Source organism: Bos indicus x Bos taurus, chromosome 7 (genome assembly GCF_003369695.1).
Source record: "Bos indicus x Bos taurus breed Angus x Brahman F1 hybrid chromosome 7, Bos_hybrid_MaternalHap_v2.0, whole genome shotgun sequence".
In the NCBI taxonomy this organism is placed as follows: domain Eukaryota; kingdom Metazoa; phylum Chordata; class Mammalia; order Artiodactyla; family Bovidae; genus Bos; species Bos indicus x Bos taurus.
In genome coordinates, this window is record NC_040082.1 from 80,188,084 (window position 1) to 80,332,262 (window position 144,179).

General features: G+C 38.3%; 1 protein-coding gene and 1 pseudogene across 5 annotated transcripts; one reads left to right on the top strand and one right to left on the bottom strand.

Annotated features, from left to right (window-relative positions):
• Window positions 1-5,313: 5,313 nt before the first annotated feature.
• On the bottom strand, window positions 5,314-88,783 carry CEP120 (centrosomal protein 120). Of its 5 annotated transcripts, none has more exons than XM_027546982.1 (21): window positions 88,691-88,778; window positions 88,368-88,446; window positions 80,980-81,136; window positions 79,315-79,429; window positions 74,269-74,410; window positions 53,245-53,393; window positions 46,841-47,038; window positions 44,835-45,062; window positions 43,635-43,851; window positions 42,032-42,209; window positions 38,589-38,738; window positions 37,661-37,843; window positions 35,863-35,959; window positions 35,606-35,758; window positions 34,757-34,846; window positions 30,544-30,636; window positions 29,260-29,421; window positions 25,580-25,702; window positions 19,060-19,158; window positions 9,933-10,078; window positions 5,314-7,071 (listed from the first exon to the last, which is right to left on the bottom strand). In XM_027546982.1, the coding sequence occupies exons 2-21, from the start codon at window positions 88,414-88,416 to the stop codon at window positions 6,837-6,839; spliced, it is 2,964 nt and encodes a 987-aa protein (XP_027402783.1). In that variant the 5' UTR covers window positions 88,417-88,446; window positions 88,691-88,778; the 3' UTR covers window positions 5,314-6,836. The 5 variants fall into 5 exon arrangements, with proteins under 5 accessions (XP_027402783.1, XP_027402781.1, XP_027402782.1 ...); XM_027546980.1 differs by having other exon boundaries at window positions 29,260-29,436; XM_027546981.1 differs by having other exon boundaries at window positions 29,260-29,436; window positions 88,368-88,449; window positions 88,691-88,770.
• LOC113895596 lies at window positions 21,520-22,090 on the top strand (annotated as a pseudogene).
• Window positions 88,784-144,179: the final 55,396 nt, after the last annotated feature.

Below are 144,179 nucleotides of genomic sequence, written 5' to 3' on the forward strand. Positions count from 1 at the left end.
GTCAGAAATTCAAAGTTCTTTCCTTGAGGCAACAACCAGGCCACTAAATCAGTCTGCTTTCCTGCGTAGTTCAGTTGGTAAAGCATCTGCTTGCAATGCGGGAGACCTGGGTTTAATTCCTGGGTCAGGAAGTTCCCCTGGAGAAGGAAATGGCAACCCACTCCAGTATTCTTGCCTGGAGAATCCCATGGACAGAGGAGCCTGGCAGGCTACAGTTCATGGGATCACAAGAGTTGGACACGACTTAGCGCTATCTTTTTCTTTTTTCCTATCTCATCCAATCTAAATAGAATGACTCAAGATACATGCTGAATATTAATGCCTCGAGTTCCTGATCTGACATCCCATCTTCAGGGCATCTTTGCACACAATCTGAACTGAACTCAAGTAACTCAATAATAGCCTTGCTTGAAATTCAGTATTTCTCTCCAGAATACAGATGGAAATTTTAGTGACCAAATCTTTCTCAGTTTTTCAGACTACAGAAAGAAGTCATAGACATGAAGCCAGTTCTTTAAGGCTTTTAGTCTTGCTCCATCTATTCATTAATATGAGAATCTGCTAAAAAACTGGGCAAACCTACTAGGCACAGACCCTCTCACTATCGGGCTGGCATTCACAAAAATTTACAATAATGTCAAAGTAGGATTCTTGTGGTAATATTTTATTTGTTCTGGCCAAGTTTTAATCTGCAATATTGAGGAAAATTCAGCACTCATCCAATGTGTCTGCAGGCTTTTGACTAGTTAACATGTTAATCGAGAAAAGGGTTATGCTGTCCAAGTATTAGATAAGCTATTTGGAAAAGAAAAAATATTTGTCTATGAATTTGTGGATGAAATGTTTCCAAGAAGAAATTATAAATGGGCCCTATTTTAGTTCTCTCCTATTATGAATGACAGGTTTAACATTCCTAGAAACCCTAAGAATATAATGACTACATCTTTAAAAGCCTCTCGGGATTATTGTACATTAACGTATCAGAGTCAGTAAATTATTTATCTATAAATTAATCTTTCTAAACAGATTTCCACCCCCCTTCAATTTGAAAGCTAAACTTCTGAGTCTCTATTTCAGCAACTTTATATCTGAAGAGCCTACATCTGTAAAAACATTCCTAATGAAAACATGAAGACAACCCCCAGAGAAGCAAATAAAATGAGATTTAAGTATATAGCAGCCTTTCTACAGTTACATTCCTAACAATAGTGGATTCTAATTTGATGCCAAATAGAGGTTATATAACAAAATCAGTGACCACTCTAATTCTTTTGGTTTCAGTGAAAAATGCAGGTGCTTAAACAATTCTGTCGGTATTTCCACATTTACACCAGAATGGAGGAGTTGCATCCTTGTCTGCCAAGTCCCAGAAGCAGAGAGCCCAGTGGATAGGAAGCAGCAGAATGACGATGCTCTAGGGCAGGGGGCAAAAGCACTGCAGGCTGAAAAGCCTGGGTCCCCAGGCCTCTGTCCCAGTTGCCAAAACCCAAATATCAAAGATGGATTTTCAAGTTTCCATTTCAAATTGAATTAACATTTCAATTTATGTTAAAAATTACCCACCCAGACTTTATTCGGCACTTACTCCCATGCAAACCATTTTGTCAGTTAATAAGACAACCAACCAACAATCAGACTACCTCAAACAAAAAGATATTAAGCCCAATTTAAGAAACTAGTAATTCATTGTGAAAAACTACCACTCAAATTTATGTCCATGGTCTGGACTATCTGCTAAATTACATAACCAGTATTGTTTTGATTTTGTCATTTTTCTTTCTTAAAAGGATAAAACTTTAATTTTATAATACGTGAAGGCATTATAATTCCAAGTTTCAAGGATGCTCCAATTTTACTTTTAGAAGTTGGGATGAAAAAGCAGCCATTAATTTTCACAAATTTCAGATTTTGCTAAGAGAGGTACTATAAATATATAATGAAGTATCTGATGCATTCCTAGGAATGAGAAGATAAGTGTCTTTAACAATGGCTTGTGGGAGACTCTTGTGCAAAAACCTTTTAGCATTTAAACACTGGGTAGGCAGATTTGGGGGAGAAGGCGATGGCACTCCACTCCAGTACTCTTGCCTGGAAAATCCCACGGATGGAGGAGCCTGGTAGGCTGCAGTCCATGGGGTCGCTAAGAGTTGGACACAACTGAGCGACTTCACTTTCACTTTTCACTTTCATGCATTGGAGGAGGAAATGGCAACCCACTCCAGTGTTCTTGCCTAGAGAATCCCAGGGATGGTGGGGCCTGGTGGGCTGCTGTCTATGGGGTCGCACAGAGTTGGACACGACTGAAGCAACTTAGCAGCAGCAGCAGCAGGCAGATTTGGAAGCAAACATTTTTCAATTGTAAATATATTAATACATGAAACAAAAATTTAACAGTTTTAAGTGTGGAATTCACTGGTATTACATAGCAATATGTTTACAATGCCATGCAGTGATTTCTACAGTCATTATCCTAAGCAGAAACTCTGTACCTACTCAACATGTAGCTCCCCCATCCCTGCACCCCAGCCCTCAGGTAACCTCTGTTCTACATTTTGTCTGTGTGGTTGAAGCATCCTTTTCAAAAGCCCAACAATCCAACAAACAAACCCCTCAGTTTCAGCAGGGGCTGGGCAATGAGGCCAGGAAAGCCTATTCTCCGTGTGCCTCAGTCATCGTTCATTTTTATGTCTATTTTGACTGGCAGACCATAAACAATTTGTTTCTTCATGTATTTATTCATGAATGCAGCAACTCCTGAGTGCCTGCATGGGGCAGGCAAATGGCAGACAGACCTAACCTCTGTCTTCATGGACCCTGTATTCTAGTTATGCATACTTCTCCTTATTCACACTCTAGAAATCACGTAGGAAAGTGTGCAATTTTTCTTTTGAATTTTTTTTATTTTTTATTGGGATATACCCAATTAACAATATTGTGATAGTTTCAGATGAACAGCAAAGGGACTCAGCCATACATACTCATGTATCCATTCTCCCCCAAACACCCCTCCCATCCAGGCTGACATGTAACACCGAGCAGAGTCCATGTACTATACAGGAGGTCCATTTTAAATACAGCAGTGTACACATGACCATCCCAAACTCCCTAACTGCCCCTTTCCCCCAGCAACCGTAAGTTCACTTTCTGAGTTTCTGTTTTGTCTTCATTTGTGTCATTTCTTTTTAGATTCCATGTATGTGGGGTGTCATATGGTATTTCTCCTTCTCTGTCTGACTGACTTCACTCAATAGATACTTTCTAGGTCCATCCATGTTTCTCCAAATGGCATTTCATTCTTTTAATGGCGGAGAAATACTCTATTATATATGTATACCCGTGTACTACATCTTCTTCATCCATTCCACTGTCGATGGCCCTAACATTGCTTCCATGTCTTGGCTATTGTAAACAGTGCTGCAATGAACATATGGGTGCATGTATCCTTTTGGATCATGTTTTTTTCTGGATATATGCCCAGGAGTGGGATTGAAGGGTCATATGGTAGCTCTACCTTCAGTTTTTAAGGAACCTCCATGCTGCTCTCCATAGTGACTGTGCTAATTTGGAAAGTGTGCAATTTGGATAGGATATCAGTGGCATCTCACATGCCTTGTATCATAATGCATTTCCAGCACCACGGAACTGCTCAGAGGTGTCACAGCAGAACATTATCTCCCTTTCACTATTTCTGGTGACTGCTTTACTAAGGAATGGATAACAGCACAGCTCAGCTATATTAACTGATTGATAAATGTTATACCCTTATTTGGGCCTTCTGCATCTCTATTAAACATATATACACACACACACACACACATATATATATATATATAAAATACATTGAGCAGAGCAACTCTATATATACACAGAGTCCCTTCGCTGCTATATATATATATATATATATATAGCATTTTATCAGATCTTAAATGATAAGGAGATGCAGAAGGCCCAAATAACGTTATTATATATATATGTATGTATGTATATATAACATCACTGACTCAATGGACATGAGTTTGAGCAAACTCTGGGAGATAGTAAAGGACAGGGAAGCCTGGCATGCTGTAATTCATGGGGTCGCAAAGAGTTGGACATGCCTTAGTAACTGAACAACAACAAAAATGATCTACCATAGAAACTGGGCACACGAAAAATATTTCAGGCTTCCAATTTTAGTATCAAATTTAGAATTTCATTTAAATGAAATAGCCAGAATAGGCAAATCCGGAGAGACAGAAGTAGATTGGTGGCTGCCAAGCGCTGGGGGGAGATATAAAGGGGTGATGATTACTAATGCGTATGCTGCTGCTTTGGGGGAAGATGTTAGCTAGTAGTGATGACTGTGTGACCAGGTGAATGTACTAAAAACCACTGACGTGCATCAAAATTGTGAATCCTATGGTATGTGAATTCTATCAATAAAAACGTCAGGTTAGCTGTTCAGTCAAGCCAGACACAAGGGTAGTGAGAGGCCAAATTTTAAAAGTCTATACATAGATACCAGAGGAGAGTACTCTCTTTTATAGGCTGTAAGAACCAGGTCAGGAGGTCCATTCTGAGGTGGCTGAGGACAAGCAGTATGTACTGAGGTGATCTGAGGATTTAGGCTGGGAAGTAACTGGACAGGTATGTGGATGAGGAAGTCATCTGGTCAGACTCACTTGCTGTACTCTTAAGCTGTTCATGCAGTGCCTTTATACATCCTTAAATCCCGCCCAAACTCCCACCACTGCTGAAAGCAACAGGATCCCAGGTCTATCTAGAAATCACTGGGTTGGTTATACCTGTAAAGGAACTCTTCCAACTTACACAGACATGGCACCACCACACGTACCCGGAAGATGCGATTCACCTCCCCTGCAGTATGTGCTGGCCTTAGGCACGGAAACTAGGCTTTCTTCATGAAAAGGAATCACAAACATTTTAAAGGTAAATTTTGTTTCATATGAAAGTATCTGATGAAAGGTCTGCTATTACATATAGTACTGAGGAAACTTCTTATTCACTCACCTACTCCTTTTCCCATTCATTTATCTGTCTACTGTGGTCATACTCAAATCCCAGGCACTGATGACAATCTAGCAGAGCAATCAGTATAAACACATTAAATGTCACGGACAAATGAAATGTCTGTTGCTGAAGGACCACAAAAAGGTGTTAAAATTTCACTCTCCCAATCAATTTTAGAACATATAAAGGTATCTGCAATGTAAACATTTAAAAACCAAAAGTACAAAGTTAGTTACTTGACACAGGAAGTAGACAAGCACTAGCCCAATGTATTTAACAAAAAAGACTGCTCGGAAACTCAAAGATGTATACAATTATGATTTTTATTTGATAAAATACATAGCCAAAAGATTACAGAAGGCAAACCACACACCCATTTAGAACTGTCCCTTTTGTTTCTTTAAATCTAAGGCCCCCTCTAGTGTTTGAAAACATCACATGCAAGCACACAGGCAGCTGAAGGCACAGTCGCAATGTTTTACCCGAGACCTTCCCAAACAAAAAGAATACTTCTTTTCATGTGGCACAAAAATCAATGAGAGAAAATGTTTAGCCATAATTAATATTTCACATTCTTTCTATAATTCTCATATTCATTATTCTCTCATTCAGTAATTTCTGTATTTACTGCTGGGTTGTTTCTGGATTAACACTTGGTAATAAGGGAAAAAAAGAAAATATAAAGCATGGAGGGACTTTAATTTCCCAAACAAGAAATACACCTCCTTGAAAACAACAGAAAATAGCCTATTCTGCTTTTGTGGACGTTATCAGTAAATAGTATATACTTCCTAAAGTATATACTTAAATTTATTATATTTGGGAATAAGAAATTTTAAACTACATCTATTGTAAAGCTGACCTAATCTGTGAATTTGCTAATTAAACCTTTTCAGTACCTGGTAAAAGGAAGTGGAAAGTGTTGCTCTGAGGGCAAATGTTTGCTCTGAACAATTTTACATAAAGGAGTCCTTAAAAATTTATATTGACATGGCACTACATCGATACAATGACTTAGTCTCATGTACTTTTGTAAAAGATTGATTAAAACTAGGGAAAATCAAAAATAGGTTTCCACTCTACTTTCTTAGCTGAAGCGTTTGTGTGTCTGCTTTCTTGTTTTATTACAGAGGGTTTATGTTAACAACTAGTATTACTATTACTGGACAATGAAATCTCTTTTCAACAAAAGAAAACAATGCAATCTTGAGCAGGAGACTGACAGAGCAGACTTATTAAGCTATTACTTCATATTCTTAAAAGTTTGAAACTTTAATAGCTGTTGAAACAAGTTTAATCTGTACTAACTTTATTTTAAATAAATGACTAATCTGTCACTCAAGAGATGACATATGACTTCTCTGCAAATGTTTCAAGTTAAAAAAAAAGGTAATCTAAAATGAATTAAATAAAACTAGTTGGATTTTAAGCGGTATCAACTTTTAAGATATCTCTTCAAATGAACAGCATTTTTAAAGTGCAACATACACTCTTTTGGCTCAACATAAAAAATTATGTAACTGGAAATTAGTATAGTCATTTCTCTGAGAACAAATTTAGAGAAAAGCTGTTTTGAAAGTTAGCCATGAAATGATAAACACTGACGTCTTTAAAAAAATGAGTATATAAAATACAATTACACATAAACCAGGGTGGGAGAGGTAGCACACAGCAAATAAAACCAAATAAATACTATACAATAACGTACAAAATTCTGCTTATAAAAAATTGAAAATTGCATTTTAAAACAGCCATTTCCCTTCTTTTGAAGGCTTTACAATTAAAATTTAGACCCGGCGTCTCAGGCAAAGTTTTTCAAACTGTTACTAGTTACTGGCATTGTTTTTTGCCAAAACCTCTCTGATCTGTCGGTCGAGTTCACTTATTATTCGGTCCTCGTGATTATACACACCCGTCCTCATCAAAGTATCCCTTTCTTCTATTAGGCGAGTCAAATAATCATCCAAACCTTCTTCCAATGCACTGCCATGGGGCCCATCCATTTTTCCACTCGCAATCTCTCTGGAATCTGGGTACTGTTTTTGTTCTTGCTGCCTTAACCTGAGAAGTCAAGAACACAGGCCACTCGAGCAGGCAACACACGCCGTTCTGGTTTTCAGTTAATACCGCCACTTAACAACAGCGTGACTCAATGGTAAATACATTTTCAGTAATATTTTCAGGAAGCAAACAAAAACCTACTTGGCTAGCCAGAGTTAGCACACTTATAAAAGACAGTTTAAAAAACCAATACTTGCATAAAAGACATGAAAATTGTAGAAATTTTGGGAATATGCAGGAAAAAAATCATCTTAATCAGAGATAAGCAATCTAAGTAATTTTCTATATCTCTTCTCAATTAAAAAATGCATGCATTTTAAACAGTTTTCTAAAAAGCAATTGAATATATGTAATTCTGTACAATTATCAATATATTTTCACTATTATTAATACAAAGAATATTTTCCTGTATTATTGATATTTAGGTTGTTATTAAGCCCTTGTTATTGTTTCTTGAACATAATTTTCTTCTAACTTTATCCCACAAGCATTTACTCATACCAAAAGGTGCTAGGTTTGGGGGATACTGTGTCAAATCAAGAAGAAAAGTTTCTGTTATTATGGAGCTTATATGAATATTATTTGTAGAAAGTGATATTCTATAGATGTGAATGCTTGAATCTAGGGTGTGCACCTTTTAAGAGTTTGTATGGATAGCTTCAAGTTATGTTTATGATGATCTTATCTAAAAGATGAAGAAAGGGGAGCAGGTGCCAGCCTGGGATCTGGGTATTTCCAATGGAATATTATCAATCACATTACCTTGAAAATGGGGAGTATACCTGGCATTACTTAGTATGCTAAGTTAGTTTGGACATGGAGTAGGTTTTAATTTGATTTGGAATCTACAACTAAGATACAACTTTATACTTCTCTAAGTAACTAGCTACAAAGATATTTTTAATTTGCAACTACTCCTGACTTTTGTCTTTATAAAAAAGATAAAAAACAGTTGGATCTAAGTCCCTGCTTCTAGATAGCCTTCACAGTAAGCAAGCCAGTGAGAACCAGCTCTGAAATTACGATGGTGTGGGGGAGAGGAAGAGCCAGGGAGAGTGCTGCCGGACCCCAGAAAGGGTGCAGGGTCAGGGGCAGCGCAGTTTTGTTTGTTCATATGACTCTGAAACCTGAACTGACTCCTAAGATCCCTCACAAAAGAATGAGAAACTGAGGTGTACAGTCCAAACAGGACACCACATACCTCCATCTGTTCTAAGAAAGAAAATAAAAAATAGGGCCCTGTGCTTTGGGACTCAGGAGGAAATCAAGTGATTAATGGGACACTGGTAAAATGGAGCAATACATGGGGATGATTAATAATAAGACTTAATTTCGTATGACCTACACATATGACAGGCACATGGCTATCTTCATCTGAACCACCAAAACAGTGCTGGGCAAAGAGTAGCGGCTTAATATGCATTTGCTAAACTACTATATACAATAGCAAAACTTTGGAAGCAAGCGGCATTTTAAAATTAATTCGTAACATCTTCCAGATCTGTGACACAGTTGACACCAAGTAAGTATTTGCTGAATTAAGAGACTAACAGAGTGAACTGAGCCCTGTAGCATGTACTAAAGACCTTGACCTTTTTCTGACTGATATTTATACATTAATATTCTAAATGCATTTGTGTAATTCAGCTCCAAATCCACCGGATACAGTGACTGAGTTTCCCCAGTTTGTGTAGGGATATATCACGGGGTAGTCTGTCAAATGCATGTCCTATATCCTGAACTGTGTCTTCCCCACATTCACATGTTGAATGAATATGATGCAACCCCCAGTGCGATGGTGTCTGGTGATGGAGCCTTTGAAAGAGAATTAGGCTTAGATGAGCGCGTGAGCCAGGGGCTGTCATGATGCAATTTGTGCACTTCCTACAGGAGACATGGGAGAGCTTGTGAGGACAAGTGGTCAGGCAGCTGTCTAAAAGCCAGGAAGAGAGTCCTCACCAGAAACTGTGTTGGTGCTTTAATCTGGAATTTTTAGCCTCCTAAATTTCTGTTGTTTAAGCCAACCTATGAAATTTTGTTATGCCAGCCAAGCTAAGACAGTATGCTTCGCTGCAACAAAATACCAGTCTCCTGATAAACATTAAAAGTCTTCCCCTACATTCTCCTCCAAAAAGACACTAGTTTGTTTTAATATTGCTTCCTAACGATTACTTCTCTAACACGAAATGCTTAAAATAGTAACTAAGAGCACCATGACACTACAGAGAAGCCCAGTGTTGCAGAGCAGTTACAAACACAGCCTGCGGCATCAGATCTAAACTCCAGCCCCCTGACCTACTAGCTGTGTGACCTTGGAAGGGGTTCTTACACCTCTTTAAAACTCAGTTTCCTCATCTCCAAATGGGATTAATTATTTTCCTCAAAAAGTTGCTTTGCAGAGTTAAAAAAAAAACAAACAAACAGTGGAGATAGGCATATGAGATATTTAAAATAGCTGCTGATACACAGTAAGGGCAATAATTAAGAGCTAATCTATTATTTATATAAATAATATAACAATGTTTGAAATTTGTTATACTTTATATAATTAAATTCATCATCATTAATTATCTTGAAATAGTTGCAATAAATCTGAAATAGTCACACAGGAATAAAATTTAAAGTACTAATGCTATGGAAACAAAAAAGCTAAACAGAGCTACATTCGTGGCCAAAAAAAATGTGCGAGTAATGGTCTTTGGCAAAGATTTTCTATTATATAACTTAGCTACATTTTAGAAATGATGTCCCTTATTAGACGTGATGTTGTACTCTCCCTGGACCAATGAATAAATAAAAAGTTGTACTATTTGAACTTGAGTTTTTGTATGGAAAAGAAAGTAATTTTTTAGTCATTATACCTGTTCAGTTCATTTCTTATATCCAACAATTCTTGTCTCTCGGTTTTTACTGTATCTTTTTCCTCAGCGGCCAGGTAACGTAGTCTCATCTGTTCCAATTCTTCCTGCTGTTTTTTAAGACGAGCCATTTGACTTTCTTGCTCTCGCTTGAAAGAAACAAGCCAGATCTCTCATGTTAGGAATACATATACTTTTATGACTTTGATTTGTGATTATAACCCTCCTTGACTGTACTCATGATATAGCCATACACTGCAGATTCTGCAGACACATATTATCTAGAAATGTCCATGTTCTCTTTACAAACTTTTCCATGACAAACCCTTCCTGTTATAAGCCATAACCACTCATGTTCCAATCAGTGATTGAGGTTAGCTAAATATAAGATAACAGAAGTTAAGGGCAAGAGAGAGTCTGCTATCAATACAGTAAGTTGACACAAGAGCAATGGTAAGAGTAGCATCTAAGAAATGGTTAATTATCAAAATTATACAAGAAATTACAATTATAAAGGAATGATAAAGTATACAAATTATATAAAATACAAATTATACAGAGTTACCAAGAAAAATTCAATAACTGCCCCTGAACTAGTAATTAATTCCACTTCTATCTCAAGAAATAATATGCCTTTCCACTCTTCAGACTCACAAAAAATCTATGCACATAAAATTTCTTTTATATAAATGTGTAACATTCCACAGAATGGATATTCCATGATTTAGTAACAGACATTTTGGAATGCTACAGTAAGACATCCTGCCGTCTAACACAGTGATCTCATGAACCTTTCTAGACTGTTACTATGAACGGGTACTGCCTTTCTGCATTTTTGAAAAGAACATTTGATTTCTTCATTTTTTAAGGTGACAGTCAACGTCCCCTTTGTTTAATAAATTTAGTTGTGCTACTTACAAGCTTTACGTGTATGTTCACGAGATTGACTGACCAATTAATATTATTATAACATCCTTGTCAGATTTTAGAATGAAGATAATGGTGGTCTCATTGTTTTTAAGTGAGAATTATTCTCTCTTCCTAGTTTCTGAAACAGTTTGTGCAATGTAATAGGAACAGCACTGAATCTGTAGCTTGCTTTGGGTAGTATAGTCATTTTCACAGTATGTTTCTTCCAATCCAAGAACATGGTACTTCTTTCCATCTGTTTGTGTCATCTTTGATTTCTTTCATTCTTTTACACTGATGAAAAGTACTCATAATTTTCAGAGTATAGGTCTTTTGCCTCCTTGCTGCTGCTGCTGCTAAGTCACTTCAGTCGTGTCCGACTCTGTGCGACCCCAGAGACGACAGCCCACCAGGCTCCCCCCGTCCCTGGGATTCTCCAGGCAAGAACACTGGAGTGGGTTGCCATTTCCTTCTCCAATGCGTGAAAGTGAAGTCACTCAGAAGTAGGGTTATTTCTAGGCATTTTATTCTTTCTAATGCAGTGCTACACGGGACTGTTTCCTTGATTTCTTTTTCTTATCTTTCATTGTTAGTGTATAGGAATGCAACAGATTTATGTGTATTAATTTTGTAGCCTGCAACTTTACCAAATTCACTGATGAGTTCTAGTTGTTTGACTTTGACTATTTTAATTTAAAAAAGAACCTCAGTGGAAAGATGGCTATTTATAAACGAGGAAGTGGATCCTTTCCAGACAGAGAAACCGACTGTGTGTACACTTTGATCTCAGACTTCAGCCTCCAGAAATGTGAGAAACAAACTTCTGTCGTTTATAAGCCATCCAGTCTGTGCTGTTTTGTTACAGCAGCCCACACAGACTAGCGGTTACACAAAAGGTAACCAGTTCCATATACTGATCCTGTGTGTCACATGTTCTATGCTGCATTTTCTATCCTTTTTTCTCTTCCAGTTTGGATATTTTTATTGGTTTATCTTCAGCTCACATATCCTTGGTTCTGCTATTAATTCATCTACTGAACTTACAATTCCGTTGTAAAACTTTTCAGTTCCAGGATGTCTACATGATTGAAAAGGTTCCACTTCTCTAATACATTTCTCTATCATATCGCTTATTTTCTAGTAGTTATTTCTAACTTTCTGTCTGGTGATTCCAAAATCTGTAGATTTCTACTGAGCAAAAAACAAAAGACATTCTACATGCAAGTGGAGTAAACAAAAGATGCTCAAAGTCAATAATCAGGGAAATAAATAAGTAAACCACAGAGTGAGACCACTTCATGCCCACCAAACTGGAAAAAATGTATACATCTGATAACAGCCAAGTGTTCGACATGGTGTGAAGAATAACAATTACACACCCCTCTTGGGAACTGCAGGTTTGCACAACCTCTTCAGAAAGTAATTTGGCAACATTTAGTGAAGCAGAAATGAGCAAACTCTACTACCCAGAAGTTCTACTTTTAGACAGAAACAAATGCTCACATGTAAAAAATTTTTCAGTGTTGTCTTACTATATGTTTAAGTTGTGTGAACCATAAAAATAAAATTAGGCTACCACATCAAAAGAGTTAAATCGCAAAAACGATTTTGAATCACGCTAGGCAGTCACAGAATGATTCAGAGTATTTCCATGTATATAAAGTTTAAAGACATGCAAAAGTAAAGAGTATTATTTACCAATATTTTAGTGTCTTTATAATCTTATTAAAAAAAAATAGCAAAGGAATAATAAATACCAAAGTCAGCAAAGCAGTTACCTGTGAAGGGGATGCAGGTGAGAAAAGGCACACAGCACTGATAATGCTGCTTCTTAAACTAGAAGGTGGGGGTTGAGGAGCGTAAGAATCTTCTTTGATTCCCTTTGTGGAACATATAACATGTTTCATTTCAAAAGTAATTATTAAGAAAATAAAGGAAAAGAAATCCAGACAAAAAACACACTGGATTGTTGTATCTGGCTGAAGAAGTGATAAGGTTACTAGTGACTTTCATCTTGTATGTTATGCTGCAAAAAATTTGGACTTTTTTTCTTTTACAGTGAGCAGATATAATTGCAAAGAGTGGGGGAAAGGTCAATGATTTAATTTTAGGTTACTTTGTAAAACTGTAACATTATGAAGCTTGACACACTTTAATTCTAAACCATAAGGAAAGCCTTTACAGGCCCTGAATTTTTAATCCAGTGTGCAGCATCAGCAATAACCCCACATGCACAAAAGCTAGGGGTCCGAGGACAGCTCCTCTGCCGCCAGGTGCTCTGGGTTAAAGGCTCCTCAATCAAGTGAGTATAAGCTTTATTTTGCCTTGGCTGCCTATAAATCCAGAGAGGAGATGTAAACACACATACACTAGACTAAACAGCGGCTAAAACGCGGCCACTACTTACTCTCCCACTCACACATACCATGTAAGTCTGTGGGAAAAAACTTACAACTAAACTAAGGAACTCAAGTCAAGTTTTCTGAAAATAACCCAGAGCTGACAAGTCAGTAGGAGGGCCTGGATGGTTTCAAGACACAGTTTTTAACCAAGACTTGGACCTCCAACTGTTTTCTTAAACAAAGATTTACATCCCATCCTTGGCTAAATTACTTATAAATTAATCAAATTAATTACTCTGAGTGGATAAGCAGGAGGCTGGACAAGATAGTGCTGATGTCAGCCAATGAAGTCTGTGTTGTTTTAACTAAATATATCAGCTCAGTTTTAAACAGATCTACTGTGCACAAATATGGTAAGGGGCCCACGTCCTACCCAAATCTTAGTTCTGTTTCCTGTCCTGCGAACAAACATACCTAGTTTAAATGTATCAGACATGATGAAAATGTTAAATTGCCCAGAACAACAAATTCATATCTCTTAACGATGATTCATTTCTTTTTAAAAAGTAGTGGCTATTATTCTTCCTCCATAACTATATTCTAATGTGTCAAGAAATGTTTTTAAGTAAATATGGTACTTAGGACACAGTAAAGTAATAATCTTAACTTAGAATTGGGGGAAAAAAAAAAACCTAAATTACCCCTTAAGTGTCTGACAACTAGAACTCTTCAAAATCAGTGTTATACATCATACCACAGATAGCAAATCCAGAATGTGCGGGTATCATTTCCTTGTCTTCTAAGTTAGGACCCATTTCATGTTACACTTATTTATATTTTACAGCTGTTGCCTACCCAGTTACCCAAGAACAAAAAAGTTTACAACATGAAAAAACACAGGCTTTTATACTTATGAATCAGAAGAAAAGATTTTTTTCCTAAATAACTGGAAGATTATGATTTTTTAAATTCACCAATTGACTATACGAGGTCACCTTTGAGTAATGGAAATCTCTGTTTAAACATTCTTTTGGCAATAGGCACTGAGCATTAGGTCTTATTTCCAAGCTTTACCAGCTGGGTTTTGTCATTAACATTTATTAACAATCTAAGATACAGCTTTCGCCGTCTAATCCGCACTACACAAATGTTTTGTACTGCCCTCCAGAGGATTTTGCTGTGACAAATTACTGGCAGAGATTATAGCCCCGTGGCTATTCACCAGAGGCAATGTAAAATTAACATGGTACTAATCCAATTTAAACAAGAAGTTGCACAAACAATCCTCTGAACAAAAGCAGATAGAGGATTCCAATTTTATATTCAAACACAATGTGTTTTTAATAAAAAGTTTTAGGAAAAAAACTAAAGTAATTTTCACACATATAAATTGTGCCTATTTGATGAAGTAATCAATTTTAATCTTCCAAAAATGGTTAGTGGCAGAGCACAATTCACTATGGCAATCCCGAGGTCTATTACATTTGTAAAGTGCTGCATCTCTACAATGTGGCCTGTAGAACATCAGCAGTTCCCAGTGACCCTGAAATTAGTTTACAGTGTTGTTTCTAAAGCACAAAGTCTGTGGGATAAGGAATAGAAGTGGTCTGCAATGAAGCTTCATGAAGCAGACGTCTGGAGTTGAATCAGTAATTTAACACAGTTTTCTCCTTAATTCACTTATAGAAACTTAAAAAACGCATCTGAACTTTTGTGATGTCTTCTGTTATGAGGTACAAATAGCTAAAACTACGATGCTAAGGGTTTTTAAGCAAGAGGGTAGAAAAAGCATAGGAAAAAAGGGTAAACAGAAAACAAGAAATTAAAGGACAAACCCAGAAGATAGCAAAAGTATATGAGAATGTATATGTTAGAAGAAGGGGGTGCTTGGGTGGGAGCATTCTTAATTGAACCTTTTTTTAAGAGTCAGTTTCAGTTCATGTTTATATTCAAAACATTATTTTTTACATTTAAAAAACTACCTCAAACAATGTGAAAACAATATCATCCATCAATATACACATATGAATATAACTTAAAAATCAATTTACTTACTGTTCTTGCACGGGTATTTCTTAGTAAGAAACGTGACAATTATAATTATGCTCTGATAATTAATTCCTAATTTCTCCAGAAGAAACAGCCTAATCAACAGCTAACAGGTTTCCGTCTCTTCATTACTGATTTTGGTAATGCCTTGTAAGTATTTACCACTGCATTAGTCTCTTATCCTTCATAGTTGCATAAACTTCAGGGGTAGGCATTGTCTTCCACTTCTTTCCTACCTGCTCTTTATCTGCTATTTTTTATTCTTACCAATTTCTAACTATTTTTAAAATGATGAGCTCTAGTAGTTTTCTGGTAGCACCCTTAGGATTTTCTGTGTGTCATATCATGTCAACTGCACAGTGACAGTCTCACTTCTTTTCCAATTTGGATTTCTTTTTCTAATACTGATATTAGAAACATTGGTATTGAACCATTTCTCCTTTAGCTTTGAATGACAAAATGAGAACCCCACGGTCCTCTTGTCTAATACTTATTTTCTGTTAGTTTCGCTAACTTCATTTGCATTTCTTACAACCCTGCCATATTCTTGTTAAGTACCAGCCCTCCCAGCTGAACTTTCCTGTGGAAGAGAACTGCTATCCCTTCCAGAACTGAGCATCCTCCACTGTTCAAGGCACACAGTAGGCTCCTGATAAGTACGTGCTCATGAAAGAATGAACACATAAAGCAACTCTAGATGTTTCTCCAGACTTCACGCACTCTCACCTCTTTGCACCTGCTGCCTGACACTACTGCATATCTGCACAATTAGCCCTTATGTAGGTTTTTCTCCCTTCTGTCAGTTTCTACAGAATATCTACCTTACAACTACCATCCAAAGTACTATTCTTACTCAAACTATATTGAACCCCACTTCCCTACAGCTATTATATATAGCAACATCTTATTTTCTAGACTTAAAAATTTTCAAATTTTTGTTGCTGCCATTATCTTTCAGCTAGTCAGTCACAAATCTTTCTAATCTTTGAATATTTGTTCTGTTCATCAATATACGAAGCTACCATCTCACTAGGTCCCCACCCACTGAAACCAAGAACACTACATTACTGTGTAGTGACACAGCAGCATTATGGCTCATGTTCTTTTAACAAGTTACAATTTATTGAGCATATACAAAGTATCAAACGCTAATAATGCTTTACAGACCACTCAGTAATTCTCAGACAACCCTGAGGAAAGATTTTTCGGTGTACAAATGAGGAGACTAATCAGAGAAATCAAATTCCCCAATTTGCAGAGTTATTAACAGCCAAGATTCAATTTGGCTCTCTTGACACCAAGGCCATGTTCTAAACTACTATGTACGCTGCCTCTGATAGAAGTTGTGTTCTGTTGTTTTTAATAGCCTCTCTCATCACATTATTTCCTTACTCCCAGTTCCATGGGGATTCTTCCCTGTGGAACTAAAGGGAACTTCAATGTCTTGGCACCATGCCTTTATATTAGCTTCTTCTCTTTCAAAGTCACTTTAATTTCTTATTTCCAGAGCTGGTCTATCTAACAGTCAACGATGGCATTTTCCTTGCTTATCATAGGCCAAATCATTACTTCTTCTGCTTCAGTACTCAGGCAGAGATCCCTAATGTCTTCCACAGCTCACTCTGAAATACTTTCATTATGTGGATTCTATGGAATTAAGCCATAACACTCACTGGAAAGGGGAAAGAGCGTGAGTGTATGCTCAGTTATATGATTCTACCCTCACTCTTACCACTTAGTATCTGTGTGATCACTTAACTTCTCAGATGCAACTTACCTTCTCTTTCTTTCATCTATAAAATGGAAATAGTACCTGCTATACAGGGGAGGTCTTCTTGTTTAGTCACTAAGTAGTGTCGGACTCTTGTGCCCCAATGGACTGCAGACTGCCAGGCTCCTCTTACTCGAGGGATTTCCCACTGGAGTGGGTTGCCATTTCCTTCTCCCGGTGATCTTCCTGACCCAGGGACTGAACCCACATCTCCTGCATTGGCAGGCAGGATTCTTTACCACTGAGCCACTAAGGAAGGCCATATAGGATCTTGTTTCGGATGAAATGAAAAGATATGAAGGGCTTAGCACAGTACCTGAGACTTACCAGCTTTCCTTCCTCCTCCTTAAACATAAGCATTCTCAGTTCTATCTACCACATCTTCAGTTATCATCTCGGCAAAGGATTCCTTCATCTGTCCTTAATCTCAAACATCCTCCAGGTATCAGTCCATATTTCTGATTACTGAATTTCTTTCCGTAAAAATTAAAATGTTCAAATTTGCATGTCCTATCTTCTTCCCATGCCTCAATCAGCTTCTTGTCTTAATAACCATAATTCCACTATTGAAAAACTTTCTGGACACTAAGGCTTGAACACCTGACATCATCTTTGACTTTCCACTCTGCATCCGATTAGGTATAGTGTCCTGTACAGAATCTACCAAAATCACATCTTTTAAAATAACCTCTTTGTCACGTTCTCACTGCTACCACTTAAGTTCTAGTCCTTATTTCCTGAAATGACCTTTAAAATGGGACCTCCTCTGTTCTCCATGAAGTCTATGCTTTCTGACTTTTTGCCTCTTTACTATAATCATTCTATTCATTGTATTTACAACACTTCTCCCCCCGCCCAACAACTTCTCTAAACCACAAGCAATTCTCCAGAGGTCTATCTCAAATACCTTATCTTCTATGACGCCTTTTCTAAGTTCTATTAAATAAACGCACTTCCCCTCTTGAGCACTCTGTGCGGTTCTTTCCAGAGCTCTTACTATTAGGCAGTAAATGTCATGGTTTTCTTCCCTATTACTAAATGGCAAGCTCCCTGAGAGACAAAGACCTATGTTTAACTTGTATCTATAAATCTAGGGCAGTGCCTTGAACACAGGAGGCCCTGATACTATATATGATTATCCTTAGTCCTGTGAGCATTTATAAAACATATTCACTGTGTGTAATATTATTTTATGCTTACAATCTCAATTCATCTACAAGCTATGTTAAGGCAAACTGTGCTGTTCTCAGGCAGTCTAGTAAATACTCTTCTATGACACTGGTATGCATTTAGAACAATACCATAAAGATCTTTAATAACATTTGATGGTTTGAGAGACACGTTAAAGAAAACAAAAAAACAAATCTAAGAGACCCTATGTACCAAATTTCATTCAGAATTTAAATGGACACATTTAACAGAAGCAAAGCTTAGAATAAACTAACTACTAATATAAAAATGAAAATCTTGTTCATATTTTATTTGATCTCAATAATTTGAAGAAATTAAACCCAAAGTTAAAATTAATTTTTCATAAAACTAACAGCATTTGTCACCCAGTACCAGGAAGGGGAAAAAAAGTAACAAAGAATTCAGGAAAGTACTATCACTTTTAAATTCTTACAAAATTAGGCAGAACTACCCTGTGATTCCTTTTCTTGATGAAGAAATTACTATGTCTTCCTAGGAGGTAACATTTAAAAATATGTTCTTAAAGTTCTCCCTCCAAAAGGCACTCCCAATAGAAAGAAATTAATACTAGGGAAAAAAGGATGGTAGTTCCATAAGTAGAAGAAATTATTCCCAGTTTTCTGTGGGCTAGAGGATAGTGGCAATTAAGGAGAAAAAAAAAAAAAACCTAGAAGTTTCAGTTTTTAATTAAGGAAAGGAAGATCTTATATATAATACATTAAAAAAAAAAAAAAAGGCCCTAATCTCAAATATAGAACTGGAGACTCAAATATGAACCTAACAGATATTGCCACATATGCAAACTTGTAAAGAATCAAGGGAAAGTGACATAAAAAGAATAATTCATCATCAGCTATAAACTACATACCTGTTTAAGTCTGGCAAGTTCTTTCAAAGCTCGTCCCCACTGCTGCTTGTAATGCAGTTTAGACTTGGTTGCAGATTCCAACTTTCTTTCAAGTTCAACCTAACAGTGATTAAAATCATATCAAGTGAAACACTATACCACTGTGTACAATCACTGAAAGATAATATATACAAGAAGTCTGGCCTAAGAAAAGAGTTTATATAGCGTAACATACGACATCATCTAAAACTGTTATATAATTTACTATAAATATTATGGCACGTGAACATTTTCTTGTTTAAAATATAGTCGTATTTTTACTGCCTAACAGCCTATACTAAAAGGAACCGAATCAGTCTTAACCTCCAGACAGTTACTATAAATGTATTTAAAACATATAACAAAGATCATAGAGTAAAAAAACACATTTTTTTTTTTTGGTTGTTTTTTACAAAAAGCAGTTGTTAGCATTCCAATTTAGCTGACACTCTCGACCTTGAAACCAGATTACTCCTTTTGGAGACCTATCATTATGTGGAATTTTGTCTTACAGTGAAGAGAGCTTGTAGAGATACTTTTATAACTCATTTTGGCAAAAATCACAGAATTCTGAGAACAGTGAACTGTTTTATCAGAAAGCAGTTTAGTAAGAGTACAAAGTCAAAAATATTTTAAGAATGTTAAACCCAAGTAAGAAAAACAATGCTCCTAAAAACACTCATCTAACTTTTATTTTCTATTTTTCCTCAAACACATGAAGAGAAACACGAAAGAGATTCAATTTTTAAAATACAGTTATTTATACTTGCAGCAGGCAATCTGTTGTGCATGAACTGAAGCCAACTTGGCTAGGTCTTGGAATGTACTCTCTCAAAGTTTCAAACCAAGTACCAAACAAATTCATGCAGCCAACAGACAGTTTTACTGTTGAAGTGATAAGGTGATAATATGGCTGAATTACAGTAACATACTGTTCATCTAAACTGGTGCAGTTTTTGAATATCAATTCTAGTGTTTCCCATACACACAACTCCTAATATTTTGCAGAAAAATAAAATCGAAGACACTATCCAAATATTCAAACTTCAGAAAACTCAGGGGGAAATAAAATGAAAGGAAAAGTAGATTGCCAAAACCCCTTCACAAAAGACCAGAACGTTCTCTGCAGTAATATATAACTACACGGAGTCAAGGTTTTTGCTGCTTTACAAATCCCTAGAGCTTGGATTTAAATGTGTTGACATTTCACAACTAGACTCATATGTCTTAAGCTGAATAATATTCTGAGATTATCAAATATGATCTCTTCCACTTATGCCCCAAAGATTTATTCCTATTACTTAACTGGACATAAAACAACTGTCCAGTATAATTATGTAACAATTGGTAACTTAACAACTGGACATATGTCAGAGGAAAAGCAAAAATCTGTTTATAACTGTGAGATACAAGAATAGTATTCAATTATAAAAGTGATCATGTCCCTAGGTCTTGGAGAAGGTATAGTGTCCTGGACAAGCCCCAGGATGAGGGTTAGGACAACTACAAAGATCGTTTGAACCCACTAAACTGACTCTATCAGAAAAAGCTGGGTAGGTTACATCCGTTTTGCCATGATTATCAAAATAATTCACATTTGCATTGTTATTCACACTAACTTAAAACACATAATCAAAACATATAGCTAACACTTAGACGTAAACATCATTTTCCTAATTCATCCCAAACTATCTAATCAGTGATTTCTAGCTTTTTTTAATGATACAAATGCCTCTGTGATTCTAATGTAATACACACACCCAATTCCCAGAAAAATGTACACAACCAAAGTTTTGACACAATTTCAGGACATTCAAAGACCTTGAGCCCTTTTTGTGGGTAAACGAAGATCATGGCATCCGGTCCCACCACTTCATGGGAAATAGATGGGGAAACAGTGGAAACAGTGTCAGACTTTATTTTTCTGGGCTCCAAAATCACTGCAGATGGTGACTGCAGCCATGAAATTAAAAGACGCTTACTCCTTGGAAGGAAAGTTATGACCAACCTAGATAGCATATTCAAAAGCAGAGACATTACTTTGCCAACAAAGGTTCGTCTAGTCAAGGCTATGGTTTTTCCTGTGGTCATGTATGGATGTGAGAGCTGGACTGTGAGGAAAGCTGAACACCGAAGAATTGATGCTTTTGAACCGTGGTGTTGGAGAAAACTCTTGAGAGTCCCTTGGACTGCAAGGAGATCCAACCAGTCCATTCTGAAGGAGATCAGCCCTGGGATTTCTTTGGAAGGAATGATGCTAAAGCTGAAACTCCAGTAGTTTGGCCACCTCATGCGAAGAGTTGACTCATTGGAAAAGACTCTGATGCTGGGAGGGATTGGGGGCAGGAGGAGAAGGGGACGATAGAGGATGAGATGGCTGGATGGCATCACTGACTTGATGGACGTGAGTCTCAGTGAATTCCGGGAGTTGGTGATGGACAGGGAGGCCTGGTGTGCTGTGATTCATGAGGTCGCAAAGAGTCGGACACGACTGAGCGACTGATCTGATCTGAAGAGACCTGACGTCATCTTCCTGCGCTGCGTGGACACCTGCCGGTGGAGGAAGGAACGGCTCTGCCGCCCTTCGCTTCTTTTGTTGGGCTGCTCTTTCGGAGTAATGGCGCCGTCGCTATGGAAGGGGTTGGTGGGCATCGGCCTCTTTGCCCTAACCCACGCAGCCTTTTCCGCTGCGCAGCATCGTTCTTATATGCGATTAACAGAAAAGGAAGATGAATCACTGCCAATAGATACAGTTCTTCAGACACTTCTGGCCTTTGCAGTTACCTGTTATGGTATAGTTCATATTGCAGGGGAGTTTAAAGACATGGATGCCACTTCAGAACTAAAAAATAAGACATTTGACACACTAAGGAATCACCCATCATTTTATGTATTTAATCATCGTGGTCGAGTACTGTTCCGGCCTTCGGATACAACAAATTCTTCAAACCAAGATGTATTGTCCTCTAACACATCACTGAAGTTACGAAAACTTGAATCACTGCATCGTTAAGATTTTTACAAATTATAATAACAGGACAGGACACAAAGCTGGAATATTGGGAGTCTGGGATACAAAACACTCCCCCATCAGTATTTATATTGATCGCTCAGACCTAAATAAAAAGGGGTCTATGACCCTTATTTGTACACTGTTAATCAAGTCATTAATGCAATATAAGTTATCTGTGAAATGAGTCTTTGATCTTTCATAGAATTCTTTTTTCATTTAAAACAAATTCACAATTTTGTAAAAGTCACTGTTTTGAGCACACTTCTTTGAAAAATGTTGATGGTTTTGTAATTATTTATTTTCTTAGATTTCTTTTGCACTACAGTTTTTAGGATCCTTTTGGAAATAGTGTGACTAATGCATTTTGCAGCATGAATGGTACCAAATGGTCTTAAGTTCTATAACAACAAATGGATTTCTCTAGAGAGACCAGAATGGTGACTTATCAGTTTTTCTTATGCCCCCTAAAAAGTGGCTCTGCTTCAGCAGATACTTGCCAGTTTTTAATTTATCCATGACTTCTCACCCTACCCCACTCCCATATACCTCCTAACATCAGCTGTCTTATTTCATCACTTCTATGGGGTTCAGTGTGCAGTGAGCAATTTTTGTGTCAGAAATCCCTTGTCATAACAAATAGATTTAACAAACTCAAAACTTATATAAAGCTACCTGTGTTCTCTTCTCTGTAAAAAGATGTCCCTGATTGATTATGTAGTGTAAGAATAGTTGAAGATAGACCAGAAAGACCATCTGTGAGTTAATTATCCTGCCTATGTAGAAGAACAGCAATCACTGAAGAAAACTGATTAGTTGTTACTAGCCAGTTTAACTTATTCAAAGCCTCTGTTATTTTATTGCATACTAAACTAGTGAATTAGTTGGAGAAGGCAATAGCACCCCATTCCAGTACTCTTGCCTGGAAAATCCCATGGACGGAGGAGCCTAGTAGGCTGTAGTCCATGGGGTCGCTAAGAGTCAGACATGACGGAGCGACTTCACTCACTTTTCACTATGAGACTTGAGGAAACCTTTTTTTGCACTTAAATTATAAGCCAAGTTACAGACTGAAAATAAAATTCGGCTCGGAACCTAGCATCAATTCAGGGCCTAGTGAAGACCAAGCAGACTTTCACTGATTTTAATGTCCCTATTTCTATCCTTGATATATCCCCAACTCCTAATTCTCTATTGTTGGCATGGCATTGTCTTTGGTTCTAATCTTCTATTCTCCAGTTCCCATCTGTCATAAGAAACTACAGATTTCTCCCTTGAAATATTTTCCAGTTTTATTCTTTTGTATTCTTACTACCATTTCCTAAGTTCAGGCTCATCTCATCTTCTCTTGTCTCCTCAGCCTTTAATGTATTCTATCTACAAATCCTGCAAGCCACTATTACATCAATTTACTCTCTACTAAAGAATCTACAATAACTACTAAATACTTGTCTACTGGCAAGTATTGAACCTAAACTCCTCTGCCTAGGTGTTAAACACCAAAACACAATTTCCATCCTACTTGTTCAACATTCTTGGTGTTCAAAATGAAATACCAACCACCAGTTTTGTCCCCCTCCATCTCCTAGTCCAAGTTACTTCCTGAACCTATCATTTTTTTTTGCTTCATTGCTTACTTAAAACTTAAGGTCCAGCTCAAATTCTACCTCTACATGGAGATGCCTTAAAACTACTATATTCTGAACATCAAATGATTTCTTTTTTCTGAGTTGCAAAGAGTTTCTATCACAGTCCCTGGTATTTAATTATATACAATCATTTAAGCCTCTCTGGGTTATCTCCCCAATTAGGTTACAAACTCTTTAAAAGTGAGGTCCCTTTCAAAAGGATAACATACTTTTCCTCTTTTCTTTTCTCTCATTTTTCCCTCTGTCTTAAGTCAGGGGTGGGCACACAATAAGAACTCACCAAATGTTCTTAAATACACCAATTTTAGTTTCTGTAGAACTTCTGTCTTCTTTGTGCCCTACTAAATTATAATGCTTTCCCTATCATATTTTTTAAAAGTCCAATTTTTAAGCCATATAAAATCATTTCCTAGCTTAAAGCAAATCAAACTATTTGTGACCTCTTATAAAGGGAATCAAGAAGTGAATTTAGTAAAACTGTTAATGTTAACTTAAAATCTTAATGTTAACTTAGTTGTAGACCATTTCAGTGAAAAATGGGAATATTTGTGTTACACTGAAGAGATGAGTAAACAGAAAAGAAAAAGCTCTCAATCAGACATAACTAGAAGTTGTAGACTAAATCAGGGACTTCTTCACTTAAGTCTTCCTTTTTTGTGCTTTTATGTCTTTACTACTTAAGAAATAAGATTCTGCCCTCTTCTGGCTCCAAAAACACTTACAAAGAATTTTCAAAAGAGCTGAGAAGTCTTATTTACTAGGTATTTAAAAACAGTGGATGAACTCATTAGGTCTGATATAAAGGCACTTCAATTACACTTTTTTTTTCCCTCAACAAGTTCATGGTACTATTTATACTTGTAATATGTTTGGTGATTTTTATTCTATTGGTAGAAATGCAGTTGGAAGAAGGAATTTTAAAAATCACTTTTTACCATTTATTTCTGTGGTGGATATTATCTAATTTATATTCAGAAAAGATGAGTAAGATAATATTTCTGTTCCAATTTTGAGATATTTGGTCCTGAATTTCCCCAAGGTAAAAATGGAAATACTTTTGACACCTACTTAATAGAGCTTGGGAGAATTTATGAGATATTGTCTGAATGCTTCAAAGAACTCTGTTAGGCCACAGAATTCATAATACAAAAACAGAAGTACTTTAAATACTTGGATTAATCAAAAAGGGTGGGAAATGTCCAGCTTGATTCAAATTCAAGGTCACTGGTAAAGAAATGAGGAGAAGGCTGAGAGTGAGGAGATTATCTAGATATGTAAGAAGCAGAACTTTGCAATTAAATACATATGAGGTAAGAAGAGGAACCAAAAATAGCATGGCATTTGACAAGCTCCAGAAACATTTAGTGAATTCAGAAATGCTAGAAGAAATCAGTTAAGACCCTTTTTCAACTCAGTTTTTTAAACCACATTCTTATTCTTCTCTTCAAATTTTCTATATACACCCTTTTTGCCTCTTGAATAGTTCTATCAAGGACTAAATTTTATTTCTATGGTCCAACCATCCTCTCCTTTTTTAAAGCTTCAGTTTCTCCTTGCTGTTATAGCTTTCCTGACAGGTTTGTGAATTCTTTTAGTCCAAGAGTTACTCAGTTCTGCTGTTTTCAACCAATGACTCCAGTATAGGCTATAACTGAAAAAAAAGCGATGAAATTCAAGTGACAGTGTCATGTGCATCAAATTCTTTGATGTGATATATTATTTGATATCAGAATACTACAGTTAAATGTTATTATACTGAATATGCAAATATCATTTACTGATCTTATAATTATTTATAATGATCATTAGGGTTAGTTAAGATTCCATAAACTAACACAGGTACCTTTTCCAAAGTGAGAAGATTTATTTCAGACTGTAGTCGAATTTCTGGTTTGCTGCTTTGCTGATCTTTGAACTGATGGAACTCTTTTTCTAAAGTCTTATACTTATTTTCAGCATCATTGAGCTGTATTTAAAAAAAGATTATAGCTGTTTTAAAACAGAGGTATGCAAAGTATAGTATTACAGAATTCGACAGTGTCATTTTTTCTTTAAGGCATGTTCATATTTAGAAAATTTAGAAAATACATAAAGAGGAAAATTAATTGCTCTAGTAATCTTAATTCAGTAAGTCAACTGATTAACAATATACAAAAACTTTTTAGGAGTATGAAATTTCTTATAAAACCAGTATCTTGAGAACATTGTTGTTAAATTTTAGGTGACAAATAGAAAAGTAATATTATAAAAATACTAGAAATAATTTTTTAAAATGTGTCATGAATGATTGAACATTATAGGTATACCTGATTATTGATGAAACTAAGTTTAATTTTAATGCAGTGTTTATTGTTCTTATAATTTGATATCTATGAATTTCATAATTCCAATATGATTACAACTTAAAGACTTGGCTCAGTCCCTTCATATTTATAGGTAACAAAACTGAGGGTCAGAGAACTGGATTACTGAGGCAGTGCCATAGATCTAGTAAGTGGCAGACATACAAACAGAACTCAGATATTTTCATCTCCTAGAATGATCCTCTAATGAAAGCAGGCAATAATTCCTTAAAAAAAAAAAAAAAAAAGACTGTCTTGACTAAATACTGTAATTTCCCTTAAAACAGTTTCAAAACTATCAAGAAAAAAAGATAAAAGTGTTCTTTCAAAATCTGGGATTTTTTTTTTTTTTTTAAATCAAATGGAAGCAAGCACAGGGATTCCCTGGTGGCTCAGATGGTACAGAATCCATCTGCAATGCAGGAGACCCGGGTTTGATCTCTGGGTCAGGAAGATCCCCTGGAGAAGGAAATGGCAACCCACTCCAATACTCTTGTCTGGGAAATCCGACGGACAGAGGAACCTGGCGGGCTACAGTCGCTGGGGTCACAGAGAGTCGGACACGACTGAGTGACTAAACACTTTCCCTTCACTTTCAAGTACTATAAAGAAGCTTTCCAAAAACATACCAATATGACTAGTCATCATTGGATAAACCAATTATTTATTTCTCTAAAACTAAGACTTAACTAAATGTGAAATACTGAGAAAATTGGTAGCAAAAATGGGACTTAAATTACCAATAATAAATTCTTATTTTATGCAAGTAATTATCAATAATTCTAATCAGGATTTATCTAGCATCTTAAGGTAATAAGTATTCCATACGTGAAAGTTTTCCATATAACTGAAGTTACCTCTTTGAACATGCAAACTTTTAAATTTGAACAGAAACTTCTCTAAAGAATCTGTCACATTTTTGTTTAAAACAAAAGCTAATAAACTTAGTGTTTGGCATTTTTTGACAGGCACATTATCAATCTACTATGAGGCATACAGGGGTCTTTTTCCTTTGCTAAGTGGATCATAATTTACATTGGCTTTTTTCAGTTCTAATAAATGCTTTTACATATTTGAATGTATATACTTCATCACTGTGCACTGATAGTGTATCTGTCCCTTCTACCTGTCTTGTTAGAACTGTGTGTACAGCACATGTAACCTGGTTCAGAGTAAGAGCCTACAAGTTTTCTAATATATAAGAGGGGAAATGTTTACAGTCGTGGACTTAGTATTTGGGCATCCCCAAAACTTCTGCTTTCTACCACAGTTCTTCCCGCAGGTTTTAGCTTATATTTTAGGAGTGCTCTGGAGAATTTTTCCAAAATACTAATTCTTCCCACAAAGATGTAAGCTAATTATACCTCAGGTAGGGTAGGGACAGGGTAGCAATGCCCATGTTTTGTTTTGGTTTTTTTCAAGAGCTCCCCTAGGGATTCTAACACATCTTAGAAGCATTTTTTTTTTCTAGATGGCTCAATCTTCCTGATAAATTGTAAGCAATCCTGGAGAATCCCATCACAATTGCCCACTTTTACAACTTTATCTTTCATAAATCTACATGAGACTGCCATAATAACAATCGAATTTATCTTTATAACCACCTAAATAATATGGTCTTACTTGACCCTGAACTGCTATGGAAACTATTCTTCATGCCAGAATTTACTAAAGACTTCAGAGGCATTCATCATACATATCTAATCTACACTGAAATTTTTCAAGATAGATAAGCTTCATTTTTAACAGCTTGAGCCTTTTTTTTTTTCCCCCAGCAAATATTTTTTAAGCCCATATTATGTGCTGAAGACTGGCCGCGCTCCAGGCATACGGATAGAAACCAAAATAGTTTTATTGAACTAACAATCTGACACTGATCAAATTATCATGCTAATGAAAATAAAAACAAACTGTTATAACATATCATAAAGAAACTGAGTAAGAGAAGAATACACCAGGAAAACATATAACAAAAACTTGACCTAGACTTGGACAGCAGGGGTCAGGGAAGATTTCTCTGGGAAAGTGATGCCTCAGCTGGAAACAGAGATTAGTATAGTTCACTGGGCCAAGAAAAGGCAGCATACACAAGATTCTAAAGGGTGAAGCATGCGTGGTGTGCCTGAGGACCTGAAGAGGACCCTACAGCAAAAGCAAGAGACGAGGTGAGACAGGGAGGCTGGGTGCAAACTATGCAAAGGTTGGTAGGGCAAGGTAGTAATTCTGATCTTTATTCTATGAGCATTAAGACAACCTCAAATGGTTTTAGAAGAGAGTGTCATGATTCCCAAACTTCAAAAATATCACTTAGGCTGCAACAGAAGAACAGGTTACAGAGGTCGCTCACTGAAGTAAAGAACACTTACAGCAAGGTCAAGTATGGATAGGAGGCCCGTGTTGAGTTTTAAGTGCCTAAAACACCCAAGTAGAGCTGTCTAAAAGGCGATGAGATAAGTGGGTCCAGGGTGCAAAGGAAAGGTCTGGGATACAAATGTGCAAGTCCCAGAGATATAGACTGTCTCAAACTACAGGCATGAATAAGGTTGCTTAGCACCATATAAGTCTAGAGCTGGGAGGTAGTCCAACATTTAATGGCTAGATGAAGGAAAATAAGCCTGCAGAGAGCCTGAGGCATGGCCAGAAAGTAGAGAAAAACAAGGAGAGTGGCGCTCAGAGAAGAGAATATACAAAAACAAGGACAACAGTGTTGATGCTGGTGATAAGTGTGATTTAGATGAGAAATGAAAAACGCCCAGGGAACTTAACTGCTGAGCCACTGGTGGTTTCTGACAACTGCCTGGGGCAATGGGGATGGAAAGCTGAGAAGTGGTGAGAGGTGAAAAATGGGAAGGAGCACAGACAATTCTCTCATGAAATTTGGTTCAGTCATATACGAAGAGGATGTTTGCTAAGAGATTTATCTGAAAAAAATTCTAATTTGAGATTTAACATAAATATAACACAGACTCATGCAAATAATTATAAGAAATTATTCCAATATAGTCCTTAGCTTTGACTCAGGAAAAGAAGATTCAATTTACATTTGAATCTCAGTGCAATAAATATGATTAATAGTCCAAATTACTGAGAGTTTTTATAACTCTTTAGTGAACCATTTCTATTATTTCTAGAATGCAAATAAATTCTCAGTTTAAAGAGGTAACACATATTTTAACCCTACTTGCTGCTGAAGTCGGTGTTTATCCTCTTCTAGTTGCTTCATCTTCAACCTTTCCAGTTCTACTTGGTGCACACAATCTTCCTTGGCCCTCCGGATAGAATCCTGGAGTTCTTGCAGGTTCCGTTCACGCTCTGATTTCAGTTCTCTTCTTTCTCGTTGAAGCTTAAAAAGGTACATCTTTTAGAGAGTGATTCACTACTAGTTGCATTATATTGCTCAATATTATCCTTATATATACGGTCAAGTGTTCAGAATACTTTACAAACTGATTTTCATATTTTCAGGTATTAGAGAGTTGATGTTTAGGTATATTAAAATTAAAATTTTCAATCATTTACTACTAAAATACAAGGTATATCCCCAAATCCATATATGATGCATAAATTCAACTGAAAAGGGCTTAACTGTTTAAGATCCTGATCTAAATAACCTATTTTATTATACAAGCAAATATGCCCAAGTTTCTTTTCTTCTTTAGAAACTTATTTTTTTACCTAATCATATAGAAGATAACAGAGCCTTAGTATTAGAAACAAATACATATTATATTATATTTAGGTTTAACTATGTAAATCAATTTAGAAATCCCAGAAAATGTGTAAAGATAAGGTTAGAGTTAATTACTGAGAAAATGTTAAGAAATATTTGGGTAAGGAATGGGCACATAAATTTTATGTGGAAGAAATTCTAATAATTTGAAGTGACCTTTATAGTAATGCAAAAAAGTATATCAGGTAAAATTCAATAAAACCTAACAAAAATACTAACGGCACAGTATTGGGTTGGTTAAAAAGTTCATTCAAATTCTTTACAAGACATTACAGGAAAACCCAAACAAGCTTTTTGGCCAATCAATACTAACATGTTTATCCTTTCTTGGGATATAATCTTTAATGGGCAAGAAAAAGGGATATTCCCTTCTTACTGAAATCAAAAGTATAATTCTAGGCCCCTGATGCTTTTCTGTAGGTAGTGCAACTATCCATTCCTGCCACATCATTGCAAAGATAACCAAAAGTCTCTACTATTGCAGAAGTCAGCCAAAGCTGACTGAATAATAATTAACCATTTTAAACAACAGTTTTCTACCTATTCCTCACCTTCTAATATATAAAAATATGCTTTACCCAGTTGAATAGCAGTTTCCCCCATAATGCCTAAAAGACAATGTCCATGAAATATATTTTATACAAAGGAAAAACAAACGAATAGTATGAATTCATGAATATCTATTTAATAAATGGATTCTGTGAAATAAAGACTCATGATAGATGAATACAGTACCTCCGATTCTGCAATGGCAAGCTGCTGCTCTCGCTTCTCCAAGTCAATAAGGGTTTTTTGAAGTTTTCCTTCAAGAATATTATATTCAGCCACCTAAAATATAATAAAAATTACTTTTATCTTTTCCCCAAATTCAAAACACAAATTCAAAAGTGTACACACTTTTGTGTGTACTGAACACAAAGGATCTGAGAATAGGAAAATCATGAATTATATGCACCAATTCAAAGCAGAAATTCATTCTACTATGCTTTAAGGAAAGAAGCTGACCTAGCTTCTGCTTGGGTATCTGCAGTAATTTTCAGTCTCCGGAGGAAGCCCTTCGCCCATGGGGTGCTAAGGTAGACTGCCAGTAAAATCTTGTGTTTAGTTAAAAAAAAAAAAAAAAACTAGCCCCTTAAAAATCTACATTGTTCAACAGTCCAATTTTCTTTTGAAGCCTTCTTATTCATTTATTTATATAGCTCTCTCCCTGGAACTAATATTGTTGATAGACCAACTAATCAGTTTCAAGTCAGTCCTCCTATTGTTCAGACCTGGTCTTTTATTACAGTTCAAATAACTGAGTTCTTAGTTGTTTCTAAAGTTAGAGTTGCTGCATGGGCCCGTACTTAGTATGCCAAATTCTACCCCAATGCCTAAAGTCCTGCTCCGCTCTGTCTTTAAAGATGTGAGTCCATGATGGGTGCTTGGTCTCCACAGGATCCTCTCTCATGGTTCAGTTCAGACTGATCATGTTTACTAGGACTTTTTGAACTAAATTTTCTGTCCTCCTTACCAGGTCCCAGGCTCCAACCTGGTTTTCTCTTTACTACTGCCAATAAAGCTCTGGTCTGATGCTCCTTAGAAGCCCACCCTTTAATCATGTTTCTCTCCCTTGGGAAGAAGAAAAAAAGTACCTTCACATATTTGACTCTAGCGATAGCCATCATATATCCTCCTAGTCTTTTTTTCTTCTCCAAGATAAACACAAGTTTCAACTATTATCCACATATTATTATTTCCACATCCTCTAGTATGTTGGACTTAATCTGGAGTCTATATTCTAAACTAAGTCCTTTCACAAATATGGCACCCACATGTGATCTCACTCTTTCAGAAACTAAAGAATGTGCACTCAGAGACCAGGTCAACACATGTCTATGAATTTCATCTAAAACTGCACTTGCTATCTGAGGATCCTAATCACACCATTTGTTATGTCAAAGAAAATCCCCAGGGTTTTTATTTATAAACCTGGAATAACTATATCCACTGTCCAAGTTAATGTTTTACTCTGATGACAGAATTTGACATCTGTCCTTGTTAAACTGTATTTTATTTAGCCCAACATACTAATCAACCAAGATCATTTATTTATTAATTCTGTTAACTCTACCACGGACTTTTGGTTTAGCTTTAAATCTTAGGCAAATCACTAACATAAATGTGTCAAATTCTGTGTGCCACTTTGCAAAAGCAAAAAGAGAGACACAGACCTAGAGAACAAATATATGGATACCAAGGGGGAAGGGGGTTAGGAGGAGGTGGGAGATTGGGATTGACACATATATACTATTGATAGTATATATAAAACAGATAACTAATGAGAACATACTGTAGAGCACAGAGAACTCGATAATGCACTGTGGTGATCGGAATGGGAAAGAAGTCCAAAAGGGAGGCAATATATGTAAAGTATGGCTGATTCATTGTGCTGTATAGTAGAAACTAACAATATTGTAAAGCAACGGTACTCCAATAAAAACTAATTTAAAACTATATAAAAAAATTCTGAGTGCCACATGTAAAAATGCCTTATAGGAAGACAGGTAAGAGTGTTCAAACCACGTGTATTTCCTCTGACAACCCAAATATCTGTGTTCCCAGAATTCTGCCTCAGGATGTCTTCTCCTCTCAAACTATGTGACTTCCTGGGGTGACCTTATCTACATACCATCACATATACAAACAAATCCTAAGTTTGTATCGCAAAGTCAAACCTCGCTCCACAGATATAGACCTGTAAATCCAAATACCTGCTGAACGTGCCAACATTCCCCATAAATCTCAAACGCAAAACTATGCAAAACCCGAAATCATTATCCTTTTAATTTAAACAAACGTTCATTGTACACCTCACAGACAACAGGCAAAACAAAGTCATGTGGAACCTATACTATGAGGGAAAACAAACTATAATCAAAGAAGTGAAATCTTTAATGTAATAGTAGGGAAATGCTATGAAGGAAACAAACCAGAATGAGGGGATGGCTAGTGCCTGGTGGCAGGTGAACAGGACACTATTTTGGATATAGTGATCAGATTACTCTGAGCAGAAACCAGAAAGTATCTCTAAAGAAAAGCAGCCTGTAGATCCTGAGGCGAGAGGTGGCTCAGCATGTCTGACGAACTACAAAGAGGTCAACATGGTTAGAACAGACTCTGTGAACTGAAGGCTGGCAGAAGATGAGGTCACAGAGGAAGCGAGGGGATGGGTCACATAAGGCCTTGTAGGTCTGGTAAGAACTCCTGAGTTTTATTCTAAATGTGATGAATTGGATGGATTTTAAGCAGAGGAGTACATAATCTGACTTCCTCTACTCTTGGCTGATATGAGTATTAAAAAACTACAGGGGCCAGGAAAAGAGGACAAGGTACCAAGTTAAGAAGTAAACGCAGTAATCTGGAAAAGAGATGATGGTTGCTTAAACTCGCAAAGTAGAATGAGAACTTTACAACAGTGTATGTCCATATCCGCACTTCCACACTTTGTGTTAGCATCAACTATTTTGCTTCTACATACGTTACAAAGATCAACAATGAAAAACTCATCAATCACATTAGAAAAATGGCTCAAAGATTAAATTGTGTTTAAAACTAAATGTGCTATATCATCTGAAGATAAACTGTGATAAATAAAAATGTATTGGCTTTCCTGGTGGCTCAAAGAATACACCTGCCAAGACAGGACACATGGGTTCGATCCCTGGGCTGGGAACATCTCCTGGAGAAGGAAATGGCAACCCCCTCCAGCATCCTTGCCTGGGTAATCCCATGGACAGAGGAGCCTGGCAGGCTACAGCCCACGGGGTCGCAAAAGCATCGGACATGACGGAGCAACTAAACAACAAGGATACGTACTATAAGCTCTAGAACAATCACTAAAAAAATACAACAAAAGAGATGTTACTAATAAAGCAACTGTAAAAATGGAATCATTAAAAAAAAAATCCAACGAATTGCAAAAGAAAACAGGAGAAGAGCAAAAAAGGAACAAGAAATGTGTGCAACAAATTGAAAACTGAGAGCAAGATAGTAGAATTAAACCCAAGCATATCAATAACTAAATTAAATGTAAATGGCTGAAAGTCAGAGAAGAGACCTGAAACAACTTTAAAGAATTTTCTAATCCACATACTGGGCAGTGTCTTGGTCCTAGTGTAGCAAACTCCCCTGCCACAGTTTGTCTTCTCCCGTTTATAGACATTCACAAACCACTAATATAAGAGTATTTTTAGAGACTTAAATTTGGAATATCTGAGACAGGCCTAATTTTCAAGGTTGTTTTACTCAGTAACTTGAGTATGAATAGATAAATATTAAATTTTGGCTTTCTGGAATAAGATCAGATGGTCTTATGTTATCATTTTTAAAGGTGTGATTTATTTCATGATTCAGTCTTTTAAAACAGCTTAAAAGTTTGGCATACTTTTCATTAACTAATAGATTATAATGTAATATTTATATACACTTAAACGTTTCATTTTCTTTTTAAACACAGAGATAGGCTCTTTCTCTAGAGTGTTCACTTTTTTTGGTTTTGAATATATTAGCTTTATTTTATTAATTTTTATTGATATATAGTTGCTTCACAATTTCTGTGCTGTAGAGCAAAGTGAATCAGCTATACGTATACATATATACCCTCTTCTTTGGATTTCCTTCCCATTTAGGTCACCACAGAGCACTGTATAGAGTTCTCTGTACAGTAGGTTTTTTATATTTATTCACTTTTTGAACAGGCAACATATTTACAGGGTTCAAAATCTAAGAAGTACAAAACACTTTATAGTGAAAACTCTTCTTTCTACCCCTGACCCATTCATTCACTTTATCCAGGCCAATATATAACCACTATACTTCGTTATTCATTCCAGAGATTTGTATGTCTATAAAACATACTATCATTAATACTCTTTCTTTCCTCTTCCAGTTTTTATACAGTCATTACCTTTTTCTTTACTAGTGACTCTCTCTCTCGGTCCCTTTTCTTCCATTCCTCAGCAAGAGCTTGCATATGAGCCAGTTCTTTCTGCTTTAGCTGCCAAAGGAAGAAAAAAGAAAGAAAAAGAAAGTTAAGAAAAACATTTCAAATAAATAAATATTTCAAATAACAGTTGTTCTCAGTTAAATAATACTGACCACTGATATTTCTTTCAGACATTCTGTTCTATTTAAAACACAACAGAGGATGCCTGATGTGAGTTATACACATGTGAGGGTAATTCAGGACAGTATCAAGCTAACAGGAAGTTGTTTTGTACCTCTCTTATTTAACAACAGATGAGTCCAGCTTCCAGGAGGGTATGCTAAATCAGATCCTGCAATTACAGGAAACCTTCAAGTCCTTAAATTCTGACTTGGAGAAAGTTTAGAAGACTCCTTCTGAATGGCTTTTGCAAAGTGGTCACATTTTGAGTATTTTTTGATAGTTCATCTTTTAAAATATTTATACTTACTTATTTGGCTCTGCCAGGTCCTAGTTGCAGCACGTGGGATCTTTTTAGTTGAGGCATGTGAACTCTTAAAATGTGAATGTGGTAATCTAGCTCCCTGACCAGGGATTGAACCTGGGCCCTCTGCATTGGGAGCGGGAAGTCTTAGCCACCTGACCAACAAGGAAGTCCCTTGAATATTTTTTAATTGTTAGGTTTTTTTTTTTTTTAAAGAGTAAGGCAATTCTTGAATTCAAAGGGACTAAATAAGGTACCCATGGAGAAGAGAGAAAAGCCTACCTTGCAGAAGGAAAGATACACTAAACTGGACAAAAATACTCTTAAAATAACATTTAAAAGGTAACCTGATTTTCAAAAATGTCTTCTTGCATCTCTTTCCACATTTCTAGCTCAAGAGCTGCTTTGTATTCTAAGGTTTCACGAGGCTCTGTCTGGATTTCTGAAGGACAGGGTGCTGGAGGAACAGAAGATGGCTTTTGTTGTACAGCAGATAAACCCTACGATATGAATTTTAAAAAACAGCATATTGAAACAAACACACATACATACACACATTAGGTCCATTTTAAAGAATAATTTCATAACATTCAATGACACATACCTGAGATGAATCAGAGACAAAAATCTCACGCATTTTCACTAGTCCGTAATCCTCTAAAGTCACTGTGTAAGAAAGATCTACTATCCTGTTATTTGACCTACAAATGAAATCAGAAATATTTAAAACCTCATGGAAACACTTTTATGTTTCCTTTTACTTCCCCAACACTAGAGCACTGAGTGGGCAACATGCCTTGCTCCTGACACTTGTTGCTCAAAGTGCAGCAGCTTCTATAGACTTCAAGACCTTCTATATATGTCATTTTATTTGGTCACAAACACAGTATTAAGCACATACCTATGTTCACTACAAAATTACCTATAACAGTAATAGGTTATTTGAAAAACTTCAAAAGTATAAAAGAGAAATTTAAAATCTCACTCCCCACAAACAGTGCTAAAATTTCATTTTCTTGTCTCTTTTTTAGATTATGTAGATATGCAAGTACTCATGCATATTAAAATTCATACAGTTTTGTCCATTTTTCCATTTATACAGGAATATTTTCTCCAGTGTAATGACAAACACTAATTCAAAAATGTAACTTTTAAAGCCTGTAAAACATACTAATGAATTTATGTAGTAAAATTTTAAACACATAACAATTCCCCTCCTCAGTTATATACAGATTATTCTGAACTCTTTTTTCTGCTTTTCTTAGACTGTACATACTCGTTCATAAATCTTTTGCTGGATATGAGCACTGCTTCAGGATTAAATCCTGGAAGTAGGATAATAATATGTTTATCATAATGAATACCTCTCTGTATCACAGAACTGCATGGGGCATTAAATAAAAGACAAAATGTTAAAGGAAAATAAAATTTTGGCAACAAAAATATGTGGCTTTGTTTAAATCAAAACTTTAAGGATTAGATTCACACAATTAGAACTCTTAATTAATCAACTTTTACATTTCTTTCTTCTCATCTCAGATTTTAGAAGAAATGAGTAAAGTAAAATGAAGCAGTATCATCTCTGAAGTTTTCACTTAAGTAAACCTCCTGAAACTTGTCTACACAGCAGGTCAATAAATATTCAAAGCAATCATCATTAAATATTCTACTTGACCTAACAGAAAAGAATGCTAAGTTTTAAAAGAATTTTCAATTAACCAGAACAACTGATTTTCTAAAAAAAATTGTTCCAGATCTCCAAGTAAATAAGAAACTTTACTAAACCCTTCAGTCTCTGGAAGTGGCATGGAGAAGGAAGAGTGAGGGAAGAAATTCCAATAATACTTAAGACATCTCAGCTTTTCACTGGGCCTGCTTTTCTTCCACATTCTTACTGCACTTTAAAAATAAAGGCAGGTGATGTATAAAGAGATAACTGTTGAATGATTTCATTTAAAATATACGAACTCCAGTTTTTCACTGTGGTAGTGAATTTCAGAGCAAAAAAACAAAAATCAGTTTTTTAAGTCAAACATCTGTAAAATTCGCCAACTATATTTAACGCAAAAGTTTACATATTTTTCAAGTAGAAAAATTCAAAATAATGTAAAAATACATTATAAATTTGACTTGAATTACTAAATTTAAAAAAAAGCCTGATCCTGAACTTAAAATTATGAGTCTACAGAGAGGGGAGAGAAATACACACTCAACACTCTTAGGTATTATGGTACCAGATTCACTCTGTGAGGGTATACTAGGTATCAGAAAGCTAACGAGCAAACTAGGATATAGCCCCCATGGGTCAAAGAAAAAAGATATGAAAAAATGACATTAAAGAATAAGATTATAACTAGCTAAAGAGAATAAAAAGCAAAGACTAAATACAGGAAGTGCATTACCCTTGTGTTGCAACAATAGGCACGCTTTCACTGAAAGTTTGTCGCCAACACTGTTCACCATTAGAACCTAAAAAGCGAGTTTTTTCTGAAGACAAGATGTTAGAAAGTTGGATTCTGGCGATTCCCAGAAGTAAATCTTTACTCATTTTATCCTTGTGCCATAATTCAACCAGCAATGGAATCCTAAGGAAAAGAGAAACATGTGTTCATACTTATCAACTGTGAACTAAGGCTTTTCTGGACTAAAACTTTTGAAGTCCTTTAATGTAGTCAAGCATGTTTTTGTTACCTGGAATGTAAAGGCTCGATTCCACAAATAAATAGAAAATATTATTACATTTTTGTTTTTTTACACCTCTTGCTATGCAATAAAGAAAACCCTTCAAACACTATTCCCGCAAATGGTCACATAATGTTTATTTTTTCTCTTTTAAAATTCTTTTTGAATTGTGATACTCTGAGAAAGTAAAAAGATATTTCAAAGATTTCATTTTTCTTCACAAATCCATTTCAGATAGCTGGATCAACATCTCTATTTTATACAGATGAAAAAAAAAACAGAAAAATAATGCATTACAGTCATTAAATGAATCAATAAGAATTAAACAGTCTGTATTTATCTTCACATTGTATTAGGAAAAAGCAAGATTACTTTTCAAAGAGCCTTCATTATTGTTTTAATAAAGTTCTAATATCCCAACTCAGGCAAACAAGATATGAAAATCTGAAAAGAGCCTTCATAAATACATACTGATAAAACCTTACAGTGGAAGCACAAGTGTCACAGCTGTTAAGTTTGCTCCTAGATTCTCAAATGCATAAGCTGCTGTGGATTTAGCTATGTAAAGGAATTCCTCTTGTCAATAAGATACAAATTTTCGAGAGCTGATTTGAAAAAATACTATCATACATACCACGTATACATTACCTTAGGAAGGTATCCTGGAGCTGATGAGGCAAAGTTGCAAAATCGAATGCACAGTAAGACTGGGGAAGAAAAACCTCCATGTTTTTCCGAACTTCTACAGGAGGATTAGTCATAATAGGAGCTGCACTTCCAAAGAAAGGATATGAGTACCTAGAATTTAAGAAAAACAAAAATCCTAAAGCAGTGTACAGATGAGACTTATAACCTATGAAAAAGAGAGTATAATATGAATATTATGAGCATATAAATTTTAATAGATAAATGATACAAATACATTATGGTTTTACTATCACCAACTTTAAAATTATATAAATATTTTCAGTATTAACATAAAAAAAAATCACAGAAATTACAGGGAAAAAATACATTATTTGTCCAGCACTGGCTTCCAAAGGTGCTTTACAAGTCATCTTCAAATGATGCTCTGGGGAAGAAGAAGAATACTGTAATTTGAAGGCAATATACTGAGTAAGGAAGAAAGAGTCACTTTGATAAATTCCCAATAAGACAAAGATTTAGAAGTGAAAATGACTCCCTTAAACAAAGACAGTGCTAGTACCTTTGAGGTGTATAAATGTAGCAAATTAGCCTGCTGTACACATTACAGACAGAGGATGAGATGGCTGGATGGCATCACTGACTCGATGGACGTGAGTCTGAGTGAACTGCGGGAGTTGGTGATGGACAGGGAGGCCTGGCATGCTGTGATTCATGGGTCGCAAAGAGTCGGACACGACTGAACTGAACTGAACTGACCACATTAAATTCACACAATGTTGTATGTCAAAAATATTCTTATGAAGAAATAATAAAACTAAAATGTGGGGAAAAAAATTCCGCACTGTTTTTATCATTTTCATCTTTGCACTCCAAGGAACAGCTTTTATGACATAGTATACTATCAAGAAACACTTGCTAAGTTTAATTTCTAAACTTATTTTCCTTTATATAATAATGTCCTGATTTTTTTATGAGCTAAAAAAACCCTTGCTATGCTATGCTAAGTCATTTCAGTCGTGTCTGACTCTGTGCGACCCCATGGATGGCAGCCCACCAGGCTCCCCCAAAAAAAACCCTTAGTCAACTCCTAAAGGATGCATTCATAGTATTTTGTCTCTGAACTGAGAATATACTACAAAAGAATCAAAGAGTGACATAACATTATTTCTTTCAACATAAGTCACACCAGATTAAACAGAAGAATGCCTGGCCTATACAACTTATTTTGTATTTAAAGTCAAATATAAAGATTTTGTAATGCTCACTTAAATTTCACCTTATAATTTGTTGTTTATTGACAAAACTAGGATTTAAACTCTACTAGTGAAAACTACTTTTTCTATTAATACAAGAAGAATCCTGTGCATACATTCAACTCCTAAACAATTACATAAACTGAATTTCGGTCATCTCTCAGAGTTCATCCTCTAGAAATTTAACCCCCTACTACAGACGTAGTGATTAAAAAAAAAAAGGGAAACACATTAAACTTTTTTCTAATATAAGTGTTATCTCACAAATTCCATTAGGTAATTGGACACAACAATTTCATATCAATGCAGAGCATGATAACATAAAATCTGTCAAATGTAAAATGCCCAACATTTTTTTTTAAAGCCTTAAAATGAATCAAAGAGAAGTAGTAGTCCTTATGATCAAGTACTTTCTACAGAGTATTAAGTGGATTCTAACTATGTCCTTGGGGCAGAATACTCTTTCTACTTTTCTTTGTCAAGTGTCTGGCCTCCCTCATATATTAACATATCTCTGAATCTGTCTTCTTCACTAGGCTGAGCTCTTTGTCTGTATGCCCCCTGCCCTAATACTGGGCAAACTGCTGGCTTACTGTAGTCACTTGATGATTAAACAAATGGCCCTGTGGCAATCAGGAAACACAAAAACTAATATGTGCTTTCTAAGTGAGCTTGTTCAAGACTTTCCCTCAAAACATCTGTTCATTTTATTTTCTGGCTGTACCATAAGCATGTGGGATCTTAGCACCCTGACCAGGGACTGAACCCATGCCCCTGCAGTGGAAGTGCACAGTCTTAACCACTGCATCACCAGGGAAATCCTTCATCCAATTTTAGATCATCCCTGTACTTCTGGCCAACATCAGCTCTAAGACCAGTTTCTCCAGTAGCAGCAAAAGAGAAAAAGGAACAGTTTTATATTATATAAACCCTGTTAGAAAAGCTATGTCTATAAGAGAAAACCCTTTCTGGGCTTTCAATTTTTAAATAAAAACAGTCTTTCAGCCATGATTCTCAGACTTTAACATGAAGTAAAAGGCAGAGCTTAAGCTGTGAGTCTAGACTTCCATTCTACGACTTCACTGTCACATTCAGTGCTGGGTCCCTTTGATTCTGTCCTTTATTCACACCAAAGCTCAGAGGACTTTGGAAACAATTTGATAAACAATCAAAAAACCTGTAAAATTAGATACAATAGGAGTGGACTTAAGGCTTCCTGGGTGACTCAGTGGTAAAGAATCCACCTGCCAATGATGGAGACCTGGGTTTGATCCCTGGATAGGAAAGATCTCCTGAAGAAGGAAATGGCAACCCACTCGAGTATTCTTGCCTGGAGAAGTCCATGGACAGAGTAGCCTGGAGGGCTACAGTCCACAGGATCACAAAGAGTTGGACACAACTGAGCATACACACACACACGGAGTTGACTTAGGCATCTGAAAGGCAGATGTGCCTCAAACAACAGCAGGAAGCAACAAAAAGCTGATGAAGTTCTTGGGAATGGTAATCCAAGACAACAGAAAAATTTTCTAATTTTTTGCATGTTAGTCACATAAAGACCAAAAATTTTATTATAAATCCTAATGCTTGCTCCAAAGTTATTTATAAGAACCTAAAGACTCCAAACTAAAACACACAATATTACATTTAATATATTTATCAGCTGAAAAGTCTATGAAAATGTAATATTAAAAATAAGCCACTGCATAAAGCCATTTAACAGACTGAATTTCAATTCTCTAAACAGTGTGGACACATTCCACTTCCAGTTCATTAGATATGGTTTTTAGATTCATACGCATAAAAGGTAGATATCAGTAATATAACCTTCCATTATAATGCAATTTTATAGAAAAATCAGATACTATACATCCAAGTATTTTGAACTGTGGCAACTTTTCCAGAAATAAGACATTTTAAGTTCAAGAGTCAATATATTCTGAAACAGAGCATTAACAAATATTGTAAAATGCCTATAATTACTATATCAGAATAGGCAAGATTACTACCCTTCATACCATCAATGCCACCCTCCATTATCTTCAAAGTCATTAGGATACAACAGCTTTAATCCTTCTAGTCCACTGATTTAACAAATGTTATAATTTCTTTGGTGACATTGTCTGCAACACCCCAAATACAGAAAAGGCATTTCTTCTCAGAAAACAACACTCTGAAACCAAATCATACCTTAGTATACAGTTGATTGGAAAGCCAACCTCCAAATCATGGATACTCCTCAAGTCTATTGAAAAGCAAAAATGATGTGATGTTGCAGGAACAGCAATCTTCTGTCCTGAGGCTGTTTCTGAAGCAATAGATGTTGTCACTGGCTTGGCCAGTAATGCAGGTACAGAAGAACTGATAGCTAAGGTGAACGTAAAAATTAAAAAAAAAAATCCATTTGTAAACAATTTCTCTTAAGTTACTCAGATAACTTAAAGATATAATCTCAAAGACTCAACTATTTGATTAAATAAACATATGAACTGAAGCATAAACTTCCAAGTGATTTGTCCAAAATTATGTAGGCTTTAATTCCCATCATAGAACTGTAGCGGGGGGGGGAACCTTACTCTCATTCTCAAGATGTAGTACAAAACTTAAAAAGCATATAGTACTGATGCAGCAGTGTCTGACAGTAGCCTGGTGCTAACTTATTTTTAAGAAGCAGATGCATATAACTTAGTATTGCAAAGATTGTATTTGAGACTTACTGCACATATACATCAGTATTTTACAGTAATTATGTAAATAATTACATCTGGTTTTTTTAAAAAGTAGCTTGGTTATCTTAGACACATATGACATAGTCTAACAAAATAAAACTTGACAAAGACAAGTATCAATGATAACACTTGTATGTGGAATCCACAGAGAGTGGTACAAATGGTCTTATCTAACAGAAAATACAGTCACGGACGTAAAAAACAAACTTACGGTCACCAGGGGTTAAAGCAGGGGGAGGGATAAATTGGGATATGGGCTGACATACACACACTACTCTACACAAAACAGGTGACTAATAAGGACCTACTGTATAGCACAGGGAACTCAATACTCTGTAATGGCCTTGGGAAAAGAATCTCAGAAAGAGCAGATATATGTATAGTTGATTCACTGTGCTGTACACCTGACACTAAAACAACATTGTAAATCAACTATACTCCAACAAAAATATTTTTAATTGAAAAGACAGAGCTATCTATTCCAATCCTATTATATATCACAGGTGTTTAGTGAATGGCTCAAGTCCTATAGCTACTTACGGAAACACCTATAACTTGCACCCAAACTTCTAATTCCTAATTCACCACTGCTCTTACAATTTATACTACTAAATTTAACTACAGATTCTTATGTAACAGATAAAAAAATTGTGTAAGACAGATAAATATGTATTCTCAAACTGTCTCAACTTTAGGATCAAAAATGATTACTTTAAGTTTACTGTAAGAGGCAGTTAGTATCTCTTTTCTCTAAAATTCTAATGAATTTGAGACAATGAATTTGAGATTGCTAAAAATCTACTTCAAAGAACTATATTCTTTAATTTCCTTTGAATAAGATACTATTTCTAGTATGAAAGTCAATGAAAAATTCTCTGTTAACAAATTCTATTATGAAGTTAAGTAAGTTGCAATTACTTCAAACTGATTTTTTATTTAAACATCACCACACATTACCGGCTCTTTAAAAAAACTTACAGTTTTTAGCACCCATGAAAACTCTCACAGTCATGTATCAGACCAGAAAATCTATACCTAAAAGATCTATGAAAAGAACATCTTACCCTTTGGATTGAGTTTTGTGTCCTTATCATACAGTAAGCTTTCCACTTCACTTTCTGTGGCATCATCTTTTGTTGGAGGTGACTGGTTGTGGGGTGGAACAGGGGACTCGCTTGGTGACTGTGGCCCAGTATGTGTGTTCTCCTTTATGGGGGTTAAAACTCTCTTCTTTGAATGGTGTGGCTCATGTTCATTCTGGGTCTTTAATTCAATTAAAGACTAAAAACAATTTTTAAATAAAGTATAATTTGCAAAGAACTTTCCTTCATAATTAAGCAAAAAATGTGATGTTGTTTTTTTAAAAAAAATTAGCTTCCTTTCCCAGTTTGGATATTCCTAGTCTATTTTTCTTCATAATTTGCATATTTTCTTATAGCATCTAGGACCAGAAAAAGGGAGATGAACAGGAAGGAAATATGATATCCAGAGCTCAGTATCAAAATGCATCCTAATGCCTAAGAAGGGATATTCAATAAAATAAGTCAGGCATAGGTGTCCCTGAGAATGGTTATTCCTACCAAAGCAATGCAAAGGAGGGCCACATTACTAGAAAACAAAAACCAAAACCCAGAAGTCTAGTATGATTTTCTTCCTTTGCTCCACTATCCTCCAAAAATACATGCATATGTGTCCTTTTTTTTTTTTTTCCATATGTGTCTTTTTAAACTCTTACTTTAGTTCACAGTCTGCATAAAAATCAGTTCTTTAAAAGAACAGGACACTAAAGTTGACCCGAGGGCTATATGTAATCAAAAAACATCTACATTCAAATAAATGTTTCTATTACCTGGAAACAGCATGAGGACTGTGAAGCACTAATGAACCGAGAACCTTAGCTAAGGTTGAGTCAACTAAAAAAGATTTATTAATGCAGATCCCCAAAAACCAGGTCTACAAACAGTCTCTTGTACCAGAGTCCCATAGTCACTGACTGTGAGTTGGGGTGTGGGAAATGGTTTCCACTACGTGAGAAAACTGGACTGAAAGACTCTGGGCGGAGTCACTTATGAACCATGGCAGAAGCCACAGCACTTTTCAGAAGGGTCTTTTTAAAGAAGGGGTTATCATATAATGAAGACCACTAATTAAGAGCGATAAATACTCTCTTATGTGAGATAATGCACCTGAAATTAGACTTTTGTAACTAATCATGACTGACATATCAGAGAAGCTGGAGGAGGGGAAGGCGCGTTGCTACTTGCCTGGGCATCCATGCCTTCTCTCTGCAGAGCCACAGACACTCCCACAGTGGGGGCCAGCTCCGCAGGAATAGGTGCAAGCTTTTGTTTGGCTCGGTTTGGAGGGTCAAGGGTAAAAGCACCCTCAACTGTGACTGGGCGATGGTTGATTTCTGTACTACCCTTTTTCAGTAGTCCTGTTAAGGGTATTTCTGTACTTCCAAGTGACTGATCTCCACAGCAGAGATGGATCTAATATGAAAGGGAAAGTCAAAACCAGGATTTACACTTTCTCCTTTATCCTAAACACACAAACTTAACAACAAAGTTATAAAATGATCCAGAGAAGGAAAATAGAATGCAGGTTATCTTACTGACTGCCAGTGACTAAGATTCTCACACCTGATTGCTAAAACTGTTGATAAAGCACAGTTACCCAGAACTCAATAATAGTTATTAATTCTTTTCACTTTTCCTTTCAGTATTGTACACTCTATGTGTTACTTTTTTAAAAATTTATTTTTTAATTGAAGGATAATTGCTTTACAGAATTTTGTTGTTTTCAGTCAAACTTCAACACGAATCATCCATAGGCATTATGTGTTACTTCTTGTTCTCTTTTCTGTCTCTTTGGTGAGCTATGGTTACTTCAATATTTTACTATACTATCTTATTGTACTATGCAAATTGTATAATGAGTACATGAATTTAAACAGAAAAATACATCCACTATTCTTTTCTCTTTTCATTATAACATTAATTTAAGCACAGTTCTTAAAAAATAAGTGAGTGGATCCAGCCCTGTTTGAACTAAAGAACTTCAAATAATTGTTTTATTTGAAAACAATATCATAAAACACTATGAATCTTTCTTTTTTCTTGCTTTTCAAACTCTATATATAAAACAGTGCTTAACAGTAAAAGATAAAAGAGAATACCACTGAGATGGAATGTACTGTGAATCACTGCTAGCTAATAAAAAAAACTTGGACATTACCACCTTTGGAAACTACCAAAAAAAACAAAAAACAAAAAAAAACCAGCTGATCCAGGTATGTGTTACATAACTATTTTTTTCCCTTATGACATTGAAGCCTCAGCAAACCTACTATTCACATGAACAATATGCAATCATTACATAAAAATATTTTTAATTCTCGTGTCAATAATGACCAATAACATTCTTAATGTTATTTAGTGTGATATTTTTAATGGGCTGGAAAGAAAGGATTTCTATGACTTAGAAGTCCATAAGAATCAAACTGATATGTAAGTCAATAGTTTGGTGAGGAATAAATAATATGTTAGATATAAGATCAAACTACTTTTGTCCTTCATTTCATCATTTTATATAATCTTCAACATTCTAAATACCTTGGATTTAGCAACCACCTCTAAAATTTAGTTCCACTAAAATTTCTTTATGCTTTTTGTACTATCCAACCAAAGTACAAGCAAAGTCTACTGAAACACTTTAGCATATAAAAAGGACTACTCCACCCTACTTCACCACCCATTTCAGTCTAATTAAAGTTAATCATAATGAACAGAGAAGTAATTTCAGATTAGACAAACTTTTCTAAGAAATAAAGTCCTATTTAAAATTGGTTTACAAAATTACTTAATTCAAGGGCAGGTTTAAAAAGTTGTTTTATTATCTCTCTGCTTTAATAGCAAAAAGGTTTATAAATTCTGAACTCTAGAGTGTGATCTGTATGGTAACAGCTAATCTCCAGTAACAATAATGAAACGTGTCTGATGTTCACAGGTCTGAGTTCCAGGTACAGTTTGTTATTGAATATGATAAATGATTGATAACTGACCTACCTCTTTTCAAAATAACTAAAGTGTTACATCTCCTAACATTCTGAAATAACTGTCATCTTATGACTTACAAGTCAGGATAATTCCTAAAAAAATAAGAGATATGGTAGAAAGATGGCATGTACTTCAGCAACAAGAGAGTTTAGGCACCTCTTTAATGCTTAAAAAAAAGACTTTAATTGGAAACAATTTTCTGCTATACTTACCTGTAGTTTAGAATGAAGAGTCAGGTAAACACGAAGAATTTCTATACTGCTCCGTATACGAACAGATGCTCTCTCTGGCTCAAAGTTTGGGTTGATCAAATCACTGAAGGGTTCATTTGTAACATCATTTCCCAGTAAAGAATAATAAAAGAAAAACTCAGGCTGTCTTTCTGGAAGTTTCATGGTACATGGAATTAACTAAACATTTAAGGGGGAAAAAAAGGATTATTACTTTATAAACCACTAACCATGCTTATAAATGTCTGATAAACTCCAAAAACATTTGCTAAAATGATTTTTATTTCAGGCCTTAAATTAGTAACTCAAAATTTCTAAATCTCTGCCAAACTGCTACTAAGTTACTAGTTTTAATTTTTAAAGGTTTACTTAGACAAGCAAAATGAAACTAAAATATTTTTATACATTTATATTGTATAACATAACACTTATGTTGTTTTAGAGTTCACATTTAATTAGTCCATGAAAAGTCCATAAATATTATTTTAGAAGAAGTAGTAAAATATTTGACACTGAACTTTTCCTTATGAATTCTCAGTCCAGGGCTTTTGATGAAAGAAAAAAAAATGGTTTTTTAGTTATTCCTACAAAACTTGGAAACTTATAATAAATTAATAGCTACAAAAGGCTATCTTCCACCCATTATAAAGAGCTACTGCAGGGGGAAAATGGAGCCCTTCACCAATGAAATGTTTACTGAGGGTGGAACGAGATGGTGGAGTAGAAGGATGTGAGCTCACCGCTTCTCAAAAAATAACCACCAAAATCACAACTGCTAAACAACCACTGGGGGGAAAGAAAGGAAGAAAAACCACTGGAACATACCAAAAAAAGATATCCTACATCCAAAGACAAAGAAGCCACGAGACGGGGGTAGGACAGGGACAATCACGATAAAATCAAAGTCCATACCCCTGGGTGGGCAACCCACAAACCACAAAACAATTATATCACAAAAGTTCTCCCACAGGAGTGAAAGTTCTGAGCCCCACATCAGGCTCCACAGTGTGGAGGGCTGGTCTTGCGAGAAGCCCCCAGAGCATCTGGCTTTGAAGGCCAGCAAAGTCTGCTCACAGGAAATCCACAGACGAGGGAAAACAGGAACTCCCCTCTTGGAGGATGCACACCAGGAACACAGGAAAAAGCAGGGACCTCACAAGATCCGGGGCCAGACCTAGCTGCTGATGTTGCAGTGCCCTGTGAAGGTGTGACAGGTGGGGAGGACGTGGCTCACTGCAGGGACAGACACTCGTGGTGGTGTTTCTGGGGAGTACCCACTGGCGTGAGCCCTCCTGGTGGCCACATTTTTTAACCAAGACCTGGCCCCACCCAACAGCCTGTAGGCTCTAGTGCTGGGACGCAACAAGTCAAGCAATGAACAGGGCAAGACACAGCCCCACCAATTAGCAGATAGGCTGCATAAAGGCTTTCTGAGCCCACAGCTGCCCACTAAACACAGCCTTTAATATGGCCCTGCCCACCAAAGGATGACTCCCAGGTCCACCAGCCAATAGGCAGGGACCAGTCCTTCCTACCAGGAGGCCTGCACAAGCCCCTTGGGCTGGCTTCATCCACCACAGGCAGAAAGCAGAAGCAAAAAAGAACTACAATCCTACAGCCTGTGGAAGAGAAACTGAAATCACAGAAAGAAAAAATGATATACCAGAAGAACTTGTCCCAGACAAAGGAACAAGAGAAGACCCCACAACAGTAACTAAGTGAAGTGAAGATGGCCAATCTATGTGAAAAAGAATTTAGAGTAATGATACTAAAGATGATCCAAGATCTTGGGAAAAGAATGGAGGTATAGATTGAAAATCTGGAAGATAACTAAGGGGACATTTCATTCAAAGATGGGCACAATAAAGGACAGAAACAGCAAGGACCTAACAGAAGTAAAAGAGATTAAGAAGAGGTGGCAAGAATTAACAGAAGATAAAAATGGTCCTAATGGCCCATATAACCATGATGGCGTGCTCACTCACCTAGAGCCAGACATCCTGGGGTGTGAAGTCAAGTAGACCTTAGGAAGCATTACTACAAACCAAGCAAGTGGAGGTGATTGAAATCCAGTTGAGCTATTTCAAATCCTAAAAGATAATACTGTGAAAGTACTGCACTCTACATGCCAACCAATTTGGAAAACTCAGCAGTGGCCACAGGACTGGAAAAGGTCAGTTTTCATTCCAATCCCAAAGAAGAGCAATGCCAAGGAATGTTCAAACTACCGTACAACTGCATTCATTTCACATGAAGCAAGGTAGTACTCAAAATTCTTCAAGCTAGGCTTCAACAGTACATGACCCAAGAACTACCAGATGTACAAGCTGGACTTAGAAAAGGTAAAGGAACCAGAGATCAAATTGCCCAGTATCTGTTGGATCATAGAGAAAGCAAGGGAATTCCAGAAGAACATCTACTTCCGCTACTTCTGGGTCGTGAAGATCTTTTTTGTATAGTTCTGTGTATTCTTGCCACCTCTTAATATCTTCTGCTTCTGTTAGGCCCATACCATTTCTGTCCTTTTTTGTGCCCATCTTTGCACAAAAAGTTCCCTTGGTATCTCTAATTTTCTTGACGAGATCTCTAACCTTTCCCATTCTACTGTTTTCCTGTATTTCTTTGCACTGCAATCACTGAGGAAGGCTTTCTTAGCTCTCCTTGCAATTCTTTGGAACTCTGCATTTAAATGGGGGTATCTTTCCTTTTCTTCTTTGCCTTTCGCTTCTCTTCTTTTCATAGCTATTTGTAAGTCCTCCTCAGACAACCATTTTGCCTTTTTCCATTTCTTTTTCTTGGGGATGGTTTTGATCACTGCCTCTTGTACAATGTCACGAACCTTTGTATTATTATATATGTTATTACTTTAATCCCTTACTTTTAAATGTATTTGTTTAATTGATTAGATTTTAATCATTAATCAAATCTAAAATCATAATCAAAAACTACTAATATTGTAGTTATAAAGAACAAATTCTGGAGTTCTCTCCTAAACCTTGGTTCCACCAATGGCTTGCCTTGAGACTAGACAAGTACTTAATCACTCTGCAGCTCCACTTCTCTTATGGTTATTTGAAGGATTAAAAGAAATAATACATGTTCATTTCTACAATTCTACCTAGCACACAGTCAACTGTTACATGAATGGGAAAATATCTGAGGAAAAAATATTCTGCCCTTATGGGTGATTATTTCTGAGTTTACTTAAAAGAAACTTTCATTTTCTTTTACTTTCTTCTGTAATCAGGAAGCAACAAAAATTTTTAAGAAATAAAGAGAGCCCCTTTATATTTCATAGTACACTTACTTCTAAGTAATTCCCATTAAGGGAAGAGATGCTTTTAAAAATCCTTTATCACCCTTGGATTTACAAACAGTTTTGTTTTGTTTTTTTCACCCTTAATTTTACTATTTAAAAAGGAGGTAAGATTATTATCATCCAGTATTCTTACTCTAATCTCATTCCTCCATTCTACTACTTTACAGTATCAGTATTCTAAGTCCCTTATCTGCATCTGAAAAATGTTTCTTTCTTTATTGCTAGATGTTTTATCACATGGCCTTTGACTAGCTTGAGAAGAAAAAAGCTAAAATGCTATTTTTAAAAATCCTTGGGCTAGTCCAAAAAAAAAAAAAAAAAGCAAACAAGTAATACTAAGCAATATCAGGGTATGAATAAATTACTGTACTTAATTTTTTGTGTGTTTTAAAAAATTATTGTAAAATACATGTAACAGAAAATTTAACATTTTAACCATTAAATACTGTGCCTTTCAGTAACATTAGGTACATTCACAATATTGTGCAACCACCACCACTACCTTGTTCCAGAACTTTTCCATCACCCCAAACAGAAACACCAGAACCATTAAGCAGCCACTCCCATTCCACGCCCTGGAAATCACAAATCTGCTTTTTGTCTCCATGAGTTTGCCTATTCTGGACACTTTTTTATAAATGGAATCATACAGTATGTGGCCTTTTATATGTGGCTTATGTTGCTCAGCATGCCTCCAACATTCACCCTTGTTTTAGCATGTATCAGTACCTCATTTGCTTTACAGTTAAATAATATTCCATTAATATTCCATTGTGTATGTGTGCGTATAATTAATCCATTCATCCATGATGGACACTGTGTTATTTCTGTGATATTCTGGGATTGTGAATAATGCTGCTATGAATATTCAAATATTTTTTATTTGAATACCTTGTTTTCAATTCTTTTGGTATATACCCAGTAGTGCAATTGTAGAGTTCTATGGTAATTTTCTGTTTAATCTTTGGAGGTACATATTTGGCTTAATTTTTATCAGAGATATCAAATAGCTTGCCAGACAAGGTTGTTTTATATTTTTAACTAAGCTGAGTGATTTGTCCTAATCAGTTCCTTTGTATTACCAAGAACTGAATTCGTTTTAGTGGTAGATTCAAATAGGTCGATTAGCTCTCACCATATGGCACATGTATGTATGTATAGCTTCACACATACAAACTACATATTAAGCATATGAGTTTTATTTCACTCCTCACATACACCCACAAAGCTGGTAGTATCAATACCATACAACCAAGAAAATTCAAGCCTGAGAAAGGTTAAGTAAGTTCCCTAAATTAAAGAAGCTACTAAGTATGAAAATGAGACTCCAGCTCAAATTGATCTTACTCCAAAACTCCTTCAGAGGGAGAAAATATGGCAACAATAGAATGTGGAAAAGTGACCCTATGGCTGGAAATTCCTAAGTATATTTACTAGTTACAGAACTTTCTCAAGAGTTAGTTTCCTTATCTCAAAAGTAAAACTAATAACCTCCTAAAGTTGTGGTATGATTAAACCCAACATTAGCAAAGTATTTCACAAAACATAACAAAAGTAAGTGAATGATAAATATTAACAATTATGCCTTCCCAGGGAAGTTGAAAAAATATTTTTAAAAACAAAGTAGCAATTTTAAATACTTGGCAAGTGTTTAATAACATAATAAAAATACAGTAGGCTCATTATCTAATGTGTGTTCTGATGTGATTAAAGAACAGACAATAGGTAGCTAGCTTTCTCCTCAACCAGTGAGGTATATTAAACAGGGCAATCAACAAGCAGAGTTTTATGAAGAGAAGAAAAAAAATAAGGAAATTGATGGAGAAAGACAAAAGCACATACAAAGTATTAATGAGAAAATGACAGGACCAAATTGGGAGAGAAAGAGTAATGCTCAAAGAATATGCATATATAAAAGTACTTTGTGCAGTGGGCATGCATTCAGTGTGACAAAGCTAAATATTATTTCCTAAGAAAAATCTTTACCTGATAAACCTTACAAAGATTTAGTGTGGTCACTAACTCATATTTCACTTATGAATGTGGATTATCTGGAAAATGTATACCTCTAAGAAAATGAATAGTATGATAAAAATGTAAAGTCATAAGTTATAGTCTCTATTTTTTTAAATATTAATTTATTTCACACACTATAGATCAACATAATGTCAAAAAAACTGCACTTGATCCTGAAAAGGGCAGGAAATAACAGCTACTGTTGGGCTGAGCCATTGATGGGAAGAGATAATCAGCCATGGGCCTTAAGCATCCCCACATATCTGGGATTAGATATTACTTTGTTTACAAACTAACAAATTAGCCTGAACGCTGCCAGAATTCATCCTGGTTGGTACATTCTTACTGTGTACCAAGACTCTGAGGCCCTGACTACTGTGCAACTCATAATCTTGTAACATATCTTCCCAGACAAAGACCAGGACTGCTTATGCTAAAAGTGGTACATTCCCTAAACTCTGTTCCTAAACTGTGACATACCCAATGAGTGTGAAGAAACCACCACTTGGGGTAGAAGAAACTGTAAAGAAATACACTGATAGTCATATTTGCTGGGCTGAGAGTAATACACTCCTTTATCTCTGATCTAAGAATCTACTATCTTCTGGCAGCATTTGGAATAATTTCTTAGTCTGTAAATTGGGTAAAATCTAATCCCAGACCTGATAGCTATTAAGGTATGATTGAGACAATATTCCCAACATTATACATTTCTCCAAAAAGTAAATAATTTAATTTTTGGTGGTGAGGGAGGGTGGGGGTGAGGGAGGGGAATCATTTCATACCAGTCACACAATACAATGTAAAACAATGTTTACTCATGGTCTTTCTTCTAAATTCTAAGAGATTTACTTTATTCTCTTACTACCAAGATCATCCCTTGATAATCCCAAGATCATCATTCTTTTCCTGAAACAAAAATGTTTTCTGACGTGAAAGAAAACATTATTCTAAATTATTTTTTAAGTCTACTTACAAGTCTTTTCAATACCTAAAAAACAGATTTTAAAAATAAAATGTTTTCAGATTCTTCGTGAATCACTAATCTCACCTGCTCCAACTGGGTGGCGAATGCTATGGTCACTGACATGATGAAGAAGTCAGTACAGTACCCTGCTGGTCCGATCTGATGGTAGCCTCCCTCCTCATTCAGCACTGCCACGATGTCCTTTGGGTCAAGTCCAGACAGGCTGGCAGGTACTTTATGGAAAAAAAACACAATTAACTACATTGTAGTTTGCCATAAACTAGTATAAGATTTTGTAAGCTAGTTATACTTTTTCATTTACTTGGCCATTTTCACAGACACAGTTAATATCTCAGTAAGGTTTCCTTTGACTTCAGTTTAATAAACCTCATAAGAAAGGCATCACAGGTTGCCTGAAGGAAATGAATCTAAACTGTGAACTGAAAAATAAGCAAAACCTGGCTGAAAAGAGCAAAGTGACTACATAGAGGAAAAGGTATTCTAGGGAGAAGGAACAATATATACAAAAACTCAAGAGGCAAGAGAAAGGATGTGGTTAGAGAACTGAAACAGGTGTGGCATGCTGGACCATAATACAAGGACTTAGGTACAGAAAGAGGAGAGAGGCCACATCATAAAGAGTCTTCTTGAAGACCATGCTGAAACATTTGGACAGTGTTCTAAGAATAACAGAAAACAGTAAACAATTTTGAGAAGAACAGATATAAGCAAACAGGCTTCGCTATGAAGAGATGGCAGAGGGATAGGGGTTTTTGCAACTGATTAAGTTGAAAAATGAAACTACATAAAACTAAAGTAACAGACAATATTCAGTGTTAGGGAGACTGCCAGCAAGTCAGCACTCTCCATGTTGGTAGGCACAGACCAGTTCAACCTTTTAAAGGGTAACAAGTCAGAGCTTACCAAAACTTTATACATGCATACCCTATTTACCAGCAAACCCTGAAGAAATATGCTTATGACAGCACTGGCTAAAAGTAGCTGAATGGTTAAGAGCACAACCACCACAGTCACACAAACCAAAGTTCCAACCCAAGTTCTGCTATTCAGTGGGTTGTATGGGGAAATTATACCAGTCCTTTAGTCTCCAGCTTTTCTTCTGAAAATCTTTTACACTGCTGTTGAGAAGATCACATTAGATAAAATACAGCACTTAGCATAGTACCTGACAAGTACTTTAATAAAGTACTTAAAGTCAAAATACTAACTATGATGGGTCTCATTATCAGAAATGGAAAACACTAGGATAAATCTTGTGAAGGAGTAAAAAGACTGAACACGTCAATGTGAGTATATGTTGTTAGATATATATATGGACAAATAAATATACAGAAGTATATATGTATATGTACATGTGTTTGAGTACATATATCCACGCGTATACATACATGGGAACGGCAACAGCCCAACAGCAACTAGCATACCTAGCAGCCAAATCCAGACTTCTAAACATCATTCTTTTCTAAAAAAAAAGCAGAGCTCCTTATAGAAATAGCTGAATCCAGGACTGAGATAGGGAAAGTATAGGATGAACTTAGACTATCTTCTTACAGCAAAAAAAAAAAAAAAAAAAAAAGCTCAAAGAATTACTGATGTACTAAAAAACAGATGATGAAAAGAGTTCTTAATGCTCAAATCTCTGACAAATAATGATGGTTAAAGATTATAACCCACTAAACTAAGAGAAAACTATAAGTCCATATTTAGATAATATAAATAAGTGAATAAATTGAAGGTATCAGGAAGAATAAATATTTTTCTAAATTTCTAACTCTTCCGCACAAAATGTTTATTAATTACAAAGGAAAACACAGACACACACCACCTTAATCAAATAATCAAGTGAACATCATCAGTAATGAGACTAAATCAAATAGTGTACCAACCAATAAGATGCAATGAGAAGAGAGCATCTTGATACTCCTGCCAAAGATGCCTAACCAAAATCCAGTGTCAGACAAGCCCAAAATGTACAGGGGACACATCTTCACCAAAAGACTGAAACTGATCTTCTGAATAGAATGCTCTCCTCCCCCTTACCACTCACTGCATTAGAAGTATATCAGGTCCATCTTTCAATAAAAAATTATAAGGCATACTAAAAGACCAAAAAAAAAAAAAAAATCCATAACCTAAGCTTTCATCTTAAGAAAATAGGAGCAAATAAAATTAAAAGTGAGCAGAAGAGAAATAAAAACTAGAACCAAAATCAATGAAATTGAAACCAAGGAATCAATGGGGAAAAAATTAACAAAATCAAAAGCAAGCTGGCTCTTTGAAAAAGATCAGTAAGAATGTAGCCAGCCTGGGGGTGGGGGGGGTGGGGGTGGGGGACACAATTTAATATCATCAAAAATGAAAGAGGGGATATCACTATAGATTTCATGTACATTAGCAGTTTAATGAAAGAATACTATAAACAACTCTATGTCCACAAATTTGATAACCTAGATGAAACAGAAAATTCTTTTTAAAAACAATCTGCCAAAACACACATAGGAAGAAACAACCTGAATAGGCCTATATAATGAAACTGAATCAATAACTTCAGAAAACAGAAAGTACTAGATCCAGATGGGTTCACTAGTGAATTCTACCTAACATTCACCATAATTTCTGGAAGAAATTATACCAATCCTCTACAATTTTTTTTCACAAGTCAGAAGCAGAGAGAATACTTTCTAACTCGTTATATGGGGCTAGCATTGTCCTAATATGAAATCTAGGCAAAGACATTACAAGAAAACAACAGACCTACATCTTTCATGATCAAAGATGTAAAAATTATCAACCAAGTATTAGACAATCAAACTGAACACATAAAAAGAACTACATACCACAATGAAATGAGATTTATTCAAGGTAAACAAAGCTGGTTCAACATTCAAAAAGCCATGAATATAACCCACTATGTCAACAGACTAAAGATGAAAACTCATGTGATCTTATCAATACATGCAAAAAAACCATCTGACAAAATCCAACACTTACTCATGATAAAACACTATCTGTAAGCTAGAAATAGGGAGTAACCTCCTTACCTTGATAAAGAGCATCTATAAAAATCTACAGCTAACATCATACTTATTGGTGAGAGGCTTTCCCACTAAAATCAAGAGGAAGGCAAGGATGTCCCCTTTCACTCTGCTTTTCAATAGTACTCTGGAAATCCTAGCTGTTGCTGTAAAACAAGAAAAGGAAACAAAGTCATGCAGGTTGGGAAGAAAGACACTAAACTGCCTTTGTTTGCAGGTAAGTGTAGAATGTCCATCTATGGAAAACCAAAACCTGAACCAAAAAACCCTAATCTTGGAACTAATAATAAATAACTATAGTGCAGGAGACAAGGTAAACATGCAAAAGCCAATTGCTTTCCTACAGATCAAGAATAAACAAGTCGAATTTTAAATTTAAAACACCATTTACAGAGAATTAACCATCATGGAGACAAGATGGTACAGTAATATTGTACATAAGCTCACTTCTCAAAAAAAATCAAAATTGCAACTAAATGATGAACAATCATTAACCAAAAAACAAGCAAAACAAACAAACAAAAAACAACAACACTGGAACCTACCAAAAAAGATATCCTACATCCAAAGACAAAGAAGCCACAAGAGGGTAGGAGAGGCACAAATGCAATAAAATCAAAATGCCAGTCCCACTAGATGGGCAACTCACAAACTGGAAAATAATTATATTGCTGAGGTAGTTCTGAGCCCCACGTCAGGCTTCCCAGCCTGAAGGTCCAGTATCAGGAAGAGCCCTCAGAGCAAACTGACTTTGAACTCAGCAAGCAGGGTTTGATTACAGGAAATTCACAGTACTGAAGGGAACAAAACTCCACTCTCGGAGAATGCACACAAAGTCTCCTGTACATCACAACCAGGGTAAAACAGTGATCTCATAAAAGCCTGGGCCAGACCTACCTGCTGGAATCAGAGTGTCTCTGGCAGAAGCAGGGCTTGGGTATGGCTCACTGCAGGGACAAAAACACTGGTGGCAGTAATTCTGGGGAATACTCATTGGTGTGAGCTCTTTTGGAGGGTGCTATTTTCTCCCCAAGATCTGGTCCCAACCAATAGCCTGTAGACTCCAGTGCTGGGATACCTGAAGTCAAACCAATAGCAGGAACACAGCCCCACCAATCAGCAAATAGGCTGCCTAAAGTCTTTCTGAGCTCACAGCTGCCCACTAAACACACCCCTTGACACGGCTCTGCCCACCAGATGGTCAAGAACCAGGTCCACCCATAAGTGAGCAGGAACCCACCCATAAGTGAGCAGGAACCAGTCTCTCTCACAAGGAAGCCTGTACAAGCCTCTTAGGCCTCATCCACCAGGGGTCAGAAAGCAGAAGCAAGAAGACTATTCGATGATGACTAATTCACTTTCACAACCCTGAAGTCTGTGGAACAAAAACCACAATCACAGAAAGACAAAATGAGACATCAGAGGAGTAACTCCCAGATCAAGTAAAAATATAAAACCCCAGAAGAAGAACAACAAAGTGGAGATACACAATCTACACAAAAAAGAATTTAGAGTAATGACAGTAAAGATGATCCAAGACCTCAAAAACAGAATGAAGACAGAGAATGAGAAGATACAAGAAATGTTTAATAAAGAGCTAGAAGACCTAAAGAACAAACAGAGATCAACATTACAAGAACTGAAAAGAAAAATATACTACAGGAATCAACGGCAAGTTAAATGAGGCAGAACAGATAACTGAGCTGGAAGACATCTGGTGGATATACTGCTGCAGAGCAGAATAAAGGGAAAAAAAGGAAAACGAACAAGGACAGTCAAAGAGACTCATGGTACATTAAAAGCAATGTTCACATTTTTTTTCCCTGGTAGCTCAGTTGGTAAAGAATCTGCCTGCAATGAAGGAGACTCCAGTTCAATTCCTGGGTTGGGAAGATCCCCTGGAGAATGGAAAGGCTACCCACAGCAGTATTCTGGCCTGGAGAATCCCATAGACTGTAGAGTCCATGGGGTCACAAAGAGATGGACATGACTGAGCAACTTTCATTCACATTATAGGGTCTCAGAGGAGAAGAGAGAGAAAGGGCCCAAGAAAATATCTGAAGAGATTATACCTGAAAACTTCCCTAACATGAGAAAGAAAACACTCACTCAAGACCAGGAAGCTCAGAGAGTCCCAGGCAGGATAAACCCAAGGAGAAATACAGGCAAATATCACTGATGAACACAGATACAAATAACAAAATACTAGCGAACTGAATCCAACAATATATTAAAAGGATCACACAGCTTGATCAAGTGGAGTTTATTGCAGAGATGCAAGGATTCTTCAGTACTGCTCACCACAACTAGAGAAAGCTCATGAAGCAATGAAGACACCGCACAGCCCAAAATAAGAATAAATAACTATTATAAAATCATATTCTATTAGGGGATACAAAAAACCCTTTTCACAAAATTTCATACCCATTAATGATTGAAAACTCTCTGGAAAGTGGGCAAAGAGGGAACTTACCTCAACATAATAAAGGCTATATATGACAAACCCACAGCTAACATCATTCATAAAAGTGAAAAGCTGAAAGCATTCCCTCTAAGATCAGGAACAAGATAAGAACATCCACTATCACCACTTTTATTCAACATAGTTTTAGAAGTCCTAGCCATGGCAGTCAGAGAAGATAAAGGAACAAAAGGAATCCAGATAGGAAAAGAAGTAAAACTATCACTGTTAGAAGACGACATGACACTATATATAGAAAATCCTAAAGATGCAACCAGAAAACTACGACAATGGATTCAGTAAAGTTGCAAGATACAAAATTAATGCACAGGAACCTCCTGCATTTCAATATATTAACAATGAAAGATCAGAGAGAAATTAATGAAATAACTCCACTTATCATGACATCAAAAGTAATAAAATACCTAGAATAAATCCACCTAAGGAGGCAGAAGACTTGTACTCAGAAAAGCATAAAATACTTATGAAAGAAATTAAGGATAACATGAAACAGATATCAGATTCTTGGACTGGAAGAATCAATATTCTCAAAATGACTATACCACTCAAGGCAATCTACAGATTCAATGCAATCCCCATCAAATTACCAAAGGCATTTATTGCAGATGTAGAACAAAAATTTTTTTAATTTGTATGGAGACACAAAAGACCCCAAAGAGCCAAAACAATTGTGAGAAATAAAAACGGAGCTGTAGGAATCAAGCGCTCCAACTTCAGACCATACTACAAAGCTATAGCAATCAAAACAGTATGGCACTGGCACAGAAACAGAAATACTGATCAATGGAACAGGAGAGAACACCCAGAAATAAACCCACACACCTAAAGTCAATTAATCTATAACAAAAGAGACAAGAATATACAATGGAGAGAAGTCTCTTCAGTAAGTGGTGTTGGGAAAACTGGACAGCTACCTGTAAGAGAATGAAATGAGAACATTCTCTAACATTGACACAAAAATAAACTCAAAATGGGTTAAGGACCTAAATATAAGACCAGATAGTATAAAACCGTTCAGAGGAAATCATAGGAAAAACACTCTTTAACAGAAATTTCAGAAATATCTTTTTCAATCTGTCTCTTAGAGTAACGGAAATAAAAACACAAATAAACCAATGGACTAAAAAGAGCTACCATATGATCCGGCTATCCTATTCCTGGCCAAATGTCCAGAGAAAACCATAATTTGAAAAGACACATGCATCCCAATGTTCACTGCAGCACTATTTACAATAGCCAGCACATGGAAGCAACCTAAATGTCCATTGACAGAGGAATGGTTTTAAAAAAAATGTGGTGCATATATTCAATGGAATATTGCTCAGTCATAAAAAGATCAAAATAATGCCATTTATGACAACACGGATGGACCCAAAGATTGTAACACTAAGTGAAGTAAGTCAGAGAAAGACAAATATGGTATTGCTTATATGTGGAATTTTAAAACAAGGTACAATCGCATCCATTCACAGAACAAAAATGGTGTCACAGATGTAGAAAACAAATTTATAGTTACCGAGGGGGAAGCGGGGAAGGATAAATTAGGAGATTGTGATTGATATATACACACTACTATATATAACATAGATAACTAATAAGGTCCTACTACATAGCACTGAGCACTCTACTCAATATTGTGTAATGACCTATATGGGAACAGCACCTTAAAAAAAGAGGATCTACATATGTCTATAACTGATTCATTTTGCCATACAGCAGAAATTAACACATTATATCTACCGTACTCCAATAAAAAGTAACTTAAAAAAATAAAAAAGGGACCTAATTCAACACAGAAGCTTTTACACAGCAGAAGAAACCATGAACAAAACATAAAGACAACCCACAAAATGACAGAAAATATTTGCAAATGATGTGATCAAAAAGGGATTAGTCTCCAAAATTTACAAACAGCTTATGCAGCTCAATATCAAGAAAATGAACAACCCCATAAAAAAATGGTCAGCAGGGGCTTTCCTGGTGGTCTAGTGGTTAAGAATCCACCTGCTGACACAGGGGACACAGGTTCGATCCCTCGTCTAGGAAGATCCCACATGCCATGGAACAAATAAGCTCATGTAACACAACTTCTGAGTCCACACACCACAAATACTGAAGTCCACAAGTCTAGAGCCTGTGCTCCTAACAAGAGAAGCAATTGCAATGAGAAGCTCATGCACTGCAACGAAGAGTACTCCCTGCTTGCCACAACTAGAGAAAGCACACACACAGCAAAGAAGACCAGTGTAGCCAAAACTAAATGAATAAATGAATCTTTTTTTAAAAATGGACCTACATAGGCATTATATAGAGGACCTATATAGACATTTCTCCAAAGAAGACATACAGATGGCCAAGAGGCACATGAAAAGATGCTCAGCATCGTGAATTGTTAAAGAAATTCAAATCAAAACTACAATGCAGCATCACCTCACAGCAGTCAGAATGGCCATCATCAAAAACTCTATAAAGGAAAGAACAAGATGGTGAAGGAGTAGGTGGACATGGAATCCATCTCTCTCCACAGATACATCAGGAATACACCTTCAGACACAGACGTGCACGCAGAACACCAGCTGAGAGTGGACAGGAGTACCTGACCCGTGGAAAAGAATATACAGAACCATGCAAAACTCAGGAGGAGGAAGGAACTAGGGGGAAAACAGGAGTATCAGTAGGACTGGACCTGGCATCAGCAGGTGGGGGAACTGAAGCAGGAGTCCAATCCCCACACTGGGGCAACTGTCTGAGTCAGAGGAGGAACATTTAAGGCTGACTGAAACAGCTGATTGTGGCAGGCTAAATGGAATGAGAATCAGACAGTCCTCGCTGCAGCAATACATACCCTGGACAGGGACACAAGTCCCCTGGAAAGTGCAGCAGCTGGGAGGTGGAGTTTAGGGATTGTGGAGCAATCCCAGGGCGAGGATTGCTGTTGACTGTGGAGAGACAGATCAAGGGGATATGAGGGAGGAGACTGTGGTGGGAAATGCCTGTAGAGGAAAGCTGCCATAAAAGCATAAAAGCCACAGAAGCAAGGTGATACTGCTGAGTCGAGTAAGGGGTGGACCATCACCATAGCCTCTCTTTCCCCACACACCAGCATTGGCAGCTGAACAAGAGAAAGGCTGGCCCATCAAATGCCTGATGCACTGAACTACAGAGTAGGACCCCACCCAGGGTGCCCCTTTAAGTGCCTGATGCGCCAATCTACCGAGTATGACCCCAGCCAGGGGGGCCCCTTCTAAGTGCCTGTGGTGCTGAACAACAGAGAAGGATCCCAGGCAAGGGAGCCCTCTAACTGCCTGAATGGGCAGAGCTACGGAGAAAAACAGGTCAAAGAGGCCTTCTGATCGCCAGCTACAAGAGGCTGGAATAAAAGACTCTGGTAGGGCCATAACTCCTAAGGCAGAGGCAGTCCCTGTCCCTGCACACTTGGTGCTGCCAGGATCCCCATAAGCCAAGCAGCTGCACCACCTTCACACTCAACTCTAACTGGGGCAGAGCTGCCACAGGCAAAAAAATGTCTTGCATCTATGTGCGCAGGGTCACTTTGGTAGTGTCTGACTCTTTGAGACCTTGTAGACCGTGGCCTGCCAGGTTTCTCTGTCAGGGAGGCGGGTTCTCCAGGCAAGAATACTAGAGCATGTGGGCCAATACTGGTTGCCATACCCTTCTAGAGCACTATATTTCCTGCTGCCCTAGCCGCCAACTCCCCTGAGTACCTGGTGCTGCCAGAACCCCTGCGACCCAAGCAGCTGCACCACCTCTACACCTGGCCCTCACAGGGGCAAACCCAAGTCCTCCAGGGCAGCCTCAGGAGCAACAGCGGACAACAGCCCCAGTGGACAACCCACATGCAGAGCTGGAAATAAAATCACAATTGAAACCCAGGGGCAGTGAGGCTAAAGAAGAAGACCCAAAACCTTCCCACCAGCTATACAAGCTGCAAATTAAATCCACGTGATCAACTAGGAAGACTCTGTGTCTATGGAATATATAAAAGGTCATTGAGAGCTCCCACAAAAGAAACACACTAGTTCTGATAGCTGGGGACATTGGAGGCAAGAACACACAGGAGTAGGACCAGATTACAATCTGAGTTGTCCCCACAGCAGGTTCAGAGATCAGTCAGCAGTGTTGGAGGGCATCCTAGGGAGGTGAGGTAGACTGTGACTCCCAGCAAGAAAAAAGACTCCGACAGCAGTGACTTAAGAAAAACATTAATTATTCTTATGTTTTGACTTGTTCTGTAGATACTTTTGGATTTTTTTTTCCCCTCTTCTGTTGTAGTTGTCAATTTTATTGACACTATGAAATCTAATTAAGCTTTTGAGCTTTTTGTTTTTTCCCTCTCAGTCACATTTTTTATGGTTGTTATAACCTCTGCCTGTACACTGGGCTTGTGCAATTCTGTGGAGTTTTCCTTTTATTTTTCTTTTTTAATTTTAATTTCTAATTTTTTAAACCTATTATTTTTTCTACATTTATTCCTTTGTTTGCTTTTCCTACTGTTCTTTTCCCCTTGTAGTTAATCTTTAATGTATATAAATCTTATCTATCTCTATTTAACTTTGTGTATCTATTTTTTTCTTTTCTTTCATCTTAAAATATTGGTTAGTTTTATTTTCATTGCTTTATTCCCCAATTGGCACCTTGCTTTAGTTTTGATTTCCAGTTTGTGCTTTAGTTAGTTTTGCCCTGGTAGATACAATTTTTGGTTTCCTTTGTTTGCTGGGTCAATCTATTGTACTTTATTTTTGTTGGACTGTTTTGATTTTGCTATTGAGTGAATATGTATATGTGTATATTCAGTCACACTTTTTATTGCTGATATAAACCTCTGCCTCTACATTGGGCTTTTGCAGTTCTATGGAGTTTTCCTTTTTTTTTTTTTTTCCTTTTTTCTTTCTGCTTCCGTTTCTTTTTCTCCTTCTATTCTTTTTTATAATTTTAGTTTTTAATTTTTTTAAACCTATATTTTTTTCTATATTTATTCCTTTGTTTGCCTTCCCTACTGCTCTTTTCCCCTTGCAGTTAAACTTTAATGTATATAAATCTTCTTCATCTACCTCTATTTAACTTTGCATATCTATTCTTTCTTTCTTTTCTTTCTTTCCCTTCCTCTCAACATATTTGTTAGTTTTATTTTATTGCTTTATTACCCACTTGGCACCTAGCTTTAGTTTTGTTTTCCAGTTTGTGCTTTAGTTAGTTTTGTTCTTAACTGGTAAATATAGTTTCTGATTTCCTTTGTTCATCTGGTCAATCTACTATACTTTATTTTTGTTGGACTGTTTTGACTTTTCTCATGGGTGTATATGTATATGTGTATATTCAAATATTTTAATTATTATTTGCCTGATTTTGTCACTGTCATTTGTCTGGGGTTTATCTTTGGTTTCTCATTTTTGGATATGTGTTTTAATCTCACTTAATGCCATAACAAAAAACTTGTGGAATCTTCATTCCTGACCAGAGATCAAGCCCTGAGCCTTTGAAGTGGGAGCACTGACTCCAAGATCCTAGACTACCAGATAACTAACCTTAGAGAGGACCAAACAGTGAGAACAAACACAAAGGAAATCACTAGAATACAAGACCCAACCCAGCATCACCCAACTCCCAGTAGCATCCTGTGCAGGACGCCTCATCTAAACAACAAACAAAAAAATAAACCCAATCATCAGCAGACAGGATTACCACCTCACTCAGCCTTCCCCAGCAGAGGAAAAACAAACAAAAATCATACCCTACCCAAAGCTTACAAAAACCACTGGACCAACCTAAAGAGGGTAGAAACCAAAAGGAGGAAAGAATTCAACCTTGAAGCCTGGGAAAAGGAGACCTCAAACACTATAAGTTAAAAAAAAAAAAAGAAAAGGCAGAGAAATACTACACAAATAAAGGAACACACTAGAAACACAGAAGTCCAAATAAATGAAGAGGAAACAGGCAAACTACCTGAAAAAGAACTCAGAATAATGATATAAGTATGATCAAAAATCTTGAAAACAATATGGAGAAAATGTAAGAATGAATTAACCAAGACCTAGAAGAATTAAAGAATAAACATACAGAGACAACACAATTACTGAAATTAAAAATACTCTAGAAGGAATCAATAGCAGAATATCTGAAGCAGAAGAATGAATCAGTGAGCTGGAAGAAAAATGGTGGAAATAACTTCTGAAGAGCAAATAAAGTAAAAAGAATGAAAAGAGCTGAGGACAGTCTCAGAGACCTCTGGGACAATATCAAATGCACCAATATTCGAATTATAGGGGTGCCAGAAGAAGAAGAGCAAAAGAAAGGGTATGAGAAAATTTTTGAAGACATTTTAGTTGAAAATTTCCCAAACATGGAAAAAGAAATAGTCAATCAAGTCCAAGAGGCACAAAGACTCCTATAAAGGATAAACCCAAGGAGAAACACATCAAGACACATATTAATCAAACTAACAAAGACTAAACACAAAGAAAGAATATTAAAAGCAGCAAGGGAGAAGCAACAAGTAACATACAAGGGAAACCCCTTACGTTTAACAGCTGATCTTTCAACAGAAACTCTGCAGGCCAGAAGGGAATGGTAGGATATATTTAAAGTACTGAAAGGGAAAAATCCACAACCAAGATTACTGTACCCATCAAGAATCTCATTCAAAATTGATGGAAAAATAAAAAGCTTTTCAGATAAGCAAAAGTTAAAGACAATTCAGTACCACCAAATCAGCTGTACCACAAATGTTAAAGGGACTTATACAGTCAAGAAATACAAGAAAAGAAAAAAGATCTACAAAGTCAACCCCAAATCATTATGAAAATGCCAATAGGAACACATGTATCAATAATTACTTTAAATGTAAACGGATTAAATGATCCAACCAAAAGACACAGACTGGCTGAATAGATACAAAAACAAGATACATATATATGCTGTCTACCAGAAACCCACTTCAGACATAAAGACACGTATAGACTGAAAGTGAGAGGATGGAAAAATATATTCCACGCAAATGGGAAGCAAAAGAAAGCTGGTGTAGCAATCCTCATATCAGACAAAATAGATCTTAAAGAATATTACAAGAGATAAGGAAGGACACTACATAATAATCGAGGGATCAATCCAATAAGACTTAACAACCATAAATACATATGCACCCAGCACAGGAGCACCTCAATACATAAGACAAACACTAACAGACATAAAAGGAGAAACTGACAGTAACACCATAATACTAGGAGACTTTAACACCCCACTCACACCAATGGACACATCATCAAAACAGAAAATTAATAAGGAAGCACAAGTCTTAAATGATACATTAGATGAAATGGATCTCATTGATTGTATCTTCAGGACATTGCAACAAAATGCAGAAGAATACACCTTCTTCTCAAGTGCACATGGAACATTCTCCGGGAAAGACCATATCTTGGGTCACAAATCAAACCTCAGTAAATTTAAGAAAACTCAAATCGTATCAAGCATCTTCCAACCACGATGCTATGAGACTGGATATCAATTACAGGAAAAAAACTGTAAGAAACGCAAACACATGGGGATTAAACAACACGTTTCTAAATAAGCCACAGGTTACTGAAGAAATCAAAAAGGAAATAAAATAATTTCTAGAAACAAATGACAATGAAAACATGACAACTCAAAACCTATGGGATGCAGCAAAAGCAGTTCTAAGAGGGAAGTTTATAGCAATACAATCCTACCTCAAGAAACAAGAATAACATCAAATAGACAACCTAACTTTACACCTAAAACAACTGGAAAAAGAAGAACAAAAAAACCCCAAATTAGTAGAAGGAAAGAAATCATAAAGATCTGAGCAGAAATAAATGAAAAAGAAATAAAAGAAACAATAGTAAAGATTAATAAAACTAAAAGCTGGTTGTTTGAGAAGATAAACAAAATTGAGACATCTTTAACCAGACTCATCAAGAGCAAGAGAGAAGAATCAAATCAACACAATTAGAAATGAAAAAGGACAGGTTACAACAGACAATGAAGAAATACAAAGGACTTTAAGAGAGTATTATGAACAACTATATGACAATAAAATGGATAACCTGGAAGAAATGGACAGATTCTTAGAAAAGATCAATCTTCCAACACTGAACAAACAAGAAATAGAAATTATGAGCAGCTCAATTACAAGCACTGAAACTGAAGCTGTGATCAAAAACTCCCCCAAAACAAAAGCCCAGGACCAGATATTTTCACAAGAGAATTCTATCATTTAGAGAAGAGCTAATGCCTATCCTTCTAAAACTCTTTCAAAACATTGCAGAGGAAGGAACACCTCCACACTCATTCTACGAGGCCACCATCACCCTGATACCAAAACCAGGCAAAGACAACACAACAAAAGAAAACTGCAGGCCAGTATCACTGATGAACATAGATGTAAAAATCCTCAGGAAAATTTTAGCAAACAGAATTCAGCAACACATCAAAATGCTCATACACCATGATCAAGCTGGGTTTATTCCAGGCATGCAAGGATTCTTCAATATACACAAATCAATCCATGCGATACACCATATTAACAAATTGAAAGATAAAAACCATATGATCATCTCAATAGATGCAGAAAAAGCCTTTGACAAAATTCAGCACCCATTTATGATGAAAACTTTTCAAAAAATGGGCACAGAAGGAACCTACCTCAACATAGTAAAGGGAAAATATATGATAAGCCTACAGCAAACATTATTCTCAATGGTGAAAAACTGAAAGCATTCCCCCTAACATCAGGAACAAGACAAGAGTGTCCACTTTCACCACTATTATTCAACATGGTTCTGGATGTCCTAGCTACAGCAATCAGAGAAGAAAAAGAAATAAAAGGAATCCAGATCAGAAAAGAAGTAAAGCTCTCACTGTTTGCACATGACATGATATTATACATAGAAAACCCTAAAGATAGTAACAGAAAATTACTAGAGCTAATCAGTGAATTTACCAAAGCTGCAGGATACAAAATCAATACACAGAATTCACTAGCATTTCTATATACTAACAATAAAAAATCAGAAAGGAATTAAGGAATCAATCCTATTCACCACTGCAACAAAAAGAGTTAAATATCTAGGAATAAACTTACCTAGGGAGACAAAAAAACTGTACACAGAAAATTATAAGACATTAATAAAAGAAATCAAAGACAACATAAACAAATTCCATATTCCTGGGTAGGAAGAATCAATATTGTGGAAATGACTATACTACCAAATGCAATCTACAGATTCAATGCGTTCCCAACAAATTACCAATGGCATTTTTCACAGAAGTAGAACAAAAAATTTCACAATTCATATGGAAACACAAAGACTCCAAATGGCCAAAGCAGTCTTGAGAAGGAAGAATGGAGCTGAAGGAATCAACCTTCCTGACTTCAAAGCTACAGTATTACACTTCAAAGCTACAGTCATCAAGACTGTATGGTACTGGCACAAAAACAGAAATATAGGCCAATGAAACAAGATAGAAAGCCAAGAAATAAACCCATGCACCTATGGGACCTTATTTTTGACAAACAAGATATACAATGGGGCAAAGATAGCCTCTTCAATAAATGGTGCTGGGAAAACTGGATAGCTACATGTAAAAGAATGAAATTAGAACACTTCCTAACACCACACAAAGATAAACTCAAAATGTATTAAAGACCTAAATATAAGACCAGAAACTATAAAACTCTTAGAGGAAAACATAGGCAGATCACTCGAGGACATATAAAGCAAGATCCTCTGTGATCCACCTCCTAGAGTAACAGAAATAAAAACAAAAGTAAACAAGTGGGACCTGATTAAACTTAAAAGCTTTTGCACAGCAAAGGAAACTATAAGCAAGACGAAAAGACAACCCTCAGAATGGGAGATAAAAATAGCAAATGAAACAACTGAAAAAATTAATTTCCAAAATATACAAGCAGCTCACACAACTCAAAGCCAGGAAAACAACCCACCCAATCAAAAAGTGGGGAAAAGACCTAAACAGACATTTCTCCAAAGAAGACATACAGATGGCTAAAAAACACATGAAAAGATGCTCAACATCGCTCATTATTAGAGAAAAGCAAATCAAAACCACAATGAGATATCACCTCACACTGGTCAGAATGGCCATCATCAACAAGTCTACAAACAATAAATGCTGGAGAGGGTGTGGAGAAAAGGGAACACTCTTGCACTGTTGGTGGGTACGTAAATTGATACAGCCACTATGGAAGACGGTATGGCAATTCCTTAAAACACTAGGAATAAAACCACCATATGACCTACCAATTCCACTCCTAGGCATATACCCTGAGGAGACCAAAACTGAAAAAACACATGTATCCCATTGTTCCATTGCAGCACTATTTACAATAGCTAGAACACTGAAGCAATGTAGATGTCCATCAACAGATGGATGGATAAAGAAGTTGTGGTACATATACACAATGGAATATTATGCAGCCATAAAAAGGAATGCATTTGAGTCAGTTCTGATGAGATGGATGATCCTAGAATCTATTATACAGAGTGAAATGAGTCAAAAACAGAAAGATAAATATCATATTCTAGTGCATATATAACAGTTAGAACTGGACATGGAACAACAGACTAGTTCCAAATAGGAAAAGGAGTACCTCAAGGCTGTATACAGAGAAGGCAATGGCACCCCACTCCAGTACTCTTGCCTGGAAAATCCCATGGATGGAGGAGCCTGGTAGGCTGTAGTCCATGGGGTCGCTATAAGTCAGACACGACTGAGTGACTTCACTTTCACTTTTCACTTTCATGCATTGGAGAAGGAAATGGCAACCCACTCCAGTGTTCTTGCCTGGAGAATCCCAGGAATGGGGGAGCCTAGTGGGCTGCCGTCTATGGGGTCACACGGAGTCGGACACGACTGAAGTGACTTAGCAGCAAGGCTGTATATTGTCACCCTGCTTATTTAACTTCTATGCAGAGTACATCAAGAGAAACGCTGGGCTGGATGAAGCACAAGCTGGACTCAAGATTGCCAGGAGAAATATCAATAACCTCAGATGTGCAGATGACACCACCCTTAAGGCAGAAAATGAAGAACTAAAGAGCCTCTTTTAAAAAGTTGGCTTAAAACTCAACATTCAGAAAACTAAGATCACAGCATCTGATCCCATCACTTCATGGCAAATAGATGGGGGAAACAGTGGAAACAGTGAGAGACTTTATTTTTGGGAGCTAAAATGACCACATATGGTGACTGCAGCCATGAAATTAAAAGACACTCCTTGGAAGGAAAGTTATAACCAACCTAGACGGCATATTAAAAAGCAGAGACATTACTTTGCCACAAAGGTCCATCTAGTCACAGCTATGGTTTTTCCAATAGTCATGTATGGATGTGAGAGTTGGACTATAAACAAAGCTGTGTGCTGAAGAACTGAAGCTTTTAAACTGTAGTGCTGCAGAAGACTCTTGAGAGTCCCTTGGACTGCAAGGAGATCCAACCAGTCAATCCTAAAGGAAATCAGCCCTGAATATTCATTGGAAGGACTGACGCTGAAGCTGAAACTCCAATATTTTTGCCACCTGATGCGAAGAATTGACTCATTTGAAAAGGCCTTGATGCTGGGAAAGACTGAAGGCAGGAGGAGAAGGGGATGACAAAGGATGAGATGGTTGGATGGCATCACCAACTCGACTGACATGAGTTTGAGTAAGCTCTGGGAATTGGTGATAGACAGGGAAGCCTGGCGTGCTGCAGTCCACGGGGTCACAAAGAGTCAGAAACGACTGAGTGAGTGAAGTGAACTGAACACATATACAGAATCTAGAAGAATGATACTGAAGGACTTATTTTCAGGGCAGCAATGGAGAAGCAGACATAGAGAATAGATTTATGGACATGGGGAGAGGGAAGGAGAGGGTGAGATGTATGGAAAGAGTAACAGGGAAACTTACATTACCATACATAAAATAGACAGCCAATGGGAATTTGCTGTATGGCTCAGGAAACTCAAACAGGGGCTCTGCATCAACTTAGAGGGCTGGGATAGGGAGGGAGATGGGAGAGAGGTTCAAAAGGGAGGCGATATATGTATACCTATTGCTGATTCATGTTGAGGTTTGACAGAAAACAACAAAATTCTGTAAAGAAATTATCCTTCAATAAAAAAATTAATTAAAAAAAGTCTATAAACAATAAATGCTGGAGAGGGTTTAGAGAAAAGGGAACCCTTCTACAGTGTTTTCCTAGGAATATTAAGTAATACAGCCACTATGGAGAACAGTATGGAGATCCCTTAAAAAACTAAGATAGAGCTACCACATGACCCAGCAGTCCCACTCCTGGGCACGTGTGTGCCTATGTGCATGTGAAGCCGCTCAGTCGTGTCCATCTCTTTGCAACCCCATGGACGGCAGCCTGCCAGCCTCCGCTGTCCATGAGATCCTCCAGGCAAGAATACTGAAGTGGGTTGCCATGCCCTCCTCCAGGGAACCTTTCCAACCCAGAGATCAAACCCCTGTCTCTACGTCTCTTAAACAGGCGGGCGGGTTCTTTACCACTAGCACCACAGGGGAAGCCACTCCTGGGCATATATATATTCAGAGAAAACCATAATTTGAGAAGATACATGCACCCCATGTTCACTGCAGCACTATTTACAAGAGCCAAGACATGGAAGCAACCCAAGGTCCACTGACAGAGGAATGGATAAAGACAGATAGAGTATGTACATGCAGTAGATCAGCCATTAAGAAGAATGAAATAATGCTATTTATAGAGATTACCATCCTAAGTGAAGTCAGACAAAGACTAATATTATACAATTCCCCTTATTGCAGAAACTGAAAAAAATTATACAATTGAACTTAACACTCACAAACATAGAAAAATTGACTCATGCTTACCAGGGGAAAGGTGGGAGGGAGAGAAACTGGGAATTGGGGATAAGGTGGATTTATTTAAAATCCCAAATTTTAAATAAACACACTATAATTAAAACAGATGATCAACAAGGAACTACTGTATAGCACAGGGAACTCTACTCAATATTCTGTAATAACCTAAATGGGAAAATAATTTGCAAAACAGATATATGCATACATATAACTGAACCACTTTGCTCTAACACCTGAAAGTTACACAAAACTTTAAATCAACTATATACTCCAACATCAAATAAAATTTTTCAATGTACCATCAAAATAAGATATCATTTACATCAGCACCCAAAACAATTATATACTTAGAAATAAGTCTAACAAAACATGCAGAAGATCTATACAAGATAAACTATAAAGCTGTGATAAATAACAACAAAGAACTAAATAAATTAAGCTAAATTCTATGCTTATGAGTAGAACAATTCAATACTGTCAAGAGGTCAGTCCTTCCAGCTTGATCTACACAATCAGTACAATCCCAATCAAAATTCCAACGAGTTATTTTGTGGACATAAGGACAAAATGATTCTAAAGTTTCAACAGAGAAGCAAAGGACCCAGAATAGGCACCTCAATATTGAAGAACAAAGTCACTCGACTGATACCACTCAACCTACACACTTACTACAAAGCTACAGTAATTAAGACAGTGTGGTACTAGTGAAACACACAAAGATCAGTGAAGCAGAGAGCCCAGAAATAGACTGACATAAACACTGTCAACAGGTGTTTGACAAAGTAGCAAAGACAACACAATGGAGCAGACAGTCTTTCAACAAGTGGTGCCTAGAACAACGGGACAGCCACGTGTAAAAAAATGAACACAAACTTATTTTAAGGTCTGTATGACCTCAAAACCTTCACAAAAGTTAACTCAAAATGGTTCATAGATCTAAGTGTAAAATACAAACCTTTATTAAATCCTAAAAGACCAAACCCTATTACATCCTAGGAAAAACCTGGATGCCCATAGTTATGGAATGATTTTTTAGATACAACACTGTAGGTACAATCTGTGAAAGAATTGATGAGCAGGATTTCATTAAAATTTTAAAACTTCTGCTCTGCTAAAGACAATGTCAAACAAATAAGAAGCCACAGAATGGAAAAAATATTTGCAAAAGACATTTGATAAAGGCCTATTATCCAAAATATACAAAGAACACTTAAAATGCAAAAAAAAAAAAAAAAAATTTAAAAATGGGCAAACAACCTAAACAGCCACCTCACTTAAGAAGATATACAGATGGCAAATAAGCACATGAAAAGATGTTAACATCATTTATCACTAGAGAAGTGCAAATAAAACAGTGAGACACCACTACGTACCTACTAAAATGAACAAAATCCAAAACACAGACAACACTAAATGCTGTCAGGGACGTGAAGCAACAGAAACTCTCACTCACTACTGGTGGAAACGGAAAATGTACACCCACTTTAGAAGGAAAGTTTGTTGGTTTCTTACAAAATTAAACATTCTTACCATACACTCTTACATGGCAGTTTCTTATGTTAATAAACCTTGGCATGCCGTTACCATACAATCCAATAATCATGCTGTCTGGTATTTGCCCAAATGAACTCAAAACTCAGGCCCACTCAAAAGCCTGCACAAGAATGTCTGTAATAGTTCTATATCTAAGAGCCCCAACTTGGAAGCAACTAAGATATTCTTCAATAGCTTGAGTGGATAAATAAATACTGGTACATCCAAACAATTGCATATTATTCAGCTCTAAAAAGAAATGACCTATCAAGCCACAAAATGACACGGAAGAAGCCTAAATGCATACTACCGAGTGAAAGAAGCCAATTTGAAAAAGCCACATGCTACACGATCCCAACAATACAACATTCGAGAAAAAGCAAAACTATGGAGACAGTAAAAAGATCAGTAGTGGCCAAGGGTGAGAGGGGAAGGAGAGAAGAACAAACAGAAAACAGATCTTCAGGGCGGTGAAATGGTTCTGTAGGATCCTCCAACCATCGATATGTGTCATTACACACTTGTCAAAACCTATAGGATGTCCAATACCAAGACCCTAATATAAATTATGGACACTGAGTGATGATGTGTCAGTGTGGGTCATCAACTGTATAAATGTACCACTCTGGTGGGAGATGCTGATAGTGGTGAGGAGGGCTGGGGGGAGGGGGGAGGTATTTGGGAACACTCAGTACTTCCCACTTGATTTTGCTGTGAACCTAAAAAAGCTCTAAAACAACAAAAGTTTATTAAATACAAAATAAAGAAAAAAAATGAAGGTTTTCTTCAACTACAGCTGAGTTAATAGAGACCAATAAAGACATTTTTGGTTTCCCTGCACTCATCCAAGGAAGAAAATTTTCCTAAGAAGCAATTTTTATAAACAATACAAAATTCTGCTTTATTCTGCTGTATATCAAACACTGAAAACACAATCTTTCCTTATTGCTAATTTGTGAAGACAACAGCAAAGAGAAACAAGTGTTCATGTGTAACAATGTCACAGCATTTGTCTGGTGCTCTGGAGTAAAATCAGTTCACACCCTCGCATTTGTCTCCCTATAATACCGCCACCCCTCCCTTCCTGAAATTCTAGTCCACAGGTGTACATCTCAGAGAATAACCTTAGAGATGATGCACAAACCTTTTCCATCACGAGGAGGGGCTCCCTTTGCTTTAAAACTGTCCACTGGTGCCTTCGTGTCTGTTTCCAAAGCAATGCTTATCTGTATCTCAGACTTGAACTTGGTGTATTTATTACTCAGCAACTGGTACCATTTTGGTGCCTAGAGAGTAACAAAGAAAGCAAAACTCCTTAATAGTTAATAGGAAATAAACAGTAGTGGGAAATGTTCTATAAGGTTGTAAATATATTTCCTGTAGCTTCTCAGAACTTCCTCCTCTTTTAAAGTATTTTTCCCCCACATTTTCCTCAAAAGAAATGAATCTTGCTTAGGAAACTGAGTTTCCTGTTGGAAAAAAAAAACAAGCTAAAGTTTAGATTGCCTTGCTTGTTTTTATTCCTATGCTTCAACAGGTATGTGTATTTCTATCCTCACTCATATCATCGGTCTTACTTCATCCCTTATAACAACAACAAAGACTATCAGTTTTCCAGTTTCTAACCGCTCATTTTTCACTTCTTCTGTTATACCTTTTCTGCCTGCCACATTTCTGCTTTGTTCTGTTTATATCAAATCAGGAAAAGAAAAGCTTAGTGTTAATAAAAGCACAAACAAAATACTAAAGTAAGGTCCAGTGGTAGAGCTCTGGGTTATGAGCCATGTATTTGACTGATATCAAAATATAAAAGCTTTCTCACAGAATGAGGAATCCTAAAATACCTGAATAGCCACCCCGTCCCCTCAAACCTCAAGAATCCTAACACCCCAATCAGCCTGCAAAATCTCATGGCCCATGCTCACATGTACCAGTAGCGCAGGGGCACCATTCCAGTGCCTATAAACAGCATTCTTACTCTGAACACTGTAATAGAAAGGCAAAGGAACTGGGGATCAAAACCAAAAACCGCAGCTTCATATTCAAACTATGTTTATAGGTAAAATAGGATGAAATAAACCATACGTATTTTTTTTAATCCATAACCAAGTTTTTTTTAAGGCAAAAACTCATAGTTTGTTGTTGTATTTGTAACAGATATTTTCTAACTTTAAGCATTAGCCTAAAAAAAAAGACTTTTATTTGCTCGCAGAATTTATGATATATTTCATTTTTCTAGTATTAACTCAGGAAAACAAATCTGGTTTCTTCTGTTTGTGTTTATTTACAGAGAATCAATTTACCTCGCAATTAAAATATTCTACTATCCAACTTCAAATATTTCTGCTGGCAAACAAAAAACATTAAGCAAGACAATATTTAGTTTTCCCAAAACTAACTTTGAAACATTCCTTTTTAACTCTGTTCACCAATATGAAGACTAACTGCCCTAAAGGACTAACCAGGTAAAAGCCACGCCAAGAGCATTTAGAGGCAAGAGTTTGGCTCGGACATCCTTCTCCTCAGAGGAGTTACCTTCTCTTTAACCAAAGAAACTACACAGGTATTCTGGGTCTAAGCCTAGAAGGAAAACCGTTCTCAGGACTTGGTGGGAAGAGAGGTGACCCAAGGATGGAGGAGAAACAAGTCCTTTTTATAAAGCATTTCAGTTTCTTTTGAATAGTTCCAAATTTGGGCCAGACTGACGGCCTTATTTGCAATTACACACATACTTTTGGAGATACTGCAAGGTGGGTCCCAGATGACCACAATAAACTGACTATTGTAATAAAGGGAGTCGTAGAAGTTTTGGGGTCTCCCAGTGCATACAGAAGTTCTGTTTACACTATAGTGTAGTTTAAGTGTGCAGCAGCATTATGCCTAAAAAAAATGTACATACTTTATTTAAAAAATACTTTATTGCTAAAAAATGCTAACTATCAGCTAAGCCTTCAGTGAGTCATAATCTTCTTACAATAGTAACATCAGAGATCACTGATCACAGATCATTTTAATGATGAAAATGTTTGAAATATTCCAGTTACCAAAATGTGAGCAAATGCTGCTGGAAAACGGCTCCAACAGATCTCCTTGACAACCAGTTGTCACAATTGGTTTAAAAAAAAAAAGCATATCTGTGAAGCACAATAAACTGAAGTGCAATAAAAATGAAGTATGCCTTTATTTTTCTACCAGGAGCAGAAATGTCAGTAACAGATAAATTTTTCTTCACAGAATTCTCATTTAAGATCCAAATCCATCAAGGACTTTAAAATAAGAGAGAATATTTTTTTACTTTATTTTCTGGAGAAAGTAGGACCAAAAAATGTCATTAAGAAAAACTGAAACTAAGAACTTCTAAAGTCAATAACATACAAAAAAAGTTGAAAGATACTTTAAAAGACTTTCAATAACAAAAGCATAATCAAGACCCTGAGTCGTTTTACCATCTTGCCAAGGGAATACTATTTACATAACAAATGTGTTTCACGAAGTTCCCTTACTCTTAATACAAAAGGCATGCAAGCAGCAGGAAGCCGGAACGCCAATTAGATGGATGCTAGGAAAGCCGGCAAAATTCAGGTTTAAACAGAAAGAAGTAGGGAAAACCACTAGGCCATTCAGGTATGACCTAATTCAAATCCCTTATGATTATTCAGTGGAGGCGATGAAGAGACTCAAGGGATTAGATCTGACAGACTGCCTGAAGAACTATGGACAGAGGTTCGTAACATTGTACAGGAGTTAGTGACCAAAATTATCTCAAAGAAAAAGAAATGCAAGAAGGCAAAGTGGTTGTCTAAGGAGGCTTTACACATAGCTGAGGAAAGGAGAGAAGCAAAAAGCAAGAATGGGAAAGGTACACCCAACTGAATGCAGAGTTCCCAGAGAATAGCAAGGAGAGATAATAAGGGCTTAAATGAACCATGCAAAGAAGTAGAGGAAAACAACAGAATGGGCAAGACTAGGGATCTCTTCAAGAAAATCAGAGATACCAAGGGAATATTTCATGCAAGGATGGGCACAATAAAAGACAAAACAGTAAGGGCCTAACAGAGGCAGAAGAGATTTAAAAGAAGTGACAAGAATACACAGAAGAACAATAGAAAAAAATCTTAATGACCCAGATAACCACAATGGTGTGGTCACTCACCTAGAACCTGACATGCTGGAGTCTGAAGTTAAGTGGGCCTTAGGAAGAAACACTACAAACAAGGCTAGTGGAGGTGATGGAATTCCAACTGAGCTATTTCAAATCCTAAAAGATGATGTTGTTAAATATGTCTCACTGCTGCACTCAATATGTCAGCAAATTTGGAAAACTCAGCAATGGCCACAGGACTGGGAAAGGTCAGCTTTCATTACAATCCCAAAGAAAGGCAGTGCCAAAGAACGTACAAATTAGGGTATAATTGCATTTATTTAGCATGCTAGTAAGGTTATGCTCAAAATCCTTCAAGCAAGGCTTCTGCAGTATGTGAACCAAGAATTTCCAGACATACAAGCTGGGTTTAGAAAAGGCAAAGGAACCAGAGATTAAATTGCCAACATTTGTTGGAACGTAGACAAAGCAAGGGAATTCAAGAAAAAATCTACCGCTGCTTCATTAACCAGGCTAAAGTCTTTGACTGCATGGATCATAACAAACTGTGGAAAATTCTTAAAGAGATGGAAATACCAGACCACCTTACCCGTCTCCTGAGAAACCTGTATGCGGGTTCGGACGCAACAGTCAGAATCTTACAGGGAACAATTGACTGATTCAAAACTGGGAAAGGAGTACAATAAGGCTGTAAATTGTCACCCTGTTTATTTAACTTATATGCAGAGTACATTATGTGAAATGCCAGGCTGGATGGATCACAAGCTGGAATCAAGACTGCCATGAGAAATAAACAACCTCAGACATGCAGACGATACCACTCTAATGGCAGAAAGAGAAGAACTAAAGAGCCTCTTGATGAGGGTGAAAGGGAAGAGTGAAAAAGCTGGCTTAACTCTCAACATTCAAAAAGCAAAAATCATAGTATCTGGTCCCACCACTTCATGGCAAATAGAAGGGGGAAAAAATGGAAGCAGTGACAGACTTTATTTTCTTGGGCTACAAAATCACTGAAGAAGGGGACTTCAGCCATGAAATTAAAAGATGCTTGCTCCTTGGAAGGAAAGGAATGACAAACCTTGACAGTGTATTAAAAAGCAGAGACATCACTTTGACAATAAAGGTCCATATAGCCAAAGCGATGATTTTTCCAGTTGTCATGTATGGAAGAGGGAGTTGGACCATAAAGAAGGCTGAGTGCCAAAAAATTGATGCCTTTGAATTATGGTGCTGGAGAAGACTCTTGAGATTCCGTTGTTGGACTGCAAGGAGATCAAACCAGTCAATCCTAAAGGAAATCAACCCTGAATATTCACTAGAAGGACTGTGCTGAAACTGAAGCTCCAATACTGTGGCCATGTGATGTGAAGACATGACTCACTGGAAAAGACCCTGATGCTGGCAACAATTGAAGGCAAAAAGAGAAGAGCACAGCAGAGGATGAAATGGTTAGATAGCACCACCGATGAAATGGTTAGATAGCATCACCGACTCAATGGACATGAATCTGAGCAAAATTGGGAGATAATGAAGGACAGGGAAGCCTGATGTGATGCAGTCCATGGGGGTCACAAAGAGTTGGACATGACTTAGTGACTGAACAACATGACAGCCTCGGTAAGTGCCTTAAGTTTGAGATGGCAGCATGAAATGCAGGATATTAGATGGATCAGGAGGGAAAACCAACTGGAAAGGGTTGGCTCTGGAGGCCAGGAAAGGGAAGCGTCAAGGAAGACGTCTAGAAGGAGAGCAGTGACCATCATTGAAGCAAGGAACTCTAAGAGGAGCACTTTGAAGGTGAAGTGCAGGAGCTGAACACGTTAAACGTAAAGGTAATAGCAACTTGAACACAGATGTGAACTCAGAAGTTTCTTTGAGAGATACGTCTAGGTCAAAGGAAGGATCAAAAGGTCAGGATTTTCTAAACCCAATTCACCTTAAGAACTAAGAACTACCATACCATATACCATGGTACGAGCCCATGATCTATTAGGTCTAACAGTCCATGTCCTTTCCATCAATCTCTTATCTACTGAAAATAACCAACTGTTTGGCAGAGTCCATAACAAAACATCAAAAGCTCAGTACCTGCTTTGTTTCTTGAGCAGTTCTTAAGTCTAGAACAACGTAACCAATAGTTTCTCTGGCTGAAGTTGAAGGATCCAAGGCAAAACACTGCAGTTTGATAGGAGTACGCTGTAGCCTGTAACATAACAATTCATGTGATAAATAAAATCACTTTTGCTTAATACTGAACTTTCTATTTGCTTTGAAAAACCTACTTACTACTACTATTCAAGACAACTATTATTTTGTTGGATAACCTATACCTGTTCTGTGCTTTCTAAAAAACTCTTCAACTTCCATGAACTATTAATTATGTCTACTTATCTATATACCAACTATACACAAAACATGTGAAAAAAAAAAAAACATTTAAGTCTCTCTCATCCAAGAAGCTAACATCTAGGTCAATGTTTCTCAAGCTTCTGTGACACACAGAATGTTTTCAAAGTCAAAAATTACCATTAATCCTCAAGACTGATTTTAAATTGTTTTTCTTAGACTTACACACATAAAGCTTCAAAAACACATATATATGCCTTTTATTTAGGTTTTTTTTATGTAGATGAAAGAAATCTTTATTGAATCTGTTACAATATTGCTTCTGTTTAACGTTTTAGTTTTATGGCCCTGAGGCATGGATCTTAGCTCCCAGACTAGGGATGGAACCTGCACCCCTGCACTGGAAGGGAAGTCCCTATTTATATGCTTATAACTCTCTTTGTTGCTAAAAAAAAAAAAATGAAAGAAACTTAAGAATTAAATGTCATAACATTGTAGATCATTAAAATTAAGTTAAAAACAATTCAGTGTAATACATGATAAGGTCATGTAAGCATGAGCTTGACTTATGCAACATGGCTTCTTTTGAGTCTGGAACCCCTACATACATAGTAAGCTGACTGGATTTTGCCATCACTGCCATTATCTAATGGAATGACTGGGCACAAAAGTCATCATTTATGTATTTATCTGTGTTATTTTCTCAGTCTACTAAATACAGAGTGGTGCCACTTTATAACAACACAATCATATACACAAACACCAATGCAGGCACTAGTATCTCAATATGAAGACATTGTCTGAGCAGATATTCCAGAAGTCACTAAGATTAACTGCAAAATTTTAGTCTCCTCTAGGAATTTAATACCATTTCAAAGAAACTCATGGACTAATCCAGGGGATCTTCCCAATCAAACCCAGGTTTCCTGCACTGCAGGCGGATTCTTTACCACCTGAGCTACCAGGGAAGCCTACCTAGATATATATACACACACACACACACACATATACAGTAGCTCCGCTGGTAAAGAACCCACCTGCAATGCACGAGACCCCAGTTCCATTCCTGGGTCAGGAAGTTCCCTTGGAGAAGGGATAGGCTACCCACTCCAGTATTCTTGGGCTTCCCTGGTGGCTCAGATGGTAAAGAATCCACCTGCAATGCAGGAAACCCCAGTTCAATCCCTGGGTTGGGAAGATCCCCTAGAGGGCATGGCAACCCACTCCAGTATTCTTGCCTGGAGAATCCCCATGGCAGAGGAGCCTGGTGGTCCATAGACCACAAAGAGTTGGACATGACTGAGCAACTAAGCACAGCACAGTACCTTCAAGCATGCACACATGTGCGTGCACACACACACATCACAAATTGAAACAACAGCTGAACAGATTGAAAATAACAGTCACCTGTGCTGATGAAGTGCTTTCCTGTCAATTTCCCAGGCTAACTCAGTAGCAAATTCCGGCTGGTCTGTATGGTCCACAGGATCAGTAGCCAACTGCTCTCCATCAAACTTTGCTTCTACTATAAGCATATGTTTTGGACGTTTGGGGAAATGGCGACCTAGAAAAAAAAGACTGTACAGGTTAACTGGAAGTGTACAAAAATCAAATACGGTCCCTTGGCATGTAAGTTTTAAAAACTGACATGTTAACAGTGGTTAACTTATCATGTATTCCATAAACTAACTCACTAGCACATACTCACATATATACTCAAATTCATGATTCATAAAAACATTAGTCAAATTGGAAGCTGTAATTAATAAATTAGTGCTTCTCTAACACTAATGTGCAATGAATCAGCCAAGGTCCTGTAAAATGTAGATTCTGGTTCAACTGGTCTGGGATGGGCCCAGGATTCTGCATTTCTAACAAGATCCCAGGAGATGTCAACGGTGTTGTTCTTGGTTCACACTTTGAGCAGCAATGATCTCAATAACATTCAGAATTAAAGTGTTAAAAATGTGATTATACCAATTTTAGATATTACTAAAATCACTGCAGACAGTGACTGCAGCCACAAAATTAAAAGATGCTTATTCCTTGGAAGAAAACCGATGACCAACCTAGACAGCATATTAAAAAGCAGAAACATCACTTTGCCAACAAAGGTCCATCTAGTCAAAGCTATGGTTTTTCCAGTAGTCAAGTATGGATGTGAGAGCTGGACCATAAAGAAGTCTGAGCACTGAAGAACTGATGCTTTCAAACTGTGGTGCTGGAGAAGACTCTTGAGAGTCCCTTGGATAGCAATGAGATCAAAGCAGTCAATCCTAGAGGAAATCAACCCTAAATATTCATTAGAAGGATTGATGCTGAAGCTGAAGCTCCAATACCTTTGCCACCTGAAACGAAGAGGTGACTCCCTGATGCTGGCAAAGATTGAGGACAGGAGGCATAGGGGGCAACAGAGGACAAGATGGTTGGATGGCATCACTGACTCGATGGTAATGAGTTTGAGCAAATTCTGAGAGATAGTGAAGGACACGGAAGCTTGTCATGCTGACTCCATGGGGTCGCAAAGAGTCAGACAGGACAGAGCAACTGAACAACAACTAATACCAGTATTTAATATAGAACAGGTTATCTGGAGAGTTAAGAAATAATCAAATTAGCAAAAACAAATTTACCTGAATCTTAATTTTCCTGTTAACACAGTAACAGGATCAATGTGACCACATGGACCACAGCCTTGTCTAACTCAGTGAAACCATGAGCGCCATGCTGTGTAGGGCCACCCAAGACAAACAGGTCACGGTGGAGAGTTCTGACAAAGCATGGTCCACTGGAGAACGGAATGGTAAACCACTTCAGTATTCTTGCCTTGAGAACCCCATGAAGAGTATGAAAAGGCAAAAAGATAGGACGCCGAAAGATGAACCACCCAGGTCAGTAGGTGCCCAATATGCTACTGGAGATCAGTGGAGAAATAACTCCAGAAAGAATGAAGAGACAGAGCCAAAGCACAAACAACACCCAGTTGTGGATGTGATTGGTGATGGAAGTAAAGTCCGATGCTGTAAAGAGCAATAATGCATAGGAACCTGGAATGTTAGGTCCATGAATCAAGGCAAACTGGAGGTGGTCAAACAGGAGATGGCAAGAGTGAACATCCACATTTTAGGAATCAAGAGAATTAAAATGGACTGGAATGGGTGAATTTAACTCAGACGACAATTTAACTCAGAAGACAATTACATCTATTACTGTGGGCAAGAATCCCTTAGAAGAAATGGAGTAACCATCATTGTCAAAAAGAGTCCGAAATGCAGTACTTGGATACAATCTCAAAAATGACAGAATGATCTCTGTTCATTTCCAAAGCAAACCATTCAATATCACAGTAATCCAAGTCTATGCCCTGACCAGTAATGCTAAAGAAGCTGAACAGTTCTATGAAGACCTACAAGACCTTCTACAACTAACACCCAAAAAAGATGTCTTTTTCATTATAGGGGACTGGAATGCAAAAATAGGAAGTCAAGAAATATCTGGAGTAACAGGCAAATTTGGCCTTGGAGTACAGAATGAAGCAGGGCAAAGACTAACAGAGTTTTGCCAAGAGAACACACTGGTCATAGCAAACACCCTCTTCCAACAACACAAGGGAAGGCTCTACACGTGGACATTACCAGATGTTCAATACCAAAATCAGATTGATTAAATTCTCTACAGCCAAAGATGGAGAAGTTCCATACAGTCAGCAAAAACAAGATTGTGGCACAGACCATGAACTCCTTATTGCCAAATTCAGACTTAAATTGAAGAAAGTAGGGAAAACCACTAGACCATTCAGGTATGACCTAATTATGACCAAATCCCTTACAATTATACAGTGGAAGTGACAAATAGATTCAAGGTTTTAGATCTGATAGAGTGCCTGAAGAACTATGGATGGAGGTTCGTGACATTATACAGAAGGCAGGGATCAAGACCATCCCCAAGGAAAAGAAATGCAAAAAGGCAAAATGGTTGTCTGAGGAGGCCTAACAAATAGCTGTGAATAGAAGAGAAGCGAAAGGCAAAGGAGAAAAGGAAAGATATGCCCATATGAATGCAGAGTTCCAAAGAATAGCAAGAACAGATAAGAAAGCCTTCCTCAGCTATCAGTGCAAAGAAAGAGAGGAAAACAATAGAATGGGAAAGTCTAGAGATCTCTTCAAGAAAACTGGAGATGGTAGGACCTAACAGAAGCAGAAGATATTGAGAAGAAGTGGCAAGAATACACAGAACTATACAAAAAAGATCTTCACGACCCAGATAATCACGATGGTGTGATCACTCACCTAGAGCCAGACATCCTGGAACGTGAAGTCAAGTGGGCCTTAGGAAGCATCACTATGAACAAAGCTAGTGGAGATGATGGAATTCCAGTTGAGCTATCTCAAATTCTAAAAGATGAATTTGGGAAAGTACTGCACTCAATATGCCAGCAAATTTGAAAAACTCAGCAGTGGCTACAGGACTGGAAAAGGTCACCTTTCATTCCAATCCCAAAGAAAGGCAATGCCAATGAATGCTCAAACTACAGCACAATTACACTCGACTCACACACTAGTAAAGTAATGCTCAAAATTCTCCAAGCCAGGCTTCAACAGTACGTGAGCCATGAACTTCCAGATGTTCAAGCTGGATTTAGAAAAGGCAGAAGAACCATAGATCAAATTGCCAACATCCACTGGATCATCAGAAAAGCAAGAGTGTTCCAGAAAAACATCTACTTCAGCTTTATTGACTATGCCGAAGCCTTTGACCGTGTGGATCACAAAAAAAATAGAAAATTCTCAAAGAGATGGGAATACTAGACCACCTGACCTGCCTCCTGAGAAATTTGTATGCAGGTCAAGAAGCAACAGTTAGAACTGGACATGGAACAACAGACTGGTTCCAAATAGGAAAAGGAGTACGTCAAGGCTGCATATTGTCACCCTGCTTATTTAACTTTTATGCACAGTACATCATGAGAAACACTGGGCTGGAAGAAGCACAAGCTGGAATCAAGATTGCTGGGAGAAATATTAATTATCTCAGATATGCAGATGACACCACCCTTATGGCAGAAAGCGAAGAAGAACTAAAGAGCCTCTTGATGAAAGTGAAAGGAAAGTGAAAAAGTTGGCTTAAAATTCAACATTCAGAAAACTAAGATCATGGCATCTGGTCCCATCACTTCATGGGAAATAGATGGGGAAACAGTGGAAACAGTGTCAGACTTTATTTTGGGGGGCTCCAAAATCACTGCAGATGGTGACTGACTGCAGCCATGAAATTAAAAGATGCTTACTCCTTGGAAGAAAAGTTATGACCAACCTAGACAGCATATTCAAAAGCAGAGACCTTACTTTGCCAACAAAGGTCCGTCTAGTCAAGGCTGTGGTTCTTCCAGTGGTCATGTATGGATGTGAGAGTGGGACTACACGGAAAGCTGAGCGCCGAAGAACTGATGCTTTTGAGCCGTGGTGCTGGAGAGCCACAAGGTGTTAGACTGCAAGGAGACCCATCAGTCCATCCCAAAGGAGATCAGTCCTGAATGTTCATTGGAAGGACTGATGCTGAAGCTGAAACTCCAGTACTTGGGCCATGTGATACGAAGAACTGACTCATTTGAAAGACCCTGATGCTAGGAAAGATTGAAGGCGGAAGGAGAAGGGGACAAGAGAGGACGAGATGGTTGGATGGCATCCGTCCATGACTCAATGGACATGAGTTTGAGTCAACTCTGGGAGTTGGCAATGGACAGGGAGGGCTGGCATGCTGCAGTCCATAGGGTCGCAAAGAGTTGGACACAACTGAGCGACTGAACTGAACTAACAGAGTAAAGGATACTTTACAAATTAGCCAAAGGAAAATAAACACATTCATTCATTCATGTTATTTTCAATGGCAATGCTATACACTATCAGGAAATATTAAAATATATGCATTACTGTTCATCTGTACTGCCTGACTTCATTCCTTCAGTTTGCTGAAGACATATTCAGGGTTAGGTTTATGCCAGAAAATGGGATGCAAAAGGAAGAAAACAGAGTATGTGTTCTTGAAGAGTTGAGGGTCTAGTGGAAACAGACTTAACACAGTGCAAAAAAAAAAAAAAACAACACTAAAAAAGAAATAAGCACTAAGCATCTTACAGCCAGCATGTCTGCAGGTCTGGTGAGGGGGTTTCCGTGAGGGGCGTTTAACCACAGTTAAATGAGTACATCCCTCCTGCCACTTACCCTGGTTCAAGCTGCTTAAAAGGAATTAGGCTGGTCATAAAGACCTTGATTGCAAACCTGTAGTGTCAACCAAAAGTTCTCATCTGAAACTCCCTATGAAGAGTCTTGCCACACTGGGCATGGCTCTCCCAATTAGAACTCAGGGGCCTCTCACAGGACATCATTGTTGGCTGCTCTAATCGATCACTAAGCTTCACAAATGAATTTCATATGTGTCCAAAAACACCCCTATATTTTCAGACTATCCTAACTACAACTTCCAATTAGCTTGAAAACAGAGGATAAGTATGGGACCAACAGGTGCCTGCCTCGTCACAAAGACAAAGACGATCTTGAAAACAGAAACCCTTATCATTCTCATCCGTGGAATCTAGTACTTAGCCCAAAGTCTGCTCATGGTAGAGGCCCAGTGATGTTCTTTTGAATAAAGAGCACTTCTAGAAGCATAGCCAAGAAATTGCAAGCAGTTCAAATAGTTGAAGGACCGGGAACATATGAATACACACAGCAGGAGAGAGAAGGCTGAAAAGGGAGGTCACCAGTCTACCCTAAAGGCCATGTATGCCACTCTAAGCAGGACCTTATCCCTCAGCACATCAAAGGACTTTAAGAAAATTAGATTGGCATTTCAGAAGTTACCCCTGACAGTAAGGCGGACAGTGTTTTCTGAAAACATTTATGAAACAGACCACTGAGATTACTACAGTAGATTAGGGGGATAATGACAGCCCCACAGCAAGGCACCCACAATGGAAACTCGTTCATTTAAAAGTTTACATCTTTTAAAAAGTTATATAAAGTACCTACTATTATTTTTAAAATAAAATCCAACACTTGGTGACCATCTCGATGTTGGGGATGGAGAGGGAACCCAGGAAGACGTTGACTCCCAGCGTCTTGGCTTGAAGCAACAGTGTGGTTACAATGAATAGAAATACAAACACAAAAGGAGGAACAGCTTGGAGGTCTGCATATGTTTATAGCAACACCTAACTGACCTTCCCAATTCCAGGCTCTCTGGAAACCACCACACTCAATCCCACAGTGGTCTGAATTGTCTAATCGCCTAGGACTCTTCTATCCTTGATTACCTACCAACCAAGGCACTTCGGCCATCAACCTAATCCACCTCCCAAACCTGTGTTTACAGACTGTATCATTTATTTTTAATTTATTTACATTACATCCCAACATATTATGTCCTGCACATTAATTTGACCTCCCTAAGGAGACAGAACCTACAACCTTGAAGGGAAAGAGAGTGCCTTACATTTCTATTACCTCATAGCATGGGCCACAGTCCAAAAGCTTTTTGTTCACCAAATTACAAGGGGATTTTAGTCCTATGTCTTTAAACAGTCAGTAACCTAACAGTTAAATCTTCCCCAACACTATGGATTCCGGCCCATCTTCTCCTTCAAATGTTTTCTTTCCTCTCACCTCCCAAAGAGTGCCAGGCCTCCGTGAAGTATCTCCCCTGAAGGGCAGGGGTCCCCAGCCATTCCTCTCACCATTCAAGATGACTCCTTTTTGTCATATTATTCAAAACCTAACCTCAATTTAGCCATCAACTTCTATATCCTCCACTTTCCTGTTCTCCAACCACACTGAATCCAAGCAATCAAAGAACATGTCTAGCTTTACTATCCCTTAAACACCACTGGCTCTTCCCTTTGCCTGGAATGCCTTTCCTTCATTTTTTCTCCCCCTGACAAACTTTTAATCATTCTTTATGACCAAAAAAAAAAAAAAGTCATCTCCTTTGGGAAAAACGTTCCCAGCTTCCCCAGAGAGAGGTGGTCATTCCTTCTTCCACACCTTGATAAGTATTTATTGTTCAGGCTACACCAGTAGCTTTTGGAACCAGGTCTGTTGTGTTTTTATTCCCAGCACAGTGCCTGACACTCAGCGAGTCTCCAAACAAACCCAACTTCCGGGCATGTGCAACAGACCCTCTTGACAACTGCAGTCCTCTAAGCACCCAGTAGAGTGCTATATATGGAAGGGCCCCCCACAAAGACATCTGAAAACGCAAGAACACATAAACACTTCTGAAAAATGCAAGAAATATGTATTTGAGTCAAAGCAAAGTTCTCAACACTGATACCAGGAGGTCGCTGAACAGAACGTGCTTTCCAGGTGCTTTTCAGCTCCTATTATAAGCAGCATCGATATGCTGCTTCTGATGGAAACTTTCTCCAACATTCACTGGGTCTACGGCTAATCACGATAAATATCACCTCCCTTAATAGCAATGGCACCCACTCCAGTACTCTTGCCTGGAAAATTCCATGGACGGAGGGTCTGGTGGGCTGTAGTCCATGGGGTCGCTATGAGTCGGACACGACTGAGCGACTTCACTTTCACTTTAATAGCTCTCATACTCCCACTCCCTCGGGGGACTTTTAAATCACCTGCCCAACAGACCTTACGGCATACAACTTCAAACAAGTCTCTGGGGACCGCACCAGCGACGATGACAGGGTTCTTCAGGTTAACAAAGCCTCGGTCCCACACAACTCCGTTAACATTTAAGCAGCAGCAGCTGCAAACGCCAAGTCCCCGGTAGCTCACCTTCTAGGATGGACACGACGATGAGCAGTTGGTCGGACTTGGACACCATGGTCGCGGTCGGCGGCCGGTAGGCGGGGGTCTGCTGGGAGGAAGAGGGGCCTGGGTGAGTGGTGGGCAGCCGGCGACCCCTGCCCGAACTCCCGGCGAAGCTCCCGCCGCCCTCCCACAGCCCCGGACACCAGGATCCCGCTCAGCGGTCGGCCTGCAGCGCGCCAGGCTCCCCGGCCCGGGGCCGCCAGTCCACCCGGCCCGGCCTGTCTGCAGGCAGACAGGAGCCCGCCGCCAGAGGACCTTTTGCCGCCTGGGTAAAACCTTTCACACACCCGGACTGCTGCCGCCGCAGTTCCCCGCTTCCGCCTAGCAACCAGGCCCGCAGGCCTAGAGCCCCGGGAAGGCTGGAGGACAAAGGGTGATAGAGATCAGGGCTGTCGAGGATAGAACGCCCCTCAGCCCGCCTCACCTCCTACCCTTTTACGCTACGTTCCAGAGCCCTGAAGAAAAGACTAGCCGTTACCTCACAGCGCCCCCTGCTAGCCGGACCGGAGAAAGCGGGCGACTTGGTGGAGACCAACTGCGCAGGCGCACTACTGCAGTAACCCCTTCCCGAACTTCCCCAGTATGGAATGCGAATGTATTGTATTCTCTGCTTTTCGTCCTAGACAAAACCTGGGAAATACATCAATATAGATTTAGAAAACCAAAAAACCTAGCTCTGTTCAGGCCACCAGTGTCAATACTGCTTAAAAGTTAAATCCTGGAAAAATAATGATTTAAGTCTGAACTCTAAAATCAACTAAAATTGACCTGGCGGCAGCTCAGGTTTCACGCTTTGTAAACTAAAGTAGCGTCATTACGGTAACTGCTGTAACTGCTGGCAGTGACGTAAGCTCGCTGAGAATTTCCTGTACAGTAAAAACTACCCTAAAACAAAAACATTGTCACGTGGGCAGGAAAATTAAAGGTATAGGTTCTTCTACCCAGCGAAATCAAAACCAGAAATTAAAAAGCATCTAAAAGCTTCATTTTAGATGACATTTCCCCCTTTCCATGCCTTCTCCCCCACACACTTCAGGCTTTATTTTAGGAAAGATTAGAAGTCTTTTGGAAAGCACCTAGTTCTTGGGCGGGATCGGTGGGAGGAGGAGGAAGAGAGAACAATTTCTACTCCTTCACTCCGCCCCACCACCCCATCTCCGCTTTGTGCCCCAAAGAAAAGGAGGATGTGGAGACCGGACTAGACTACTTCTAAAACATTTTCAGGCCCCTTTAGAGGCCTCCCTGAAATAAAGCATTATGCAAAATAAAACCAAAGTAATGATCTACTTTGGGTTCAATACATTCTTCTGCAGAAAATGTCAGACTCAAAAGTGGATCGAATCATATAAGAACCCCCAGGTACCCAGAACGCAGCTTGGGAAATTATCTGACTGATAATATCTGACTGATAACTGAAGACCAGTCATCCTCATCCGTTGCAGAGGAACAGGTATTTGAAGGAAATGCCTGATAACTCAGTTGGTAAAGAATCCACCTGTAATGCAGGAAGACTCCAGTTCAATTCCTGGGTCGGGAAGATCCCCTGGAGAAGGAATAGGCTACCCACTTTAGTGTTCTTGGGCTTACCCTGTGGCTCAGCTGGTAAAGAATCTACCTGCAATGTGAGAGACTGGGGTTGGATCTCTGGGTTGGGAAGATGCCCTGGAGAAGAGAAAGGCTACCCACTCCAGTATTCTCGCCTGGAGAATTCCATGGACTGTATAGTCCACCGGGTCGCACAGAGTCAGAGGGGAGTTTGACTTTCACTTCACTTTCCTAATGTCATATCATTCCTCTCTTTCACTAAGTACCTCTAAAAGATAAAGTTTTTTAAATATCTTAAATATTAGATTTCATTCGAAGGACTGATGCTGAAGCTCCAATACTTTGGCCACCTGATGCGAAGAGAAAACTCATTGGAAAAGACCCTGATGATGGGAAAGATTGAGAGCAGGAGGAGAAGGGGACTAAAGATGACAAGATGGTTGGATGCTATCAATGACTCAATGGACATGAGTTTGAGCAAGCTCTGGGAGATGGTGAAAGACAGAGAAACCTGGTATATTGCAGTCCATGGGTCGCAAAGAGTCAGACACGACTGAGCAACTCAACAACAACAAAAGATTAGATACTTAACCACAATTGTACTGTTACACCTTAAATTTAACAATAATTCACTAATACAATTAAATATACACTGTTCAAATTCCCTGGTTGTCTAATAACTTTTTTCAGCTGGTCTGTTCAAATTAGGACCCAAAACACAATGTATTTGGTTCATCTGTCTCTTGCCTTTTTTAATCTATAGGTACTCATGTCCACTTATTTTTTTTTTTTTCCCTTGAAACTCTTTGTTGAAGAAACTGGTCACATAATTTTACAGATTTTACCACAATCTAAATTTTTTGATATGATGCCACTGTTGTTATTTAACATATCCTCTGTTGAGCAGTCTAACAAATATGTCCATACTGACAGTACTCAAAGAATATTAGCAAAACAGATCAACAACAACAAGCAAAATACAAGGTGATCAGAGTGTAAAATACTACTTAGCATTAAACTCTAGGAAAAGGGAAGTCAAAGCACTGAAACTAAGGGTCTCCAATGGAAAGAATACCCAGGAGATAAGAGTTTGGGTACCTGCCTCTGCCATTTGCATGCCGGTGACCTTAAACAAGTCATTTTACTTCTTTTAGCCTCTGTTTCCGCTGTACAAGGATAGCACAAATGGTTCCTTAGTTCAAACTTAAACGTAGTAAATGCCATTCAGGTATTACCTTTTTATATGAACGATCTCAGACCTTACCTAAGAGCTGCAAAAGAACCAGGAACTGCCATCAATATACCTCATTGTTTTGCTTGAGTATATCTACCGGGGCCGAAAACCTGGACTGTAAACCATCACTGAATGCCAAAGAATAATCTCAGGTCAGAAAAAAAATCTGACAAATCATTGAAATTAACTAAGAAACTTTTTCACAAAGTAAAATTTTCACAAAGTTTTTTGTGAAAAAAAAATTTTTTTTTCTCTAAATTTTTACCCCAAATGACACTATTACTTCTAAAATCACCTCATCATAGCTACTGAAAAGTCATCAACTTAGTTGGCATGATTTGGTTTTTGTTTGTTTGTTTTTTATAACTACAAAACTAATGACATAAAATTTCCCATTTATCCCACCTAGAAGTGGAATTATGATTCTATCAGCATCTAGAGCCTCCTCCTTATCTGTTATTCTACAATCTAATTTCCTCTCATATATGATATTTATCAGTAACAACTTCAGTTCTTGCATAAATCATATTTCAACTTAAATTCATGAGAAAAAAACTTGTTATAAGTTTATAAAGTATCAATTACTGTTTCAAAATACATCAGTAAATGCTAATAAAATGTAAAATTTGTGTCCATTACATACTGTGAGATTCATTACACTCTAAACATGCAAATTCAAACTAACCAGTGTGATTAAATGCTTGATTCTAAAATCATGTTTGTCAATCTAAAAGTTTATGTTAGGCAGCTTTCTATTTCTAGGGATTTCCCAGAAACAACGCATTTTGACTCATTTCAAGCCTTTCAATTTCTGTAGCTACTTAACATTTTGGCAAACCACTTTCCTGGTAGTATATCTCTATATATTTTTTTTTTATCTTTTCAACACTTTTGTGGCCACCACAGGAGGCATCATAAATTGTGTTCCCCTTCATCAGCCCCTTACCACTTCTGATCCCCTCCCCACATACACATGCCCACTTAGTAAAATTTAAAGCAAGCGTCAAGGACTAATAAAATTAACATATCTATTGGTAACTGCTATTAGTAAGAGCCTGGTGGCACTCTGATCTTCAAGTGGTGCTTAGAAATAGCCTCCTTCTAGAAGAGGAAACGGGAGTAGACTTAGTAACTAGTACTCAGTGTCAAGATGACTTCCAATCTAGGGTCTGACCTCATTAAACTTTGCAACTCATGTCCGTGCCTTTAATCCCTTAAAGAAGGACCACTAATGTCTATAGGACGGGAGACAATATAGCCCCACAGTAAAGAGACACACGTGGCTTCATTCCAAGTTTCTCAACCTAGCAGCTTTGTGGCTTAGCCAAATCACTTTGCCCTGAAACTCGGTTTTCCCACCAGTAAACCCAGGTTAAGTAGTCCTCAGCTCACATGAGTTTTGTGAGGATTAAATGGTATTGCCTCTTTTAAGGGCCTAGGATGTAATGCAATCTCTGAATATGATTGCCATTTTTATTATGAATGTGGAGGGATAATTTATTCTGCTATTATTTTGTAGTTTGTTCCTCTTCTGGTGTTTTTAAAGATAACCAGATCTTCTATACCCCCTCACTTATGCCTATATTTATGTTCTAGCCCTTCTGCTTGGCTTTTGTGAAAGACCACAGCAGAAGCTTCCACAGTCAGATAGTCCTCAGGTCCGGCAGGTGCTGGTAACTAGTGCAATGGGCTGGGCTTGGCCTGAGCAGAAGAAAGGAGAACCCTTCTCTTCCCCTGCTGGTTATTTCATGCAATAAAAGCCAGAGTTTCCAAATTTCCATAAGCAGCTAACATTTATGTGAACTCATTCCATTTTTAAATGCTAGGCACAATGGTAAAGAATCTGCCTGCCAATGCAAGAGATGTAAGTTCGATCCCTGGGTTGGGAAGATTCACTGGAGGAGGAAATGGCAACCTACTCCAGTATTCTTGCCTGGGAAATTCCATGGACAGAAGAGCCTGGGGTGGGATACAGTTCATGGAGTCTTAAAAGAGTTGGGCGACTGAGCACACACAACACCTACCCTCCCACTCCCACACTTACTCCCTCCCCCTGTTCTAAATTCATTAAAGTGGTTATCATAGCTGCCCCTGAAGGGCAGAGGAAAGAAGGTAGTAAGGGAAGGAGAAGAGATTGCCTTCAACTGGGAAGGAGAAGATGAAGGGGAGTGTGGTAGGAACCCAAATTCCATTTCATGACAGAACCTTCAGGAGGGGACTGAGAACTTAGTCCCCAATTTATCGCACTTGCCACTGGTTCTCATGCCCCTAATTTGACACAGAATCAGCAAACTCACTAGAATTCAAGGAACCATGGAGGCTGGGCTGATAGACAGCTGAAAAGAGACCAGCAAAGGCAAAAACTTCCAAGGCCAGTCTTTGCTCAGTGTTAGCACCCTAGAACCTCTGCACAACACTCTGTGAGGGGAGCTACAATGATAACTGAGACTGAATTTCTGCCTGTTGGAAGGAACTTTGAACTGAAGTTAAGTCTAAAGAAAAGCAATATTTCTGGCGTGTGTACGTGCTTGCTAAGTTGCCCCAGTCACGTCCAATTCTATGACCCCATGGACCATAGCCCGCCAGGTTCCTTTGTCCAGGGGATTCTCCAGGCAAGAATACTAGAGTGGGTTACCATGCCCTCCTCCAGGGGATCTTTCCGACCCCAGGGTGGAACCCTCATCTCTAGCATCTCCTGCATTGGCAGGTGGGTTCTTAACCACTAGCCCCAGCTGGGAATATTTCTGAAACTCCCTCCTATGTGGAGTAAGTTTCATGGGGTTACTTTAGGCTGGGATGAGCTTTGAGCCACTGAGTCATGGGATGTTGTCACAGCGGCTCTCTGTGGAGCAAAGTGTAAAGGGTGGGAACCTCCCCCCTACTCCAGAGAGACCAGAAGAGTTGGAGACACTTCTGGAACTCTGGGGAAGGGCTGCAGGCCAACAAAAATGCTGCTGTCTTGCTTGGGAAAGACTACGCTATCTGTAGAGTGCCCACGTACTAGGGGCAGCTGACTTTAAGGGGTCCCTGTAACACTGGAGCACAGAACAGATGGTAGACACTGGGAAGAAAGACCTGCCACGGGAACACTGTGACATCGAGAAACAGTACGTGACATTTTGGGACTTTGCTTCACCTATTATGTAATGTCTGATGTGTGCTGATATTTTTTTCCTTCTAAAAAGCTCCCTTTTGAAACGCTGAAGCCAATACTGGAGGAGGAGCTTGTGCCAGCCTACTCAGCTGTCTGGTGGCAAAATTCCCCAGGCTTCTGGGTGATTGGCCCATAGAAGTCTGACTCCACTAAATAGTAACACAGAGTCTTCTGTGCTACAAGAAATTCCCAGCACAAGAGTTCTATTTTTTGGTGCTATTACAAGTATACCTAAAGGGGATAAAACTGTTCTCGACCTCACTGTGTTATAGTGAGCCAACAACAAATTACATACCAATTACAGCCCCCCATCCTTGAATTAAGAGAAAGTTTCTAAACACATGGCCTGGATTCAGAGAAAACAGAAGCCTCCTTCTCACATGCATCCCTAACCCATAACACAAGCAGCTTCCCCAGCCAGCACCTAGCAAACTTTGTCATACCACAAATGGTACAACAAGACTGTTATCCCATGTGATTCCGCATAAATCACAGTACTGTCCCTCCTGAATTTTTGTGTGTGTTCCTGCTGCCGATGTAATACTTTGTATGTGCATAAATGAGTATTTTTCTCAAGCAGTAATGAGCATAACAAGGTAACAGGATGTCGCGTGGGGATTTCACTTGTTGCCATGGAGTTGACACCCATGAACCAAAGGATGGCAAAGAGGTGTCATGTGTCCGTCTTTCTGAAGAGCACCTTGGACAACTCAGGTCCACACCCCTCTCCCAGGTTTTGTAAGAGACTACAATAGCTTTGCTACCCACTACCATCAGTCCAGCTCCCAGCTGACACTATATTCAAGATGGTGGGCTGAGGAGGAATGAGTGATAAGCCTGACATCCTTCCCATTGTAGAGAGTGGAAATACCCACACACACACAGCCCTGCCCGCCTCATCCCAAGACAAGTAAAAGGTGGTGAATCCACAGGAACTTCTCAGAGACCTGGACAGACTTGCTGGTCAAAGCTCATTGTGGATACTTGAGTTGGAAGGAGAAAGAGAGACTGTGTGTGTTTATGAGAGAGAGAGAGAGAAAAAGGGAAGACAGATTCAGATTTTGTTGCGGCAACAATGTAGAGGGAGATTCCCATGGTTGAGTTGAATGTGGTGGTAGGTCACTTTGATGGGGCTATCTGGGGTCCACGAAGAGAGGCCATAAGGTGAAGAGACTGCAACCGCCAGAGGCTGTGGGGTCTAGAATCTCAGAAGCGTTTGAGCAGGAGTCAAAAGTGACCAAGTCAGGCTGATCTCCCAGAAGAGAATATAGTGCACTGGAAAGCCCCCCACATCACTCCCACCAACATCGCCCCTGGAAAACTCACATACATATCCCAGGAGAGACTCAGCATTTAGCTGGGAGCTGCTCAGAAGGCCTCAGAGATAGATGAATCTTGAACTGAAAAAGAACGACAGGCAAGGGAAAACTGACATCTGACACTTGCAGTCTTTCTCCATCTTTGATCCCAATTCTTTGGAGGAGAAGGGGTCCCAAAAGAAAGAGAGGTGAGGGTGTAAGACAGCTGATCCCATTCCTTTCCCAGTCTAAATTACTTAAATGCAAGCTTCACTGGAATGGGGAGGTTGGAAGCCAATGAGATTTCAAACATATGTGTAAGGTGAAATTTTAAACTGGAATAAGTTGAACTAAACTGATATTTTAATAGCTGAATGATCAGAAAGCTGTGGGGTCTGACTAAGCTGTCTTGAAGGGATGGGAGAAGGAAACTCAATGTTGCATAGTTCAAAGCAATAATTGGAGAAAAATGGAACCATTTCATATTTCTACACTGACCTAAGCACTGATTGTTGAAGAAATCAGTTATTTAATAATAATAATATTCTACTGACTCTTCTGATCTTTCCAGCAACAGAGTAAAGCAGGGGTTGGAGAGTAAACCAGGGGTTTTTACTACTTTTGAACAGCTGAGAAAATCTGAGGTTGGATTACTTGAACAATTTGATAACAATCAGATGTCAGGGTGTCTTAGTGCTTCTGTTAAGCCAGTGATATTCAAATGCCCTGAAAAGTGAAAGTGATAGTCACTCAGTCGTGTCCAACTCTTTGTGAGCCCATGGACTATAACCCACCCAGCTCCTCTGTCCATGGAATTCTCCAGGAAAGAATACTGGAGTGGATAGCCTATCCCTTCTCCAGTGGAAGTTAGAGAAGATTAAAGACTAATTATATATTGAAATCATTATTATTTCAATGTAGTAAATAAGTTCTGAGGATGGTTGACTTTGATATTCTAGTCATGCTAGATTTAAATGGTTGGACATTTAGCTGAGAGGTACTCTTAGGACTGTTGAATGTAATAACAGAATGTTAGTGTACATTGCAAATTTTTATAATTGTGAATTGGTTTTTTATCGTACAAATGACTAATGTTCCAGATAAAAGTTGAATACAAGGTAAAAATCAGTGGGTTTTTTTTTTTTTTTTTTTTTAGTTTGTGGCTAAAACCTGCAATGTCAACATTGATTGACTTATCCTAACATTAACCAGAAATATATAATCTTCCAAATATCAGTGAATGTAAATCCCAGTAGGTTAGAAAGCATGTCTATTTTGTTCATTATCCTATTGCTAGTGCTTGGAAGAGTGTCAAGTCAATTTGTAATAGAGGCTCAATAGATTCTTGTTAAATAAATAAAGCCAAATTTACAGCAATCATAGAATTATATCTACACCAGTGATAGAGAGTAATGGAGATGTACTTCATCCAAGTGTAGAGCACTAAAGTGAATACATAATTTGGTACAGCTCAAGAAATGTAGTCTTGAAATTTTCCTGATCAGATTGCAACAGCCATTCTCCAATACATTAAAAACACTTTGTAATCCACTTGGTCTCAGGAACTTTTAACAATATGAAAAGAAATAATTTATTGAACTGAACTGTGTGTGTGTGTGTGTGTGCACACGCACATGCGCGCACACACGCCCACTCAGTCATATCAGACTCTTCAACCCCATGGACTATAGCCCACCAGGCTCCTCTGTCCGTGGGGATTCTCCAGGCAAGAACACTGGAGTGGGTTGCCATTTCCTCCTTCCAGGGGATCTTCCCAACCCAAGGATCGAAACCACATGTCTTCTGTCCCCTGCATTGGTGGGCGAATCCTTTACCACAGGGCCACCTGGGAAGCATTTACTGTAGTACTTTGGGAAAGTCTCAATGGTTAAGATGACAATAACGAAATGATTTTGCGAGGATGTCAGAGATGAGAGTGAGTGAATTACCCTTGAAAAGGATAATTATTCTACATGTGTTAGAAAGAGAAAAAAAGAAAAATTGAAGAAAAGGAAAAGGAGATATTAAACTAATGTGTTTCATTAGTGTCCTCACTGACAGTGCCATAAGAGGTCTGAGAAGGAAAAAGGAATACTCCATCAGGGAGTTAGAAGGACAGTTAAAATAAGGAAAAAGAAATATTTTAATAGACTTCTGCATATTTCTTCTTTATAGTTTTGTCCACCATCCAGCAGTATTTATTAACAAACTGGTTTCCATCAAGTCTATTAACCAATATGAACACACCAAAATGATGTAATAGACATCAGCAGAGTGAAGTTAAAAGGACATTTTATAACTTGTTACTGTTTTCTTATTGGAAATGGTAACAGCTTTGGTACAGTTCATTCCAAATCTTCAAGTTAACAAGTCATTATATTAGCTGAACAAGTGCCAATAAAAGACAATCTATAAATTAAGTTCCATGGGACAGGATCTTATTTGTTTTACTTTCTATCTCCAGGGTCTAGAATAGTGTTTGGCACATAATAGGCATTTAATAAATATCTGTTGAATGAACTGACAAAACTAGAATGGATTTTAGCCAGCAGATGGACTCTAAACCTAACATGATATGACACATTTGACTAATATCCTCCATTATAAAGTAAATTCATCAAAATATTAAACATTTTCTTGGAATATTTACTTCTTCAAAATAAAATGCTATAATACTATTTTGTTATATTTGGCTAGCAGCTTACTTTTGTCAAACTTTTACACTTCATTTTTTTTTTTAATGTAGAAATTAAGTTTTCAAGGACTTTCTCTTATTTCTTAAGTGGACCAAATTAGAACCATAAGATTCCCAAGAGTTTCTTCAGATTTCAAATACCCAACTTCACACTGCTATCTATCCTGGAAAATTTACCTCTGAAATTAATCAGGGCAATTATATAAATTTATCATATATCTCTGTTCCATCAAGTTAACTGTTTTTTGTTATTTTTTTAATTAATGTAAGCTTCTAAGTTTTAGGAAAACTGAGCAGACATTCCAGAGCTTGAATTGGTTTCCATTTAAAAAGTATTAAATGGTATAACGAATGCATTGCAATGGAACCCAACTATCAGTCCATCCAAATGGTTAATTTACCACTTCTCAGACTAGAGCTGAGGGAGCGCTCATTTTACACACGGGGCCAGGTTTCTTTTCTTCTTGTCCTTTCCCCTGAAGGGTTTCTGCCTAGATCAATTAACTTTTTCCCCACCTAGCCTGGTTCTCATGAGTATGGGTGCCTACTGTTATCATTTTGATAAGAAAAGGTGGAACCTCATAGCAGTTCCCTGTATTCATTAACTTTACATCCATTTAAATCAAACAATTTAATCTGGTATCCAATAATGAGGCAACTATTCCGTGCATTTTTTTTTCTCTCTCCTTCTCCCTAAATCAACCATGGTTATATTAAAAGATAGTAACATATCCAGATACATTATTTATGTTAGTCAAAACTTCACTCATTGGAGTATTTTGTTTATAAATCTTCCCCCTAAAACAAAGTTTCATTGGATTAAAATTTTGGAAACAGAACGTATAAATCAGCTTATATTAGTTATTTGGACTTTATCAGCTACAGTTTTCTCTGTAAAAATCTCATATGTGAATCAAAAACACAAAAAAATAGAGTTAATTTAATACATTTCCCTGAATTAAAGAACTTTCTCTTTCAGTGAAGCTCTTTTTCCTACTTTCTTATGTCAGCAAAAGAGAAGTCAGTTTAAATCTAGATGATCAATATTCAGCCAGCTTGTATACTTTATTTCTTCTGTGGCTACATGCTTTTATAATATGTAGGAATTATGAATCTAGCAGATTAAATGCAAGTAATAATGCAGGATGGATGCCAAAGTACTTATGGATCTGTAGTCTGCAGAATAATTACTGCTGAGTTTAATGGAAAATGGAAATGCCCAAAATAAGCATCTTTGAAGGACAGAAGATTTTCTATCAAAATATAACACAAGTTTTCCACAATTATTTTGGCATCTAAGTAATTTTCAAAACATATGCTTTTAGTGCAGTTACCTTTCTGCTAGAAAACAATCATCTGAGTCACCTTGAGTTTGTTTTTTATCACCTCCTCCTCTTCTCATGCCCCTAAAAGGTACTGATTTCTTAGACATACAAGCTATGGAACAAAATATGAAATTTCACCAAGGAAAGAAAAAGTTGAGTTCATTTTTTAAAAAATTACCTGCCTCTATTTTTTTGTTCTTAGTTATTTTTAAACATTTCAATAAATTTAAAGGAATGAATTATTTGAAAAAGGACCACTAAAAAAATGTAAGGATTATTTTTATAAATAGTTATTGAATGCTCTTCAGTGTAATTCTTCAACTTGATGACGGGATACATAAATTATTCAGAAAAAATTTATCTTCATCACTTATCAGCACTCATATTTTAAGATTAGATCTCAAGGACGTTACAGGTAAAACATAGTTTAAGCACAAATCCTATTATTGAGATTTGCTTTAAGATCTTTGGCATTTTGTGATTGCTAAAAACCTCTTATAATCAACCATATTTTATGCTGTATTTAATGGAAACTTTTAGAATGAATATTTAAGATGCTGTTTAAAGTGATTAACTTAAATTAATAATTACAGAGAGTCAAGCAGCTTCTCTTTCCCTATTATTCCAGCCTGGGAAGTGAAACTCACTTCACACTAAAATTATAAAAGTATATTTTGAGGAATTCTTCTATATTACATATATTGTATCAGTATGCTTTCAGCTTCAAGAGGTGGAAAACTTGACCCCAACTGGCTTATAGCATAAGATAATGTTTGTACCTGGTACTTTGGAAGCAGGGAGAGCTTCAGGGTTCATGCAGTCCCTTCTGGTCTGCCATTTGCGCCCTCTGTTTTGAGTTATTTCATCCTCAATCAGCATCACTCAGTGGGAAGAGACTGTAATAACCCAGAATGATTTCCAGAGAAACAGCACCTATCAGAGGGGCTTTCTCCTAACACTGAGGACATTCCTTTTTAAGCAGCTGGAGTCCCATTGTCTCACACTGTCCCTCAGGCTCATTTCTGAACAATCTTATGGCCAGGGGAATGTCACAGCTGACTTGCCTAAACTAGACACTGTTGCAAGAGTTTCAGATTCACTTTACACCAGCCAGGCTTAACCCTGAGGCTGGAGATGAAGTCACATTTCCCTGAAGCACACGAACTGTGGAGAAAGGACAGCAAGATAGGATACAGTTAGGAAAGGAGAAGGGAGAACAGACTAGCATTAACAAAGTTCGTGGACTTCCCTGGTAGCTTTGTGGTAAAGAATCTGCCTGCCAATGCAGCAGAAATGGTTCAATCCTTCAGTAGGGAAGATCTCCTGGAGAAGGAAATGGCAGCCCATTCCAGTATTCTTGCCTGGGAAATCCCATGGGCAGAGGAGCCTGGCGGGCTACAGTCCATGGGGTCGTAAAAGAATTGAACATGACTTAGTAACTAAACAACAATAAAACCAACAATGTTTAGCAGAATAAAGCTTTTTTTTTTTTTAACAGGTAGTTGCCTGTGATGTTGAACTAAATATTCAATAAAAGATAACAAAATAACATAAAGCAGTCATTACCCAAGTAGGGGATATCAGAAGCATCTAAAAATATTTTATCAAAGTTACATTCCCCTCCCTATTCTGATCTGTACCTGTATGAGGCGCTTTTACTTGTCACACTGAAAATTAGTTACTGTTGGGAGCCTTGTTGGATCTGAAGGATGAACACATCAAAATTACTGAGAAACATGGCTGTAGAAAAAGCTTTTTAATGTGAGGGGCCAAAAATAAATGTTTGAAAAGGAATAAAATAATGTAGTTGGTTATTCATATTTCATCCTGATGTCAGCCTCTTTTCACTTGCTGTTTTGGTTTCACAAGTCCACAAGTCCTGTGATAAAGACTGTTTTTGTTTTTGTTTAAAAAAAAAAAAAACAGATTTCACCTAGCCAAGTGATAATATGGAGAAGGCAATGGCAACCCACTCCAATACTCTTGCCTGGAAAATCCCATGGGCAGAGGAGCCTGGTAGGCTGCAGTGCATGGGGTCGCTATAAGTCGGACACAACTGAGAGACTTAACTTTCACTTTTCACTTTCATGCATTGGAGAAGGAAATGGCAACCCACTCTAGTGTTCTTGCCTGGAGAATCCCAGGGACGCAGGAGCCTGGTGGGCTGCCGTCTATGGGGTTGCACAGAGTTGGACACGACTGAAGTGACTTAGCAGCAGCAGCAGTGATTATAAGGAAAGCAGCCTAACTTGTATTGTTTCATTGACCCTGTATCTCATCTAAGACTATGTCTCTTTGGTAGAGGTTCAAAACTAAGCATTGCCATCCTTTTATCATTTTCTCAAAAAAAAAAAAAAATGCAGACATGATTTCTTAAAAAATCCTGGCCAGCAGTAGTCACATTTTTACACGGTATAGACTCACCTTTGAAACAATTGAATAAAAGAATTTTTTTTACATAAGCTAATTTAATGGTTTCTTCTTCAAATTTTAAACAAAATAAAAATTCAGTGCAGAAAATTAAGATACCTTCATACACTTGTGGGAATGGAAATTGGTATAGCGACTGTGTAAAACATTATGGAGGTTTCTCAAAAAACTAAAAACAGAACCATCATATAATCCAACAATCCTACTCTGGGTATATATCTGAAAAAAAACGAAAACACTAATTTGAAAAGATACAGGTATCCCAATGTTTATAGCAGCATTATTTACAATTGCCAAGTGTCCATCAATACATACTGATATACACACACACAAAATGGATTACTACTCAGTCATAAAAAAGAATAAAATTTTACTATTTGCTACAAGGATGAACTTGGAGTGTATTAAGTTAAGTGAAATAAGTCAGACAGAGAAAGACAAATCCTGTATAGGATCACTTACATGTGGAATCCAAAAAATAAAAACAGTGATTATAACAAAAAAGAATCAGACTCATAGATTCAGAGAACAAACCAGTGGTTACCAGTAGGGAGAGGGCAGAAGGGATGGGCAAGATAGGGTAGGGGATTAAGAGTTCAAACTACTATGTGCAAAATAAATAAGCTACAAGGATAGCTTGTATAACATGGGGAGCACAGCTGGTATTTTATTAAAACTGTAAATGGAGTATAACCTTTAAAAACTGTGGATCACTGTTACACACCTAAAACTTGCATAATTCTATCAACTCTTCCTCAATTTTTAAAACTGCAAATAAAAGATATAGTCCAAAAAAAAAAACAAAAACAAAAAACAAGAACATATGGAAAAGTAAAAAGAATAAATTTAAAATCCTCATAATCCCTCTAGTTAAAGAACCCTTGATAACATTACAGCAGTCTTTCAATTACATATGAATAAACTGTAATGTGTGTGTGTGTGCATGTGTGTGTGTAATGCTTTTCAAAGTAGTGCTTTACCAGAAATGCTGTTTTGTAATCTGTTTTCTTTATTATACCATAAGCACTTCCTCCATGTATTAATAACTCTTTTGAAACCCTTATTAAGCCAATCTCTAGTGAGCAGATAGCTTATTCTTGCAAATAAAACATTTTACAAGTGTTTACAAAGCTCAAATGTCCAACACAAACATAAGCCTGGCCTCCTATTTGAACTACCTGACTCTCAAAGTTAGTATTAAACCAGAAATTGAGAACGGAAGCTAGGAATGAAACTCCAAATTGTAAAACAAAAGCGTGACAGAGGAAACAAGCATAGGAAAGAATTATGAATCAGATTCATACTGGAATTTCCTGGAAGTTCTCAGATTCAAGTCAAAAATACTTGGTCTACGTGTGTCTGCACTAAACTTCTCTTAGTAGCTGCTCCTTAACTGAGATGAGGGCCTTACAAATGTCAAGGTTGGAGCTAAAGTAAAAGAGGGAGGATCTAGAGAGTAAACCTCTGTCCTGGGTATAGAGACTGTTTAGATACTAGATACGGCAGTTGTCAACAGGAAAAAAAAAAAAAGGGACTGGCATCTCTGCCCCGTTCTATCGCCTCTTGGGTGCTGGTGGAGAAGAGACATCACTCTGGGAAGTGAACCAGGCCCTTGGCCCCAAGGTTGATGACAATTCTGGCAGTGGAGGCTCAGGGTGGAAACAGAAGTGCCATTTTTCTAAGGAGTGTCCCTTAGTGAACAACTTAAGGGTCAGTAAGACCAGTGTCTCTGCTTATCTTACTTGTTGTTGTTCAGTTACTAAGTTCTGTCTCTTTGTGACCCCATGGACTGTAGCTGCCAGACTTCCCTGTCTTTCACTATCTCCCAGAGTTTGCTCAAACTCACGTCCATTGAGTCAGTGATGCTGTCCAACCATCTCATCCTCTGTCACCCCCTTCTCCTCCTGCCCTCAATCTTTCCCAGCATCAGAGTCTTTTCCAATGATTCAGCTCTTCGCATCAGGTGGTCAAAGTATTAGAGCTTCAGCATCAGTCCTTCCAATGAATATTCAGGGTTGACTTCCTTTAGGATTGACTGGTTTGATCTCCTTGCTATCCAAGGGACTCTCAAGAGTCTTCTCCAGCACCACAATTCCAAAGCATCAATATTTTGGTGCTTAGCCTTCTTTATGATTCAACTTTATGGTCCAATTTACATGTTAGAGCTGCATTTCTAAGACTTCAGATCTCTTGCAGATCACCTTCCCGATGTTTTCACATCTGCCTCCTACCTGTGCCATCATGAATATTTTTCTTTGAATTGATCCACTTTTTTAACTTAAATACTTCATGTTAAATAAAACACATGTCAACAATTTGAAATGGAAAACAGAATCATTTGCCACCAATGCAAATGTGGGTGACCTCATGAATTCAAGGAAAACAAATAGGCAAGATGCCTAGGGCTGGATGCTGGTGCTTGACAAAGGCTCTTGAGCCTAAGCCCTGATTTCTGTTTGTTTAGGGGAAAAAAGGTAGGGAGTGGGTATGGAGGAATTAACAAGTATTCAAAAAAAAAAAAAAAATGGCCAGCATACCCAGACAGCCCGTGGATTTCTTCAGAAGAACTGCAAGGGAATGGCATCACTTTCATGAAATGATTCAGCCTCCTGGTGGCTCAGACGGTAAAGAATCTGCCTGCAATGTGGGAGACCTGGGTTCAGTCCCTGGGTTGAGAAGATCACCTGGAGGAGAGCGTGGCAACCCACTCCAGTATTCCTGCCTAGAGAATCCATGGACGGAGGAGCCCCGAGGGCTACAGTTCATGGGGTAGCAAAGAGTCAGACATGACTGAACAACTAACACTATACACACCAGCTTCCTGCCCAGTGGTGCACACACCTCTGTAGCAAGCACTGTGCCAGGGGAAGCCGCCGTCTGTAAAGGGGTTGGGGGGAGACCCCCGTGTCACCCTTAGGCCATATTTAGGAGCTATCAGGAATTGAGGAGTTACCATAAACCCCTATATTCTGCAAGTGAAGAAAAGCCTTGGCTGGGTACCTCTCATTTCTTATAAACTCTCCTGTTACAAGCTCTATTGTGCACCTCTCCACCCTCAAGTTCACATGTTGAAATCCTAACTCCCAGTACCTCAGAATGTGCCTATATTTGGAAACAGGGCCTTTAAAGAGGCAGTTAAATTACCATGAGGTCATTAGGGTGGCCCCTAATCCAGTATAACTGGTGTTTTTATAAGAAGAGGAGATTAGGACACACACAAACATAACATCGCTGACTCAACGGACATGAGTTTGAGCAAACTCTGGGATAGAGTGGACAGAGGAGCCTGGTGTGCTGCAGTCCGTGGGGTCTCAAAGAGGCAGACAAGACAGTGACTGAACAACACACACACCCATACATGCATACATGGAAAACCATGGGAAGACATGGAAGCATTACAGCCAGCAACAAAGCAGGAAACAGGCCTCAGAAGGAACCGACTGTGCCGACTCCTTCATCTCAGATTTCTAGCCTCAGAACTATGAGGAAACAAATTTCCGTCATACCCGGTCTATGGTACTTTGCTATGGCAGCCCTAGAAAATTAATACACCTTCCTATGCTATGCTAAGTCACTTCAGTCGTGTCCGACTCTGTGTGACCCCATAGACGGCAGCCGCCAGGCTCCCCCGTCCCTGGGATTCTCCAGGCAAGAACACTGGAGTGGGTTGCCATTTCCTTCTCCAATGCATGAAACTGAAAAGTGAAAGCGAAGTCGCTCAGTCGTGCCTGACTCTTAGCGACCCCGTGGACTGCAGCCTACCAGGCTCCTCCATCCATGGGATTTTCCAGGCAAAAGTACTGGAGTGGGGTGCCATTGCCTTCTCCTAGCAGTACAAAATTCACAAGCAGGTGTACAACTGCTTTGACCTGTTTCCTGGACTATCAGAAAGGTAGTAAGGTCCAGACCTCCCGTGGAAGCTGTTTGGATTTGCTTCCTTGGGTGGTAATGGGTATTTTTAAGGTTATTGATGAAATGTAAGTATAAGGAGACTTCCACTAATATATATAAGGGACCTGTTCAAGTCACGAGATTAAAAGCAAGCCTGTATACTGTTAGGTCATCAGATGTGTACCTCAAATGACGAAACAGTCTTAGGTAAAAATGGAGCCATGAGTCTGATTGACAGTATTTTTTGAGGTGCAACCCTTGCCTCAAGATGCAACTGGAATTTATTGAAATATAAGGCTCCATAAAATCATGTGTGTGCACACGGTCGTGTCCGACTCTCTGTGACCCCATGGACTGTAGCCTGCCGAGCCTCTCTGTCAATGGGATTTTCTAGACAAGAGTCTTGGAGTGTGTTGCCATTTCCTTACTCCAAGTGATCTTCCCAACCTGCATCTCTTATGTCTCCTGCATTGGCTTTACCACTAGTGCCATGTGGGAAGCCCATAAAATCATAAAATAAGCCATAAATGGGATGGTAATTGGGTTGTTTCCATTGGGTAGTAGCCATCTGTTCTGGTATACACATTTTAAAAGTCTGACTCTGTCCACCAGGTAGATCTGAGACCCAGTCTGGCCACTTTGAGGAGTGTCATGACTCTATAGACTCTGGCAGCAAGCTTCTGATATGGAATGGGATCATCCATCCAGGCATATAGCTCTCTAGTTTCCTTTATGGTTAGAGGAATAGTCCCACTGATAGATTTTTCACTGTGCCTGCGTGCGTGTGTTCTAAGTCAGTTCAGTCATGTTCAACTCTCTACGACCTCCTGAACTGTAGTGCGCCAGGCTCCTCTGTCCTTGGGATTTTCCAGGCAAGAATACTGGAGTGGGTTGCCATGCCCTCCTCCGGAGAATCTTCCTGACCCAGGGATCAAACCCACATCTCCTGCATCACCTGCATTGGCAGGCAGATTATTTACCACTGAGCCACCAGAGAAGCCCAGATTTGTCTGTAACACACATCTAAGACTTTTCTGTTTTCTATTTCAGCTTCCTTGAGAATGAAAACAGTGCAGGACCACAGAATATCGAACAGATGTTACTGCATGAACCAGATGACCCAGTTCCGCCAGGGAGAACGGCCTAACTCAGCAATGCCCCGTTCCCAGGAGATATATGTTTGTGCTATACTGCTTCTCACAACTGTAGTTATTTTAGTCATTTGTCTTTTAGATTTTTTTCTTTGTCTCTCCTGCTTAGCTTCATTGAGATCAGGAATTTCCTGGTTGATTACCTTATCCTCATTATACAGTAGGGTGCCTGACATATAGTATATGCCCAAGAAGCATTTTTTGAAGTAATAAATGAGAGCTAAGGGCATAGGCTTCATACTTAGGTGTCCCCTTGTGACCTTGGGAAAGTTATTTAACTTTCCTAAGCCTTAATTTCTTCACCTGTGGTTATAGTAATACCTACTTCATAGTGTTAAGTATTCAGTGAGCTAGCATAAGGGCTTCCAAGGTTGCTCAGTGGTAAAGAATCTGCCTGCCATTGCAGGAGATGCGGGAGATTCAGGTTTGATCCCTGGGTCAGGAAGATCCCCTGGAGGAGAAATGGCAACCCACTCCAGTATTCTTGCCTGGAAAATCCCATGGACAGAGGAGGAAGGCTATAATTCATAGGATCACAAAGAGTTGGACGTGACTAAGCAACTAAGCTTACGCAGAGCTAGCATAGTACCTGGCACATAAGTGCCAAGTAAATATTAATATCATTATAATTATTATAACAGAAAAATGGAATCTGTGTAATTGACAAAGAATGGGTTGTTTCGGCAAAAGTAGATCATGGAAATCATTGATCTCATTGCTACATTTTTTTCCTGTGTGCCTTGTAAACTTCAATTTAAAAAACCCTAACTACCAAAACATATCTTTGGAAACACTCATGATACTATACTGTAGTAGTTATAAGAGTTAGAGTCTATTATTTTTATTCTAGAATGTTGGTGTTCAAATCTACTTAACCTATTTTATGCAAAATTAACTATTAATTTATTATGTAGGGTAATGAAGACATTTACTAAAAATAGTCGATTATACCATAAAATGTATTAAAATATTTTTAAATTATGTTTTTAACAGAGCATTCCACATCTTTGTCCATTATTAATTGTCTATATAGGATACTGACATTAATGCAAATCATTATGAAAGCTCCAGATTATGACTGACTTATCATTTCAGTTCAGTTGCTCAGTCATGTCCAACTCTTTGAGCCCCCGTGGACTGCAGCATGTCAGGCTTCCCTGTCCATCACCAACTCCCAGAGTATATTCAAGCCCATGTCCATTGAGTTGGTGATGCCGTCCAACCATCTCATCCTCTGTCTTCCCCTTCTCCTCCCGCCTTCATTCTTTCCCAGCATCAGGGTCTTTTCCAATAAGTCAGTTCTTTGCATCTGGTGGCCAAAGTATTGGAGTTTCAACTTCAGCATCAGTCCTTCCAATGAATATTCAGGACTAATTTCCTTTAGGATGGACTGGTTGGATCTCCTTGCAGTCCAAGGGACTCTCAAGAGTCTTTTCCAACATCACAGTTCAAAAGCATCAATTCTTTGGTGCTCAGCTTTTTTATAGTCCAACTCTCACATCCATACATGACAACTGGAAAAACCATAGCTTTGACTAGACAGACCTTTGTTGGCTAAGTAATGTCTCTGCTTTCCTTTGACTGATTTATAGAAGCATCTAAATGAAACTCTTCTATTTTAAAAAATGCATGTAGTAAGACATCATCTAATCACCTGTTATCTAGAAGCAAGTGTGGGTGTGTATTTTAGGAACATAAATGCTCTTTGCTCCTCTGAATATAGATGGTGTAGTTAAAGAGAGAGGCTAATGAAAACTGAAGTTTCAGTTTAGCTTTAGAAATATGTCCAGTTTAGCTTTAGACAGTCTTTTATGCAAGAACAAATAGCCAGTGGTCAGTTTTCTATTTGATTGCTATTTTTGCATAAAATAACAGCTTTTAATAATGTATTTTTTTTACCTAGGAATCAAACTTATAAAATGCTGTGTGCTTCTATCCTAAATTATTTATCATATCTTGGATTAAAATTGACTTTACACCATGGTAGAGAATGCTTGCAGACAAACACACACACACACACATACACAAAGAGTATATAGTAATGGCCTGTTTTCAGAAGAGATTCACTATAGTCCATGAAAACTACTAAATATGTCTTCTTAAATTATTTTGAGATACACCCTGTTTTGCAGAATTCTTTGAGTTATTCATATCATTTTCAAGGCACTATTTTATTATAAATAAATTGTGTCACATAATTGTAGATATGTTTAGCTCATTTTCCCAAAGTCATGCAAAGCAATCTATTATATAAGTAAATACTCACTGCATACACTGTGAGAGAACACAAGAAAATTACTAGTCTTCAATCTAATTAGGAACTAAGATATTCTCATAAAACCAATAGAGAACATATGAATAAGACAGGCTTTTACATGAACACAAAAATCACTTTTTCTGATTTTATACAAACACTGGACACTTCTCCCACATATCTTTTCTCTAAAAGACAACTAGAGGAAGAAGAAACTCACACTTTTCTTTCTCATCTCGTATTACTTATGGCTTGAACAAGATGAATCATCCTATGCTTTTCAAGAGCAGAATATTGTGTCATAGACTTGCACACAGAGTAAAGAGCTCATGCTTTCCACAGAAAGGGATGAAAGAGAGAACTCGATTAAATATGATGCTGTCTCTTTGAGAAGTGTTCTTTTACAATTAAGAAAGACTAAGAAATTTTGTTGTAGATCTGTTTCTTGATGACCTAGATTATAAGCCTAAGTCTCTACTCAACATTTCTACACAGGAAACCCACATATATTTTAGTATATCCTTGATGAGGTGAAAAACTAACTCCCCCAAAAAAACAAACCCACATGTTATACTTCTGCTGTCTGTTTCTGACCCTTCTCTAGAGACCTCAGAGGAAGACACCCATTTATTTTCCAGGCTCAGAGATAAAAAGAAAAGCTTTTATCTGCCAGTAAATCCCATTCTTAAGGGACCCTGGAATAAGGCAGAACCTGGAGACTTAGTTGAGTAAATGTCTGAATTTACCATGTTCCTCAGGAAACAGTGTAGAAACATTAACTTAGGTTAGCTTGCTCTCTGGGGTGACACGGAGTGCCTAATTAAAAACAATCGGGGATACACGTGGTTCTGTGATTTTCACAATGGGGGCATGCTTTTATGCTAATTTACTTTCTGAGTTCAGGTTTTTTTCTGCAAGCGATACAATGAGTAGACCTTACATACTATCATTTCAGAGGGCAAAAAAGAATTCACAGGGCCATCCACTACAAGTGGTGCACACGCATACACAGATTAGTTCTGTGTTCTTTGGTTTGCCTTGATTTTTATTGCTAGTGAACAACCATCAGAAAGTGACTATTAGAAATTATATTTTTACAACTGTCATTTGGACTCTCTTTAGGCAGTAGAAATGAAAGTCATTTAAATCATTTTATCCTAGCAATATGCATTTTTTTTCTTTGAAGAATTTAAGTAATTTCCCTGTACAATTACGGGTAAAATCTAAAATTTAAGGCTTCCAATCCAAAACGTAAGAAAAGCAGCTCCTCTAAAAATTCAGTAAACTCATTTTGCTTAGTTTAATATAGGCTGAGATCTTCAGCCAACCAGAAAAATATTATCTAATAGAAGAAATATGGGCAAAGGACAAAATTAAAACAAATAATCAACAGGCAAATGAAAATATGTTCAGCTTCAAATATAAGTAGGCATATCATTGAAATATAATTTTTTACCTATAAGTACTTTTTTAACTTATCAAATACCCATGGTTGTTAGGTTGGTGAGAAAATGCCAACTCTTTCATGTTGGTAAGAGTTGCTGCTGCTGCTGCTGCGTCACTTTAGTCGTGTCCGACTCTGTGCGACCCCAGAGACGGCAGCCCACCAGGCTCCCCCGTCCCTGGGATTCTCCAGGCAAGAACACTGGAGTGGGTTGCCATTTCCTTCTCCAATGCATGAAAGTGAAAAGTTAAAGTGAAGTCGCTCAGTCGTGTCTGATTCTAGTGACCCCATGGACTGCAGCCCACCAGGCTCTTCCATCCATGGGATTCTCCAGGCAAAAGTACTGGAGTAGGGTAAGAGTTAGGTGGGTACAAATCTTTTGGAGGGAAGTTTGGCAAAATGTAGTAACTTCAAAGTACTATACAAGTTTAGAGGATTTCCCTGGTGGTTCTGTGGTTAAGAATCCACCAGCCAGTGCAGAGGACATGCATTCAATACCTGGTCCAGGAAGACTGCATGTGCTGTGGAGCAAGTAAGCCCAGACACAAGCGGTACTGAAACCCATGCCCCGAGTCTGTGCTCCTCAACAAGAGAACCATCACAATGAGCAGCCGGCACAAGCTAGACAGCAGCCTCTGCTCACTGCAACTAGAGAAGGTCTGTGCTCAGGAATGAACACCTAGCACAGCCAAAATTAATTTCTTAATTAAAAAACATACAAACAAGTTTAACCTGATAATTTCAGTACTAATAATTTATTGGAAGAAGATAATAAATCCTCAAAAATATTTTATAGGTATATAATATTTGCACATAAAAACAAGAGATTAGAATAAGCTAATTGTTAGTCAATAAGAGAGCTATAAAATAAACAATATAACCATGTAATGGAATACTAAGCAGCCCTCAAAAACAACAATGATTAATTATATTTGTATCTACCTGGAAAGAAGTATAGTACATAATACAGATTTTAAAAAATAGATTATTAAGCATAATATATAATGTTATCCTTACTTTATTTTTTAAAATTTTATTTTATTTTTTAACTTTACAATATTGTATTGGTTTTGCCATATATCCTTACTTTATAAGCCTATATGTTGAAAGATACCTGAAAGTATGTTACCCAAAATATTAATAGTGATTATTTCCAGGTATTGAAATCTGCAGTGGTTTTTATCACATTCTTATTATTTTTCCACATTGTTAAAATTATTATACCGAACACACTGTACTTTTATAGTTTGAAGCAAAACCAATTGATATTTCCTCAGTTTTAAGGTAAAATGTCCTTTCATTGATGACAATGATACTTTAAAATAAAACTAGAAAACACCTCAGTTTCTTTATACTCTGTCGAGGAACATGCATATTATAATTATGCAGTATTTCTAGTAAATCGGTGTGAGTCTTCTGTGTTTGAAGCTTTGGCTGACTAAGAGTAACCAGTAAAACAGGTGTGCTAGGCAGGGCAGACCATCTGTTTCTCTTTACAGAGATTTTTTTTTTTAAGAGGATGGAAAAGGATTTAAAATCCATCCTCACTGACTGCAATCCTAGGAGAAGAAAATTAATACCTTTCCTACAATGCAGCATTACCTTCTGTTATTTTCAGTGAATGTATATTTAAAAACTACCAGCAATACTGTTCACGAGGTTTTGGAAATACAAGCTTTAAGGCTAGAATCTCAAAGTTTACTTGCCAAAAGGATGTTAATTAATAGCTGAGATGAAGATGAAAACAACCATAACACTAAGTTCTTTTCAGAAATTCCCAACTATGATTAAAGCTCTGTGTTGTCCAACAAAGGCTTTGGGGTCTCTCAAGCAGAGAACATTCCTACCTTTCTTTCCTGCTTTATTATTTCCTTCTGCTACCTGAAGACAGAATCACATTTGTGTCCCTAAGAGAGAAGCTGATAAGATTTCACAAAGGTATTATTTCTGTTGTTTAAAGAGGCCACACTAGACTCCCTATTTAAAAACCCATTAATGTGGTACAGTCACTTTGGAAGACAGTTTGGTATTTCCATACAAACATACTCTTACTGTGTGGCCCGGCAGCCACAGTCCTTGGTACTTATCCAATAAGTTAAAAACTTAAACTGAATGGTATTTTTCCCAAATGAGTTAAAAACTGCAATATGAATGTTTATAGTAGCTTTTTTCAGAACCACCCAAACTTGGAAGCAACCAGATGTTCTCCAGTAGATGAATTTATAAACTAACTGTGGTACATCCATGCAGTGATGAAAAGACATGAATCTTAAGATACGGAGAACCAGACACATTAAATGCATAACTGAAAAGATATGAAGGGACCTTGAACACTTTTTGCTTAGTGAAAGAAGCCAATCTGAAAAAGCTACCTAGTGTATGATTTCAACTATGTGACATTTTGGAAAAAAGCAAAACTATGGAGACAATAAAAAGTTCAGTGGTTGCCAGGGGTTTGCTGGGGAGGAAGGGAGCCAGAGATGAATAGGCAGAGCACAGGGTATTTTATGACAGTGAAACTATTCTGTCTGATACAATAATGGTATTATAGATATGTCTCATTATACAAGGCTCACAGAATGAGCAAGACAAGGAGGTACACCCAAATGTAAACTATGCTGCTGCTGCTGCTAAGTTGCTTCAGTCGTGTCCGACTCTGTGCGACCCCAGAGATGGCAGCCCACCGGGCTCCACTGTCCCTGGGATTCTTCAGGCAAGAACACTGGAGTGGGTTGCCAGTTCCTTCTCCAATGCATGAAAGGGAAAAGTGAAAGTGAAGTCGCTCAGTCGTGTCTGACTCCTAGCGACCCCAAGGACTGCAGTCTACCAGGCTCCTCCGTCTATGGGATTTTCCAGGCAAGAGTACTGGAGTGGGGTGCCATTGCCTTCTCCAATGTAAACTATGGACATTTAATAATATATCAATATCGATTCATTAAATGCACAACAGATTGAATTTGAGCAAACTCCAGGAGAAAGTGAAGGACAGGGGATCCTGGTGTGTGGCAGTTCCTGGAATCAACAAAAAGTCAGACGTGACTTAGCGACTGAACAACAACAACAAATACACTATACTAAATTCAGATATTAACACTAAGGGAAATTATGGGGGGTATGTACAGGGGGAAGAGTATTTGTGAATTCTTTGTACTTTCCATTGAATTTTTCTGCAAAGCTAAACTGCTGTAAAACATAAAATCTATTAATTCAAAACAAACGGGTCATTAATGACTGCTATGAGAACACTTGGATCCATCACAGAGTTCTGAAAGTTATCAGTGGCTTTGCTTTTGCAGGCGCTGCCAGACCTGGACTGCAGCTTTGTGTCCTGCAGTGTGCAGTACACCACATGAATGGTAGAGACATTAAAGAATTACACGGAATGCATACATACAAGCTGCTGTATTAATTTTTATCACATGATACATTAGAATGTTCTATGAATAGTTTGAAGCCACATTTAAAAATTTTTGACACTAAATTCCTTTCAAAATATCTTAGTGGCCATTTGTCGTATTCATGTCAGAGATTTTCAAGTATGAGAAACGTGATTTGCAAGATGTGAAGCATGACACCACTCTGTCTTGACAACTATGCAGTTAGAACAGGCAGGCGTGTGTGCACGCGTGCTCAGTGATGTCTGACTCTTTGCAACCCCATGGACTGTAGCTGGCCAGGCTCCTCTGTCCATGGGATTTCCCAGACAAGAATTCTGGAGTAGGTTGCCATTTCCTCCTCCAGGGGGGAACCTGGGATCGAACCCGCATCTCCTGCAACTCCTGCATTGGCAGGTGAATTCTTTACCACTGAGCCATCTGGAAAGTCCTTGAACAGATAGAGCATATAGTATTTTCATTATTACTTTTGTGGTTTTGAAATTGCTTGGATGAAAACCCCAGCAGTCACAAAAATGCACCACCCAGGTCTCCTGCTACAGGGGGCATTGTTGATGGACAGCCATCTGAATTCACCTCAGTGTCCCCAGTGGCTAAGCACAGAGTGCAGAGAACTTGCTAGTGCAATCCTACTCTGCCAGAAGGTGGACTCATCTCCAAGGACTCACCCTGGGAATGCAAAACTTGCTTAGGTCCCTACAGTCTGAGACTTCTTTCCAAACCTCTTCACCTTCCCCTCACCTTTCACAGGTGTCAGACCTACACTGTGGTCTGATGGCTCTCCCTGAAACTCCTACGTCCACCCCTTTATCCCTCACAAGCATCTCCCCTGTAAATTTCTTGCTTGTCTGATCCTACCTTGGCATCTGCTTCAGAGAAGACCTGAACTAATACAAAGACCAGTCCCTAACACATGGTCATTTTTATCCTTAGAAATATAATCATGTCAATGAAACTCTATAAAGCTCACACATCTAATTTTCTGATTTAAACTTTCCTCAGATATGCAGATGACACCATCCTTATGGCAGAAAGTGAAGAGGAACTAAAGACCCTCTTGATGAACGTGAAAGAGGAGAGTGAAAAAGTTGGCTTCAAGCTCAACATTCAGAAAACGAAGATCATGGCATCCAGTCCCATCACTTCATGGGAAATAGATGGGGAAACAGTGGAAACAGTGTCATACTTTATTTTTCTGGGCTCCAAAATCACTGCAGATAGTGACTGCAGCCATGAAATTAAAAGACGCTTACTCCTTGGAAGGAAAGTTATGTCCAACCTACATAGCATATTCAAAAGCAGAGACATTACTTTGTCAACAAAGGTCTGTCTAGTCAAGGCTATGGTTTTTCCTGTGGTCATATATGGATGTGAGAGTTGGACTGTAAAGAAGGCTGAGCGCCAAAGAATTGATGCTTTTGAACTGTGGTGTTGGAGAAGACTCTTGAGAGTCCCTTGGACTGCAAGGAGATCCAACCAGTCCATTCTGAAGGAAATCAGCCCTGGGATTTCTTTGGAAGGAATGATGCTAAAGCTGAAACTCCAGTACTTTGGCCACCTCATGTGAAGAGTTGACTCATTGGAAAAGACTCTGATGCTGGGAGGGATTGGGGACAGAAGGAGAAGGGGATGACAGAGAATGAGATGGCTGGATGGCATCACTGACTCGATGGATGTGAGTCTGAGTGAACTCCGGGAGTTTGTGATGGACAGGGAGGCCTGGCGTGCTGCGATTCATGGGGTCGCAAAGAGTCGGACACGACTGAGCAACTGAACTGAACTGAACTGAACTGAGGGGCTTCCCTGGTAGCTCAGCTGGTAAAGAATTTGCCTGCAATGCAGGAGATCCTGGTTTGATTCCTGGATTGGGAAGATCCCCTGGAAAAGGGATAAGCTACCCACTCCAGTATTTATGGGCTTCCCTGGTGGCTCAGACAGTAAAGAATCTGCCTGCAACAAAGGAGATCTGGATTCAATCCCTGGTTTGGGAAGATCCCCTGGAGGAGGGCATGGAAACCTACTCAAATTGCCTGGAGAATCCCCATGGACAGAGGACCCTGGTGGGCTACAGTCCATGGGGTCACAAAGAGCTGAACACAACAGAGCGACTAAGCACAGCATAGCACAGCCACAAAATGGGGGCTTCCCTGGTGGTTCAGTGGCAAAGAATCCTCCTGCCAAGGCAGGAGATGTGGGCTTGATCCCTGATCAGGAAGGTCCCCTGGAGGTAGAAATGACAACCCACTCCAGTATTCTTGCCTGGGAAATCTCATGGACAGAGGAGCCTGGCAGGCTGCAGCCCATAGGGTCGTAAAGAGTTGGACACCACTGAGTGACTGACCACACAGTACAGCCACAAAACTCTTTTCATTAAGATAATCACATATCCTGTATAATTCTCAATTTTGAAGAATACCAATTTCATTGATTATGGTTGGTCGTATAGTTCCCAAGTAGATACTGTACCTTTGGAACTCATGCATTTCTCTCTCTCTCTCCCCACTAGTATGAAGAACAAGAGAGAGAGGTTTTGATATAACCCAGGCTGCTTAGTAAGCATCACTGTTTCCTCATGTAAGTGCCACTAGAATATCTTATCTTTTCCATGTAAATACAACTCACAAACTACTCCTCTTATTATCTGTAAATGTGTGACAGAGAAGATGTGGAAACAATAAAGTCTGGCCAAGGCGCAAAGTCATATCTTCAATGAGATTAAATTACTACAAAGCTATTGTGACACAGAGGTGAAACCCAATCGGCTGAACTGTAATCTGTTGAAAGAAAAAAGTTATTCACAGAGAAGGAGTGGTTTGTATAGATTCTGGAAAAAGAAATCCTTCAAGATAGAGAAAAAAAATTCGCATTATCCAGAAGAGAGAAATGTGACTAATTGATATGAATATTCAACAACCTAGAGTAGCCATGCACAAATCAGACTGAGAACACAAAATCATCTCTTAGATTATTACAGCTGACTTTATATGAAAGAGAGATGTATTTGCCTTTTTTTTTTCCTGGCAAACTTCTGATATTCTTACAAATGGTTTTTTAAAATAAAAATGAATAAATCACCATTATGGACAATGTCTCAGGCTCATCTGAGCTGTATCAACTCTCAATTCAGTTCAGTTCAGTCACTCAGTCATGTCCGACTCTTTGTGACCCCACGGACTGCAGCACACCAGGTCTCCCTGTCCATCACCAACTCCTGGAGTTTACCCAAACTCATGTCCATTGAGTTGGTGATGCCGTCCAACCATCTCATCCTCTGTCTTCTCCTTCTCCTCCCACTTTCATTCTTTCCCAGCATCAGGGTCTTTTCAAATGAGTCAGTTCTTTGCATCAGGTGGCCAAAGTATTGGAGTTTCAGCTTCAGCATCAGTCCTTCCAATGAATATTCAGGACTGATTTCCTTTAGGATGGACTGGTTGGATCTCCTTGCAGTCCAAGGGACTCTCAAGAGTCTTCTCCAACACCATAATTCAAAAGCATCAATTCTTTGGCGCTTTCTTTATAGTCCAACTCTCACATCCATACGTGACTACTGGAAAAACCATAGGTTCGACTAGATGGACCTTTGTTGGCAAAGTAATGTCTCTGCTTTTGAATATGATGTCTAGGTTGGTCATAACTTTTCTTCCAAGGAGCAAGCGTCTTTTAATTTCATGGCTGCAGTCACCATCTGCAGTGATTTTGGAGCCTCAAAAAATAGTTTGTCACTGTTTCCATTGTTTCCCCATCTATTTGCCATGAAGTGATGGGACTAGATGCCGTGATCTTAGTTTTCTGAATGTTGAGCTTTAAGCCAACTTTTTCACTTTCCTCTTTCACTTTCATGAAGAGACTCTTTAGTTCTTCTTTGCTTTCTGCCATAAGGGTGGTGTCATTTGCATATCTGAGGTTATTGATATTTCTCCTGGCAATCTTGATTCCAGCTTGTGCTTCACCCAGCCCAACGTTTCTCATGATGTACTCTGTACGTAATTTAAATAAGCAGAGACAATATACAGCCTTGATGTACTCCTTTCCTGATTTGGAACCAGTCTGTTGTTCCATGTCTGGTTCTAACGGTTGCTTCCTGACCTGCATACAGATTTCTCAAAAGGCAGGTCAGGTGGTCTGGTATACCCATCTCTTTAAGAATTTTCCACAATTTGTTGTGATCCACACAGTCAAAGGCTTTGGTATAGTCAACTCTAAGAACCAGCAATATAGAATTTCTGGATGAACAAGTACTGCTACCCATATGGGCTTATTAGTCAGTCAGATTCTATATGCACATTCATCTCTCTATTGTATACATTCTGAAAAATCATTTCAAATACAAAAAGCTTTTTCACTGCTTACCAAGACTCCAAAGAGAAGAGACCACTATGTTTGCCATGTAAGCACTTATATAAATGTAAGCATTTATATGGAGAAGGCAATGGCACCCAACTCCAGTACTCTTGTGTGGAGAATCCCATGGACGGAGGAGCCTGGTGGGCTGCCATCTATGGGGTCGCACAGAGTCAGGCACGACTGAAGCGACTTAGCAGCAGCAGCAAGCATTTATTGTCAAGACCTATGAAGGTTCTTACTCTACCCGGGAGCTCACAAGTTAGCCTGGCATTGTGTCATGGATGCTGATAGAAAACACAAGATCCCCAGAACAGAGCTGAAGAACACAGTAGCAATAGCCAAAGTGTTGGCATATTTGTGCTGGTTACCTGAACCCCACCTCCCACAGGATAACAGGAAGAGGGCCAGGGGACAGCTCTAACTCACAGTTGCTTGTGTTAAAGTAAAGGAACCCTGAAGTCTAGAGAACCAAAATCTTTTCTTATGGGCAGTGACCATGCCTGGGCTTTGCTCTGGAGACTGATACTGTCCTTCTTTCAAGGCTGTAAGTAAAACTGTCCTTTGCTCCAAAGGGCAACCCTTTCTCTATTTTTCAGGTATGCCCATTATGTAAACATCCTTGAGATTGTCCAGAAATGAAGGGCAGTCTTCACTTTCACTTTTCACTTTCACGCATTGGAGAAGGAAATGGCAACCCACTCCAGTGTTCTTGCCTGGAGAATCCCAGGGATGGGGGAGCCTGGTGGGCTGCCGTCTATGGGGTCGCACAGAGTCGGACACGACTGAAGCAACTTAGCAGCAGCAGCAGCCTCGCTTACAATAGGTACAGAAATATGAAAGACCCCTAAAGAATTATCTCCTAATATGTATGTATTGCAAAAATTCTCAGTTCTGAAAACATTAATTGATAGACTAATGGTTTGCTTCTAGAAATCTTGTCTTTCCCAGTCCTCTTAATATAAATTAGAGGTGAAAAGTTATTACCCAGTCTAGTCTACTTTAAGATAAAAGCAGATTTGTTATAATAAAAGTAAAATGTGGCATCAGATCAGATCAGTCGCTCAGTCATGTCCGACTCTTTGCGACCCCATGAATCGCAGCATGCCAGGCCTCCCTGTCCATCACAAACTCCCAGAGTTCACTCAGACTCAAATCCATCTAGTCAGTGATGCCATCCAGCCATCTCATCCTCTGTCATCCCCTTCTCCTCCTGCCCCCAATCCCTCCCAGCATCAGAGTCTTTTCCAATGAGTCAACTCTTCGCATGAGGTGGCCAAAGTACTGGAGTTTCAGCTTTAGCATCTTTCCTTCCAAAGAAATCCCAGGGCTGATTTCCTTCAGAATGGACTGGTTGGATCTCCTTGCAGGCCAAGGGACTCTCAAGAGTCTTCTCCAACACCACAGTTCAAAAGCATCAATTCTTCGGCACTCAGCCTTCTTCACAGTCCAACTCTCACATCCATACATGACCACAGGAAAAACCATAGCCTTGACTAGACGAACCTTTGTTGGCAAAGTAATGTCTCTGCTTTTGAATATGCTATCTAGGTTGGTCATAACTTTCCTTCCAAGGAGTAAGCGTCTTTTAATTTCATGGCTGCAGTCACCATCTGCAGTGATTTTGGAGCCCAGAAAAATAAAGTCTGACACTATTTCCACTGTTTCCCCATCTATTTCCCATGAAGTGATGGGACTGGATGCCATGATCTTCGTTTTCTGAATGTTGAGCTTGAAGCCAACTTTTTCACTCTCCACTTTCACCTTCATCAAGAGGCTTTTTAGTTCCTCTTCACTTTCTGCCATAAGGGTGGTGTCGTCTGCATATCTGAGGTTATTGATATTTCTCCCAGCAATCTTGATTCCAGTTTGTGTTTCTTCCAGTCCAGCATTTCTCATGATGTACTCTGCATATAAGTTAAATAAACAGGGTGACAATATACAGCCTTGACATACTCCTTTTCCTATTTGGAACCAGTCTGTTGTTCCATGTCCAGTTCTAACTGGCATACATATATAAAATGCCGTGTCCTTCCAAAAACTCTCTTGGGCTTCCCTGGTGGCTCAGTGGCCAATGTATGAGAAATGGTTTGATCCCTGTTTCAGGAAGATCACACATGTCATGCAGCAGCTAAGCCCATGCACCACAGCTACCAAGCCCGGGAGCACAACTACTGAGCCTACACGCCACATCTACTGGAGCCTGGGTGCCCTAGAGCCTGTGCTCCCCAACAAAAGAAGCTACTGCAATGAGAAGCCTGTGCACTGCAGCTAGAGAGTAGACTCCATTCTCCACAACTAGAGAAAAGCCTGCCCAGCCAGGAAGACTCAGCACAACTAAAAATAAACAAAATAAAGACAGAGATTTTCAAATACTCTTTTCCCCCTTAATATTTCTATATTTCCATCACTGTAAGTTTTCTTAAAGATTATTTGGTTTCTGTTCTTTTCATCTTTAGAATTGCTAGAAAATGTTCTGATTTTATCCTGTAAGACAACTCACTAATTTAGTCACTCCTGAGTCTTGGCTATTTTGAAAGTTTAGTGAACAGTTACATTGTTTCATTATTACTATAGTGGTTACAGTTTTCTTCTCCCTTCTGCTTTCAGAGCTTTTGTTTATGTCCAGCTGCAAAATACTTTTAATCCTTCCTTGATAATTTGTACCAGACATAATGTCTCCCATCAGAGATCTGAGACTGCAGTAGAAAGGAAAATCTCTATTATCTGTTTATGCTAATTAGAACACGCTGTCTTGCTCTCTTTTCGTCAGTGAGATGTAGAAATGGTAATTTTATCTTAATTTTTTAAAAAAGCATTTTTGCATTTTACAGAGAATAGGAAAGTGATTGTCTTTAAAATACAAGTGGGTAATCTTGAAAACATTCCCTGTCATAAATGGTTAAACTTGAAGGGACCATCATTTCTAATTTTGCAATAATTGTCTGTGGCAGCTTCATTTGATGTGGATATTAGATTTGTAGGCAGTGGAACATTCTCAACTTGGAGTCTGCTTTCCTTTATTATAAGCAGGCTGCTCACTGAAAGAACAAAAACAGTTTTGGCCTCTTCAATAGCTCGTTATTTGGAAGAGCAGGCTTCAGCTTGGTAACTGGAACCAGTTCTGGCTCTTGGCCAGCTTTGTCTCCTTTCACACACACATATGCAGCAGCTGACTAGAATCACAGACCCGTGGAATGATCCGGTTTCATGGGTTCTCAACACTTCATGTGGTATAAATCTACAAGCTCTAGGTCCCATCATAAGGAAAAAACAAAAACCAAAGCCCCAAATACAAAATTTTCTCTGAAAAGTTTTGTCCTTTCTACCATTATGATAATATCTTAGAATCGGTTCTCAAGACCTAGGCGTGTCTTCTATGCTACATCTATGCTTGTCCTAGTTGAGAGCCACTGCTGGTTTAGATGAGGAGATAGGCCTTGGTTGGCCGAGGTCACACAGCTGGCTGGTGGCCGAGTCAGAACCAAGGTCCAGATCTCTTCCCTCTCAAGACGTGTTTTTCAGTATCTTGCCTCCTGGGGCACTGGGCAGGTAGCTACCTGCCCATTCAGGAACCTAACCCTGTTTCTCCTTATGCTCTGTTCTCTGGGCAGGGCTTCACTTGATGAGTGAGTTAGCCTTGGGCGTAAATCAGGCAGTTTTCATTAATGCTTAAAGGTCATTAGGGTACCATTAGCAAATGAGAGTTTTAGTTTAACTCAAAGGCACCCAAGCAGCCTGAAATAATGTTTGTACTCCTATATACATTAAGCCAGAATTGAGGACCTTTAATCTAGTAATTTAACAAATAATCCAAAACATTGTCTTTCAAAACTTATTTAAGAATTTACACTTTTCCACTTGATGAAAGTTCTGTATTTCCTTCACATGTTAATTTTTGTGACTATTAATGAATCATTGATTGGTTGCATATTCATTCATCGACATCACATATTTTATTGAGTGACAGGAATTTCAGAATAAAGATAAATCTAATGCTCCCTGAACTCAAGTCACTGAAAATCTAGGAAAGAATAAAAAGTATATAAACCAAAAGTCATTTGGCTTGAGTAAAAGTGCAGTCATGTTGGAAGACCTTTTTTCCTAAAATATATTGTAAAATCCCTGCTTTTGCTACTAATATAGAACCCTATTATATTAAGATAATCAAAACTATTAAAGAAAAATGGTAAGAAATATAAAATTGTACATTTCAATAACTGCTTATTAAAAGCAAGATTTTCATAGTTTTCCAAGAATTCATGTATATATCACCTTATTTAACCTTCCAAAAAACTCTGTAAGTAGAATACATAATCAGATCAGATCAGATCAGATCAGTCGCTCAGTTGTGTCCGACTCTTTATGACCCCATGAATCGCAGCATGCCAGGCCTCCCTGTCCATCACCAACTCCCAGAGTTCACTCAGACTCACGTCCATCGAGTCAGTGATGCCATCCAGCCATCTCATCCTCTGTCGTCCCCTTCTCCTCCTGCCCTCAATCCCTCCCAGCATCAGAGTCTTTTCCAATGAGTCAACTCTTCGCATGAGGTGGCCAAAGTACTGGAGTTTCAGCTTTAGCATCATTCCTTCCAAAGAAATCCCAGGGCTGATCTCCTTCAGAATGGACTGGTTGGATCTCCTTGCAGTCCAAGGGACTCTCAAGAGTCTTCTCCAACACCACAGTTCAAAACCATCAGTTCTTTGGCACTCAGCTTTCTTTATAGTCCAACTCTCACATCCATACATGACCACTGGAAAAACCATAGCCTTGACTAGACAGACCTTTGTTGGCAAAGTAATGTTTCTGCTTTTGAATATGCTATCTAGGTTGGTCATAACTTTCCTTCCAAGGAGTAAGCGTCTTTTAATTTCATGGCTGCAGTCACCATCTGCAGTGATTTTGGAGCCCAGAAAAATAAAGTCTGACACTGTTTCCACTGTTTCCCCATCTATTTCCCATGAAGTGGTGGGACTGGATGTCATGATCTTCGTTTTCTGAATATTGAGCTTTAACCCAACTTTTTCACTCTCCACTTTCACCTTCATCAAGAGGCTTTTTAGTTCCTCTTCACTTTCTGCCATAAGGGTGGTGTCATCTGCATATCTGAGGTTATTGATATTTTTCCCGGCAATCTTGATTCCAGCTTGCATTTCTTCCATATGTAATCTATCATCATTTTATAGGTGAGACACTGAGACTCAAGTGTTTGGCGTCTCGCATATGGTAACCAATGCAGTTATGGTGGTCTGTCCCTCTTCTGATCTCTGCCCTTACCAAAGGTCCTATGAGCTGGGACTAAAGCTTAAGGCAGCTTTTTAGACCCAAGCAATGTTTTAGGGGGAGCTGAATTCTTTCCTTTTTGCCTATCACGGGAATCCAGAAAGAAAAGTAAATTCACTTTTGCCTCTCTCAAGCCTAGAATAAAACTTGAACAGAATGTAGCCCAACGTGTGTTCTTGGCACCCTTGTCAAGGATCAGCTGACCGTACAAATGTAGGTTTATTTCTGGGCTCTCTCTTCTGTTCCATTGGTCTGTATGTCTGTTTTTATGCCTATAGCATACTTTAACAGATAAATGAATAAAGATAATGTGATATATAAATACAATGGGATATGTTTCAGCCTTTAAAAAAAGGGGGGAGGGGGCGGAAACCTTGCCATTTGTGACAATGTAGATGGACCTGGAGGACATTAAGTGAAATATAAGGCAGTCACAGAAGGACAAATACTGCCCAATTCTGCCTACTTCCACTTACATTACATATCTAAAGTAGTCGAACTCATGGAAGAGGAAATTATAATAGTGGTAATGAGGAGCCATTATTTAATAGGTATAATGCATCAGTTATACTAGATTAACAAACTCTAGAGGCCTGCTGTACAATATAGTTCCTACAGTTAATAATATGGTACTGTGCAGTTCAAAATTTGTTGAGATTGGATCTCTTGTTAAGTGTTCTTTACACATGCACACACACACACAGAAGTGGCCCAGATAAGGTTTACTTAAAAAAAAAAAAGCCTTAACCCCCAGTCTAAACTATCAAAGATGAGAACTTAAAAAAATAAAACACTACATCTAAAAAAAAATTCTACCATTTTTAATGATCAAGCATAACTTTCTCTTACCAGATGCAAATACCATTGTCAAGTTGTGACACATCTACTTTCCAAAAGTAAAATAATCAAATGAGAGAAAGGCTGCCCTTTCTACTCCCCAGAGTGAGGTATTTTCTACTTCCTTGCTGTCATTCCCTAACTAGCTTACTGCTAGAAAATACTGTTTGCATATTTCTGTTTTTTTTTTTTTTAATTTTTAATTGTAGTATAATTGATTTAAAGTGTTGTGTTAGTTTCAGGTATAAAGCAAAGTGAATCAGTTGTATAATACATATACATATCTAGCCACTCTTTTTTAGATTCTTTTCCCATGTAGGCCATGACAGAATATTGAGTAGAGTTTCCTGTGCTATAAATTGACATTTCTGGTGGTTTTTGAAGTTCTTTTCTTTCTTCTCATCTACGAGAACCTCTCACATAGGAAATTCAAGTGATTAAGGTAAAAAATACGGCCAAAAGAATCAGTATGGCTTTATTTAGTTACAAATATATACAACTGCCATGGAATTCTCCAGGCCAGAATACTGGAGTGGGTAGCCATTCCCTTCTCCAAGGGGTCTTCCTGACCCAGGAATTGAACCAGGGTCTCCTGCATTGCAGGTGGATTCTTTAGAGCTGAGCTACAGGGAAAACCTATATATATGTGTGTGTGTGTGTGTGTGTGTGTGTTGTGTGTGTGTTTTTGTAACTAAATATATATATATATGTGTATGTGTACACATATATACACATATTCTTTAATATTATTTTTGATAATTTGTTTTTTCTCCATTCTTATTCCATACATCAATCTACCTCAACTAACCTCTTTATATTTAATTTTGCTTCACTGACTTGATAGTTATTGAGTATTTAGCTATAGGGCTCAAATTAAGAAATAAACGATTCCAGTGTTTTTATATACTGTTTAGTCACCCTTAAGTTAAAAAACCATGTATCTTTCAGCCTATTCTTAGAAATCTTTCATCATTATCAATTTATAGTAATGTAAGCAGTCTCTAATTTTGACTTGGGTTTACAAGGGCTAGATGATTTTCCTAAAATAAAATGTAACCTGATTGTTGTTAGACTCATGGGATGCCTATGATGGGACAATGCAGTAAAGGGATAAAGAGTGGGTTCCAGAGTCAAATTGCCTACGTAGGTCTGATCTGGGCTCTATCATTGATTCATTGTGTGATCTTAGGCAAATTATTTAATTTCTTGTGCCTTGGCTTTCTCATGTTAAAAAAAAAATGGGGCTAATAATAGATTGATGATTTAGGATGTGTAGACTGCTGAAAAGAAATGGTTTCTATGGTCATTGTTATGTGGGAGAACACTGGTTCATTCCTCTGCCTCTTATTGTAGGAATTCAGCCCTCTATTTAAATTCTCACCAATTTACTCCTGGGATTTTCCAATTATGGTTCTCAGGAATTCACAAGAAACTCACATTCTTCTGCTTTGGTTTACACCACTCAAAGGCATCTTTGGACTTCTCTGCTTCTGGCCCTATAACAAGGCTAACGTCCAGCTGTACCAAAGGTGCTGTCTCTAGACGCCTCCAATGTCTGTTCCACCTAGAAGGGAAAGGAATACGTCTCCTCCTATCTCCTGATGTCAGGATTTAGCCTCACGTGCCTCAGGAAACTGGCTTCTATGCCTCATGCCTTCTGCCTTTTTCCATGAACTCCACACTTGAAGCCCTAGCTGGGGAATCAGTGATGTCTGAGGCCCAAACCCCCTTATCCTCACTACTCCCTTTCTCCTCCTCCATGAGAAATTCTTTTAAAAATGAGTTTTGGAAAGTCCTGCCCAGGAGCTCCTCAGACATACTTCCTACTGCTGTGCTTAGTTGCTCAGTTGTGTTTGACTCTTTGTGACCCCATGGCCTGTAGCCTGCAGGCTCTTCTGTGCATGAGGATTCTTCAGGCAGGAATGCTGGAGTGGGTAGCCATGCCCTTCTCCAGGGGAACTTCCCGACCAGGAATCAAACCGATGTCTCCTGCATTGCAAGCGGATTTATTACCAGCTGAGCTACCAGGGAAGCCCCAGACATGCTTTGGTGGGCTCAAATCTGAACCCCGGATTCAATCAGGACTCAGATTCTCCCTATTTTGTTATGCAAAGATGCTAGTAAAATCCTGACACACTCTTTGAGCAACCAGTGGAGAAAACTTCCTTTCAGTGCTCCCTCTTGGATAATTATACATTCCTATACTATCTCCAGTATATATATTTTCTAAACACACTAAAGCTTTCCATACGCTTTTGTGATTTTCAGCATATCGCTGTGTGTGTACTATAAAAGCCTGAAATATTTGCTGCTGGTAAGATAGCACCACATCCATCTACTTCCTTGCACATCTTTCCATCAGGAGTACAATATTTCTCCATAATAGCATCTATTAACAAAGTTCTCAGTTCAATGTTATATCAATTGAGGCAAGCAACTGATTTAATGTTACCTAGAAGGTTTTTTCTTTGAGGTTCAGAATAGCAGAGAAGGAAATTAATATGCATATAGCTCTCCGGAAAAGATGAAGTCTTCATGAGAGTGGAAAGTCGCAAACTATTATTTTCTGCTTTTCTGCATTATCTATCAGGCTTTTCCTGATGGATAATGTTTATACACACAAGTATATTTATCCACTGTTTCTATAAGCTTAGCAGAGGTATAGTTGGCTGTAATTTGTATACAATAACCTGAAGCCCAACTTAAGCCCCACTTCTCATCTCCCACTAATGTGTCACATATTAGCAATTAGGAATCCCTGGTTCCACGATTAATCCTATGATGAACAGGGCAGCAGAGGATGAGATCGTTATAGCGTCACGGACTCAATAGACATGAACTTTAGCAAACTCTGGAAGACGGTGGAGGACCAGGAAGCCAGGCATGTGGCAGTCCATGAGGCTGAAAAAAGTCAGACACGACTTAGCAACTCAACAACAACAGCTCTGAAAATATTGCAGTTGCTAATGTATCTTGAGGTATATCTAAAACCTCCAGTTGATGTTCCGCCTGGTGGGGCTTCCCTTGTAGCTCAGTCAGTAAAGAATCTGCCTGCAATGCAGGAGACCCAGGTTCAATGACTGTTTGGAAAGATCCCCTGGAGAAGGAAATGGCAATCCACTCCAGTATTCTGGCCTGGAGAATCCCCATGGACAGAGGAGCCTGGCGGGCTACAGTCCACGGGGTTGCAAGAGTCGGACACAATTTAGCGACTAAACCTGGTGGTGGTTCCAGTTTTGTGAATTTTATCTCTGAATCAACTTTAACAGAAAATGCCAGTGTCTTGAACCACTACTAACAACTTGGTTTTAGAACCCTATTTATCTTTATATTTCAAGAATGTACTTTTTTATTTGACTCTAGTGAGCTTAGAATGTTAAAAATGCCTTACATAGAGATTCTCTAATGTCTGACAATGGTGCTATTCAAGTGTACCATAAAACAAGGGGCTGGATTAGTCTGCTGTGGAGAAATTGAAACAAAGTCCATGAAACAAAGACTAAGGAAAGAGAGTAAGAGAAGATACGGCTGCTTACCATCAAGACCAAGCTCCACAAGCAGCAGTGGTAGCCTGAAATGAAACACTTATACGCATAAGCAGAAAGGACTATCGTTCATGCACAAACTTTTCAAAACCACGATGACTGTGCCATCATCACTGTCACTAATAACACCTTGCAAGCATTTATTTTTAAAAAATAATCTGCAAAGAAAAATCAAGATGCTTGCTTTAACATAAAGGTAGATTTTATGATGTAGTAAAGCATCTATTATTTACAAGTTTTAAAAGGAAGGATAAAGCCCATACAGGAACTACCTCAGTCATTCAGAGAATGCAAATATTCCTGTTTTGGTCACCCATCCTCTCTAATACAGCTCACAGGGACTATTGAAAGCTTCAAGTAGAGTTTCTATTGCTAGGGCATAAATTTACATTCACTCAGCTGCCTGTAAATGACAGAGCTAACAAACAGCTGGAAGGTTCACACTCTTAGAAGAGATGGTCATCACCCTAGAATACACTTCTGCATCTGAACATAGGCAAAGGATGAAGATTATAATCATTGTTCAATCTTGTGCAGCTAGAAAGAGAGATGCTGAACCAGACATGCTAATTTTGTTAAGGTGCCACTAGGCTGTTCACCATGGTTAAAGTCCTATTGGTGTTTCCATAAAAGAGAGAGAAGGGGAGGGAAGGAGAAGGGAAATTAAAGGAGGACAAAAACTTAGCCCTTAAAAGTAGGCTCACTTATCTGCACTTCTTACTATCAATGTTTTCACGATTCGACAGGGGCAGCAGAAGGGATGAACGCCCGACTTTGTTCAGCATTTTTTCAACCTTTGTCCCCAGACACAAGCTCAACTGGAAGCACCTGGCAAAACACTCTGTAATGTAAGCACCTTAAATCAAATGGGTTATTTTGTATATGAAGATGTCCCACCAAATGAATAATTTATAACTTATGGAGGTTTTTTCCCTCTCTAAAGGAATAATGAATATTCACCTAACCATCTATATATGCTCATTCAATTCTTGCTGATGACTAAGTCCAATCTTTTATCAGATGATTACCTAGAGCGTGGAGTACAGTATATGATCACATGGACAGAGTTTATTCCCCATGGAGTGGGAGGAGACCCATATAGATAGTGAAGCCTTGACCTAGGACTCATAAATACAATGCAACTGCCAACTGAACTCATCGACCAAGGAAAAATAAAGTAGGGAACAAACCTGGATGCCCAGTACTTTCTATTGAATATTTAAGTCATCCTCAGCACGTTTTTCCAGATTAAATAATTCTAACACTTTTATTCTTCACTCAAAAAGCTGTCATTTCAGACACCTAACAACCAATCACATCTGTGAAACTTGACTGGATCCTGATTTGAAAAATACATACAAAAGACTTTGGGGATAATTGGAGAATTTTGAAAATGACTATATTAGGGAATTACTATTAATTTTCTTAGGGGCAACGATGATATTATAGTTTTACATGAAACTATTCTTAGTCTCCTCTTCATGGATCACAGACCTGTCTGGGCAAAAGGGCTTGCATAATTCAATGAAGCTATGAGCCGTACAGTGCAGGGCCACCCAAGATGGAAGGGTCACAGCGGAGAGTTCAGACAAAATGTGGTCCATTGGAGGAGGGAATGGCAAATTACTCCCTGCCACAAGAACCTCATTAACAGTATGAAAAGGCAAAAAAGTACAACCAGAATATGAAACCCTCAAGTCAGAAGGTGTCTGATGTGCTACTGGGGAAGAGCAGAGGGCAATTACTAATCATTCCAGAAAGAATGAAGTGGCTAGGCTGAAACAGAAATGATGCCCAGTTGTAGATATGTCTGGTGGTGGAAGTAAAATTGGGTGCTGTAAAACAACAATATTGCATAGGAACATGGAATTTTAGGTCCATGAATCAAGGTAAATTGCATGTGCCCAAGCAGGAGATGGCAAGAGTGAACATTGACATCTTAGGAATTAGTGAGCTGAAATAGAATAGGAATGGGAAAACATAATTCAGATGACCATTATATCTACTACTGTGGACAAGAATTTATTAGAAGAAATGGAGTAACCCTCATAGTAAACAAAAGAGTCTGAAAAGCAAGAAATACTTGGGAGAAATTTTAAAAATCAAGAATGATCTCAGTTCATTTCAAAGGCAAACCATTCAACATCACAATAAACCAAGTCTTTGCCCCAACCACTGATGCCGAAGAAGCTAAAGTTGACCAGTTCTATGGATACCTATTAGACTTTCTAGAACAAACACTGAAAAAAGACATCCTTTTCATAATAGGGACTGGAATGCAAAAGTGGGAAGTCAAGAGATACCTGGAGTAACAGGCAAGTTTGGCCTTGGAGTACAAACTGACCCTGGGCAAAGGCTAACAAGGTTTTGTCAAGAGAACACACTGGTCATAGCAAACACCCTTTTCCAACAACACCAGAGATGGCTATATACATGGACATCATCATCAGATGATGGTCATCACCAAAATCAGATTGATTATATTCTTTGCAGCCAAAGATGGAGAAGCTCTTATACAGTTAGCAAAAAACAAGACCTGGAGCTGACTGTGGCTCAGATCATCGACATCTTACTGCAAAATTCAGACTTAAACTGAAGAAAGAAGGGAAAACCACTAGACCATTCAGGTATGACCTAATTCAAACCCCTTATGATTATACAGTGGAGGTGACAAATAGATTCAAGGGATTAATCTGGTAGACAGAGTGTCTGAAGAACTATGGACAGAGGTTTGTAACATTGAAAAGGAGGCAGTGACCAAAGCCATTCCCAAGAAAAAGAAATGCAAAAAGGCAAAGTGATTGTCTAAGGAGCTTTGCAAATAGCTGGGGAAAGAAGAGAAGCAAAAATCAAGAGAGAAAAGGAAAGAACTACCCAACTGATTGCAGAGTTCCAGAAAATTGAAAGGAGAGATAAAAAGGCTTTCTTCAATGAACAATGCAAAGAAGTAAAGGAAAATAATAGAATGGGAAAGACTAGAGAACTCTTCAAGAAAACTGGAGATGCCAAGGGAACATTTCATGCAAGCATGGGCACAATAAAGGACAGAAACAGCAAGGAACTAACAGAGGCAGAAGAGATTAAGAAGTGGCAAGAACACACAGAAGAACTATACGAAAAAGGTCTTTATTACTGGGATAACCACAACAGTGTGGTCACTCACCCAGAGCCAGATATCCTGGAGTGTGAAGTCAAGTGGGCCTTAGGAAGTATTACTACAAACTAAGCTAGAGGAGGTGGTGGAATTCCAGCTGAGCTATTTAAAATCCTAAAAGATGATGCTCTGAAAGTGCTGCACTCAATATGCCAGCAAATTTGGAAAACACAGCAGTGCCCAACAGGACTGGAAAAGGTCAGTTTTCATTCCAATCCCAAAGAAGAACAGTGCCAAAGAATGTTCAAACTACTAGACAATTGTGGTCATTTCTCATGCTGGTAAGGCTACGCTAGAAATTCTTCAAGCTAGGCTTCAGCAGTAATGTGAACTGAGAACTTCTAGACATACAAGCGGGGTTTAGAAAAGGCAGAGGAGCCAGAGATCAAACTCCCGACATTCATTGGATTATAGAGAAAGCAAGGGAATTCCAGGAAAAACATCTACTTCTGCTTTATTGACTACACAAAAGCCTTTGCATAGCTTTATTGACTACACAAAAGCCTTTTCCAACAAACTGTGGAAAATTTTTAAAGAGATGGGAATAGCAGACCACTTACCTGTCTCCTGAGAAACCTGAATTCAGATCAAGAAGCAACAATTAGAACCTTACATGGAACAGACTGGTTCAAAATTGGGAAAGGAGTACAGCAAGGCTATATATTGTCACCCTGTTTGTTTAACTTTTATGGAGAGTACATCACATGACATTCCAAACTGGATGAATCACAAGCTGGAATCAAGATTATCAGGAGAAATATCAACAATCTCAGATATGCAGATGGTACATAATGGCAGAAAGTGAAGAGGAACTAAGCAGCCACTTGATGAGGGTGAAAGAGGAGAGTAAAAAAGCTGGCTTAAAACTCAACATTCAGAAAACTAAAATCATGGCAACTGGTCCCATTACATCATGGCAAATAGAAGAGGAAAAATTAGAAGTAGTGACAGATTTTATTTTCTTGGGCTTCAAAATCACAGCAGATGAAATTAAAAGACATTTGCTCCTTGAAAGGAGAGCTATGACAAACCTAGACAGCATATTAAAAAGCAAAGACATCACTTTGCCAACAAAGATCTGTATAGTCAAAGCTATGGTTTTTCCAATAGTCACATACAAATGTGACAGTTGGACCATAAAGAAAACTGAGCACTGATGCTTTCAAATCGTGGTGCTGGAGAAGACTGTTTAAGAGTCTCTTCGACTGCATGGAGATCAAACCAATCAATCCTAAAGGAAATCAACCTTGAATATTCATTGGAAAGACTGATGCTGAAGCTGAAGCTCCAATAGTTTGGCCACCTGATGTGAAGAGCTGATTAATTGGAAAAGACCCTGATGCTGGGAAATATTGAAGGCAAAAGGAGAACAGGGCAGCAGAAGATGAGATGGTCACTAACTCAATGGACTTGAATTTGACACCAGGAGATAGTGAAGGATAGGGAAACCTGCCTTAGTTGGACACAACTTAAGCAATTGAACAGTAACAACGACACTTATTCTTAGAAGTTGCACCTGAATTACTTTGAGGTGAGGTGTGATGTCTGTAACTTTAAAGTGATATACACACATATAAGTACAATAGTGCAAATTATTAACAAAATGATAAGCATTTGGTTATTTGCTGTATTATTTCAACTTTTCTATATTTTTGAAAATTGTCATAATAAAAATTTGAGAAAATAATTTAACTTTCACAATTAGGGCAACCTGAAGAAAATAAACACTCCAGGCAGTGTCAAGATTAAAAATGGTGGGAAGATCCAGTTTTCCACACCCATAGGAGTCAAGTAAAATATAGTAAGCAGAGATAGATATCTGAGAGGAAAAATTCCATATAATAAACAGAGGTGAGAACTCCTCTCCCAAGTTAGGTTGAAAAGGAAAATAAATTAGATTGAATGTTTCCTTCATTCATTTATTCCACAAATATCTATTGAATATTTACTTTGTGGACCTAATGTGGGATCAAATGATAATAAGAAATTCCTCTAGGAATTTGTAATTTGAGAAAAATCAACACTAAATATTGTCAGTTCTTCCTCGCCCAACTTTTCATCCCTTTTAACAACCCCAATGAACCATCGTTTAATACAACTATAGCTCCTTCTCAAGCTCGCCATCCTTCAATGCTGGATCATTGCAGTTGCTCCAGACTTGATGATGCCATTCCCCTGCTTAAACTCTCCAGTCTGTCCATTAGCCTCTGATCTCTATGATTAATTAGATCTCTGATTATCTCTCCAGGCCTACCTGTCACCACTTCATATCTATCTCAAAAATACCTCAAAATCTGAGCAAAGTAAGTCAGACAGAGAAGGAGAAATATCATATGACATCCTTTATGTGTGGAATCTAAAAAGAAAAGATACATATGAACTTAATTACAAAACAGAAACAGACTCACAGACTTAGAGAATAAATTTATGGTTGTGGTGGGCAGTGGTGATGGGGGAGGGATAGTTAGGGAGTTTGAGGTGGACATGTCCACACTGCTATAGTTAGAATGGATAACCAACAAGGACATACTGTATAGCACATGGAACTCTGCTCAATGTTATGTGGCAGCCTGATGGAAGGGGGGTTTGGGGGAGAATGGATACATGTACATGTATGGCTGAGTCCCTTCCCTGTTCACCTCAAACTATCACAACACTGTTCATGGCTATACCCCAATACAAAATAAAAAGTTAAAAATATACCTCAAAATCTACACTCAATATAGATTAAATTGCCCTCCGTTTTTCAGGTTGCCATGTTCCCTCTCACTTTTCCGATCTGCACATGACATTCCCTCTATTTGAATCATGTTCTCCAACCAGCTTCTCCCCTATCTTTGCTTGTCTACATCTTATGAAGTCTTTAGGTTTCATGGTAAATGTCACTACCTGCAGGAAGCTTTCCTTGTCTTCCAGAGTTACAACCTTGAAAATACCATCTACTTTCCCTATCAGTCCTTTCCATGACATATTGTAATTGCCGCTTAATAGCTTGCTGCTGCTGCTGCTGCTAAGTCGCTTCAGTCGTGTCTGACTGTGTGTGACCCCAGAGATGGCAGCCCACCAGGCTTCCCCGTCCCTGGGATTCTCCAGGCAAGAACACTGGAGTGGGTTGTCATTTCCTTCTCCAATGCATGAAAGTGAAAAGTGAAAGGGAAGTCGCTCAGTCGTGTCCGACTCTTAGCGACCCCATGGACTGCAGCCTACCAGGCTCCTCCGTCCATGGGATTTTCCAGGCAAGAGTACTGGAGTGGGGTGCCATTGCCTTCTCCGGTTTAATAGCTTAGTCAGTGTTTAAAAATTACAATGGTGCACACTTTTCACAATGAACTCTGGCAACATTGATAAGATAAGATAACACTGACTGGAAATATTAAATAGGTACTAAAAGAGTTTTCAGTTCTTTGTATACATGAAACCTGAAAGCCATGGTTATTGTTGCACGTTGCCATGGAGGAAACTGTCTAGTTAGGAAATTCCAACAGAGACTAGATAGCAATATATTAGCTCTGTTCTGTGTGGAATTATTATATCCTTTGGAACAGGTAAGATACTACTATGTCTGTTGTTCAGACATGAAGTCGTTTCCAACTCTGTGACCTCCATGGACTGCAGCACACCAGGCTTCCCTGTCCTTCACCATCTCCTGGAGCTTGCTCAAACTCATGCGCATTGAGTCAGTGATACCATGCAACCATTTCATCCTCTGTTGCCCCCTTCTCCTCCTGCCTTCCATCTTTCCCAGCATGAGGGTCTTTTCCAATGAGTCGGTTCTTCCCATCAGGTGATCAAAGTATTGGAGCTTCAGCTTCAGCATCAGTTCTTCCAATGATTATTCAGTGTTATTTCCTACTATCTCTACTTGGTATGATATCATGGGCCCTTAAAGGGCACACACACACATACACACGCAACTGAAAAGTGAAAATTCACACTCTGATAATATGCTTATCAACCCCACTGGTTATTCATTGAACTATTCATGAGACAGCCTTTCCCGCAACCTCTGCCAATGTAAATTATTTTAATTATAACACTAGGCTTTACCGCATTACTGAGCGCACTTCTTTGCCTTTCTCTTTTGCTTTCTTTTGCTTTACCCTTCTGTCATGGATTATTAATGATGGTTGGCTGTAATTTATTAGCCTTCTTGCACAGGGTTTCTTAAGTGTGTCATTGACATTAGCTAACAGCCAGTGTCATAAACCTGCCATAATCCCTGTCACACTGTTTCCACTTAAACACCTGCTATTTAGCCCCACCTTCATTCATCACTGATATCCTTCTGGGAAGACCAAATAAAAAGAACTCTATTATGCTCTATTTATAGTAGTACCTTAACAGCATATTTAAAGCTTGAAGTTCAGCTCAAAGGAAGTTCAAACATAACATCGTATGTTGCTATGCATATATATTTAAATATTCCCTTTCTTACTTTTAAAACCAACTAGTTCACATAATAAAGCAGTTGACAAGCTAAAGTGATAATTTACTCTTACTTGAAAAATGAGGAGTCAGCTAGATTTATAGTTTGCACCCTACGTTTATTGTATATGTATCACAAAACATGTCTGCCCAGCATTCTATCTCCTGATACTTTAAATATCCACAGTAAATGACATCCCTAATGATGAAGAGCTTACAGGATCCCAAATATTACATTATTGTCAGTGTATTTTTAGTGTTGAGTGCATGTAATCACTAATTCTTTCTGAAATGTAATGCATGTGTGTATAGGTGTTATAGTCTATATTTTTAACTTTTAAGAGTCATTAGTCTCTTTTTAGAGTGTCTGTCCTGCATGCACAAATTATCTGCTCTAGGTATTTGCCCTGTTCTCATCTAAATTTTATTTTTTATTTGAGAACATTAACTACGTTATTTCAGAATGTAGATAAGAACTTATATGTATGTGTTGTGTGCTCAGTTGCCAGTTGTGTATGACGACTCTTTGCAACCCCATGGACTGTAGCTCTCCAGGTTCCTCTGTCCATGGAATTTTCCTGGCAAGAATAGTAGAGTGGGCTGCCATTTCCTCCTCCAGGGGATCTTCCCCACCCAGGGATCAAACCTGCGTCTCCTGCATTGGCAGGTGGATTCTTTACCACTGAGCCACCTGGGAAGCCAAAAAACCTTATTGTACATAGCTATAAAAGTTATTTCTCCATGATCACCAGAGACTGTCTAATACTGAATTTTCTACCAGCTACCCTTTAGTTGTGTCACTTAATGGTAATAAATGTGATCATAGCTTGCAGTGCCTTAAACAAGATTTCCAACCTTCTTCCATGCTCTGGTGGGCAATTCCAGTCTCTCCCTTCATCCTTTGGAGGAACCGAGGCACAAAGTGTTCACGATTCTGTATGAGCGGAGCATGAATCTTGGCCTTGAATCTTTGGGTTTCTTAATTAGTGCTTATTTTACTAGATCTGCCACAAATCTATTCTTAAATCCAAATGCTATTAGGATGTCCAAGATTAAACAAAAATCAACAACTCTAGCTGACTAATCCAGGAAAAGAACATGTAATGTGTCTTACATTACATTTTAGCGTGCTTTAAAATAACCTTTAAAATTTCTGAAGTTGTCGATTAGAATTGTAAGAAAATATGCAAAGAAAAATGCTTTGACTTTTTTCACTCAATGAACTTTATGTCTTTCCTAGTAACAAGTGTTTTATCCTAAACAGAAAATTTGAAAAATAGCAAAGAACAAGGGACAAATATAAAATCACTTGCAATCTGATTTTCAGACATAACCTCTACTATTAATAACATTTTGGATTGTCTTTCCCATCCCCTGTTACATATGCCAATAGCACCAGGTATTTCCCCCTTTATGTTGGTCCTCATAATTATGTTTTTTTTTTTTTCTAAAGACTGCAGCCTTTTGGAAGCAGGACTGTCTCTGCCTTAGGCACAGTCATAACCAGAGTTGCTAGTGCAGAGTGTGACTCATAGCAGGCATTCAACAAATATTGCCAATGGAAAGATAACTATGCCCTGTTCATTTTATAGGTATATTTCTTGCTTCCAAAAAAACAGTACTATACAGTGCATATAGCATGTGTTTTCAAAAAAAAAGTCCTTATTAGGGAGATGGGATGGAGGTTCAAGAGGGAGGGGACATATGTATACTTATGGCTGGTTCATGTTGTTGTTTGGTGGAAACCAACAAAATTCTGTACAGCAATTATCCTTCAATAAAAAATATATTTTTAAAAAATCCTTACTATACACAATTTAAAACATTATCTCAATGTGAATGAACTTAGAGTCTGTCATACATAGTGAAGTAAGTCAGAACCAGTGAACCAGTGAAGTTGCTCAGTCATGTCTGACTCTTTGCAACCCCGTGGACTATAGCCTACCAGGCTCCTCCATCCATGGAATTTTCCAGGCAAGAGTACTAGAGTGGGTTTCCATTTCCTTCTCCAGGGGATCTCCCCAACCCAGGGATTGAACCCAGGTCTCCTGAGTTGCAGGCAGATGCTTTACCATCTGAGCCCCCAGGGAAGCCAGAGAAAAACAAACATCATATATTAATGCATGTATGTGGAACCTAGGAAAATGGTACAATGAACCTAGCTCCAGAGCAGGAATAAAGATGTAGATGTAGAGAATGCACATATGGACATGTGGGGGAAGGGGAGGGTAGGTTGAATTGGGACATTAAGTTTGACATAAATACACTACCATGTGTAAAATAGATAGCTAGTGGGAGCTTGTTGTATAGCACAGGGATCTCAGCTCAGTGCTCTGTGATGACCTAGCTGGGTGTGATGGGGCAGTGGGTAGAAGGGAGGTCCAGGAGGAAGGGGATATATGTATACATATTGCTGATTCACTTCCTTGTACAGCAGAAACTAATACAACATTGTACAGCAATTATACTCCAATAAAACTATTATCTCAGGTGATAAATGATTGACATCTTGTTTCACTTCTAGTTTGAAAAAATGCATATGCTTCATTAAAAAAAATCATTAGAGTGAAGCATGGATATCCACTCATAAGACATTTATCTAAATGTTGATAATGCTGTAGTGGATTTCCCAAATTTATAGTACCCTACTCAGCAGTGGCCACAGGACTGGAAAAGGTCAGTTTTCATTCCAATCCCAAATAAAGGCAATGCCAAAGAATGCTCAAACTACCACACAATTGCACTCATCTCACACGCTAGTAAAGTAATGCTCAAAATTCTCCAAGCCAGGCTTCAGCAATATGTGAACCATGAATTTCCTGATGTTCAAGCTTGTTTTAGAAAAGGCAGAGGATTTTATATCCTGCAACTTTACTATAATCATTGATTAGTTCTAGTAATTTTCTGGTGGAGTCTTTAGGGTTTTCTATGTAGAGGATCATGTCCACAGAAATCCCTTGCATTCCTATACACTAATAATGAGAAAACTGAAAGAGAAATTAAGAAAACAATTCCATTCACCATTGCAACGGAAAGAATAAAATACTTAGGAATATATCTACCTAAAGAAACTAAAGACCTATATATAGAAAACTATAAAACACTGGGGAAAGAAATCAAAGAGGACACTAATAGATGGAGAAATATACCATGTTCATGGATTGGAAGAATCAATATAGTGAAAATGAGTATACTACCCAAAACAATTTATAGATTCAATGCAATCCCTATCAAGCTACCAATGGCATTCTTCACAGAGCTAGAACAAATAATTTCACAATTTGTATGGAAATACAAAGAACCTCGAATAGCCAAAGCTATCTTGAGAAAGAAGAATGGAACTGGAGGAATCAACCTACCTGACTTCAGGCTCTGTTACAAAGCCAGTTATCAAGACAGTATGGTACTGGCACAAAGACAGAAATATTGATCAATGGAACAAAATAGAAAGCCCAGAGATAAATCCACGCACATATGGACACCTTATCTTTGACAAAGGAGGCAAGAATATACAATGGATTAAAGACAATCTCTTTAACAAGTGGTGCTGGGAAAACTGGTCAACCACTTGTAAAAGAATGAAACTAGAACACTTTCTAACACCATACACAAAAATAAACTCAAAATGGATTAAAGATCTAAACGTAAGACCAGAAACTATAAAACTCCTAGAGGAGAACATAGGCAAAACACTCTCCGACATACATCACAGCAGGATCCTCTATGACCCACCTCCCAGAATATTGGAAATAAAAGCAAAAATAAACAAATGGGACCTAATTAAACTTAAAAGCTTCTGCACAACAAAGGAAACTATTAGCAAGGTGAAAAGGCAGCCTTCAGAATGGGAGAAAATAATAGCAAATGAAGCAACCGACAAACAACTTATCTCAAAAATATACAAGCAAGTCCTACAGCTCAACTCCAGAAAAATAAATGACCCAATCAAAAAATGGGCCAAAGAACTAAATAGACATTTCTCCAAAGAAGACATACAGATGGCTAACAAACACATGAAAAGGTGCTCAACATCACTCATTATCAGAGAAATGCAAATCAAAACCACTATGAGGTACCATTTCACGCCAGTCAGAATGGCTGCGATCCAAAAGTCTACAAGCAATAAATGCTGGAGAGGGTGTGGAGAAAAGGGAACCCTCTTACACTGTTGGTGGGAATGCAAACTAGTACAGCCACTATGGAGAACAGTGTGGAGATTCCTTAAAAAACTGGAAACAGAACTGCCTTATGACCCAGCAATCCCACTGCTGGGCATACACACTGAGGAAACCAGAAGGGAAAGAGACATGTGTACCCCAATGTTCATCACAGCACTGATTATAATAGCCAGGACATGGAAGCAACCTAGATGTCCATCAGCAGATGAATGGATAAGAAAGCTGTGGTACATATACACAATGGAGTATTACTCAGTCATTAAAAAGAATACATTTGAATCAGTTCTAATGAGGTGGATGAAACTGGAGCCTATTATACAGAGTGAAGTAAGCCAGAAAGAAAAACACCAATACAGTATGCTAATGCATTTTTATGGAATTTAGAAAGATGGTAACAATAACCCTGCGTACAAGACAGCAAAAGAGACACTGATGTATAGATCAATCTTACGGACTCTGTGGGAGAGGGAGAGGGTGGGGAGATTTGGGAGAATGGCATTGAAACATGTATAATAATATGTATGAAACGAGTCACCAGTCCAGGTTCAATGCACGATACTGGATGCTTGGGGCTGGTGCACTGGGACAACCCAGAGGGAGGGTATGGGGAGGGAGGAGGGTTCAGGATGGGGAACACAGGTATATCTGTGGCAGATTCATTTTGATATTTGGCAAAACTAATACAATATTGTAAAGTTTAAAAATTAAATTAAAAAAAAAATAAAGAGGAAAAAATTGAGAAGATAAAAAAGAAAAAAGAAAATGCAGAAGAACCAGAGATCAAATTGCCAACATCCGCTGGATCATAGAAAAAGCAAGAGAGTTCCAGAAAAACATCTATTTCTGCTTTATTGACTATGCCAAAGCCTTTGACTGTGTGGATCACAATAAACTGGGGAAAATTCTTCAAGAGATGGGAATACCAGACCACCTGATCTGCCTCTTGAGAAATTTGTATGCAGGTCAGGAAGCAACAGTTAGAACTGGACATGGAACAACAGACTGGTTCCAAATAGGAAAAGGAGTTCGTCAAGGCTATATATTGTCACCCTGTTTATTTAACTTATATGCAGAGTACATCATGAGAAACGCTGGACTGGAAGAAACACAAACTGGAATCAAGATTGCCGGGAGAAATAGCAATAACCTCAGATATGCAGATGACACCACCCTTATGGCAGAAAGTGAAGAGGAACTAAAAAGCCTCTTGATGAAAGTGAAAGAGGAGAGTGAAAAAGTTGGCTTCAAGCTCAACATTCAGAAAACGAAGGTCATGGCATCCAGTCCCATCACTTCATGGGAAATAGATGGGGAAACAGTGGAAACAGTGTCAGACTTTATTTTTCTGGGGTCCAAAATCACTACAGATGGTGACTACAGCCATGATTTTAAAAGATGCTTACTCCTTGGAAGGAAAGTTATGACCAACCTACATAGCATATTTAAAAGCCGAAACATTACTTTGCCAATAAAGGTTCATCTAGTCAAGGCTATGGTTTTTCCTGTGGTCATGTATGGATGTGAGAGTTGGACTGTGAAGAAGGCTGAGCGCCAAAGAATTGATGCTTTTGAACTGTGGTGTTGGAGAAGACTCTTGAGAGTCCCTTGGCCTGTAAGGAGATCCAACCAGTCCATTCTGAAGGAGATCAGCCCTGGGATTTCTTTGGAAGGAATGATGCTAAAGCTGAAACTCCAGTACTTTGGCCACCTCATGCGAAGAGTTGACTCGTTGGAAAAGACTCTGATGCTGGGAGGGATTGGGGGCAGGAGGAGAAGGGGACGACAGAGGATGAGATGGCTGGATGGCATCACTGACTCAATGGACGTGAGTCTGAGTGAACTCCGGGAGTTTGTGATGGACAGGGAGGCCTGGTGTGTTGCGATTCATGGGGTCGCAAAGAGTCGGACACTGATCTGATCTGATAAGCATGAAGAACTTATTAATCCCCATTATGATCATCTCCTTTCAACCTTTTTCACTGACCTCTTTTAATTTTTCACTTTTAATATATGCAAGGCTCTGTTCCAGGCACACGCCAATTGTCACTTTTTTTTTTTTTTTTAATACTTCGCAGTGGTTTTTCGTCTTCCCTCTCTGGCCATGATTTCCCAGCCATTTAACATACCTAGTTTTCTTTCCATATTCTGTGAATATTGGTGACTTTTCATTTTCTTGTGCTACAAGCCCTCCTTTGGGCAATCATACATACTTTCATAGTTTCAACTATTGCAACTTTCAGAATCGTATTTCCTACATCCTGGTTGCTTCTCCTCCCATTCTCTGAAATTTTGGCACCACACTCACTCATCTTCTCCACACCAAGCTAGGCTTTCATTCTGGGTGATTCAATTTCCTGGTGGTTCAACACCTGCCTCACACATCTTTCAAGACCTCTGTCATCCCACTGCAGCCACACACACCCCTGGCTATTCCTTGGAACTTATGATCAACTGAATATATTGCACTGTCAGAATGACTAATTCAGGTATTCTATGCTTCCCAGGTGGCACTAGTGGTAAAGAACTCATCTGTCTAATGCAGAAGACAGAAGTGATGCCAATTTGATCCCTGCATCAGGGAAGATCCCCTGGAGGAGGGCATGGCAACCCACTCCAGTATTCTTGCCTGGAGAATCCCATGGACAGAGGAGCCTGGTGGGCTACAGTCCATAGGGTCACAAAGAGTAAGACATGACTGAAATGACTTAGTACTCATGCTCCGACAAAGCTGCTCTCTTTCCAGTTTCCTCCTGAACTATATTCTTACTACAATTTTTCAAAAGCCTCAGTAGATCTGCAGTTCACAGACCCTTTATCTTTCTCCTGACAATCAAGTTTGCCTTTCTTTCTTTCTTATAAAGCTTATCTATTTTAATCCAGCACTTCAACATTTTCTTCCCAACATCCTAAACTCCTTTGCCCAGTTGTTATTCTATCCCACTTCCTCACCAAGCTCACTCAAGTTCCAACATTCCCCTGGAGAAATATCCTACACTAGGTGCGGGGAGCGAGCTCCGCCCGTGGCAAAGGTCATGAGGAAGGAGGCTTGGCATACGCAAAGGCGGGATCAAGCCTCAGGGGTCTCCCTGGAAATTCTCGAGCATCTACCCCCAAAACCAGAGTCTGCCTACTTTCTGCTTGTGCTTTCACCTACACCTTTGACTTTACGGGGGGCTGTCCCCCACTACCTCTCTCTGAAAAGAGTTAGCTTACAGTTCCAGTTAATAATTCCTGGGTGTGACAGTGTTTAACCTACAAACTCCTTTGGAAATCCTCTAGCCTGCCTGAATAGGTTTTTCCGGCCACATGTGATTGTTCAGAGCCTCCCAACTGTGAGAGGCAGGAGATGTTCTAAACTGTCTAAACACAGATTCCTTTGAGTAGTTAAAAGATTGATTAGAAATTGTATTGGTGAAGGGTTTTTCACTTATTGGGCCAATGTTTGCTGCTAAGTCTCCATACTCCTTACCTACTGTGTCCTTGGCAGTGTATTGATTGATATAATGGGTGTATAGAAATGTAAGTAGTAGCCTCAATGTTTGTAACCTTGGACCCTTGAGTTAATTCTTTTCTTGATTGAGCCCACCTCACCTTTGCCCTATAGGAATGCAGCTTTGTCCAATGCTTTTTTGGAGGCTGGTGCCTGACTTTGGAATAATCACCTTTAGAGAAAGATAAGTTTCTTAAAATGTTAACAGGCCTCCTGGCCAGAAGATGATGTAATTCACCTGAACTTTTGCATATGATAAGTTTGAAAGCCTGGCTTTGATTAGGACCAGGAACTGCTGTCCTTGCATGACTCCACCCCTTCCCCCATTATCCTCTATGCACAACTTAAAGTATAAAAACTACTTTGGAAAATAAAGTGCAGGCCTTGTTCACTGAAACTTGGTCTCCCCATGTCGCGCTCTCTCCCAAATTCTGGCTGAGTCTCCATCTGGAGCGCGGAACCTGCTATGCTTGCTAATTATGCCTGGGCTTCTAAGATCCGACCGGGGAGGCCTCAGTGTCTCCTCTCCTTTGGGAGAACAGAAGGATGCCTGCGGCCTACGTAAGTGGTGCAAACTTCTTGTCTTGAAGTTTTATTGGTCTCCCGCGTAAACCAAGCTACTCAGCCTCTTTTCTCCACTGAATTTCCTCACTGAGCTATCCTCATCCTATTACTGTTTATATCTTTGATAAATATTTAAATAA

Bases quoted from the DNA above. Each gene is read 5' to 3' on its own strand.
- CEP120 (XM_027546980.1), bottom strand. From the start codon at position 88,416: ATGGTGTCCAAGTCCGACCAACTGCTCATCGTCGTGTCCATCCTAGAA. The intron at 38,739-42,031 runs GTATGATTTGGT...CTTAAATTCTAG, and splicing joins CCAATCAACTGTATACTAAG to GTACTCATATCCTTTCTTTG. The intron at 25,703-29,259 runs GTAGGGTTAAAA...TTTTAAATACAG, and splicing joins AACACCGACTTCAGCAGCAA to CTCAATGATGCTGAAAATAA.